Source organism: Embiotoca jacksoni, unplaced genomic scaffold, assembly GCF_022577435.1.
Source record: "Embiotoca jacksoni isolate LCO1_2020_lvr unplaced genomic scaffold, fEmbJac1.0.p SCAF_19, whole genome shotgun sequence".
NCBI classification, from domain to species: domain Eukaryota; kingdom Metazoa; phylum Chordata; class Actinopteri; family Embiotocidae; genus Embiotoca; species Embiotoca jacksoni.
In genome coordinates, this window is record NW_027185329.1 from 10,045,169 (window position 1) to 10,189,347 (window position 144,179).

The 144,179-nt window shown below is 42.6% G+C and overlaps 1 protein-coding gene across 12 annotated transcripts; it reads right to left on the reverse strand.

Annotated features, from left to right (window-relative positions):
- Nucleotides 1–23,325: 23,325 nt before the first annotated feature.
- On the reverse strand, nt 23,326–85,262 carry LOC138200603 (ephrin type-B receptor 3-like). Of its 12 annotated transcripts, none has more exons than XM_069153429.1 (16): nt 84,544–85,262; nt 54,899–54,963; nt 49,224–49,896; nt 45,664–45,819; nt 44,298–44,633; nt 41,406–41,530; nt 40,627–40,789; nt 39,978–40,086; nt 38,380–38,432; nt 38,020–38,154; nt 35,287–35,534; nt 34,505–34,720; nt 33,034–33,183; nt 32,493–32,692; nt 29,488–29,643; nt 23,326–27,660 (listed from the first exon to the last, which is right to left on the reverse strand). In XM_069153429.1, exons 1-16 carry the CDS (start codon nt 84,605–84,607, stop codon nt 27,552–27,554), a joined length of 2,958 nt encoding a protein of 985 aa, XP_069009530.1. In that variant the 5' UTR covers nt 84,608–85,262; the 3' UTR covers nt 23,326–27,551. The 12 variants fall into 12 exon arrangements, with proteins under 12 accessions (XP_069009530.1, XP_069009526.1, XP_069009523.1 ...); XM_069153425.1 differs by having other exon boundaries at nt 37,936–38,154; XM_069153422.1 differs by having other exon boundaries at nt 33,034–33,219; nt 37,936–38,154.
- Nucleotides 85,263–144,179: the final 58,917 nt, after the last annotated feature.

Sequence of the window (144,179 nt, forward strand, 5' to 3'; positions counted from 1 at the left end):
ATAACAAGGGTATTAGGCTGGTGGAACTTTAGCATGCAGGCATCAGTAGTGATAAAAACGTAAAGTTATAAAAGCCTGTATAAAAAAACTAATATGTTTAAATGATAGTCAGCATGTTACTGATGCTGACACCTGTATGAAAAAGTTGGTGGCTGATGTGCTGATGCAAATTCACCATTCTGCCTGACTCTATTTTTTTCTATACTCATACGAAAAGTAATAAACGCTGAAAGCAAAGATAATAACCACCTGTAGGATTAACCAACACTCTGTTTGGATGCTAAGTAAGAGCCCACATTTTGTCAGAGAGGTCGACTTAAAGTGTAGGTATGATGCCTGCCAGCTCAGGTCCAAAATCAAACAAAACAAACGCTCTGCACATTCACGAAGGAGAAAAAAACAACTGCAGATTGTGTGCTTCAACAGAAAGTCCGATCATTAAGAGGAATACCAAACATATAATGTAAGTCCTTAATAAAACCTGGTTTCTGCATCTTCCAACCCAATTATAAAACCATTTTGACAAACATGCTGTTAATAAAATCTTGTGCAATATCTCACTACCTCCTCTCAATGAGGCTTGTAAAGCTGCTATAATGTATTGACAATACATTTATTTACAATCAATCATAGCATTTCCACCTCTTTGGGAAACAAATCCATAAGCAGGCATTGTTCAGTCATGCCTTTAGTCACTATTTACGCACAGCCTTTGCACTTGGCTGTTCATCTTTTCATCATATAGAAAGCATATCATAAAATATAAAATATAGAAATGTAAAAATTAAATAAGCTGACAGTGGTGATTCTAACTCCTGTGTTTTTGTAGTTTTATGGTGTCAAACTCAGAAACTTCCTAGAAGTGAACGAGTGATCCATTTTTGTTTGGAAATAGATTTCCATTCCATTTTTGTTACAGTGCTCTTGATCTTTGATCAAATGATGAGTGAATCCTAGTTTGTAATACTAACTTATCAAACCAATTTGACATGTCACTTTGACCTTGACTGGTTAAAATGTATCTGTGAACTGTCACACTGCAGCTGTTTCAGTTCAGTTTCTCACCACCTGCAGTCACTCAGAAAAGGCAAACACATGAAGCCTTTAGTCACGGTGCATACGAGCAGTAAGGAACTGCCTTTGTGTGAAAGTGTGTCTGTTAGTGTATTTGTGAATGTACATTGCACTGCAGTGTGAACACACCTGTGTATACACACTTCTTTATCTGTTTGTTTGATTGATTGATTATCCAGCAGCCTCTCAACACCTCTAAGCTTCCCTATCTTCACTCAGTTTTTTTCTTCACACACATATGTACACAAACCATACAGGGGGTGAAGGAAGCCCTGCTTATGGCATATTAGCCACCTGTGGGCAAGCCAAATGTTGTGTAAATACCCAGGGGAGAGCAGGGATGAGCTGTGGTGCCCCGTCAGCCCTAATATAGGAAGACACCTAATCTCCACAATCCCCCATAGAGCCTTTCCCATCACTCCCAGATGCATAGGAATATACCTGAAGGAACGCGGAGACAGTATCACTGCAGAGAAATCCAGAAAATAGTCTAGGCTGCAAAGATCTGTAGATTCATCAAGAACTCAGTGAGCATACGCTTTGGATTACATGATAAGTGTTGATATTAAGGAGTGACATTGACCAGTGATGCTGAAGGGCTACAAATGTGGTTGTATTACTTGTCTTGCTAAAAAAGGAAATGACCTTACACTGTTGAACCAAATCAATTCAGTCATAATCTTCACCACTTCATACATTCCAGCACATCGGAGGTGAAAGAAAATACACGTTTGTAATAACAGGATGTTGCTCCATTATCAGTGCTCTGGACTCATCTTGACAGCAAATGTACTGTGTAATGATACAGTTTCTTCCCCTGCTTATGAATTGTTTTCAATGGTGGGAGAATTTATGACGTCTAATTGTCTGAAGTAATAAAGAAGAATTAGCCTGGAAGGTTTCTTCTTCTTCTTCTTCTTCTTCTTCTTCTTCTTCTTCTTCTTCTTCTATTTGTATTGTAGATTGTGTTCAAATTAAGTTAAGGATGTATTTTATATGCTGTATATATGGAAATGGATAGTATCCTATATGGAAGGCACCACTTACTTTTGTAAAGACCTATAGAGGACTGAGTAGTTTCATGTTGCTTACTCTTTCAAAGATCCTTGATGACATAAGTAAAGGAACTGTAGGAGAAAGAGTAGGAGGTAGTGTCGGAACCAATAAATAATAAATTCCACTGAATCTGATCCTTGTACAGTCATTAACTCCAACACATAGAATCAGATCTGATCTACAAGGACAGACATTTAACAATTCAGTTCAGTGCTACTGAAGGACATCTAAATACATTCGTCTGGCTTGACCGTTTGTTGAAATAACTGTCCAAAAACAAAGAGTGGAGAGCTCTGGTTTTTACCTGGAACAAGCACTTTCTCTGGAAGTGGGTCTGAGCTGAACCTCCACCTTAACCCAGTTACTCACACCCAAATGTTACTAATAGTGCAACCACACTTCAAATAGCCCTTGAAAGGTGATTGGGGGAGGTGAGAAAAAACAACAACCAATTTGCATTTTTCAAGCACTGCTCTGGCAGGTGGAGTGCTAATGAACAATTCTATGATCCATTAATCGGGATCTCGTTTGCACATGGCCGTCATCACAGAGTGGCACTTGAGTTTGTGTGGCTCCATCAGAAGGGCTAATGCAGACAATGGTACTAATCAGTCCAAAGCAAACAGCACTCCTCCAGTTTAATTTCAACAGCAGTGAATCAGGTGGTCATGGCCTACTGGGGGACCTAGTTTAAATGTATCGTTGTGCATCAGTTTCATACAAAATGCTTGATAGGCACGAGGGGACTAAAACTAAGGGGCCAATGCCAGTAGTTTCTGCAAGATAGGTAGGATTTTTGGCAAGAGCTGGTATTTTTGGATGTTAACTATTCAATAAACCTGCATATGCGGTTGTGATTATGGGTGCCATATTCTTAAGGGTGGACATCCATTTTTCAATTACATTCCCTAAACTTAGCTATGATTTGTTTTGTTACATTGTACTTTTTATGCCTCCGCCTTTACGTTTTCGTGTTGTCCGTCTGTCCCATTCTTATGAATGCGATATCTCAAAAGCAACCTGCAGGGAATTTTTTACAAATTTGTCAGAAATGTTCACTTGGCGTCAAGGATGATCGAAATAGAGTTTGGCGTTCAAAGGTCACAGGAACGCCTGAAGGGACTTTCTTTAAATTTGATACAAACATTCACTTCGACTCTAAGAAGAATTGATTAGAATTGGATGGTCAAACGTCACTGTGATCTCACAAAATATGTTTGTGTTCTTAACTCAGGAATTAATTTGATAATTATAACACAATTTATATATGTAATTGGATAAAATGATAAAGTGATGACTGTGTATTCAAAGGTCAAATCCAATATAATGTTCTGCAAAAGCGCTTTTCTGGTCATTATTCAATGCCATATCTGAGAAACAAATTGTGACGACATATCACATTTAGTCAGATACCGAATTGGTGACACACATCTTGGATGTCCACCTTTAAACTGTGGTGATTGTATAGAGCTTTTGTGCGTCAGGATTGAAGATATCTGTGAAGGATCCACATTTAAGAATTTGTAGCTTCTTTTGCAGCAATATCGATGCTTAACCCTCGTGTTGTCCTTGGGTCAAAATGCAAGCTGCAAGTTTCTGCCAAGTTCTATTTTATTTTCATATTTTTTTGGGATCATTGGTGACAAGGAGGCTGTGAGGGTTTCTTTAAAGAATGATGACCAATGATCTGAAAAAAATATAAAAATATAGAAATAAAATAGAACTTGGTTGAATATAGCTGCGGGTCATTTTGACCCAAGGACAACACGAGGGTTAAGCATTGTCTACTGTCAGCTTTATTGGTCAAGCATGTGAGCACATTTAGAATTCCTTCAAAGTCTTCACTATATGTGTTATATGAGTTTGGACATATATGGATGTAAACTACAGCTTGAGTGGTTATCGGAGACATACAACTGCGGGGCGGTAATTCTAGTTTTTTTTTTTTTTCTTCCAAACCTGAGTGCACTACACCTCCTCTATTCTCATCAATCATATGTAACCCAATGCAGCACATGACATTCTTCCTAACTTACATAATATACCAGTTCCTCAGTGCCAGCGCTCCTCGTTCCCCCTCTGCTTCTGGGACGGCACTCTGACAATTAGACCAAACAGTATCTATTCTCTGCCTGCTATGTAGGCCACCTTTTAACTAGTATTGAGAATTGAGATGTCAGGGAGGATTACAAGGTGAGCTGACAATGGCACATACAAAGCAGGAGACACACACCTAGGTATCTTGTTGCTAAACATAAAAGGAGAGAGCAGAGACATGTTGGCCCAGCCTTGACCTTATTAGGTAACCTCTAGTCAAGAGCCAGATGGCAGAAGGTGAAAAAGATGGTGACAAGTTATGTTTAACAGAAGTAATTTGTTGGAAGCACTTTACTGTGTGGTAAATCAAATGGATGGAAATTACATTTTGATTGGAAGAGTGATGCAATGTCCTTCTGCGCAGCTAACTGACTAAAATAAAAGACACTCCATCTCTGCAGAATGTATAGTCTATTTTAAACAGTTTCTGTGGTATTGCTGTAAAGAAGACTTGTAATGCATGCTTAAGGCAGTGACATAAACAAAAATAGCTGGTAAACTCAGTTAATCGTATTCATTTATATCACTCTTTAAACACTAGTAAAGTTGCTGTTCATCATGTACAACATATATTGTATGAAACAGAACACTTCATAAATATTATCCCTCTGTGTACACAGACTTCGATCCAGCTGACAGCTTAATGGTGGAACAACAATTTCACTCATTCTGTGTTCGTACCATTTATAAAGAAGGCCAAGGTAGAATAATGGCACAACATTTCCTGCTGTGCATGGGCTGTATGAGAGCGGCTGTACTGTATGTCTCATGCATCATTATCAGGATGACATTATCACATTTAATTTAGCAACCACCGTAGTGAACCCACATACCACAATAACCATTATGGTGTCTCAAATGCAATGGAAATCCTATTTTTTATCAAGTTCAGCAGTCGACTTTTACAATGGTTAAACTCCAACCAGGTTCCCGTGTTAGTGAAATAAACAATGAAATAATTCCAAATGATTATAGAAAATCAGAGGTGCTGAGTAGAAAATTGATGACAACAGATTAAAACAAAATGACATGACCTTCCATTAAGCTTTGCAAATTATCCTAGTAATTGCACCACAGTCATTGTGCACCACATGCATTTCCACCCCATACAGTCAACCATACATTTATGTCAGTGCCCTAAAATAAGCACTTGACAGGGGGTACGCCCTAATGAGTCAGCATGGAGAGCTGTCCCCTGTGCCGTCATTAATGATTTACAGTCATTGTAAAGATCATGACCTGTTAACTTATAACTCTAATTCTAATATAATCAAGTTTTGTTGGGTTGTCATGGTTTTTTTGTTTGTTTGTTGTTACCTACATATTTTGTCTCTGCATGCTCTAATTTTCCACCGCACAATGAGCCTATACACAACTCTTCTCAAATAAACAAGTGGATAAATAAATTTAAAAAAAGCAGAAAATAAATGTCAATGATCAAAATGATCATGACAGCAGAAAAAATGCACAGTATGGGGTGAAAAGAACATGGCGATCTTATCTTATCTTATCTTAAAGCAACGGGTGCTCATTTAATTTCCACGTTTGGGAATTAAAAGAACATAAATACCCTGTGAACAGACTCGATTTTTTTGCTTCACAACCCTCCCCCTCCTCCTTCTCTGTGGAAAACACTTGAATGGGGTCCCAGTGTTAGTCATGTGTCTCCTCCAACTGATGCGCAGTGATATGCAAAATGGCACCAATCTACTCAGGAGACAAAAAAAGGAGACAAAGCAAATGTCAAACTCTGTTCCCCTGAACTGGGACCGGGGGTGCAGGGATGGGGGTGGGTGGTGCAGTTTGTGAATGTGTGTGTCTGTGTGCTGGCAAGGGCTTAAGTGTGCAAGCAGATGTGCGTAAACACACATTAGTGTACTTATGCGTGTGTGCATGTGCGTATGCGTGTTTGTATATGCAATTATCAGCTTCATCAGACAGTACCTTGTCACAACTATCTACCCTTGTCACCCAGCCGTCCCCACACACACACACACACACAGGTCTCACAAGGCTTGATACTTAATGCATGGGGGAAGGAGGGTGTCTGGTGTTACTGTGGGGCCCTAAGCCGGTTAATGACGCCGGGCACCAGAAGCCCCACAGATGGCTAATCTAACCATTGTCTTCCCCACCCAGGCCCTTCGAGCAAACTCCCATCCCACAGGCCCCCCATGCAGCATGCTACTGTTTACCCCTATTCCAACTAATTCTAATCCTGTTTAGCAACATTCTCAGAACTCTGAATGGCCTTTCCCCTACCCTCTCCTCTCTCCGTTCCGTCCCCCCTCTTCTTTTGTCTTTTCAAATGATAAAACGGGAGGGCTGGGTGAAGAAGGGTCACGGTTATCCTCACTTCTGTAGAAGGAGAGATACTGCCACTGGGGAAGTGGGGGAAAGAATGAAAGCGCAAGACAGGGTGGGAAGACCTTGGAATGCTCGGGGTTTCTTTCAAGGCGAGTTCATGCCCCAGCTAATTAACAATTTTTCTGCATAGTTCTTGCATTCACTAATATGCAGGGATGATGGATATGGTGTTGACATTTGCAGCCTCCTGATGCTGCTCCCGCCATCGCCCTCCCTCTTTCCCCACATCGTCTGTCATTCCAAGTTGACTGCGTCAATCTGGGCCCCAAGCTGGCTGACTGATACTCCCAGGATTCCTTTCCTCGTATCTGAAGGGAGGTGTCTGTGTGTGAGGAGAGCACTGTTTGTGACACATGAAAAGGTCTCACTTTTAAATCCATGACTAGACAAGGACACGTACATATACGTTTACACATACACAGGCTGCAACCTCTACCAAAGCAGGAATGTCAAAAAGCAGCCCAGAGAGGATCAGTGGATTGGGCCTGTGTGTTCACATTGCCCTCTCTGCAGTTTTTCACTTTTGTTTTCATACATATCAAAGCATTTTTCAGTTCTTTTGCTCAGCCTGCTAATATGACACACTGCAGTTTATACTGATTTGAATAAGTGGATAAGGGGCACAAAGACCCACAGAGAATGGGGAATGACTTGAAAGTCTTTCATCACCCGCTGAAAAGGACATTGTTACTGTCCGACCTCACCGCTGAATTGCAGAGGCGTTTCAACAGCGTGCAGATTACAGGCGACGAAAGAATCCACTTAAGACGTTTTGTTTTGTATTTCTATCTTTTCTTCTCCTATTTGCTCTGCAGTGGGCATATGAAAAGGAGGAATTATACACAAATGGGATTGCTGTCTATCTGTTGCACCTAGATATTGGCACACGGTGACTTCAAAGGCTAATGGAGTGCTTTGAAGTGTAGCTTGAAGAGAGACACCTGCTTTTCTTTTTCTTGTAATAATTGTTTAACACACTGATACTTAACACCGTGCCAAATGATAAGCTTGGATTCTATGAACCCGACAGTTGAGCTGGGTCACAAAATCCACTCTCATCCAGTGACATGACAGAGTGATGAACACAAGCAGCAACAAATGATACCTTACTTTGGTGATTTTAGGGGACTTACACACTTGCTACTGCACCATTCCCGAGTTGGTTTGACCCCGAAGTCCAGTATCTCAATTTGTGTCCGAGTCGCCTGATTAGTCTTGGTATCTCGTGTCTCTTCAGAAATCTGTGTAGGCAGGCAGACCTTGCCAATTGCATCTGCTTTCTTACATGATTCATGGGCTTTGAAGACAAGTCACAGTGTGTTGAATGTCATTGTCTATGCATCTGTAACCCAGCCAGAAAGAAATGGGTTAAATGTAAATAAATGGCGTTCTAAACAATTCAACTGTTGGCTTAAATGTTTTTGTCTTTCTTTTATTTCTCTTTGTTGAATACTATGGCTAAGTTAACCTTGTCAGATCTTTTGTGTCACCTTCTTCCAGCCCTTACTGAAATTGACAGTGCCGTTTTACAAACAAAAGAATGTCTCTCACATGGAAAAATTGGTTCATCTGTGTTACCTTGTTGCGCTTAAGGTAGTTGTTCCATGGAACAGCAATGAGCTTCACAAGGGTTGAAACAGTAGGAACCAAGTCAAAATGGTTACTGCAGTTGAACAGCAGATAACGGTGAAATGATTTCCCTGCAGAAGCTAAGAGAAGTGTTGGTTTCATCTTAATTAGTTGTACTTCAAATGCCTCGGTAAGCTTGCTTTCAAGTTTAATTGATTCACTGGAACCCAGTTGTTTCAGTTGTTTAATGCATTGATGCTGCGTCATCAGCACCCTTCTCCTATCGTGACTCATCATTTTCCCTGAAAACCTGAGGAGCAGTTTTGGTGATTAAGACAGTATGCTATCGGTCTAGTGCTGTGTGTGCATGTACTCTTTTCACTCTGAAATATTCAATAGATCCTGAGGCAACCTTGTAGTTAAAGGCTTTTCTGTGTGAAGGTGATGGGGAAGCTCTTGACTGTGGGGTGGACCCAGCAGAGTGGGTCTGCCTCAATTAATCTGCAGCCATATCTGTGACATCTTAGCCTTTCCTGTTGAGACGAAAATAAAAAGGTATTATGTTTCTGACCTCAAGCCAAGCATAAGACACCCGCTTACAATCTGTCCCTTCTCAATTGAAAACTCTCAAAGCATTTCTCACATACCTTCCTCTGTCACCTTGCCTCATCTTCTTTTCATACAGTGTATGTCTTTATCCAAAAAAATCTTACAGAACTCACGAGTGCATGCATTTTCAGTATGGACGGCACATGTTTGAAAACCTGCAGGAGTAAAACTTCCTCTTTTCTGTTCATTTTTTTTTTTTTTTTTGCAAACCTTAAATTGATGAGACCTTTAACACAGCCTTATAAAATACTTATACCTAAATCGACTTTGTATTCACACATTTGTCATGCCAGATGTGCTATCAAACCTTTTTTCTGCTTTCAGACCGTATAAATGCAAAGCAGCATTAGAATTTTATAGATTTCATGGTCACCTGATGCATTCAAGTCCAACATTCATTCCAGGTAGTGTACTGTGGGTTTATCAGAGCGTTTCAGCTACAAACAAGTTTTACTTCAGTTGGTTGTTGTATAAAAAATATTTGAAAAACATATTTCATCAAAATTTCAGATATATAACTTATATAAGAAACAAAGTACTACCCCATGGAATAAGAAAGCAAAGTGGATATCTAATAATTCAGATAATTCAGATTTTATTATTAGATTTTTCCCATCTTGTTGAAGCAGTAACTTGGGTTACATCTCCAAGTTACTGCTTCCACACAAGTTAAATAATGCTTGTATTTATGCTACAGTATTAAGTCTAACATTAAAACTGCTCTCCATAAGCATCAAATCAAGTTATCAGAGTTGACCATATATACTGTATATATAACCATTGTCCTTCCTCACTTCTATCATACTTCGTTATAAAAAATACTCTCATTTTTTTTTTAGATATGAATTGTGCTTTTTCTCATTATTTCGATTTTGAGACATGAGGAAATCTAATGAGACCACTCAGCTTATACATAGGTCTCCCATCCTAAGATCTGAAAAAGAGAATAACAGGCGAGCATCAGCAGCAAGAACCAACAATGTGGTTTCCATGCTGAGCACTAGGACGACTCCAACACAAAGAGAAACTCTGTTCCCCCTCTGATGAGCCAGCACAAACTACCAGCCCCCTCACTGAATCATTCCCCTAGTAAATGTCCTTCACCATCAGCTTTTATGCAGCACAGCTCCCTCACCCAGACTTCAGGCACTGTAAACGGCAAGCAGGGTCAGAGTAATTGAAATCATTAATCGTGTTTTATTCCACTTTGGGGCAAAGTAAGCTTGAATTGAAAAGAGGTAGGTAATGGCTTTGGATAATGTACCCGTCTTTGAGGGAGGCGAATGAAACAATATTGAGTTGCATATACTATTGAGTTTCAAAGGTGTAATACTAGTAGATCATGTATTATTATGCTGTCATAGTAAAATCGTAGATTTATTTTTTGGAATTAACCTCATACTGTATTAATTTATTGCATTAAATTAAAACCATGAAGACATAAAATGCACCTTTATGTATCCTTATATGTTCAGTGGGTAGGATTTAGGGGGATCTATTGTCAGAAATGTAATATTATTTTCATGATTGTGTTTTCTTTACCTTACAAAGAGCTCTTCATATCTACATTGAGAGCGGGTCCTTTTCTAGAAGCCCACAATGTTGACGTAACCAATTTGTTTGTGAACTGCCGTTCAGAAGCTTTGAGTTTGGTATTTTGCCCATTGCCATCTTGTTATTCTGGAGCCAGCAGTTCCCACATTTGGACAAGCTGAGAGGAGTTAGCTGTGGATCTGACTCAATCTCTGAGGACACTTTTTCCTGCCCACCTATAGCGTAAGCATGACTGCAGCACAGGCCTGTCAATCAAACAGACACGCCCCCAAACATACCGCTTTTTCAGGCCAAATATCGAATTAACGACTGAATCATTTTCAGATGGACCTCTAGAAAACAAAAAAGAAAGAGTGACTTCATTGAACGACCCCATTATGACTGTTGGAAAAAAAAATATTGACGTTGTACTTCATGACAGAAGTTGAATGGGAGTCTGTGGAGTTAGAGCCTTTTTGTACACAAACCCTAGTGGCCTTCGGTGGTACTCCACTTTATGGCACTTAGCATTGGCCTCACTTTTCAGACCCGGAAGCTCCTACTATCATGCAGTCTATGGGAACCACCGCCATATGTCTGCAGTATATTTTTTGTGTATTTATAAAAATATATTTTACTCCAACCAATTTGGTACAGTCCTGGTTCCCTCATCTTTAAAGCTCAAAGGATGGTCTTTCAGTTTGGAACCATGTTCAGCAGCAGGTAGTATGGATGAGATAAATTTAATAAAGCCAGTAAATGACTTTGAAATAAATGTATTATTATCTAACTAATACTCTTGTGTGAGAGAGAGACAAATGAAGGTCTAGTTATTTCATTAACAATATGGATGATGACAATATGCATAGAGGAGATTATCATTACCAGGTTAGGATGTGTTCATTGTCAACTTGGCCTCGAGCTTTGACCTACACACTGCAGAGCAGAGTGATGCAATGGTGGTCAGCCTAACTACTCAAGCAGATCCACTCTTTATTGCCGTCTTGATCAAATAAGTTGCTGCACTGCCGGTTCTAATGTGTGTCTGGGCAGTGTTCAAGCTGCTCTCATAGAGCCTGGGTTAGCATTGTGACAGCTCCCACTTCTGGCTCTGCAGTTTTAGTCCCAGCTTGCTGCTCTCTCTCCGGTCCTCATCTGATGAGATTTTCCTGGAAGAACTCATCAGTGTCCTTTGCTACAGCCCAGCTCTACTTCCAGCAGTCTGTTGCGCTGACTAGCTGTTGTCTCTCAGCTGCTTACTTGGCAGGTATCTGGAGTTTTTGGAACTCACTAAAGTGGCAGGCAGTCTGAGTTACTGGTAATCCTCTCTGGTGATTTTGTGGGCTCAATGTGTCCCTATCTAAACTCTACAAGCCCAGCCCAAACACAATACTGTGTTTATAGCTTTTCTGACATGCTATGTGTGAACAGCTGACTTACTGTAACCCCCACAGGCCATGCTGGCTCGATGACATGCCTGTGATAGGAAGGTAAGCGGATATTATGAATAGCACAGGTTGTTCCACTACATATTAATTACGGGTTCATTTCTTTCATGCATTTTTGCATGACTGTCATTTTCTAATGACTCTCTTGTGGCAAAGGTGTGTCCAACTCACTCCTCTTGCCTTTTTAGGACTGATAGGACTCTGTTTAATTCTGCAGCATCAGCTCAGGAGTCATACAAATGAAGACCCCTTTTCCATTTGCTTTGTTTGTTTTAACTAGCAGCTTGCAATAGACCACATAGAGAATCTTACAGTGCTCGATAAGTAGAGACGTTTTGAAGGTTATATGGTGTATTGTAACCAGGGCTCTATGTGAACATTTGGCTTAACAAGTCAGTTACTTTCTACAGTAGATGTCAGGTTTTAAGTGAACAACTCTAAAGTCAGTGATTGTATCTGGATATTAACAGACACATATACAACAGTAGTTGTTGAATGTTTTTAAAAAAAAAAAATTTATGACCACTAGACAAACTTTGTAGTTCCTCCAATCATACATGTTTTGTGCAATGCATGTAAAACGTATATTGTAATAGCTTTGCAGTGTGTGTGTGTTTTTGATTCCTGTCTGGAGGCACAAAGAGAACATGGCTCCATCCTTCCTGTCAGTCTGAGGACAGGGAAAAGCATGCCTGCGAGCTGACACCGTGTGGCACGGCTGAGCAGGCATTAAGCACTAACTGGAGAAGGAGAGGGATTGCTTCCCTCCATCTGGCACACCTGTCCTTATCATGTAAATTAGGTTGGGACAGGTTAAATTGTTCTCACTCAATGACTAAATGTGGAGAAAGTGGCAGTTCCTTCTGGAGAGAAGTTTATTCTTGTAGTTTTCTGGACATTTTGTTTTTGTTATAATTTTTTGGCCTATTTTAAATCTATTTTCAGCTCATCAAATCAATGTAATATACATGAGTGACGAGGGAAACATAAAGCTTATGTCACGCTTAGGTTTGCCTCCAAATACAACCATGACTACAAAGTTAAGAGATGCAGCTACATGTAGAAGCCTGGCTTTACACTCGTAGACACTATCCGTAACCGTGTGTTTTATGATGCCAGCAAGTCATTTGTTGTCTCACACTCTCCAGAGATCCGGAAGATCCCTCAGCAGTGATCGTTGGACATGTGGATGGTGCAGGCACACTTTTGAGTTTATGTTGTATTAAGATAATTAAAAGTGTAATCATCTGTATCAGGGAGTATTTTTTGACAGGATGGAAGGCTGACATTTCATGCTAAACAAGCCAGAGCAGCTACGCATCATTAGGAAAGATTAAGTTCACCGCTGACATGGATATTTTGCTAAATCGCTGCTCACTGATTTGTTTTCTTTAATTCACTGTTATCTGGTTAGAAAATGGGAATAATGAGTAATAAAGGATAAAATTGCATTATGCAGAGGTGTAATAGAATAAATGACTGTATAACATCTCTTCAGCTCAATTAAAACTACAGATTGATGACACGGGTTCAATTTGTCAGATCCTTAGCCAGCGAAGGACTCAATCACCTCAACAACTTTCAAACCAAATACATTTTAACTTTCACTAATCTTAGGTGAATACAAAATGTGCTTTAAAAGTAATTTCATCTTTCACAAGGTTAAATGTTTTTTTTTTTTAATGCTTACCACTGATGAACCTCATCAGATTGTAATGAATTTCCTACAAAGTAATCTGAATAGCCGTTTTCTTCTGAGCAGCAATTATCGGACTAAACTCCCTCCAAGAGGTGTGTGAACCCATTTTGAGGCCTGATTGAAAGCTATTCATCACAGTTGGCAGTCTCCTCACCATGCATGTGTACCACATCTCAGTCCTCCGCGGAAAAGCGTCTTACATTTCAGAACAGAGCACAAAGTTTTGATGGCTGTGTTTACTGCTCAAGGCAAGATAAAGGTCTTTTGGCTCTCATTTGGTAAACACTCAGCACTCTGGGAATAATACAAACTGCATCATGTTACTGTGGATATGTTGACTGTGAAAATATTTGGATGTACCTAACTCTGAGCACTACACATCAAATTGCAGCTAGCATTGAACATATTTGATAACACATGGCAGAAGTATGATGTCAAAATAAAACCTTAAAACCTTCCTTTTTTTGTAGTAGCTTCAACAAGCCAGTTAAACTGGCAAATACTGTATCATACATGGAAATAAGCACCAATGGGAAAGGAAATGCATGAAGCATTCAGGTGAGCGTGCTGTCCCGCTGCATTGAAGTGGTGGGCGGCAGAGATGTGTAGTATTAGAGTCAACATGACCGGCCATAGGCCACATTGATAGCACTCACGCTTAATTTCCTCAATCATCAGTTAGCTTTTACAGGGAGGACAAAGAAGGAGAGAGCCTGTGCAGGAGGAAAGTGTGGAAGAAACAGCTCGGCATTGTATTAAGCCTGCAGTACGTCATACTTTTAGAGCTGAGCCCAATTTGACAAACATGACCTCTGTTTGACTCGCGGAGCAGGGGGCAGATGGTGATGAGGATTAAAACGGAGGCATCAGACGGGGCGAAGGCGTGGCGGATCAAAGAGGAGGCAACAAAAGAGAAGAGCAGTGAGAAATGAACGTCCCCTTTTAGAGTGTAGCTGTCTTGTTTTTTTTTTTTTTTTTTTTTTCTTTTCTATATGCCATAACAAAGACGTATTACCATAATCAACACTACTCCGCTATCATCAAATCGATTCAATTCCCCTCCACTGATCTCAAAGTCCTCTGGGAGAAACATCCGTATCTTTGTGTTCAAGGTGAGCCATGTGGGCTCTCGTGTGCAGGAATGCATGTTTGTGCATGCGTGTAGTGTGTGTGTGTGTGTGTGTGTGTGTGTGTGTGTGTGTGTGTGTGTGTGTGTGTGTGTGTGTGTGTGTGTGTGTGTGTGTGCATGAGAGAGCTCAAGGGAGAGAAGGTGAGCGTTGTTTGTGTTTGAGCATGCACGGATGTTCTCTGGCAGAGGAAATAAAGTCTGGCAATAATCACCAGTACAGGGGGAAGGTGTATGTCCTGCGGTAAAATCGGCTCAATCAGTAACTACAGCCACATTATCTCGGCCGCACATGGCAGCAAGTTAACAGGGAGAGAATTGAGCTTTTGACCAGAGCTGGCAGTTCAAACCAATTCAGAACATCTAAACAGGAAGGTGTACATGATGACTTTTTGTCACAAAAAAAAAAATCCCCTCTTCATCCACCATTGAGCAAAGAGATGCGACAACTGAAGTGTTGCTGTGGCACAAAAATATTGCACGTGTAATTTTAGTCTACGGTTAATTCATTAAAGATGTCCCGACATTATTCATTGTTTCAAATTAAAGCCTCATTTCTGTCAGTTATGTGTTGGTATCAGCCCTTCAGAATCAAAGCAGGTATTGATTGAGGCATAAACTCAAAATGAATGCTATGAATGTATTTACTGAAAAAGAAGAACTTGGTCCATAACCTGTGCGCTGAGTCACTGCCTGAATTAACAGGTACAGGATATGTGGGTACACCAGTCAAATACAATTAAATTAAATGAATCATTAACTTAATCAGTTGCTACATAAAAGAAATTGTGATTCTAAAGATGGATGTTTTCTTTTCATTTCTGTGCTGTTTCTGCCGAGGCAGTTCTGTCAATGTGATGTAGTCAAGGGTTAGACTACAGAAAAAAAAAGCAGTGAATTAAATGACGTGTCGTGTTAGATTTATATTTGTGGTTCCAAAACCGTTTTGTAAGGTGCAGGTGCAGCTTCTTTTCAACTCAGCAGAACATAATGTGCCAGCACAAGTGATAGCTATTGGATTGTGCTGTGCCTGTGCATGTCTTCCAACTGTCTACCATGCCTCTCAGCCTATGATGTTTTTTATCACATCAACCGGGACCACTGGAGCATGTGTGGTAGGAGGTGTGCTTGTATTGTTGTTGTCAAGCATGTTGAGCTTCTTTTTTTCTTTTTTTTTTAAACCTGCTGCTAATCCTTTTTTCTGCTCCCGTCAGGCAAGGATGGTGTTCATATGTCAACACAGCAAAAGTACCTCCTCTGAAGATACGCACACTTTTGCAGCCAAGTATGAAAACATGAAAGCAAATATGAAGAGCCAGCGGTCGAACCACACACAGTCACAGACACACACAGCGGTCACCAGTCAGGTTTAGGTGCATCCGTCTGAAATCAGCAGAGACGCTCGAGCTGCGAGCAGATGATGTCAAAAATTCAAAACTCTGTGATTAATATGTGAATCTTCTCCTCTTCTATCAACACTTGCTACATAGAACCAGATAATACTTCTTCACAAATTAGCACATTCAAATCTTATTATAGAAGCTGAGTTTATGGGCTGCCTTTGATGTGTGGAGCATAGCTTTTATTTCACATTTTCCATGTGTTTAATATGACGGCTCTAACGATCTAGACTGTAATGAGAGGTAATTGCCAGCACTAACTATGCCTCTATCGAAAGCCTTTATTGTTCTTTATTGGACACCATTTCCACCCTGATAGTGCACTCTGCTAAATTAGGCTTGATGCAAATCTTTGTTAATGAGCGATATGTGAGCACTGTGTGTTTAGGCTTGTCTCAATACAGCTATTAAACACAGCGCTCGCTGGTGTAGCATGACGGCAACAACTATCCTTAAACCGCCAATGTCTGATTAGTTTATTTAAATGTGTGTCTCATTAAACAGAGTGATGGTTCCTCTGTTTACCAGCTGTCCTACATTTTTGCTCTCACAACTGTCCTCCTTCTTCTGGGGGAAAAAAAAGAGGACGCATTTTACCCAATATGCATCACGATCTGGCCTTTGTATGACCCCGTCCGCCATGATGAGAGTGTCTGGCTGCGGGCGGCTTCACGTATAAGTTGTTCCTGTCCAATCAGAATCCTCCGCTGTGGCTGAGCGGCTCTGACTGGTCCTGAGACCGAGCGCAGTGATGCGACTACAGCGGCGTCGCCGAGCAAACACAACATAACGAAAAGAAGACATATTATTGGCGGTCTCTTAATCTGTGAAATGGGACAATGTCCCACTTTTCAGGGTTCATCTTATTTTCCTGGACCGAGAGCACTCCGGCCTTCCCGCTGCGTTTGCCTTAAACTCAACTAGCACTTTTTTTACTCTCCGCCTTTGTTTCGTGACAACTCTGTGCAACTCGCACTGTTTACAGGTCACTGGCAGTCCAGGGAGGTGAAGCCGAGTTCGTAATGAGTTGACACTTGGTTTCTCATAAAAACACCTTACCAGCCTTCGAACCCACACAGCTGCAAGAATGTTAGCACATTACCCAACACCCCCCACTGCCTCACCTTTGTCTGCCTGCCACCTGACATTAAACTGCTCCACGTTGGCCTTGTTTGAGGTCCTCAGTGAGGTCAAGGAGTAAGACTGGACACCTTATGGCAGACAAGAATGACCACAGTGTTTGTGTGAACAAGAAATTAATTTTACACACTTGATCTGATTTTTATTGGCCTTTTTCGTAAATATGTATTTTTCTAATTTAAAAACTGTTTACTACATTTTGTTTCAACCAAATCATAATACACATATGAAACCGATTTTTTTTTTTTTCCCCAAGATTTTATTCAAAAACAGATCCTTTTTATTCTTTCTCTTTAATCTGCCTGCTTGTGTTGTTTGTAATTTGTTGATGCTGTATTTTGTGTTGGGGGATTATTCTCCCCTCCTGCTGTCTGCGCGATGCTTCTGGCTGCGTATCCGGGTGTTCTTTGAAACGGTTCAGTTCTTTCATTGCAGAATGCACACTAAAGAATCAGCCATTCATCAGCTTCAAAAAATCTGGAAAACCCCCCCCCCCACAAACCTGAATAATTAATAACTTAAAAGAACAAAATTCAACGGCAAGGTTCAGTCCGTAATTTTTATTTCATCGGGTCATTTAATTTAATAATTTTTGGACTTATTAATATTTGTGGTTTTTACATGAGAATATTTTCCCTGCTTTACTTTTTTGTATCCTTGAAATGTGTCAAAAATGCAATCATTTTTTATATAACTCAAGGTGAACAAAATATTGATTTTACAGAGAAAAAAAAACATGTTTTGATGGATGGAAGATGATCAATAAAAATATTTCTGAAAGTACTAAATAAATTATTTTCGCTGTAAAATCTTCTTTTCTAATCCCTTGTTTTTTATGTTTTGAACACACAAACAACACTCTTCTGAATTTTCAAGAGAGAAAACAAATAGTCTGTCATTATTGCCAAGCTTGGATGCTGATGTATTCTATCTTGTGCTGTGTGTTTGCAATACTGAGAGATAAGCTGGAAATCGGCTCTTTGCAATTCCATCTCCTTTTAAAACGCACCCCTCTCAAACTTCCTCAACCATGCCAGACTGTTTTTCCCTCCATAAATCAGGGACAGTGGGAGGACGAGGTGTGATTGCTTTCACACCCAGGAAGTAATCACACCGGACCTGCCACAGCTCTGATTAAGACTGATAAATATCGACGAGCAGTTAATGAGATGTCAGGCGGGAACAAGGCCCTTCCCTTCATGCCTACCGATGACACCAATGGAGAGGAAAAATGACCTCGACTTGGCAATGTCATGACCGTCTTTCATAAGTGCATAGCACAAGCAATTAATTATCTTTAGTTGGTGTGCACGATTATCGATGGTGCCACTGGATTATTCACATCAAAGACATCGTGGCAGCAGATGTTTGTTGAAATAATATTATTCATAATTACAGCAGCTAAACAGAGAATGATTATTGTTCATTTCCATTCAATTGAGATTTTTCTTTCTGTTAACAGGTTGAGACAGACATGTAAAAAACAAAAGGCTTCAGCAGGCAGGTCACAAATTAAAAGCCTGTCTTAGATGTCTCTCTCCTCATACAAGCTGACTACCATAATCAAGCTTAGAGTTTATTTTGAGTTTGAAATTAAAATCAACAAAATAAGCGAGGCCTTTTGCAAACACTGCACTTCATTAAACTCTCAGAAAGGCACGCAAATACATGCATGCTGGATGTCTATGATGAGGGCACAAAGACAGCAGAAGCAAGTAAATTCATTATCTCGTCAAGCATCATGTCTGCATTGCTGTATGTGTGAGGTTCATTCCTCCGAGTATCAGGCCCACGTCAGTGCGGTTTGGCACTAAGCCGTGCGATTCATGCATCATGGTACTGGCATTGCGCTCTATTTACAGTAAATTAGGGCTCTATCTTGATAACTGCAGCCATGAGGACATTTTATCTCCTCGGAGCGGCATTTTGATGTGCTTGTTCAATGGCCTTGCTGTACCTGAAGGCTGCCATACCTCTCACATGTGACAGATTCCCACCAATTGTCCGGCTTTGACCGTGAACTCCAGGTCACCCCACGGTCCCCAGGCGCAGTCCTGTTGAATATTGTTTCTCTGGCAGACATACTCAACCCATCAGACAGAAAGAGCATGCAGCTGCACCCAAACACTCAACAATAGGATGCTTGTTCTGGGGCAGAAAAGGCCAGGTCCCCTTTTTGGGGAAGGGGGCGATGTGAGCGGGTGGTCAAATATTTCAGGGGTTTTGAAATAGGATAATCCTTTGTGATGTTTCTTTGAATGGAAGCGATCGTCCGCAGGTTTGAAGAACATTGGATGAAGTGCAAAACTTACCTTACAGGTTAAAAGATGTATTTATTTTGCATCGGTGTTAAACATTGAGCATTCCCGCTTTATGACATAAACATATTTCAGAAATGTGTTTTCTATTTGGTTATTTATTCATTTGTAGTCATGACAAGTAAAACATCCTGAAAATAACAGGAAATTAATGTATTGTTAAAGTATCAAGAATAAATTAATATATATAAAATATATGTAATTCGCATTGTTGTGACAGCAACAAGACGTAATTTATGATAGACTGTAACTGTCACACTCTAAAGATGACCATTTGATGACTTCAGGTTTTGTAGTTTTATTTTATTTTATTCTATTCGACAAGGCCCTTAATTCAACTACTGAAACGAAGGTGCAGACAAACACATGCACACAAGCATACACATATTTCTTTGTTGGAAGTATTTGCCAATTAGCAAGTTGTGGGGCTGGAGTGGTAATTAGGCTTTCCAGTCGGCTGGTGTCTGTGTACAGCTTAGCTGAGACAGGTCTGAAGCTAAACGCCTCGCTATTTGTCCAGCAATTATGTCAGGTCCCCATGTCATCGTACAGACGTGACCAATTAGCTGTGCCAAGCTGAAGTGAAAGAGAGGGATTATGGCAGAAGAGATGGGAGAGGATGAAAAAGTAGACAGAGAGCGGGTGTGCGGGTGTTAGTGGGGAGCTCAGAAGAGGGGGGAGAGTGAGGGATAGTCTGTAGGGACCAAGAGAGAATAAAGGCAGACAGAGGCTTTGGAAATGAGGGGAAGGAGAGGGTAAGGAGGTTGTAAGGAAGCTGATTTCTTCTTTTTTTCTATTGCTGTATGATCATGTTTTTCATTGATCCCCTTCCTGACCGACATGTGGCTAAGACATATTAATGCACAGCAATATTTATGCTAATGCTGCCTCACTGACTGAGTAGGGATAAGAAATTAATCTTTATTGACATCTTAATAATTCTCCCTCGCATTATATGACATATTTTGATGAAACTGGTCTGCAGACAATCGATATTCTCTAGCTTGGAGTAATGTGACACTACGTCAATAGCTCTTGTAAAGTATACAGTGCTCCAGTTCATGTTGGAATTGGTCCATATTTACTTCAAACTGACATAGTATACTGCATATTGAGCACTGAATCAGCACCAGATATCTGGGCTAATCAAAACTAAACTCAGAACCAATGATATGGTCCCCAATCTGTCTCAGGATGGAGACAGTACTTGTGGTTAATTTTATTTCTTTATATTGTGATTTTAAGTTTTCTCTGCCAAAGTAGTGCCACAATGGAAAAACAAAAGTTTATTAAAAGGACAAATGACGAGATGAAATAAAATCCTGTGTCCATGAAATATTCTTCAAGAAGTGTCCAGTGAGTCTATCATCTGACAACAACAGTTGAAAACAAGATGTAAAAGTGCTAAAATGTATTCTGCTTGCTGCAACACAAAAATAACCCACATCATCTTCTGTTGAAACTTCTCTGAGTGTATCCAGTGGGGGAGCATTTCAAAAATATCTGCTCTACCCAGACACCAAGAAAGACCGATCCAAGGCTCCATATTTAATTGGACAGGGAGAGGGAGAAAAGGGGAGCCAGGGGACAAGGCGAGGGGCAGATGAGGTAGAATCTATGATCTGAGCATCTTTTCCATTCTGCTGGAAAACAAGACTATTGGCTCAGTGCTTGCAGAGATGAGTGGAGCTCATATTAATTAGTGGGTTTGAAAGACAATATGGGGAGCTCTACTGTGGACTGTAAACTTTTTGATTTGATTGTGACATGTCTTGCAGATTTGCAAGGCTGAGAGCAAATCTACAGCTTTTGTGATGATAACTTTTGAAAAAGTTCTATCTGTTGAATTATGTAGCTTTATTTTTGGTATTTCTCTGGACAGGTGCGCAGTTCGACTCAATTTTTTTCACAGCTAAATTTGCTATTGGTCTTTAACTCGTAGCAACTACTTAAATAAAACAAGGAACTAATTAGCATTAGTGGTGCCTTCTCCGAGGATCAATATGCACTCATTTGCGCCTGTAGTTGACCGTGGGCAAAAAATATTTGTAGCTAGAAACTCAATTTGAATTCTTTATATTTAAATATGACGTGGACAACTTGAGTAATCATATAAAAAAATTGAATGAGTCAGATAATTTGAATTTGTACTATTTAACTTGAATAATTTCAGGAGAAACTAGAATTACCCCCGTGTTTGTATGCCTAACCACTGAAGCTGTAAATTCTAAAACGTGTTTGGCTCACACACAACGTCAATCCTGACATCACAGAGAATCTATACAAATATGGTCACAATCTCCCCTTCTGCTCCTCAGTTGTGTTGAATAATGGACAGAAAGGAAAAATACAAATTTTATTCAATTAGATATTTGTATGAAATGCTATCATAATTAATGTTTGAATTATTGAGTTATGGCCACGAACATATTTTTTTAGATAACAGTTGCCTTTGACCACTAAATTGTTGCCAGTTAATCCTTGAGTCCAAGTAAATGTTAGTGCCAAATTTGAAGAAATTCCATCAAGTTCCTGAGATATCACATTCACAAGAATAGGACTGAAGGACAGGATAGATGTGAGGTCACAATGACTGTGACCTCTGACCTTTAACCACCCAAACCTAATCACGTGATCTTTGTGGCCAAGTGAACATTTGTGCCAAATTTGAAACTTCTGCACTTACCTAATTTTTCAGACCTGGAAGCCGTCCACTTTTAAAAGCCGTCCACTTTTATATACAATCTTTGATTCATTCTTGAATCCAAATGAATGTCACATTTGAAGAGACTTCCTCAAAGTGTTCCTGGGATGACCTTTGACCTTTAACCACCAAAATCGTATTAGTTCATTGTTGCTACCAAGTGAATGTTTTTGCCAAGTTTGAAGAAATTCTCTTATGGCGTTCTTGAGATATTGCGTTCACAAGAACGTGATGAGCGGATGAGATTGACGTGAGGTGGCAGTGACCTTAAACTTTGACCTTTGACCATAAAACTCTGATCAGTTCATCCTTTATGCCAAGTGAACCTTTGTGACACATTTGAAGAAATTCCTTCCAGGCGTTCCGGAAGTATCGCATTCACGAGCATAGCTTATTGTGAGGTGACAGTGACCTTGACCTTTGACCTCCAAACTATAATCAGTTCATCCTGAAGGCCAAGTGATAGATTGTGCCATATTTGAAGAAATTCACTGAGGGCTTTCCTGAAATATCGTGTTCACGAGCAGGGTTCAACGTGGGGTGACAATAGCCTTGACCTTTGATTTTAGACCCCCGTATCAGTTAATCATTGGTAAATAGTTTACTTATTTTGATCTTCAGGTTCTGTTTTTCAGTATAGTTTTTCAAATTTAGCAATTCAATTTTAGTTTTTAGTAACATATTTTTATGACCATAAAAAACAGCCTAACAAATATATTTATATATATTTTCTTTTAATAAACAGATGTTCTCAGGCTTTTTGTTTGCAAGGCCAAAAATACAGCATAAGCCTGCCTGAAACAAATGTCAAATCAGAGAGCTTTGGATGACAAATTAACAGTTTTGGCTTACAGGTACACTGAACAGAGATAAATCTGACAGTAATGGGATGTTTATCTGAAGCCGATCGTTATCTGAATTAAGGCTTTGGTGCCACTTCATCAAATCAGAAACATTCTTAGTATAAGTATTAAAAGACTTCTTAAAATTCTGGTAATGATCATGAGAGTAGGAGACGGCCATAAATGATGACGTGGTAAGATTGAATGTTTTTGTCTTAACTGCAGAACATGTGTGCGATTATTTGGTTATGGTACCTCCTAAACAAAAAACGGTTTACTTCAAGTCCATGTGGATGAAATGTCAGTTGAAAACACAACACAAAGACTCAGTCAGGAGATCAGGTCACATTTCTTAAATAATTTAATTGCAAAAGGGTCTTTTAAAAATATTTCTACAAGAATGCATCATCATGTTTTAGTAATTTGTTGTGTATGTCTGCACCATTAAATACATCTCAATGCTTTTCAAAGAGGAATCAACAATTGCATTTCTCAGTTCTTTACCCCCCTCCCCCCCCGCCCCAATTTCACTAAACATGTACAGTACTCTCTGAAACATGTCACTTACTTTTATGAAGAGGGTTTTTAAAAGTGACCAAAAGACATACGTGTAATGAGCTTGTTAGAAGACAGAAGAAAACACAGTGCTGCGTGTGTTTATTTTAAAACAGACAACTGAAAAAAAGATAGCTTGAGAGTTGTAGGTGAGGGGGTTTCAGGGAGGGTGGATGTGTGTGATCTGTGGAGGATGTAAAACAGGGAAAGAAAGGTGTAGGGAATGTTCGGATAGTTTGAATCCTATTGGCACACAAAGAGATAACCACAACTGACGAAGCCTAAACTCTGCTGATCAAACTGTTTCTGTATAAAATGGAAACTCTTTCATTTTACTCTCTTACACACACACACACACACACACACACACACACACAAACACACAAATGTAACGGTCCATCTTAATTTCAGTAACATGTAGTCGGATGGATAAACAAAAAAAAAACACACAGAGAAGCACGTTTCTTCCCTCTCTCTGTCAGTGTTAAATATGAAACACTCTCATGAATGTGTGAAAATCCACTCAAAGATGAATTGTTTGCAGTTGAAGTGGTCACGGTGTAATCCTTTAAATGTGTGCAACACTGCCAGTAGAGATCATCACTCAGGGCCGGTTGACTTTGGTGAGCACAGCTCCAAACCCCAGCACATCATGTGCACCTCATCAATACTTCATGGAAGCTCCAAACTGCTATTTTTCATGACTGCCATCTGATTGTGTTTAGCCCATATATTCCCCCACCACCTCCCTTTCTGAATTTTTATACCCATCAACTGTGTCTTGTTTGCAACAGCGGGGTATCAGCAGATTGAATGATTGAGCTGAGAGGAGAAAGAGAGGGAGTAATGTTGGAAAATCCCTTTGAGTAAAAGTGAGATTCTGATTACATTATTTCTTCTGTCCTTTACAAATGTGGACTCTGTCACTCTTTTTCAGTCAAAATGGTGTTTTGCTTCAGCGGGAAACAAAATAATTGTGTAGAATGATATCAAAGAAATAGCTCATCAAACAGGCATGTTCAACCCGTTCTCATCATGTTAGCCAATACTGGCACTTCTGAGCCATCACATCAGAAACATGAACTGACCACTTGGATAAAAACAATTTAAAACATTGAGACTTATTTACTGTACACAACTACTTGACTGCGCACTACAACTGTTGCAGGTTAGTAAGCCCTTAATAGAGTGTACTAGCAGTGGTGAAAACATCTGCATGTGGAATAAGATGAAAAAAAAATAAAAATAAGGAACACATTATTGATTTGCATAATCTCCTCCATGACTTCTGAAGGAACTTAAAGACAGGCTGACAAACTGGGAAGACACACTGCATGGGCACTGACATCACGTTATCGTTACACACCTAAGTAATCATATTCACATATTGCATCGATCAGCTCCAACTCAAACAATATGGAGGCCATCTAGAAGATTACACCAGCGATGCAGCCCCACGCCTTAAGCCGATACCTTCAAACACCCCTTGGTGAGAAGCGTAAATAGCATGGTCTCTGTGATGCAGCTGCTATCATTTAAGATGAGGGGGGCTGCAGATTGCGGCTGTCTGCATGCCAACGCTGTTGATCCTGCACTGTACTAATCATGCAGCAGGCCGAGCTGAGACAGGATGATTGCAGGCCAGACAGGAAATGAAGAGAGATAATAATAGGTCAGCATGCCCTGTGTCTGCGCTCACTGCATGTTCATATCCTCGTGATGCCTTATTCGCTGGCGCATCAATCAACCTAACAGACGAGGAGCAGCGGGTTTCTCTTCTGACAGCTCGCGATTCTCTGATGAGAACCTGTTGCAGGTCCTGCGACGGAGCTCCGCCTCTGGAGGCAACCGAAATGTTTGGCAGGTGGGCCGACTAGTTTGATACATTATCTCTAAACCCTCACCCTGATAATCTCTTAACAAATGATGGGTCGGACTACATTTGAGTTGATTTGCAGGAGTTGAAAATTGTGTGCCTGGAAGACGATTAGTAACAGCTCTGCCTCACAGATGCTCAATATGCTGCGAATGAGGTTGGATCGGGGATACTTCAGGTTGCGCACACAAACTTGAACACACCAACACGCAGTCAACACTCAAACAACAATATATGCACAGCAAAAGGGCGGCACGTTAGCAGTGGTCGAAACCATGGGGCTGTTTATCTCTTCAACTCTTTCCCCTCCTCTTTCCATTCTTCTTTTACTTTCTGGTAATTTCACTCTTAATCATGTCACAACAACACTTCAATTTTTTTTTTGTGTCAAAAACACCATTTTTTCTTTTGTGATTTATCTTATTTTTGTTACAAAACATGTACAGGCTGTTTAGAACAACAACAAAAATACAATATCCAATTTATATGCAATTTATTTTTGTTTAATAATCATCAATTCATCAGGCGAATCCTCTTGGAGTTTCTCTTCCTTCTGATTGTTCCAAGTCCACGGTCCCAAACGGCCTAAAGTCCATCTGGGTGTTGGTGATGGGGGGGTGTGGGTCGGCGGGCGAGGTACAAATAAATACATAGGGCAGGATGTCAAGAAATTTAAACAAGGATTTTGATTATTTCTAAATCCAGATTATAGTAAGTAGAAATTAAGGTGTCCATCATGGTCTCTCTCAGTTTCTGCATGATACATATATATATACTTTTATATATATATATATGTTTATGTCCAAAGTCCATTTTTTTTTGATTCAATAAAAAAAGAATGTTTAACAGTTGTCCACAGAATATAGCGTAATTGTTTCAGATATATTTGCTCCTTATCACAGTTCAGTTCATGCGTTAATTCTCCATGGTGGCAAATAGCGGAAGCTGTATTGTACAGTATACTCGTGTGCAACTCGACACAACCGCACATCCAGGCACACTTAATCACACATACACGCACACACGCATACAAAAATGCACACAAAAGGCCAAGGGGTCTTTCTATGGTGTCGCCGCCAGAGTCCTCGTCTCCCCCAATCACCGCAAGTGTCCAGTAGGGGAGGAGGGAGTGGGGAGGGGGGGTGGGGTGTACTTCAGTTTGACCGGCCATTTTGAAACCACAAATCTCCCAGAATATGTGTAAGAAAGCAAAAAAAACAAAAACAAAAAAACCCGAAAAAAGTAGTGTGGACAAACAAAAAAATAAAAAAGTTTTTATGAGTAAAAACCACAATTGATGGGCAGGTGTTCCCCAGCTGTGGAAGCATCCTGAGTCACTGTAGGTCAGAGTGAAGAGGTCGTCTGGTGACCTACTGAGGAGCCTGCAGCCAAAACAGGTGTCCGAGAATGGGGCTGCCTTCATTTGACCTTTTCAACCTCTGTCTATCCTCTTGACCTATGACCTCAGCCCATCATATTTCCTCTTGTAGCACCTCAGCCTCCTCCAGCAAGTGCCCTTTGAGATAACGCACCTTCAATATGAAGATGGAGAACTACACACGTGCACAATAAAACAACTATCAGGGAAAGAACGGCCCTCTCTCTCCTGTGGTCACGTCTGCTCTCTGGTTTGTTTTTTCGATGCGTGAAAACTTTTTCACTTTTCTTCTTTTTTTTTTAACCAGGGTGACCACTCTTTACTTAGAGCTGGGATGACGGGTCAAGGGGAGGGGCGCTTGTGTGAGGATCACAGCGTGACGTTTGGGTTACAGGACTCGGGCCAACCTCACTAAAAACACACATGCATGCAAACATCAACCCACTCCAGAGCTGGTGAGGCACGCATGGGACACAAGGGGGCTAACTCTTTCTCCTCTTTCAAAAACACACAAATTCTGTTTGGATGGAAGAAGAAACAATGACGGATAACAAAAAAGCAGGAACAGGAAATGTAAGTGGTAATGAAATAAAGAAAAGAAAATATATTCAGAGGCACTGCAAGCCAGTTTCATAGAGTCTAATTGGCAGAGATGGGTCAGGCAGCTCGGGTTTTCCAGTGGCCCTCTCTGGCACAGTTCCTCCCCCCTTTTCCTTGTCTGGCTGTCCTTCGACTGCATCGGTCTGTGTGTTCCTGTCGCTCACACCTGGACAGGAAGTGTTTGGTTCATCTGTAGTCTCATGTCCTGAATGCTACCGAGAATCTTCTTCTGATGGCCGGCCAACGTCACCCCTATCCGCAGCAAGTCCCTGTGGAGGGAAAAAAAAAAAAAAAAAAGAACAGGTGGCTCAGTCATAAAAAATAAAAGACGACAAACATCACATGTCCCAAGTTGAAGTGCATGTTTCACTTTTCACTGCGAGTGAACACACACTCTGCCAGGTGGGAACGTCACCTTGGCAATCACCCATAAAATGGCTTCCTGAGAGTGTGCTAACAAAATGGGGGCACTCATCCAGCTCCAGCGAGCGTTGGCCTTAATGCAACATACTTCTGTTACTCAGCAGGTGGGCGAGAGGACGGTAGTCACAGGGCCATAACGATAGTTAATGATTAAAGAGCAAACTTAGCTACTGTTGGGCAGCTGGTGGACTTCACAGAGGCCACAGAAAAAAAGGGAAGCAAGAGAGATTATTTTTTGTAAAATATTAGACAGATTATTCAGCTAGTAGCCTGTCGTTCATCTTCTGTCTGTGTGTCAGTAAATCAGCTTTAAGTTGCCCACTGTTGTATGACATTTTTCAGCACTCGGAGACTACAAAATGTAAATTAGCCTTTAGCCAAGGGGTCACACAAATAGGAAACTGCTGACATACGGTTGACATTACTACACTCTTAAGAAGGCCTGGGAGAGCGCACCTGCTTCGGCCGTCATTAGTCATTATTCGCTGTGGCCATGTGGGTTTAATACTGTACAGTAATATCAGGAGAAACTCTCTTTTCCGCTCGCTTGTTTAATTTCCCAGTCGATAGCTGAGCAGAGACTGGACGCCGTGTCGGGGCAGCGATTAGCAGACTGCTGGGGCTGCGCCACTGTCTGGGTCCTCTCCCTTCACACACACACACACACACACACACACACACACACACACACACACACACACATCCACAGCGCACATGCGTCCTCTCTAAAGCTAAATCAGGGGTCATCACCTCAACATCACACAAATAAATGGTGTATTTTTTTTTTTTTTTTTCTATTTTGCCATTCCCATCAGTACAGCAACGGAGGATGAAATGATAATAAATGGGCACCATTAGAGGAATTACTGGCCATTAAGGGCAACAGAGAGGCCCAATACAGCACACCTGTCAGCCTCAGCCAAATTGAAACAAATTACCCCCACCTCCACTGCCTATTATGCAGCTAATGAGAATAATTTATTTATCATAATAATCCTAATTCATTTATTTGATCATCACTAGCCTCCTGTTCTTATGACTTCCATTACATCATTTCCTGTTTGTAAGCACAACAAAAGCCGGGCGAGTCGTCGATATCATGGTTAAGGAAGCAGCAACAAAAGATCGCGAAAAAAATGTACGACAAGGAGAAATTTTGGATTTTGATTGTAAAATTGTGATTGTAGCGCCGTCATGATTAAATAATCCTCTCCATTCTGCAGCAAACCGATCCTGATTGGCCAATTACATACTGAATAATGGGGAAAGCACAGAATATTTTGTTTTCTAATTTCATTTTCCAACATGATCTTTCTCATCTCTCTTGGCAAGTTGTGCTGCCAGTAAATGTTACATTTTCCCTTTTAAAACTAGTGGTAAACAACATTAACATGCATGGTACTGTATGTCTTCAACGTGTGATTTATCTTCATAGCACAACAAATGTACTTTGAACTGAAATGTCAGCATAATGTCCACATCTGGTAAAATGTGCTTCATGTTTGTTATTCATTTGACATCTGAGGCTGCTCACAGTCCACTTTTCCACATCTTATCATGTTTCATTCAGCCATGAGACTATTTTTAGTCCCTCAAGGTCAATCTGCATAGCACTAATTTGACTCTCAAACTCGGCTCAGTCAATCACTTCAGGCCCGATTAGCTCCACTCACTCTGCTGTCATCTGGGCCACCAGGTCAAAGGAAGCGAATCCGGCGTTGACGAAGTTGTCACGGTAGCGGCTCATCTTGATAGCGTCCAGCCAGTCCCCCACAGTGGTGAAAGTGGTATAGTCTGGCACACAGCGGTCAAGCAAGGGCTGGGATACCCTGCAATGGGGAGGAGGGGAGAGGGGGAGAGAGAAAGAGAAACAGAGAGAGAGGGTTAAGGTCGTCACTCTGCTGCCTCTACCGGCCAGCCTCACCCCCAAACGCCCCCCGCTGAGCGCCACCTCTCCCATTTCTCTGCATCTCCTCCTCATTTCTCCCCCTCTCCTCTCCTCTCCTCCATATGTAAGGAGTTGTGTGCAGGTGGGGGCACGTTTATGATTGTGGAGAGACTGGCTGGAGTTTTGGGTGGTGGATGTTGGCGCTGCAGCTGGTGAGGCGAGGTGGTGAAATCTGGTCCTGAGTGATGACCACCCACATTGGGATTTACAAGAAATCACAGGATCAGATTTTTTCATTTGATATCATTACAAAAACAGGTGTAAGAAGTGAACACTTTTTAGTGCCGAATGCGGCATCAGTGATTTAAGAAGGTTTCCAACATGTGCCCAGGAAATATCTGGATAACTCTCTGCTCGTCTGCTGGTTCCTGTTCTTCTTGTTGCAGTGACATGTCACTGTGTTGCATTGGGAGCGACAACACAGAAAAAAACAACTTGAAATTCAATCTGTGTGGTTGTACTGAGTTGCACTTTCAAACCACCGACAAATGTGGTTTGAATTTGATCTGGACAGATTGAATTCCAGTGCAGTTTCACTGGTCAGTTCAAATCAAATTTGGCCAGTTGGTATGAAGACGAGCTGAACCAACAAGCAATAAGCCATGCTTGTTTTCCTACATAATTAATGCATTTACAGCGCGTTCTCCCAGGGTGCGTTTAAATGTTTTCAGCATTCTCCCCGGATCTCTTGAGGATGCATGCGACACAGAGGTAGAAAGGCATTTTTGTAAAATGTTTATGAAAAGGGAGGAATATCTGAGGAATGTAAACACAGATGCTGTTCACGTATGCGTGTGGTTGCACATTCGGACTGACTCATGATTCTGTGGAAGAAGTGACTCACGAACGTACATATGTGTCTGGCAGTGCATGTGTACAGTTGCGTGACAGCTCCCGTCTGAAGCTGTGTTTGAGCGCATTTTGCACGTTCCTGCACACCTGTTGACAGCCCCAACCTAACCTCCCGCCCCGATCAATGCTGCAGATAGAGAGGCCACCTTGGGAGTTTTAATAAAACTGTGCAACAACTCAGAGTGAAGTAGAGCTGATGAACAGGAGAGGAGGTGGAGGTGGAGAGGATGACGGGGAGGTAGAGGAGAAGAAACTGATGAGGGAGCAGGCAGAGAGAAAGAGCAGCACTGTCTCCCCTCCTCTCTGCTCTGTTGATCCCTGTCATCCTTTTTGATGGCATTAGATTCATTAACAATTAAAAGAGGAATGGAGAGAGAATGAGGGAGAAAAGAGAAAAGGCATGGCGGGGGAGTTAATAACGGTGATACAGAGGCTCCATTGAGTGGTGTAGATGGAGTGATGTTTAATAAGGCCTGTTCTTTGGAGCCCACGGCCTCAGGCGGTCGTTAGCGCCAGACTCTGGCTTCTCTTAATGGAGTATTGTTGGTCCTCCTTCTATAAAGTTACCTTCAAAAGGGTCTAGGCTATTGCTGGTCACGTGAGCCACAAGCACAAACACAGCAGGAGAGCTAGATAATACTGGGAACTAGCAAGTGAGACTGCAACGAGCCAAGGCTAGATTCATGAAGACCGGTTGGGACTGTCACAGAGTTTCTCCAAAGAGTTAAGTCACTGTTTGATAGGAGGCAGTTCAATTCTGAAGTGTGAATTTGTCTATTTACACCAGAGACTCAACAGTAGAAAAATAAAAAAAACATCACTTCACTAAAGCTCCTTTGGACAATTCTCTTCACACATGCATCACAATGTAAAGTCAGGGCTATATGATACACACAACCACAGGACTTATCTGCCAGACAGTGTTAGCTAACCTAGTGCCACCCTTCAGTGCCGACCAGGACGACTGTGTCATCTCTCACTCCTCCCTTGTTAGGTCTGTCGGCAGGAGGCCACCTCTCCGCTGGCCCGTTTAAAATCTCGTTAGTGGCTAATTAAAAGCCGCTCCCATCTCTTTTTTTTCATCGTCTTAATCGAGCTAATTAACCGCAAGCCTAATCTTCTAAGAACGTCACTCCGGTGGCCAACCGAGACCCTGGCTTCCCCCATGAGCCCAACCCAGGATTGTCTGTGGCCCTCCCTCAAGACAAAAAGACCCTGATGCAGGGACAGATAGGTAGGTCACCCTTCTCTACACTCCAACTCCGCCACCTTCCTCTCCTCCAAATTCTTTCTAAGAAACAGGTTGCAAAGAAAGATAGTTCAGCTAAATGTAGATGTGACATCATTGATTGAGCTCCCAGTTGGTGGAGGAGCTGCTTCAAGGGCCGTATCGAGCGATGGTAATTTGGATTTGCATAATGGCTCAGCCTGCATTTGTGAGAGCTAAAGAGTTGTATGGGAGGAAATCTGCACTTTATAGCAGTGAAGATATTCTCACAGCTGAGTCAGAGCGACTCACATCCACTGCATCAACTGGGATAGGGAATATTTTCACAGTGGAAATCATTATCGCTGTCGCTTTGGCTCAGGTACAAATGAAATGACTCGGCCAGTCCTCTCATTACTGAAAAGTCAAGTGACTTCATTCAATAAACGCATTATATGTTAAAGACCTCCTTCAACATATGACTTAAGAAAAGCAGAAAGGACTGTTAAAGAGCAATAAGCACTCATACTCAATAAGAGATGACCGTAATCAGACAATATTAATTTACTTTATAAAGCTCAGCGAGGAGCCCAAGGGAAACTCACAGTGAAGCTTTACTGAAGTTAATGTGGCCAACTCAACTTTTACATAAGGCGATGACTAAGACTTACCCAGTGGACTGTGTGCTGTTGGTGACCACCTTGAGGCTGGCAGCGTTGCGAATGAGTTTATCCAGCGTGGCCACAATCTGGGTGAATTTGGGTCGCAGGTTCCTCTCTTTCACCCAGCAGTCCAACATGAGCTGATGTAGGGCTGTGGGGCAGTCCATGGGCGGGGGCAGGCGGTAGTCCTGTTCCACAGCATTTATCACCTGAGCAAGAATGGACAGCAGAGAAATCACAATCACTCCTAATCGCCCGTGGTGATTTGTAGTGGAGGGTGGAATAGAGATGGGTTGATGAAAAGTGTAAGAGATAGAGGACAGGAGAGGCTGAATGGGGGAAATGATGGAAAAGTCAGCAATAAATATGAAAAAAGGCTTTAGATTGTGCATAGAAATAATGTCCAGAGTGAGTGTAGGTGGGTGGGTCTACAGTGGAGGAGAATGGCTTTTAGAAATGGAGAGAAAAAGTGGTTGAAAATTGCTACAATTGAAGGATTTAGATTTTATATACTGTGTGTGTGCAGAAAAACATTCCCACATGAGCTTACATCTTGATTGCTCATGTCCCAGTACGGCCGCTCGCCGTACGACATCACTTCCCACATGACGATGCCATAGCTCCACACGTCGCTGGCTGAGGTGAACTTCCTGTAGGCAATGGCCTCAGGAGCCGTCCAGCGAATGGGGATCTTTCCACCCTGTGGATATGCGAATGAGTAGGTGAGCATGAAATACTGGAGGGATGGAGCACAAACACAGAGTCACACACATACAAGAGGGAGAGAGAGGGTGAGAAAAACAGTCTGAGGGAAACATGGGTGAACAACACATGGGCGCATGCTGCAGAACCCAAACACAAAACACCAACACGGGAGGTGAACGCAGGAAAATGACGTACAAACACATGACGCTAGAAGAATATTTAATGTGCTGCATACTGCATTCTTTAACATCAATACATCACCATCATTTCAGTCCTTTCATATGAACTACAAGACAAACTGAACTGTTGGGCGGGAGATTGCTATCTTCTACCAGCGGTGTGCCTCTCAGTAAAAATCACACTTACAAATTGACTCGACTGCTTCCCGTCACCACAACACTTGTCATCCCTCACTCATCCTGACATTTCTCTGGGTGTTTTGTCTTTTGCTTTACTAAACAAGACGTACATGTTGGAAGTGACTTTTCAATCAGCCTAAATCATAGATGAGTTGGAGAAGAAGAGAGACACATTTTTTCCTCTTTTCAAAAGATCGGTCCATGAAGCCGACAAACTCAACTTCTGTTTCTGGGTTAGACGAGGCTGGATGTCTTTATACCAGAGCTCATGTTCATATACAACTCAGTGGAGTCTTTCCATCATGAATCTTAACTTGCTTTTGCCAATTTTACATGTTGTATCATGTGACGATAGGAGCCAGAATCAATCTTTCACATCAAATTTTTCTGTCATTTGTTGGCTGAAAATTTGAGAACATTTTTGCTTCATTAGAAACACAGAGCAGCATGTTAAGGTTAAGTGTAAAATTGTGCGAAGCATTCCCATATAATTTGAAAAGTCGTGGTGTTCTGCTGGTGTAACTTTTATCTTTGGCTCACTTAGTAACAGACACCTGCTTTATAGCTCTGGCCCGCTGTCCATATATGTTATTTACCTAATTTATGAGCACCCGTTTCTTTTCAGCTCAGTATGAGAGTTTCGAATGCGTTTATGTCCTCTGATGTGTTTCACAAAGGGTGGAGCTGAAGTCTATGAGTGGGAAAACACTGATTGATATTTGTTTCAACTGTTCTTCTTATTCCACTCGCCTGTGCCGCAGTGACAATAAAACAAACTCTCTCTACCCTGAATGATCACGTCATGTGGGAACAGACTGTGAATTGATTCGTGAAGAGCTAAAATTATAACAATCGTGATGTATTGATGTAACAATGTCACATGTAGCACCTTTAAACATCTATTTCAATGAATGCACACACAAAAAACATACAAATGAAATGTATACAGTAACTCACCAGTGAGCTGGTGTAGGTGGGATCTGTAGGATCGTCCTCGAGGAAACGCGACAGGCCGAAGTCCGACACCTTACACACCAGATTACTGTTAACCAAGATGTTTCGGGCAGCCAAGTCTCTGTGCACGTAGTTCATGTCTGACAGGTACTTCATGCCTGCTGCGATGCCGCGCAGCATGCCAACCAGCTGGATCACTGTGAACTGCCCGTCATTGAGCTGGCAGAGGAAAAGAGAGAGTGACAAGGATAAATAGGATTGTAGATCAAGGTTGTATATTTCAAAGGAAAATACTGGATGTTTGTCTCTTATTTACCTTTTTGATCCTATACCTGTCTGTCTATTTTCAGTGTTTCTTACTTTCTACAACGCATCATCTCACCTGCATCTTTCATCTCCCATCATACCACACTGTAATGTCTTCTTTTTTACCTGCTCATCCTCCCTTTCTCTCTATATCTCCTTATATTACTCCCTTTTCGCTGGCAGACAATGTATGATGTGACTTTGAGGCAGAGATTCATTGGAGACTGAGCTCTTTGTAAATGTCACCAACAGCCTGAATGCGGCATTCGTCAGATATCTATTGTGCTGCTGAGCTTAAGGAGACCTTTTAAATCTCCAAAGCAAGTGAAATAACTAAAAAGAAAGATCAAGCAGATTTGGATGGGCTTATTTACTGGGTAGTGTTGCATTATTGATCAAATCAGATCCATGTTTTATTGGGAGTAGCTTATATTAGAGTGATTCGTGTGTGTAATGTTTTTGTTTGTGTTCTTTCTCACCCTTAAAAAAGAATCCAGTGCCCCGTTCTCCATGAACTCGGTCACAATCATCACCGGCCGACTCTTGGTGACCACGCCTTCCAGACGGATGATGTTGGGGTGGTCGAATTGGCCCATGATGGACGCTTCAGACAGGAAGTCTCGCCTCTGCCGGTCAGTGTACCCCACCTTGAGAGTCTTGATGGCTACGATGATCTCACGGCGCCCAGGAAGCTTGAGACGACCGCGGCACACCTCCCCGAACTCTCCTGCGAGAGCCCAGGCGAGACAGCCAGAGAAACAGCAAAAGAGGAAGAGGAGAGAGATGGAGGGACAGAGAGAGAAAGAGGGAGGGAAGAGAGGCATGACGGAAGAGTGGAGGAGAGTGGGGGAAAAGAGGGAGAGGGGACAGTTAACTGGTTAGAACCAAGGAGCCAGGGAAGGGTAGCAGGAGGAGTGGGACAGGGGGGGCTGCAAGAGAAGCCATGACTCTAGGCCAGTCTCAGGGGATGGTGGTGGGAGGGGGAGCATACAGTGATTTTGTACTGTTAAACTACAGATTAACAAAACAACATGGTGAGTGAGAGGCATGACGGTAGAATGTGAGAAGATGTAGGACTGAAAATACTGAGGTTGAAATTAAGAAAAGGGGTAAATTAGGGAGACAGGATGGGTGAAGCTGATGGGGGAAAATGGAGGAAGGGGTCAAGGATCGGGAGGGCGGTGCTAAGCGTTGGAGGGGCTGGAGTAGCGGGCACAGGAGGAGGAGATGGGTGGAGAAAGAAGCTTGGGGGTCTTCGGAGTTGTGGACGCTTTACGTTTAGAGTCTACACCAAGCGTGTGCAAGAATGCAAGAACAAGTAGGCGATGAGCGTGACATGGGTTGACATGGTGTCGAAGGTGACAAATGAGGGGGGAGAGAGGGCGAGGGATGGAGGGATGGATCGAGGAAGGGGGAAAGGGGAGGAAGGAGACAGGGAAGACAGGGGTTGAGGGTTTGTCACTTTAAAGGCGAATGCTGGGAAGCGACGGGTTTCAAGTAGTAGCCTCAGCAGCAGAAGAGCTGTCGTAGTAGCAGTAGTAGTAGCAGCAGTAGTAATGGTAGTAGCAGAAGCAGTAGTAGGGGAATCCCATCTCTGCAATCACAAGGTCCTCCATTTTGGCTCAGAAATATATGCTAAATAAACTCAAGCTCACATGGTACAGTCCTGCAGCTTTTAAGCAGAGATATTACTTTCAAATATATCAAATACATAAAATACTTCATGGTCTACAACATCTAGAAAAAGGGAATACAACCACATAGTGGACGAGGTGTAGGTGCCAGGAACATGGGTCAGATATAGTGATCCACTAGAAGCCCTCTTTTTTAATTAAGAGGTTCTCAAGACACTGAAAAGTGGGCAGTGTCAGAGACAGCCAATCCTGGACTAGAAACAATTCAATATCTTTTGCCCCATCCAGACGGATTTCATATTTTAGAGTCAAATTGGGGACTACATCCAAACCTTCTTTGTTTTGGCCCACACTGGCATTTGACAAGCTCCTGCTTATTCTCCTTATTCTTAAGTGCTGTAAAATCCAAAACGTATTGACTACGAACTGTACATTTTGTGTAGCTAAAAAGTACATACAATAAGTTTCACAGCAATGTACAGCAGAGTGCTGTTAACAGAATAATTACTATTATGCAGATTAAAACGTAGTGTTTTAATCATTCTGAAACTTAATTTTATATTTGGTTGTTAATTTTCTGTCAAATATTTTATATTTTAATGAAATATAACTTCACATTACCGTATTTTTTGGCCCACGGAGATTCAGATACATTTTTGGCCCTTCATGGGTAAGAATTTGGACACCTCTCTTTTAGAGAGATGCTGCAGATACATATTATAGTATCTTGCTTTGTGTTACTCAACACATCCCACAGTCCAACACAGCCATAGATAGCCATCACCCATTTGATAAGCCTGTAGCAGCTCGACATGGGCTTTCAGTCGCAACTGTATGTCAGTGACCAACTAAACGATGAATACATTCTTGTACTACACTCGACAGAACTGCTGAAATTCAAAACTTGGAAACAGGGACTTCCATGTGTTTATCTGTGCAATACTTTAAAACATGTCAGGCCAACAAGTGTGTTATAAAACATCGGGGCTGTAATTAGCTCTGGAGGACATGAGAGAAGACTCACACACACACATGCGCTCGGACAGGATTAAAATCTCTAAAATGGAAATGAATCCTGTCTGTATGGGGCTGCCGTTTTGCATTGTCCAAAATCTGGTTCCATTAAAGATTTTTAAATAGTTAGAAATGACTGTTGTGTCACACTTAAACTGAATCAATTTGCATCCACTGTATTGCTCTCGTTCCAGGATTGGGCTCCTTTTTTTTCTTTCTAGGACACAGGTGAAATGATGAACTGTACAAAAGGAATTACAGGTACTCTAAACGCACATGGCAAACGTAAGGGTGGTAGGACTGTGAGTCCTGCTAACTTAAGAAGAAGGAAAAAAAAAAAAGGACACAGCTAGTCAGGCTTTAAACACAGGAAAGCATCTGTAAGACTGGGAAAAAAAAAAGGATTCTAAGAGGTGACGAGTGTGGTAGAGGGGGGAGGGGAGCAAGAAGAAGGGCAAGCGATGAATTGAGTGAAAGTACCGCTTGGTGTGAAGTCCTCTAACGGTATGGCCTGGAGGTGACTAGCAGTCTTCCCCCTGTAGCTCAGGAGCTTTGGTGGGTTACCTGCGCCAATGACCTCCTCGATCTTCACGCAGGACACGTCGATCTCCTTGGCAAACTCGCGCACTGCCTCGTTGGGGTCCTCGTAGGTGAAGGGGTCAATGTAGACCTTCATTCCCGGCGTTACTATCGGGGATTCAGTGGCAAGAACGGGAAAGTGAATATGTGCTGCCAAACAAAACCTGAACAACTGATAATACTACGTGATGCTGTGAAAACAATCAAGTAAGCAAGACCCCTCGTATCGCTGTATCTTTTTCATATGGGAGCTATTCTTCGGTGGCTACGGAAACTCAATCGTTGCTGTGTTGAAGTAAAGGAACCCTGCTGCTGGAAAGAGGAGATCTTAGCAAAGAGACTTACTGTACTGCTGCAGTTTCTCTGTGTACTCCGACTCAGAGCCATTTCTCTGCTTTCTGTTGAGAGAGATGAGAACACCAAGTGAGTGACTTGGACTGCACATGACAGTGGAAAAGAACAAAGGCACGAGGAGAAAACAGATCCCTAATAATGTCTGGGTGTAGCATTAGATGGAGTCGCAGGTTCGGTGGAGATGTTTAGTGTGTTCACACTGGAGGCGAGGGATGCACCGATACAGACTGTATCAATGCTTGCTGGTGAGATGATTCATACTTGGAGACTGGAAGTCTAAACAAAAGGATATCATGCCATTGTCTGCAGCAGCAAGTGAAAGCCATTCACTCTAGGTGCCCCGAAAATGAGCAGCCGAGACAAAAGCAGACTCAAACAGCAAGCTCAGCTGTCTCGCTTTCTTCGCCCTACAGACATCCCACTGTTCATATCAATTCAGCCGGAATCTTATTTTCTCCTCATGAAAACAGTGCTGTCCTTCTTTCGCTTCCTTTTTTATTCATCTATCTACTCTCTTTTTCTCGTTCACCCACGTCTCTCCTTTTCTACATCCTCATCTTCCTGCGTATGTCCCTTCCGCTCAGTGGTGGGGATGGGTTGGGAGGGAGGGGTGGGAGGCACGGATCGGGGGGGGGGGGGGGGGGGGTTGTTGAAATTACATGTTAATATGCTTCCTTTGTTGTCTCACCAGTAACCGGGGCCAAAATACCCGCTGGTGATTTACATCCGATTTCAAATTCTAATTCTGTTCTTGTATATACCGAAGCGCTGCGTTTTTGTATTATTGCTATTTTCTCCGTCTCCTTCGGTGGCAGTCAGAGCGGCGGCTAAGCCAAGACCCTGAGAGAGACACGATGTAGCGGTGTGAAAATAGAGGAGAGTGAAGCGGCAGGAGGGAGAAGCAAAGTAGGGGGATCCGGGGAGATTATTATTCAGTCTAGCGTGACCGATGCCCACGCTTGTCAGCCGCTGCCTGAACTGGCTAGTGAAGGGAACCCGGTGGGCGCCAGTCAGCAGTGGGTGCCAGCCTTTCACACATACAGTATTTACACACATGCGCCATTTTTGCCGCTTGACAAATGAGTGGTATAAGGATAAACGAGTGTGGTTACACCCAGCTGATGCAGTCTCAGACTTTTTGAAAGGTTTGCTCGCATCTTCCTCATCAATTGGGCTCAGAAGACAGGGGCGCATCTGGTTTCTTTGTGGTCGGGCAGCCGCACAGTTGATTCGAAGTGCTGGGCCATGAGGGCAGGCCTATCAGGCCCAACAGCTGCTCCACCATGCTGTGTCCAGTGAGCAAAGTAGCATTTTGGCCAAAGCTGTTTACTATTCACAGATTCAGAAGGCTAATCTGGCATTCAGTGGCCTCACAGGTGGCGCAGCAATCCACTGAGACTGTTCTGGGGTGGTTTGGAGGACATGCAAACAAAGTTGACATTTCAAGCTATCTAATTTTTCTTTTCTTTTTTTTCAGCTTGAGGGAAAAATATTACTGTAAGTCCTTGTTGTTTGAGCACATTATGTAGAAGTGTTTTGCCGCACTATTATCTATTCATGCCTTACTCTTTTAGAAGTTATATTCTGACCTGAGGCAGACGATAGCGATGACCACGACTGCGATGATGAAGACCAAGGTGGCAGTGGCTGATCCAACGATGAGTGGCAGCTGCTCCTGCAACGACTTTGGAGGGTCCGCTGTAAGTGTCAGAGAGAGAACGGGGTTACTGAGACGTGCCACACATACACTCACAGTAGCTGCAATCTGAATGCAATCTAATGTAAGAGCCAGAAGAGTGTGCCACACTGTGTGCCGGTAGTCTTCCTGTAGACTCATGTGCCTCTGAGGCCTCATTCAGAATCATATGCTTACATAAGTAAAATCGTGCCCTTATTTTCCTCCGGCTGTATTGAGCAGAATGAAGAGTGACCTGGGACTAATAAATTTATTTATAAAGACAGCAAAATAGACTTTTCAGTCCTTTTACATTGTCTGCTAAGTGATGAGTTCACTGCAGAGAAAGAGTGAGAATGATAGCTTGACTGGCTGCACAGAAATCATCAAATCATAAGTCATTTTCTCTAATAATTTCACTTCTGTCTCCATGGAGAGAGCTTCTAACGCTGTAAGCTTTTGAGCCTCCCGTTATGCATAACACTTTTACAGAGGCACTGCCACTAAGCCACAAGTATCCCCACATATCCCTGGGTAATGAAGTAGGTATGGGAGTAACATACTCTGCAGGTTGGTACTGAAGTCAGCCGGGCTGCTGTAACGGCCGTAACCAGCCACCGTCCGGGCTCTGACCTGCACCACGTAAGGCGTACCGGCCTTGAGACCTTCAATGCGGGCGTTGCTGCGTTGGGCTGTCATGGTGTGGGCAATGGCCTCACCCTGATCCTGCGCACACAAAGACAGTGAGGTAAACAATACAGCAGCCCCAGGTGCTGTCCCATTCATCGTTATCCCTTCCCTGATCCTCTACCCTCCCTGAAAACAGTTTACCCATCTGACCATGCAGGGGGAGGGAAAAAAACAACAACATATGAAGACGGGAGCAAGAGGGAGATATGGGGAGAGCAGAGTGGAGCTGGTATGTTAATCTGGCGAAAGAGGACAACAAACAGATCAGATATACACTGAGTGCCTTTGTTCTCTCCCCAAGGCAAATCCAGTCCCGACTCTGCAAGAAAATACAGAAACTTTATAATGCATGGACTGAGAGAGACAATGGGGGGTAAAAATGAGGGCAGGCGGGGTTCAGAAAAGGGCAGAGCATAATAGAAATGTGGGAACAGATTGAGAGGAGAGAAACATGAAGAAGGGATGGAAAGAGAGAGAATAAATCGAGGAGGATGATCACACAAGAATGGAAATGAATTGCCTCACAGCAACCATGTGTTTATCAGCAGTGGCATTGTTTCCCACATGTGTACAGAAACACAGATGAAACAGAGACCATGCTAGTGAATGAAATTGGATTGAATTAGAGGCGTTCACTTACATTGCCGCTTACCTTCTCATGGTACTTAATCTCATAATCCAGAATGATTCCGTTGGGTTTCTCTGGAGGCAGCCAGGATAGGCTCATGGTGCTCGCTGTGGCCGCCATCAGGTGAACCGTGGGCACTGCAGACGGAGCTACATAGGGCAGAACAAACAAAAGGAAAATCCGCTTTATTTATCGTTTTTCTCTGTTATGTCTTTTGAAGTTCTCTGCCCTTTGTGTGTCCGCGGAAGGCCAAATACAAAGTCTCAAAGGCTGCGAGCTTTGCAAGAAGCTTTGGGCAATAGTTAGTATGCAGAGCCATTCCCCACTAATGCTCAAATTCTCCCTCCCAGAGTCCCGAGGGGAAGCAGAGGGGATGTTAAATTCTCCGGTGACAAGAGAATCGAAGTGCAAAACTGATGGATAAGTCTGTGGTACATGCAGTTTCCTCTGTCATACAGCGACTGCAGACTGTATGAGAATGAACACACACATACAGCTGCAGACTTTTCACACGTGACTGCGTGCTTACTGCTGGACTTTAACTCCACAGTGTCGAGCAAGTGTTGGAAACAGTTTCCCTCTTTTTAAAGTTATTACAAAAACTACAAACTGCATATAATATGCGCAGAAATATACATGCATGCATTGGTTTGCGCATACACAATCACAGTGTGTATGAAGCACATTGGCACTCCACCCACTTGAGCTTTCCATGCTTTGTTCACATGTGCCTATTAACGGCCAAGTGCTGTCTGCCTCCCTGTGTCTCTTTCCTCTGTTCTAAGTTCAGGCTTGTTCTGTACCTCTGACTCACTCCCTCCTCTCGGTCTGCTGCTTTTGTTTCATAACGTTCACGTTCCAGTGTGGTACCTTCTCTTCGAAAACAAAGTTCCTCACTTTTCCCCAGTGCTCGCACACAATCAGCCTTCTCTAATTTCCCTTTTTCACAGTCCTCCTCCACTCTTTACTTTTCTTTTTTACCTCTACACACCTCGACCTCATCTCTGTCTCAGGGCCCCGTTATGGTGCCACAGAATTTGTTCTGACGACGCGCCGTCCAACCGAGCTGGACGTGTTAATAGTCGGTTTTCCGAACGACCAGAGAGAACTGTGGAGTGAAAACTCGGCCATTGCAGAGAGAGAAAAAGAGGCCAGTATTGTTTGAATTCTGGGATACACGTTTTTTTAACAGTCTATCCAAGGAGACATTGACTGTTGTATTTGGTTGTAGATGTGAAAACTGTTACAGACAGTTGTATGATGACTTAAGGACAGCTCCTCTCCCACCTCTGCACAGCCAGCTTATCACTGCGCGATGTGGGTGGGAAAATCAGATTGTCTGTTTCGGAAAATTACAGACAATGGTAGACACAGACACCCACAATCCGATGTTGGAAAGGTGTACGTGTGTGGGTGGAGTTTTCAAAGCTATATGATCATCCCACATTTAGTCCGGGCTGAACACAAATCCTGCTTCAGTGTCTCTGCTTTCCTCCACACCCCAACTCTCCCTGTTTTTGTTAAAAGCTCTTACATCCCCAGTTTTTCGTTCTTTGATCCTCCCCCTTGCATTTCCTTTCTCCCCCAGCTGCCGGCGTTTGTGACCAGACAACCTTCTGTTTCTGTCTCTTTCTTTGGTGCTCAAACCTCCCTGAGTCTCTCCCTCCCCTGCCAGCCCCGTCCATTCCATCTCTCCATGTCTCTCTTTCTCCCCAAGAAGACAATACTTCCTAGACAGATCCCCTGGTTACTCTAGCCAAGGGATTAGGGGCCCTCCTCCGGGAGAAGACGTTGCAGTAACCATGGAGGTGGCCCCTGGGGCTTATCACCGCCTCCGTATTTATTTTGGTTCTTAAAAGGTGAATGTACACACAGGGACGGTCTTGGGACGACACAAACGGATAATCTGATCCCAGTTGATGCTCTCTTGCCCTGTCCTTTCCCTTCACCGCTCTCTCTGCACCCAACTGACCCCAGGCACCCAAGGGTGGACAGTGGGCCCTGTCAGCCCAGCGCCAGAGCCCTCATAAAACAATGAGGCCCTTACATGGGGGCCCTTTGGGGCCCTTGGGTCCTAGACCCACAAAGAGAAGGCATTCCTAAAGCATCATTTGGGAGCAGGCACACAAGGTTAGAGGTGAGGAGGACAAGGCCATGGAGAGACAAGAGAGATGAAAGGGGAGGAGCAATGGATAATCCGTGGTGTTGTCTAAGCCTGCGGAAAGAGCAAATTTAACATAGCGACTAAACACATCCAACCCTGTGAGATCCTCAATAAAGAGACCAACTCTGCAGAACAAAAGTGTAGAGTCAGCTTAACTGCACTGAAACTTATTGAGGTCATTTAAGGTACACTGGACCCACATAAACAACCAGGCGATATACCTACATTCCTCCGACATGTATTATGATCCAAAAACCATGAACCCTTTTGACATCGTAAAGGAACACATGCAGTAGCCCATCACTACTACCTGGATTAATTCTGTGTGTATATTAGCTAGTAATCCCAGCACCGATTGCTACACTGGCCTAGTTACTGTTGTTGCAGTGAGATGGAGGAGTGGTGGGTTGGAACCAGTGGGCAGCTTGAATATTGAAGGTTCAACACTTTCAATACACACTGCCTCGCTATTGCTATTTGCAGCAGTGTTAGTACAGAGCATGCTGTGGGCGTGTGAAAAAGGTCCCTTTCTAAGCTCATTCAGAAGAATGTCTTCCTTCTCAATCCTTGTTCAAAGGGAAAATATGTAACATACTCCTACATGCACACAATAAATTGATCTCTACTTTTAAGCTGAGAATGTATTCTCTGACGTTTCTTTGTATCTTTTTTCCAGCCTTTAAAAGTCGGCATTGCCCACAAGTTCGGTATTGATCTTTGACAGTTGGCCACTAGGCTGCAGAAATACCTACCGGCCTGGTTTGTGGTGATGTTCACTGCAGAGAACTGAGAACTGTAGGGGCTCTTGTTAGAAACGCCGTTGGCCGCCTGGATCTCGAAGCTGTACTGCGTGTGGGCTTGCAGGTTACGGACGGCCACGCGGCGCTGCGTCAGGCCCAGGTGGCGCGGCGAGATGTCGACGTTGTCATCGCACCGCGAGCACATTCCCCGCTCGGGCAGGCACTTCTTACAGATGACGTTGTAGAAGATGTCGTCGCGGCCGCCCAGGTCACGTGGGTCGCTCCACTCCAGCACGAGCGAGGTTTCGTTCACGCTGGAAATGACGCTGCGTGGGGCAGACGGAACAGCTGCAAAAAGAGGGAGAAAGAGAGTGGATGAGATGAGGAAAATAGGTTTGGAATGAGAATGAATTTAATCTCCGTGCACAATAGGTGTAAAGAAATGTGTCTTGGTGTCAGCACAGTGACATCCTGACAATAGACAAAGATTCATATTAGAAAACACAGTTTACATATCATTATACACACATACATTCATTCTACCATAGCTGCTATCAACACAATTCACGACCCAAGAATTTGCCTTGTGCTGTAGCATTAGTACATTTCTCTTGCATTAACTAGAATTTTTTTTTTTTCTTCCACATTACAAGAGACTGTTACAGCAGTTCTTCTGAAAAAAGAAAGAGGACAGGAGTTCAAATTTGAATTGCAAGCTTATTTCCACTGTGAGTCTTTGTGTGTGTGTGTGTGTGTGTGTGTGTGTGTGTGTGTGTGTGTGTGTGTGTGTGTGTATAAAGGGCTGGGGGGAACGAGCAAGACAAACTATTGGCGGAGCCTTGGCAATTCTTATCCAATTACCAGAGCCTTATCTCTCACTGTGCTGTGGGAGAATCAACCCCACACCCCAGCAACAGAAAAACAGATCTCCTTCTCTCTTCACTATTGAATGAATCCACTCCTATGTGTGCAACTTTCCTCTTAACGAAGGCACCACTACGAGAGTAATTGCTCCACTTTCAGCTTGTAGAGGGGCAGCGGCACTGAGAACATGTAAGGTATGGGGAGGGGTCGGATGATAAAGTTGTGGATATCGTTGGAAAAGCAAGCAGACTTGTTTGCCATCCGTGTGCCGTTGTAGGAACGTTGTCCTGACGGCTCTTATCAGCCACCGATGGCACAATTGAAAGAGGGAAGTGGGAACATTTACAACACAATCAAGTATTTTGTTTTATGGCTAGCGACACATTTGATCTCGCTCTGATTTTGATCCGTGGGAAATAAAACAAAGTGGATGTCTGATTTCCTAAAGCATTGCAATAAGAAACTTTAAAACATACTAGTGCAACATAGTCAGCTGAAGAAAGTGTTCACTTACTTGTGCAGGGGGAGTCAGGAGAATCTGTGTCTGAGCGGTAATAACCGTTTCGACAGGAACAAACACTGGCCGCTCCCGAGCTGGCACGGCTGTTGGCTGGGCAGGGCAGGCAGAAGCTGTCCCCTTGTTTGGACTTGAAGGTGCCAGGGCTGCAAGCTGGTTGGCAAAAGAGAGACAGGTGGAAAAAGTAAAGTGTGAATAACAACTTAAAATGTTTTTTTCACTCTCACTCTGGAGGGAAAATACTAAATTTGACTAACTAATCCGCAGCTGTAGGATGCAAGCATTCACAGAGGGATGGAGTACTGGATTATTTTATGGCAGAAAAACCTACATTTAAAACACTTGTATGTGCACGTGTGCATGTACATGATTTGTTTTTGTCCCCATGTGACCTCCTTTTTCTTGCTTATGCTGAGCGCATCTTCCGTAAACTGTAGCGGAAAAAGACGTGAGTTTTTTTTAGCAGAAAATTAAAATTAAAATTAAAATTAAAATTAAAATTAAAATTAAAATTAAAATTAAAATTAAAATTAAAATTAAAATTAAAATTAAAATGTTTGGTTTGACTGTGTAAACCAATGCTCAGATGAGGAGGCTCTAAACCCAACCTACAAACACAACCTTTATAGCAAAACGCTGGCTGCTTTCAACTGAATTCAGCCCTCTTTAAAAACACATATAAACATATATGAACAGAGAGGCACACATGTCACATGCCAATGTGTAAATATGGGTCTGCAAACAATAGATGACTGCACAGACACAGTAACTCAATGCATCTCGATGCATTTCTGCATCCTTCTAGTGTTTGAGATCATTATTCTCAACACAGTTTTACCTAAACTACTTTTTGATTAAGTGAAGTCTAGTTAATCAGATGAAAAGACTGCTTGCCTTTGAAGAGGCCCTACCTCCATTTATAGCAGCTGTTTGGAAGTTTATAACTGAAGTGATAAGCTACAGACGCGCAGGCAGACATTGACAGCAGCATTGAGATCCAGGCTCCATATCTTTCATAAACCGCCTCGTTAAAAGATGAATGAGTTTGCCGCGGTGCTTCATAAAAAAAGACGGGACCAGGTAAGACTGGCAAAGTTTACGGGGGCCAGTTGATTAGCTGACCCACTCGCGCATTAGATCGTCAATGTCAAGGACACACGGCCATGTTTGTCTGTGTGAATGATAATTATCACCATCCCGTCTGTGTTGGATTTACAATCCTCGTTGAAAATATCCGAGGTTGAAGGCCAAATCTGTCCGGCAGACCACTTACAGCTCCTGCTGTTTTCCCCGTTTTCAAAGTTCAATATTAGCACAAAACCACCAGAAGGCTGCAGCGTGTACATTAGCACTGAGTGTATTTGTTCTTTCGCCATTAATCAGAGCCATCCACACCACTGGCTAGCAGGAAGTGCTGCCTGAAAAACAGATAAGAAATGACCTCGAGTTTTGCCAGGTGGTGGAACAGCTCCTTCGATTTGATATTTTGACCCATGAAAGTTCACTTCAGTTCACCCAACACCGAGTAAACTACAAGAAATGTCTCAACTCACAGGGGAAGAGAGTGTTGGTTTTTGAACATTTTAGCCTCACCAAAGATGTTGAGGGAGCACTCCCATTAAAAGCAGCTTCTTTCTTTTTCAGGGAAAGGTTGAAAGTGCTGATCAATCACTTCCAGTGAGTAAAGGGGTCACCCTTTTCCTTTCATCCATTTCTCCCTTGGAGGAACCATTAAAAGAATGAGGAAGAAAGAGAGACAAGGGGGTAGAGAGAAAAGGGAGGGCGAGGTGGAAGAGGTGGAGGCATAGAAAATGCTAATCCTGGAGGAGCTTTTTTTCTCCCCCTGCTCTTCCTCACTCCCCTGTGTCTTATCCTCTCATGCAGAACACAGCGCTTAAGGAACTGATTAGAATGTATTCTGAAAGTGTGATGCATGAAGGAAGTGAGGAATATTGGGGGGAGAAAAATGTGCAGCGAACGAGTGGAAAGGCAAAAAAAAAAAAAAGGCTCATCGATTAATATTAATGCTGACATCTTTACTGTAACTCTGCTGGCTTATTAATGAGAGCAACGGCCTTCAGATTAGGAAGGAATTGGAGGAGTAAGGACTAATGCAGAGAGAGGCAGCGCTGGAGGAGATGCTGCATGTTGGAACGACGACAGGAGAGGATGAAGAGAAATGACTATGGAGTAAAATAGTGGGAGACGAGGAAAGAGGAGAGCGGACCTGAGGAGAGGTGATGTGAGAAAAGAAGGGGAGAAGATTTATCCCTTGTGGTTTCTAGTGATTAGAGAACATTTTATCAGGGCCCAGTCGCCAGGGCTTTAACCTTGAGCTGCCAGGAACAAACAAATGAGTTTTTAACCACATACACCATGCTTTAGATTTACTATACGCTCCTTCTCTCTCTCTCTCTCTCTCTCTCTCTCACACACACACACACACACATACACACTCTCCTTCTAAAGGTGAGCGCGTATTCAATATCCAGGGTCTGCCATAAGCTGCTAGTATAAAGTATCCACCCACTCTATGCCTCATCACCAGTATGGCTGTTGAAGAAAAGGTCTCATCTCTTCCTGCCATAAGAAGAATGAGCCCTCTGAACCCGAGCGAGCAACACACGGACAGAACATGCACAGACAACTCGCAATCAACCCGGCTGATCAATAACTCTGCTGACTCTCATCCTGCTGTCTTCATTTGACCTGCACAACCTAACCCTAATTATACGCCCCCATACCTCTCCACACACACACACACACACACACACACACACACACACACACACACACACACTTTTCCATTTATACTTCTCCCCACTGTCACCTGCACTCCATTTTAGTCAAGACCTTGCTGTTTAAATTCACCTTTCTCTCAACCCCTGCGAACGTGTCATGTTTTCCATCAGACCTGAAACCATCATCTGTCCAGCTTTCATAAACAGACAGCCTCGCCTGCGTTTCCATTTATTTAGCAACCAGCTGCAAGGCACAGCTGAGGTCAGAGGAGTGAATGGCCACCCGCTGACCGTGTCATCTAGTGCGTATTATTTCGCCTTGTAATCATTGGATTAATGTGTCAAAGAAAACAAGGCCAATAAATGGCTCATACTAATGTGGCAGCTGAACAGTTGAGCGATAGAGGCTGTGACCTGCAGCCAAAACAATCCAGACTCAATCTCTGCAGCGATCAGTGTGTGTCCACAACAGTTATGTGTCCAGATGAAGTGTCCTTCAGCCAGACTTTGACCCCTTACCCGACACACTCATTGTAATTCACTCTGCAGAGAAGCATCAGATCCTATGTGCTTAAACTACAAATGTACGTTTTTGTCAGCAGTTATAATGTGATACATTATTGATCGTCTTGAGGAAATCCCCCTCCAAGGACGGTAGGACTGTGGAATAAGACTCAAAACAGCATATCGTTCTGTAGAGAGCGCCTGAACCGTGTGCACCCTGCTGAAGAATGTGAAACCTCTTAATCCACCAGCACAGACGTTAAGTAATAAAATCCAGGACTGACCTAAAATATATGTTGTGGAAACACTCACCTTGACACTGGGTATCCTTCATGGCTGATTCAAAACCAGCTGAGCAGGTGCAGGCTCCGACAGGAACCATCCACTCCCCGTCTCCGTTGCAGTAAAGCTTCAGCGGCACAGACACCTCCAAGGCATTGGGGACGCAAGTTCCCGGTGCAATGACCAAGGATGTCGCCTCGGCCCCTGTTGCCGTCTCTGGGAAAACGGCAAAGTTGGCGATAGTGGTGGAGCACTTTTTGTAAAACACCCTCACTGAGATGAGCGACATGCAAGCACCAAGGTCCTGGAAGGCCAAATAGAACCCAGCCTTGGACAGAGGTCCGAAACTTCGGACTTTAGTGTTCACCCGTCCAGACTCGAGCATGGAGAAGCTCTCATCTGGGGCGATGGTGTCCACCTTCACATACGGGTTCTCCATCCAGAAGGGGCTGGTGGCTGTGGCTGAGTCCGAGTCAGACTCGTAGTAGAAGAGGTTGAAGGTCTCTTTGCAGGAACCGGGTATGTTGGGAATGCTGTTGCAGTCACGCACTGTGAATTTCATCTCCACATATACCCGCAGTACATCTTTTCGTGGGATGAAGTCACTACGTAGCCAGTTGTTCTGGTTGAGCTCTCGTACATTGCAGACTTGGTATGTCCGGATGGGGTTCATGGCATCATCGTAGCCGCTCACCTCTTCCCACTGAAAATAGAGTAGATAAGGAAGCAATTAGAGGCTGTAAGTATTTGTTGATATCTGTTGCAGTGTCTTTGTGTCAGATTTGTGCAATATACAGTACGCTCACCAATCTCTGCACACCTCGCACCGAACCTTGATAATCTACATCAGGTAACGTTGCTTAAAAATGAAGGAATAAAAGCAACAGGGCAGAGGTTCAGACCTAGAGAAAAAGCAGCGAAGCGAAACTGGGATTTTTTTTTTTTGGTGGAATTTACACTTCCATTCCCTCGCTTTTGCCATGATGCGCCTTTCATCTCTGATTAGTGTAGCGAAAAGCCAGGGACAAGGACTGCAGATTCATCACAATTACAGCCACCTGTCACCTCCTCGCCACAGAGCCACCACAGCATGTTTACCTCATATCTGTTTGGAAGTAGCAGCCACATTGCTTCACAACCAATTACGCTTCAATTATAGAGCAATGACTGCAACGTCCTCTAATAAAGGCAGGGGGAAAATGGAGCCGGTTAACCTTCATGCTTTTCTGTTTTACACTCCTCCACATCTTTCAGTGCTACTACAGTACCCAGGGGGTGAATTACTCGGGATAAAATGGGATTAAATTTTCTAAACTTTGATTACCAGCTTCATTAAATGAGTGCAAGCAAACTAGACTGTAAAAGCTTTGCTGCGAGACACTGTAATCTAATGTATTTTTCAATCTCGAATGAGGACACCACAATTAAATCATTTCACTTCAAACAGCAATTCCTGTGTGTATAATATATCTGTCTAAGTGTGTGTGTTTGCGCTGAGGGATCTGCTCCCCTTTCCCTTTCTATCAGACAAACATTTGAGTGCACGTAAGCCAAGACCTGACGTGTATTTGCATAGCACCTTTCAGATACAACAGTGACTCAAAGTGTTTTGCAAAAGGCATGGCAATGTTTAAAGAGCAATGGGGACAAAGGAATAACAGTTGTAGTGAAGTTTTACCTAAAACCTTTTGTACCCAACATGTGCTCGATCCATGAGATTCAACCTGTGACCTTTTGACTAAAGGATGGTCTCTGTAATCACTCACCTCCTGCATATCTAGAACAAAATTAAATGTCTATATACTCCTGGGACTAAAGTTTGCCTCAGAAGATTTGACTTTCTCCAAACTCTGGTAAATAGGCACCAATTTGCTCTTGGGAGCCAGTTGTTTCCTTCTGAGCTCTGAGCATCTTAATTAAGGCGGTGATATGGATGTGGTTGAGACAAGGCTATTTATCCAAGACCCTGGAGGCCACGAGGGAGAGCGAGGGAGAATGGGTGCAGCCTGGCTGTGGCATTAAAATGATGGCCCAACAGGAGCGAGGCCGAAGGAGGAAGCAACCAGAGGGAATCGATAATCACCAGCCAGGTCAATGGGATGGCTAAAAGCATGAAGTGTCAATGGGTATTTAGTTCAGTGTAATAAATCACCCTCCGCAAAAGAGGGATGAAGCCAAGTGTTTGTGGGTGTGTTTTTGTTTAAATGCGCCTGTGTGAGCCTGTCTGCCTGAGTTTGTACAAGCTCTTGTGTGTTTGTTGGAGTGTACATATGTGTAGGTGTGTGTCTGTTTGTGTGCGTGTGCATTTAGAGAAAGGTCACCCCCCCGAGACATGCACCAGTGGGCAAACAGTCTGAGTGCCTGCTTACCAAGCCCGAATGAATTAAGTAGGTCGTGTGAAAAAGGGTCAAGTTTCTTGGCATCGATTTCCAACAAGATGAATCATTATGCAAGATTGCCGATCCACTCCGTTTTCTTTGTGTCCTTTCCAATCAAAGCTTCAGATTGTACTTTCAGATGACAATGACCAATGTGTCTGTGATGCACTATCACTCACCCTGAAGGTCCAAAACTCCACTGGAAAAGCATGTTTTGCAATATGTTGGCAAAGCTCTTAATCTTCAGAACAAACTAAAGATCGTAGGCAGGAGTTCTTTAAACCAGCAGTAGAACCTTTGTCTCCCCCTTCAGGCAGTGAGAGAAACTACAAAAACCCTGTCAGCGCAAGCTCACACTGGAGGCTCCGCAGTAGCTGATAAACTGCTGCTGAGACTGTAACACGGTGGATAAATAGAATAAAAATGTCACAGTGACCAAAAATGTGAGTAGTTTTCTATTAGAATTTGAGCAATTCGGTGCGATAACATTTATAAAGTTCAGAAAAGCTGCTTGGTTGAATTATTCTATGACCATTCAAACTATCATTTGGCTAAACCAGAAGTTAGCCGTCTCGGTCGGAGCAAGTCTCTGGTGTACATCTCTTCTCATACACCAGATTTAAAAACTCTGTAAACAGTTAGAGTTCCCTCTAGTGATGACAGGCTAATTCAGCAGTGTGAACCCGTTTGGCTTGAGTGTAATGGATGTTTATTTACATGGAAAAAATCCTGCCATTTTCACAATTAGATTTGTTAAGTCTAGAAATGCTGTATGATTGAACTATTCTATCACCATTCAAGTTAGCATTTAGCTCAACTAGAAGTTTCACGGCTGGTGTGTGCATGCTCCTCCCATAAAATATGTCAAAAGAAATGTGAAATACAGAGTTTTATGTGGTAATGATACAGTAGGTTTAATCAGCATTGTGTGAACTTGTTTGGCTTGAATGTAATGGATGTTTATTTATATGGAAAAGCCCCTCACTGCAGCTTAAATACATTTTAATGGATGTTTTGATGCCTTTTTCTTCAACCAGAGAAAAACTAAAAGTGAACATTAACTGTTAGCCAGCTTGATAGCAACTTAGATAAACTATTATTTAAGATTTAACTGAAATACTGAAGTTCCAACAAGCTCAGTGCTACCAATTAGTTTGTTTGTTGTTAGTACAAATAAGCTCACCCAGGCTAATTTTAAGGACATTTTAGCTTGTTTGTGACATGTTTCAGCATGCTGGGGGTCTGTATAGTAGACAATAACAATAGTTATTATCTCCACAAGATAACTAACTCGGTGTATCGTTATCAGTGTTTGGTTGTGGAAAGCCCTGTGGCTGTCATTCCAGGTCTGAGGAGAAACCTGCTATAAGCTGGAATTCCCCCTTCGTCTCCCATCTGGTTTGGAACATAAATGATATGCTTTAAGCACAAATACACACACAATGCAGGGACACATTGTGAAAATTGGAAATCCAAATAGCAGGTTCACTTCGAGGTGTCGACACACACGCACGTGCACACGCACACACACACACACACACACACACACACACACACACACACACACACACACACACACACAAACCTGCATCATAAAGCGATGCCACAGGCTACACAGGCAGGCGCAGACAGTGGGACTGAGAAATCAGCTCTGTGTCTGAGTGCAGACAGAAAGATACATGTACACATACATACACATAACAGAACCATGTCATATGGTATGTGAAGAGGCCTCAGGACTTAAATACGCATCCTCTGTGTAGCTTTATGTCTGTATCGTGATGTGTTGTGCAACGCTGTGAGACAAGACAGAGATGCTGTTATTCAGACTTGGCCGGACAGCATCCCAGGGAGAATCTTTGGAGTCGGTCTATTTCTAATTTCTTCTCTTAGAAATTTAATTTTTTTCTCTCTCTCTCTCTCTCTTTTACACCGTGTCCTGGCTGCACGGACATTTCTCTGGATTTTTACTACTCTTCCCCTCCCTTCAAGCTTGCTCAGTGTGCTGCTTTGTTGGTCCTCTCAGACGCTGTTTCGGTTCGTCTTAAACACTCCCCCCCCTCCCCCAACAAAATCAGACTGCGTTGCTCCTATTGCAGGGTGACAAAAGCATACAAATAGAAACACAAACAATATAGTGCGCATAAAGACAGAAACAAGATAACAACGACCACTGATTGTTTTTCCGTTTTTGTGCAGGAAGAGAAAAATAAAGGGAAAGAAAACACAAAAGGTGGAAAGATAACTGAGGGAGGACAAGCACCGTTTGTGGCACATTCTGCTGCAGAACAAAAAAGCCCGGGGAGAAACTCCACTCTTTTGCTGGGTAATGTGGGAAATCGTGAGTGCAAAAGGCTCGCCACTGTATGTACGTCGCTTGAAAAGGAGCATCTGTTGCAGGTTCGGCTGGAAAAGAAACGGGGGCGTTTTTATGTTCCTGTGCCATGTCTGCCTGGAGCTGGTGGGAGCATCTTTTCTGTATTGTCACTTAACAAGAGGGAGGGGAGGCAGAGGGAGGCAGGGAAGATGGACGGATGGGAGGAGGGAATGGAGAAAGAGCAGAAAGAGGGCATGCCAGGCTGTGAGGGGGTTTGTCCTGCTGATTGTTTACAGCTGAGGTGGCTACTGTGTCTGCTTCCATTAGGTTTTTGTTACAAGGAAGTAAAGGAGGGCGGGCGACTTCGAACAGCTGGGGAGGAATCTCCCTGCAAGTGAGTCGGGATAAAAACAAAATATAAAAAAAAATGGGGTCCCATCTTTGAAAACACAAGGGCCAAGTCAGAGGACCACACAAAGGCGAGGGGAGGAGTGCTTGCGGTCTTTGAAGTATAGCTGAGGAGGGGTCCTGGCTCTTTCTGCTCCTCTTTAGCCCATTGTGGAGGCCACACGGGAAAGCACGATGAGGCTGTCACTGGCGCTTTGTGTGAGGTAGATTTGGGTGTCCGGACGTGCAGCGGGTCAACGCCGAGAAATATTTCAGCGTTTAAAAGGTTACTTCATGAGGAAACTGACACTTTTCACATGTTTTAAGTGCAGTGAGGCAGGAGGGGAGAGGAACATCTGTGACTGGGTGTGGCGGTGAAATTGGTTTGCAGTGGATCTTTTTCTGCTCACTAAAAAGCGCATCCTGATGAATGTTAAAACACATCCTGAAGGGTGATTTGCTGCCGGCCCACATATGAGCACAGCGGAGCTCAGCAACCTTTTTTGTTTTCCTCTTTTTTGACACCTGTGTCTCAATTCATGAATCTGTCTTGCTTATAATAATCACACACGCAGGCACACAATCACACACACACACACACACACAATGGCCAATAAACTCACCCCGGTCTCTGGGTGCGCAGTCCAAGCTAATTCCGTCGTGGCCCACTTTGTGTCCATCAACGTCTCTGTAAACGGAGGCAGAGAGAAAACAAGTAGGTCAGACAGAGAGGAACAGGGTGACAGAGGACATCAATAGAACTTTCAATAGTTTTACAACAATGTCATAAAACTTGTAAAAGGATCCGAGGAAGCGATAAGAGGCTTTGACCAAAGCTGCTCTCAGATAACTGGGTGAATAACTCAACAGAAAGGACGTGCTCAGACCGCCGGTCTGTTCATTCAGACAAAAAAGTACTGTACGTGTCTGTGTGTGTGTGTGTGTGTGTGTGTGTGTGTGTGTGTGTGTGTGTGTGTGTGTGTGTGTGTGAGAGATAGCGGGTGAGTGAGGCCGAGATCAAGGTGGGCGATCGGTGACAGTTTGTGTGACATTTTATTGTGGCTCCTCATTTGGCTAATTGGTCTCAATTAGTCACCAGCTTTAACAAGGGAAAGGAACCAACGGCAAGTTTCACTGAGAAGCAGTTCCATTTCCCATAGGGCACCGCGAGACACACACACACACACACACACACACACACACACACACACACACACACGCACACACACACACACACACAGAGTGAGCAACATGTTCAACTCCACAAGATATAAAACCCAACAGAAGGCCTGAATGGAGAGGGGGGGTAATAAAGTTAGGTGTCACAAAAGAGGAGCTCTTGAGCGGAACAGAGGTCAGTACGCTTCAATTGGATTCACTTTGTGTCAATACTTGAATGCGTACACACACTAAGTCCACCTCACTGTTACACCTATCCCCTGGCACACGGAGAGGAACACACACTCAAAAGACTCAAACACAAAATGGTGGACAGGGATCTCTCTTGCTACACCCTTTATTCTCCCCTGCACGTTCCTCTCTCTTGTTTCTATGCCAGCTCTGAGAGCAGGAAAGGAAGACTATAAATGTTGAGTCGTTTTACTACCTGGCGCTCAAGGCGTAGCATGCAGCCACCATTATTATCTCAACCGCTGTGCTGTTCGACAAGATAGTAAAAGATGATGAAAGAAAACAGCGCAACCAGACGAAGAGATCGCTCTGTCCCTGGTCATTGAAGGAAGCCCAAGATGTTGCAGTCCAGTTCACTGCTTCCCGAGCAACTCTCAGTTTGTCTCTGCCTGCCTCTGTCTTTCTCTTAAGGCTAGGGTACAAAACAAATGAGTTAACCCAAAGATTTTACCATCCCTTCTCCAAATACCTGCTGTCCCCACTGCTACAGTCAGGAGTGATGAATGCAACCAACCTCCAGCCCACTTGAGAATTGTGTCTATCTCTGTGGAGATGACACGCTCCTGCAGCTGGGGATTCCCGCTGTACTGAGTGACACTGTCTCTGACATGTGCACGGGCCTGTTACACTAGTAAAAAAACAAAAACATCACGTCCAAGAGAGTACCAGCCAAAGGGGGATATCTTCCCAACCGAAAAACACGTACAATCAAATTTCAGATGTAACTGAGGCTTGTTGCCCTCGAGGAAAATGGTCTGAAAGTGTCACTGCGAGCCTGCTGAGAGGACTGTCTGCCTGGGAGTGGCTCTGGGATGAAGTGAATATCGTGTACTCGCAGCCTTTGTCACAAAGTTCTTCCTCCCCCTGTCTCTGTCTCCAGTATTCTCTCCGTGACGAAAGTGTTAATGCTTTAAAACCAATCATGAATAGAATCTGTTTTTTGCCGAGAGCTCTGTTTGCAACCAGGAGCCGCCATGTTTGTCACTCGAGCAAACACGAGCCTGCTAGTGTTCTCGTTTCAGAAAGTGTGTCAGTGCGTATGAGCTGCAGGACTTCCCCTGACTCATACTGTGACAGTGTGCGATTTGGGACTTGTTACTGACAGCTTACGCAAGGCAGGTGAGCTGGTGTGGTGGGAATGATACACCTCCGCTGTCTGGTCCTTATTATTACAACTAGGCCGTGTGTGCCGTGCCGGCTTGCCATTAGAGCTGAGCTGGCGTAAAATGACAACACAGCGAAACACAATGACAGACGGGGAGAGAGCAGGAGAGGAAAGATCGAGAACCGCCGAGCAGAAAGAGGTGATATGCAAAGCGCAAAGCACACACACACACACACACACACACACACACACACACACACACACACACACACACACACACACACACACACACACACGCACGCACCTGTGTCGTCTGAGTCAGTGATTTAAACAGTAGATCATTCGGGAGTGCATGCGTGACCCCTCCTTTCTCAATGCATCTGCATTGTTTAACCTTACCGGGACTGTGTGTGTGCATGACTCTGTGTTTTTGTGTGTATGTGTGTGTGTCAAAGGGCAATTGTGTGTGTGTGTGTGTGTGTGTGTGTGTGTGTGTGTGTGTGTGTGTGTGTGTGTGTGTGTGTGTGTGTGTGTGTGTGTGTGTGTGTGTGTGTGTGTGTGTGTTTGTGCATGTGTATTTGGTGCAAAGCCCTGTATTGTGCCCAAAGTGGAGCACCAATCCTGAGTCAATGGGCCAAAGCAAAAGCACTGGATGACCCCAACCTAACCCAGCCGCTCCCTCTGTCAGTGTGTTTGTGTGCACATGTACTGTAGATATGTGTACAGTGAGGCATCTGTGTCAATAACACACCAGGTAATACAAGTATATTGCAATATTAAAAACTGAATAGAAAACACAAAACAAGACAACCCAGAGAACAAAGTGTGATATGTCCCCACACGAAGCAACTGTTTTCAACTGCAAACCAACAGACCTATGCTCTAGAGACGGTAGAGGACAAGAGTTAGACAGATTAAAGAGAGAAAGGGTTTTTTGTTTTTGTTTTTTAAGCAAATGGCTGCTGATAGCCTTTAAGACAATTGGCAGCTTGCCTCATGGGCCAGGGTGAGAGAGAAAAAAATAAATGGAAAGAAAACCAGAAGGACAAGTTTGGGGAGAAACAGACCCTCCCCTGTACACAGAAAGTGTTCTCGTTTGTGTTTTAGCTCGCTTCACCCATTCGTATCCTGGAAGAGGAAAAGGAGAGAGGGAAAGATTGGACGTTGGAGAAATCAGGCAAATAAACATGCAAATTTGTTGCATGTGTTGTAAAACACAGTCACAGGTTGAGCATGAAGGGTGCTGATGTGGAAGGATCAGGACACTGTTTAATCACGCTCTCTTTTCTTTCTCATCATCCCTGCGAAAGGATGGACCTAGTTGCTCATCTCCTTATTTTCATCTATCCTCTGTTTATCCCACACTTTCACGAAGTTCTTTCTCTCTTCTTTCCACCAGAAACGTCTGGCTGATCTTTATATCTGCGCTCTTGTTTTCACATTGTGATGGATGTGACGTGCAGCGTACGCGGGACTGTTTTTCAACCTCCTACGGCATACGAAAACTATTCAATTAGCGAGTCACTGTTCTAGTAACCTGAGGATCGTTTTCGTAAATTGTTTTTTATCATAGAGGTCAAATGCACTCTGGATTATCATAACAACTGTTGGCGGGGGGGAGAATGGAAGTGACATTTGTTTTCTCTGCGTGCTCTGATTGTGTGAGAAAAATCGCAGAAACACAAACAGACTTGGAGAGATCATACACTGGCAAAAAAAATGCTTACATGCACACGTACACACACACACACACACACACACACACACACACACACACACACACACACACACACACACACACACACACACATGCATGTAAAGCCAACCCCCACACTCTAATCCTGTAATGACAGGGCAAGCCTAATAACAGGGGAGGGCACTGAAGCATTCGTCCCAATGGCCGCATCCAACACACACACACACACACACACACACACACACACACACACACACACACACACACACACACACACACACACACACACACACACACACACACACACAGCTTTACTAGACTCTTAAAATATTTCTTTGTTCAAACAAGCAGACTTCTTAAAAGAAAGAAAAAAAGAGAATGGCCGAAGGAGGAAAAGGGGAGGAAAGGCTATTATTGAGAGAGAGGAATGTTCAGTCATTTCATGGTCGCAGGGAGAAGACAGGTGAGGGATTTAAGCTTTGTTAGCACGACAACTTAAGATACTGTGTGTCTCGGCAGCCTCTGCAATATGAGTGTTAAAAACATGCAGAGTAATGTTTGAAATGTTAAACAAATGTTTTCTTCTTGATCTGATAGCTTCCTGTTTGCCAGGTTTTCTGCTGTAAGTGCAACACAAAATGTCTTTTCCTCAGGCATGTATTAATGAAACATGATGAAAGCAGGATTTATTTTTTTTTGTCCTGCCAAAAAAAAAAAAGTAATGAGGAAAAAATAATACTAACTTCAAATCCCCTAATGACTCCTTCTCTAAAACCTTTCCCTTCAGGCTTCTCCACTAGTTAATTATCTTCTCCCCACCTCTTCTGTGAGTCGCTTTTGTTGTGCTCTTCCACGGTCAAACAGACCAAGCACATGGCAACCTGGCATGGGGCTGCCACTCCATTAAAATACTATGCCGTCTGCTTGCCAAACACTTGAGCCTCTGTTTAGCCACAGAAACAGTGAAATGTGTCAACACTGAGAGAGAGGACCCCACGCTCAACTTATTAGCGCTATTAGCCTGATTGCTTTGTGAGCTATCTTTGTTGGCTCCACTTTTGTCATCCAGTGTGAGGCGGAGGAAGAGGGGGAAAAAAAAAATCAAAATAAATAAAAGAGAGCAGGAGGAGAGATCCTATTCAAATTCAAATTGTCCGAGCAGTCTTTTTGCCTTTGTGCTGGGCCAGAGGGCGATGATTAGGAGAAGTCCCCTCCATTTTATTGTAACACCTCCCCATCACCCCCCCCCCCCCCCACACACACACACACACACACACACACACACACACACTCAGACCCACACACTCACAGTCACAGTAATTGGCTGCTGCGACATGGACAAGCCCAGGAGTTGATTCCTCTGTGGAATTCCTGAACGGACTCCCCTCCCATGACAACCCCTCCCCATTAGCACACACACACACACACACACACACACACACACACACACACACACACACACACACACACACTTCATCTCGCTACCACTCACTGTCAGTCATCCGACAATGCCTGTCACACAAGAGGTTTGGCCCTGAGTGTGTGTGTGTGTGTGTGTGTGTGTGTGTGTGTGTGTGTGTGTGTGTGTGTGTGTGTGTGCCAACAGGGTAACGCCGTAGTTATGTAGTAAATAAGCTCTCCTAACTTTCTGTCTCCCTTTCCTGTCTCTGATTTCCTCTTATTTATTTAATAATTCATAATTTCTTCCTCCGGACTCTTGTATCACCTCTCCCACTGGAGAAGTCTAATTAAATCAAGTCTTTGCCCTCTGAATTTGTCACTGGGAGTGCCCTGTGTTATTTCCCCCTCATCAAAAGATACCTACTGGCTGAATACTTTTTGGATTTTGAACAGCGGATTTTGGACAGTGTGACGGTTTTATTTGTGTGTGTGTGTGTGTCTGCTAAGCCCATCGTGTATCCAGAAGCAGCTCTTGCCGATGACGCTGTGACTTTGTGATAAATAAACAAAAACAAACAACAATGTTCTTTTGTGTTGGAGGCTTTGAGGGAGCAGAGTTCAGCGAAGCAGTAAAAAGAAGGAGGTCTGATCGCAGCAAGGAAGACGCTGTGAGCCAGTGCAGCTGCTTTTTGAAATTACATATATATGTGTGTGTGTGTGTGTGTGTGTGTGTGTGTGTGTGTGTGTGTGTGTGTGTGTGTGTGTGTGTGTGTGTGTGTGTGTGTGTCTCTGCGACCAAGGAGGGGTATTACCTCTTTCAAGGGCTCATGAAGTCTAGTCTAGTTCCTGTACTGCTGATGGAATGGGCTTCTTTGTCTTTACCCCCCTCCTTCTTCTCTCTGTTTCTCACCCCCTCACCCCCCCCCCCTGTCTTTCTATCATCTCTCTCTCTCTCTCTCTCTCTTCACCCCCCCCCCCCCCCCCCCCAATCCCCCCTCTACTCTCCTAATCACAAAGCACAGAGGTTCTGATGAACAGGTAGCCCTCAGGGCAGCTGTCTACAAAACCAGGTGTGCCTCTGTGTGTGTGTGTGTGATTACATGTGAGTCACCATGTGTGTGTCTGAATAAGTGCATGAACATATGTGTGTAAGGCTCCAGAAGCCACCTTTTCGCTAGAATAAGTATGATTATCCTGTGGCTGTTTGAGTCACAGATGTTTGCGTCATTGGAAGTTGTTTCTGCTTCTGTTTACTTTTACCTTTATATCCCTTATAATGTTGAACAGAAAAGAAACTAGCCTTTTATTGTTTAACTCTATAACTATAATGGGTGTATAAAGGTGTGTAAAAGATGGACAAAGGGTTTTCACTCTAAGTCAGATGTCAATTTCCTAGACTTTCACTTACTAAAAGTTGAATTTCCATTACCTATAACCTAAAACAGTCCACTTTGTGCTGATCAGACAAAATCCGGCATCAGTATTTTATTTTCTAGCAACTTCTGAATTAACTCAAACTCCTTAAATGGGAACAAAATGAAGTAACAACTAAAGTTTCTCCGAGCAGTGATGGGGGCAGCATGCTTCTTATTGTTGGCTGTGAAGTTCTCCCTCTCCCACATTTTAATAGATCGATGGTAGTTTTTACAAACTTTACATCTGGCTTTTCTGTCGTCTACTCATTCGATCTTCTAAGTTGTTTTGTAGCCAAAGCTCTTGAAATGTTTATTTTCCTGCATGTTTTCCTTCGTTAGCAGCTACACAAAAGAAAACACGTATTGACTGAAGTGACTGTTGAGGAGTGGGAAGGAGATAAAACCACTTACAGGTTAAATAACACTACATAGAAAAATACCTTTGGAAAAATGTTAGCATGCTACAAACAAAATTCCCTGATATTTAGGACATGGCTCAAAAAAAAAAAAAATACCCTGACTTTCCATGTCTGGAATATACTTTTTATAATTCCATGATATTCCAGAAATTCCACGACCAGTGGGAGCTCAGTAGACACTCACAAACTACAGTTTCCCCCCCACAGTGCTTTCCCCTGCCCTCTCATTGTGTGTGTGTGTGTGTGTGTGTGTGTGTGTGTGTGTGTGTGTGTGTGTGTGTGTGTGTGTGTGTGTGTGTGTGTGTGTGTGTGTGTGCGTGTGCTTGTGTGAACGTACACACTCTCTCCCTTCTTTGCCTTGACTTCCAAGTTAATATCCCGACCCAGCCTGAGACCCAGCATTCACAGCAGCCTGCATTGTCTCATGGTTTCATTGAAAGGCTCAGTGTTGGGCTGCTATTGAAGAAGTGGCAGTCCCTTCATCAGCAGTACTGACAGCATAACACGTACACACTCAAACATGCACGCTCACAGTTGGGGGTTAGCCATTAGCACTTGTTTTATTGGCTGACATAAGCACTTCAGATCGCCTTGAAAATCCAATTCCGGGAAGGTTTAGTGTGAGTTCTGTGTGTGTGTTGTGTGTGTATGCATTTCATCAGGGGGGCTATCTTTGTTTAGTTTCTGTGATTCGACCTGATCTGCAAATTATTTTTTGCCTTTTTTTCCACTTGTAAATGAAAATAATGATCAATGCTCAAGACATTAACTTACACTGTAACTAACTCGGTGATCTCAGCTGAACACGTTGAACCTTGCAGTTACCAATTCATCGTCAAGGTTTTTGTTCAACATTCACCATTTATCTTCCCGTCTCTCTCCGCCCCCTCACTGAGTTACCTTCACGTGTGTGTGCTGCTCCCACAAGACTGCTGATGCTGACTGTGGTGACTTACTAGCACAGCTCTGGGCCTTTGCCTGAGAAGACCTAACCACCTTTGTGTTGGTTTTTTTTAGTCATGGCTTCCTGTGTGACATAAAGTTTACTGGGTTTTGTTCATTCCCTACTGAGACATCAGTGTGGAGGAGTCATCCCAGAGCCTGTGGATTTACGACACGGGATGTATGGTCTTAGTTTTCTTACTGAAAATGTTTAATGCTGAGATCACCTGAAATGGAAACATAATTCCTGCACTGTCAGTAAATGAGCCGATTATTGTTGCACTTCCTTTTTTCGTATTTTTAACAAGTTGATAAAAACTATCATAAAATGAATTGGACTTGAGTAACAATCCACCAAGTGTTGTTTTTGTTGCTAGGATTTTTGAAAGTTTGGTATTACATGTCATATTGGAAAGGTTTGCATTTGCAAAAGATTATTTGCCGAGCATCAGGTCTGCCTGTGTTTAACCACCACCAGGAAACGGGCACCAGATCAGGTTTCTGAGGGGCCGTGGGATGTTTACATCACCCAACATGGAAACTATTGCCTCAATACTTGACCACAAATGAAGTAATATTTCACTCCCAGCCCTTCCTGGAAATTCTGCACACCTCTCCCTGTTGGTTTTACAACATTTTATAATCCAGTCTGCATTGTAGATTTTTTTTTTATTCCCCCTTTAATACAATTAAACATCAAATACTGACAGCAGACACTGTTTAAATATAACACTGAATCAAATTGCTGAATCCAAGCACGGGGTGACTCGTGCAGTGTGTGCCTCTGCGTGAGACGCCGAGACGGCATCATCCGATTTCCTGGCAAATGACTCAGCCAACTGCGACTGAAAAATGCAAACAAGCAAGTGAGCAGCAGGTTCGCTTTTACCTCGAGGTTCTGCATATGGAAATACCAATCTTCATGTCAAGTTTTGCGGGTATTTGTGTTTATGTTTCTATTAGTCAAAGTGACACAGGGAGTGCGTGTGTCACTACAGCTGTTGATTACATTTCGTTTCCCCTCACACTCCCTGGAGGGGGCACCCACACCTGGAATACGTTTCATACTTAAAACACAATATAGTGTAAGTCACCGCAGCGATTGATTTACCCGTCTGCCACACACAAACAAACACACGACACACTCCCACACATGTACACATGTAGGTGCAAACTTCTATAAAAAGACTTCACCAAAATAACAAGCTGCCAACACACCTCCCTGCATCTGCTCCACTATTATCTTTCAATCACACCTATTTATAACATACACTGTGTAATATACTTTTTCACCAAAGAATCCCTTTGTAAGCGCGTGTTCAAAGTCTGGCTCAAGGGCACCTCAGCAGAAAGCAGGTGGGGGGGTGGCGGGAGAGGGGGAGGGGGCATGCTGTGCTGTTCTGCAGACAGTGCAGTTTGCTGTATAGAACAAAAGCTATAGAAGAAAAGGAGATTATTTTACAAATGATTTAACAGACTCTTTTGCATTTCATCTGGAAGTAGCACATGATAAAAAAAAAACCACGTAATTTTTATTTTTTTAAACAGACAAATGTCCATGTACTTTGTTTTTTATTTGAAGCTTGTTACTGATGTTCAAGAACCGCCTCATTACATGTTCGTCTGCAAACAGAGAAAAATAAAAGAGGGGCGGTGGAGTCATTTACCTGATGAGATAAAGCATCGACGATTTTCTTTTGATTTGCTGCTTTGTGCGGCCAAAGCCTGCAGACTGTTCCACCAGCTCCTCAGTGGGTGTAGATAATGAACAAACGGTACTCTACGGCTCGCAACCTTGATAATAATCATGTGAGTTGATAAATATGAGGTGCCTCAAAGGTCAAATGAGAAGAGGGAGAGATAGATTGTGATTTAATTAGTCCTGAAGCGAGCCTTGTTCTTACACAACAGTCTCGCTTCAATTAAATGTTCGAATCCTCAGAAAGTTCTAATTACATTGAAACAAAGGGAGGCGCACAGGTACGAAAGCTAGACATCCATGGTTCCACGCTCTCTGTCTTTGTGTGTCTGTCTGTGAGCAGATATTCACCTGGCGCCTTTGCCTCTCAGAGGGATTTTGGGTATTAGTGGTGCAGGCTAACAATGTGACAGGTGAGTGTCAGGACTCCACGCTAACTCCGTCCTAGGCACATTTAGCATATCAAGTCTGCCTTCCGTGTGCCTGTATGCTTAACCTTAATCCATCCCCAGTCACATTTCTACAGATCCCGTGTTCTTTTGTGAGAGTGATTACAGGGACCACAGCTGTGATGACTAAGGTGAGTGTGTCCATTAATAGATTGCTAAATTAAAATAAAATGCACCTGTATTTGTTCAGTGAGTCAGTCTGGATCAGTGCACCAAGAAAAAAAACTGTTTGCAGTCAAATTAAAAATGTTGGAACATCTACGTCAGAAATGAAAGGTAGTGAACGAGGGATGAGCCATGTGAAAACAGTGGCAGGATATGTACCTGCATTTTCTCCAGCCTGATACAGCCAAGGTACAGAGGAAAGAACTACTGAATGTGGCTTTATTCGTCGAGATAAGCTAGAGGGAGGCGTGTGAACGGAGAAGGAAAAAGAGAGAGAGGAAACGAGTCCCAACTTTGGGTGTGGCTGCTTGTGATTTAAAAAAAAAAAAAAAAAAGTAATTCAGTGCACAACTCATTCATAGCAGCACTGCTTGTAAGTCCCCATAGAATTAAGCAGAGAGTAGGAGTCAAGGAAAAAAAACGGGAGGAGGGAATAGGGAGTAAGAGATGTGAATGCAGAAGAAAAGAAGAGATATTCAAAACAGAGACAAAGAGAGAGGAGGTGTGTGTGTGTGTGTGTGTGTGTGTGTGTGTGTGTGTGTGTGTGTGTGTGTGTGTGTGTGTGTGTGTGTGTGTGTGTATTGGGGTGTGTGTGTGTGTGGGGGGGGGGGGGGGGCAGAGAAAAAGATGGGAATGCAAGGCAAGAGGGGCCGGTAAGGTAACAAAGGGGGGGAGCAGAAGGGAGGAGAGAACACAGAGGAGAGAAAAGGAGGGAGAGGAGAGGATGGAGAGCCGGTACATGCTCTCTTGTATTCCCCACAGCCCCTGCACTTCTTTCACTGCCTCTGTGTTTTTGGCATGCTGACATACAGAGGCCTTCAGAGACTTGGTGTGTGTGTGTGTGTGTGTGTGTGTGTGTGTGTGTGTGTGTGTGTGTGTGTGTGTGTGTGTGTGTGTGTGTGTGTGTAGATGTCTACAGTGTCCTCTGTATGTTTGTGTGTCTGCCTGAAGTGTCTGTGTTTAACATGCAGCCTGATGGGAACTGTTTTTGCTCATTGCCTTACTGCAGCCCAGGGAGCCATTGTCGACTTCACTGCTGTCCTTTTCTCTGTTTTTCTACTCTAGTCTTTTTTTCTCCTCTCCTCTCCTCTCCTCTCCTCTCCTCTCCTCTCCTCTCCTCTCCTCTCCTCTCACTCTCCTGCCTCTTTGCCAGCGAAGGCAACCATTCATAACAGCTCGATAGCAACAGACTGTGTAGAAGATAGCAGCACACATTCCCAGGCCAAATATATGAAGCTGTGATAGCAGCAACGTTTCCTTGGGGACCTATGTGTGAATTTCAATGGAAACATTTCAATGGAAACAATTCAATGGAAACATTTCATTGGCTCGGGGGACTAGTGTTTGCATGTGCGTATACACACTCATACAATGATTGTATGGGTGGAAGCTGCTGATTATCTGGGTGTCTCACAGGACCTGGAAGCACACACACACACACACACACACATACACACACACACACACACACACACACACACACACACACACACACACACACACACACACACAGCTTTTGTTTAATAGGAGAGGAGCTATTGTGCTGCCTGCATAGTCAGATCGTGTGTGAGCAGTTAGCTCACTAATAGCAGGTTTCAGACAATTTTGTGTGTCAGCAATGGCTGACTCAACAAACAGAGCTGAAACACAGGGGAGTACAGATTCCTACTGTACACTCACATAATGCTAATGCACACACATCATTTATAATGCATACAAACAGAAAATGAGACATATTATTAAGACTCCCACACACACACACACACACACACACACACACAAACACACAAATCCTGTTTGGTCACCGCGGGTGTAGCCTCGAAAGAGCTGGAACCAGGCATTGAATAAAAGCCGTGGCTTTTTGAATGGCTGAGCACCACAAGAAAAGGGCTTAGCACCAAGCTCTGCATTCTGTTTCAACAGCCTCTCACAAACACATGGCCTCCCTCTCTCTCCGACTCGCTCCAACTTTCTCTCTCTCTGCCCCTGCTATTGTTGCTCTTAATACAGCCGCTGCTAATATAGTCATCTGCCAACATATCAGATCACCTTTCAATGCACTTCCAGTGCATCATGTAATGATTGTGTTGCATCTAATTAAAGATGGCAACTTCCTGTTCCACCCGGAACAGCTGCTTGTGCGTCTGCAGTGAGGGGCAAAGCCCCAATGCGGTCCACATTTTCCACATGCCAGCGGCTTCCAATTACTTTAAAACAGTTTAAAAGACACTGTGGTGGTAGAAACCAAAAGGCTTGAGGTTTGCTTGTTTCTTTTCTACTTCTCCTCGGAAACTCGCACAGACAGGATAAACAAAATAACAGAACCAAAATGGGAACAGGGGACTACCCTATTAGCATGTACTCCAGCTAGATGTAGTAAAAGCCGTCTTTTGGCTCATCGAGCAACCGCTCGTGATTTATGAAGATGTTGCAGAGTAATTATCACGTCAATTATCACCGCCAGTCATGTTAATTTCCCAGGTATGCCCTCATTTACCTGTGAAGAAGAAGAAAAAAAGAAAATGGCAGATGGGGAATTTTACTGGATGAGTAATTATACTCTACCCTGCCCCACCAGCACACATAATGGCACCCCCGCTCCCTCATCCTGTCTTTTCAAAAGGAGTGATGAGGAGGACCGGATGACGTGCAAACCCTGGCGGGCTGCTGCTTCTCACATCAGCTTGTTAAGCAGGCAGAGGGCTTGTTAGCGTTTACCTGCTGGCCCAGCCATTAACCATTCAGGTCAAAGATAGAAAGAACAAAAGGGAGGTTAGGGCAGTTAAAGTGAGGAATGCATCCTGCCAGGTCAGGGCTGTGCGGTTTGAGTGACTGACACACTCTCACGAACACACCCTGTCTGCACCAGCCACGCAAATGCACACACAAAGACCACAGGAAAGCAAGCTATTCCTCCTCTCTCTTTCTCTTTGTACCCTCACATACAAGTCGGGGGAGTGGTGCCTTATGTAAAAAATTTAATTATATTAAACCTTAATGTCGCATGCGACATTACAAATACAAACAGGGACAGGAACAATGACCCAGATGCACTCACACACCAGATGCTGTTTGTATAAAACACTGGGAAAGGTAAACTGGGCAGGTCAGCTGTGAGATGTTGTCCTTTCTCTTCCACTCACAAATCCTTCCTTCCTTTCTCTTCTGTTTCTCTCTCCTTCACACATATGGCTACCACTCCTGTTTACCTCCATGTTTTCCTCCGCCCCAGGTGTGGGTTTGTTATAACTAACTTAAGCACCTTTGAGACTTTGGAGTGAAGTCTTTGGTGTTTCCACCCCGATAAAACCTTGACGCCAGCATTGCTCTTGTGCATGAGATAGCAGGATACAGCTTAATTTCTGTCCGCCTTTTTCCATCCTTTGCGATGTGAACAACGGTTAATGGTCTATGATGACAAACAGCTGCAGACTGATTACTGGAAGGGCTTTATATATTTATTTCGTGGACCGGGCTTCATTTTATTTGTGAAGCGGCTGGTGGCAGATAAATGTGTTTATTTGTTATTTGGCATCATTAACTTAGAGTAAAAGGGGCAGAGGAGAGACCATAATTATTTATGGCTATTTTGTTTTTCGATGCCACATAACCACAAATGGCTCGCATAGATTAATCACGCTGATCTGTTTTGGAGTGGAAGCTCTCCTTCACACACTATCTCTGTCGCTCTCCCTCCCCTCGCTGCCACCAAGACTCTTGTTGGACCCGTATTGCCTAATTGCCACTGAGTTAATTAATCTCACACTTTGCTGCTGTAATAACTTGACTTTTTAGACCTCCTCTGTGCAAATGGACTTTGCCTCTTTAGCTGCTAAAAGCAGCAGTAATGAACGGGCCAGGAGAAAGGCACGCAGAGAGAGAAAGCCTCGGAGGCATCCATAAAAAAAAAATCTTAAAACATGGCAGTGTCAATGCTTATATCTACTCAACCTTACATGTACATTACATTTACATTTTAGCCATTTAGCTCATGTTCCTGCAAAGTGGCTTCCTGTAAGTGTAACAGTACAGGAGAAAAAAAAATTGAGTTCCCAAAATGGCAGCATTGCAAGAAGCAGACAAACATTCAGACAAAATCCTCATGTGACTCTGAAGGTCTGATGCCATGTGATGGAAATAAAATAAGAGGAAGAAGGAGAATAAGCTCCTCGCTTTCAAAGCTACTCAAAAAAAATTGTATTATATGTATTTTAAGTCCTTAGCATAATTACCACAATAAACAAAATCACTGCTGTGTTGCTTGGCAACCTTTCACCTCCAAACTATATTTTAGAGTTCACTGGGAGACCCACTTTATGGCACAAGACAATAACAACATTTGCTGTACAAACATCACAAAACTGTATCCAAGTCAGCAACATGATTTCAGTACAATGAAGGGCTTAAAAACACATCCTTTTTTTCTCAAAAGTTTAGGGGTAGGGATTCATTTGTATTTATTAGAATAAAAAAGGAAGAAGATTTAGGAAAAGAGGAAGTTCATTAAATAAAGCTGACAGTGGCAGGATGTGGAAAATTACACCCACACTAGAGCCTTCAGCATCTGCACTACCTGTTCTCAGCCCAGCTCAGCATTATCTGGTCAATCCCATGGTCAGGGATTGGTGAGGTCCCAAACCTTATTACATATTAATATATTTAACCAATGGAGAAAGGCTCAATAGATGGTCACTGCAGAGAATCCGGGCTCTGGGCAATTAAAAGAAATTGACGGATGGACAGACAGACATCCAAGGCTGCTGGAGTCCATATGGCAGGGGGCTTTCAGAGGCCCACTTCAATTACATAAAGACCTCTGTGCATTGGCATGACACACAGAGGCCCCCAGACAGCACCAGCAGAGTAAGAGGGAATAAATCATACAGCAGTTAGCAACACACACACACACTGACACAGGCACAGTAACAGACACACTGGTCCCAAAATGCAGAGGCTTCACACACACACACAGCACTGGTCAACACAGACAAAATTAGCTTTCTATTTCTCTTTAAGACTTGCATCACCCTTCCATACTCAAGGACCCTCACACACTCCAGCAGGTCTACTAATCCAAAGCCAGTGGAGTGGCCTAAAGTGTATGCCTTGTCTGCTGTTTTGTCTGACGATGTCTTGTGTGCAGCGTAAATCTAAGACAAAGAAGCTGGTCGTACATCAGGACAGGAGGCAGGAGAGGGACGCTGTCAAAAGTGAGGAGGGGCGAGTTTCGCCGGTTTGGCTGAGTGACGTGGAGGACAAATGAGATCAAGGAGGGAACAAGGAGCTTTGGGTTAAATGTCTTTTCTTGTTTTTTTTCATTTTAGAAGACATACAGTGTAGATATTTTTCATTTTGTCATCTGTTTAACTCACCGTCTCTCCTTCTCTTGGGACATGGGCTACCCTGGCTAATGTATTATTCACTCTTCATTGATGTGTAACTAAAGCTGGCAGTTTGGAGGGAGCGGGGTGTCACCAATTACCCCTCACCACCACGACCTACACACAGACACACACACAGTAGTCCAGCCACAAGGCCGCCAGGCACCCATTGATTAATGTGCTGACACAGTGCATGTTTGCGCACACACATTTTCCTGTATCTAAAACGTTTCCACCTTACATGGATGTGTGTGTGTGTGTGTGTGTGTGTGTGTGTGTGTGTGTGTGTGTGTGTGTGTGTGTGTGTGTCTCTCAAGGGACACAGAAGGTTCATTTGGGAACGTTAACAGGAGCACAGAAATATTATAGAAATGCCACATTATCACTGGGAGCACCAGTAGCGGTGTGTGTGTGTGTGTACAAAACAGGGTGTGGAGCCTTGGGAGACAATTGATATTACGGGAAAATTATATACACATGAATCAAAAAGTTTTGTTCAAACATTTGCACGAGTCATAGGATAAAAAGGTCAGGCTTTTAAGACAATCAATAGTTAGTCCATAGATTAACTTGTGCTGTTTCGACGACAGTTTTGAAATGATTTTATGTGGACTGAAGTGTTTGGAGGTGAAGCCACTCCGAAGGAAGCAGCAACCAGAGGAGCAACAGGTTTTATTTGTGCATTCTGATGCACACAAACAGCAGGAATCTTGTTTTTGCACTAAAGGTTGTCCGAGCCAGTCAATGGTTAACTTTTTTCATCACTAACCCAGAAGTTCCCACCTGCCTTATTGTGATACTTATAAGACAGCCTGTGGCAAACTTACCTAGTTAAAAAATAACAATCCCAATGTTTATGCCTAAACTCACCCATTAGCACATGTGTTCTGCTGGGTTCAGCTCTGTTGCGGCCTGTGGCGATAAAATCAGAAGGGAATAAACAAGAACGAGGTGCAAGTTTGTTTTTCTCCACAAAAGGAGACATGGGAAATGAGATGTGTAAAAAAATATCAGCTTGTTTCCATCCAGCTCGCATGTGTTCTGTCTACCTTCAGCGCAAATACACAAGCCGGTCTACTTGGTGGTCCACGTGAGCTAGGTGGGGTTGCTCCAACCGCAGGGTGTGGATCAGCACTGACCTGATTAGTCATCGGATCTGACCCTGAACCAGCCAAAGTGGGAAGAATACAAATGAATCGCCAGGGCTACTGGCCAGTAAATCTGACTTGCGAGCAGTGTTTATGGGATTTAAACCGCACCACACAAGGCCGCAGCGGATGGGCTTACTGATCCTGAGCAGTGACTTCACTGTTTAAAGGAAGGGGAAAAATGCTTTCGGGCATGCGTTTGCTGGACTGATTGGTAGTTCCAGTAATTATAAGACTGGATAGGAGTGATGTCATGTTGCTGGCATACTTTAATCACATAGGTGTTACGAAGTCAACAGAATGCAGCTGTTGTTTTTCCATGTTTGCAACTAGCCACTTTTACAAAGGCAATACACATTTATAAATAAATAATGGCAGAGTTAAATCTGCAAAGCCCACGCTGCTGTGGGAACCATTTCACCCAAATGAAACCTCTAGTTGTGTTTCTTCGGTTCTCTTCTATATCTAATGCCTGTCAAGGCTCAACACATTCAGACTGCTCTATTCGTGGGTTAATGAACAGGTGAGGAATTAGTTAGACAGATGGAGATGGAAATTGATTTTTTTAAGTGTTGCCTCATTATCCCATGTGAGGCACTTTATCCAGTGCCACAGAAACACAACACCAGACAATGTGGATTGTGTAACGCCAAGGTCATGTGGGTGTTATCGTTTTCTGTATGCATAGACGAAATGAGGGTCGGTGGTCTTGAATTGCCTGGAAGCAGGGCCATTAGCGAGAGACTAATTAGGGGAGACCGAGTGGTCTCCAGTACCCGTCGAAGCCAAGATTCATAAATAAGTAAGTGCAGGGGCAGCTTGGTCGCTTAATTAACAAAGCGTGAAAAAAGGGCGTGAATCCCAAGAGGCACAAACCCAATCTGGTTGCAAGGATGGGCTATCGACAGCGTTCCTGTCTATCGTGGTGGCATTGATTGATAGCAAGCCAAATTGAATCTCTAATCATCACCACCCTTTTAGTTCCTGCACTCTTGGGGATTTACAGAGGCCAAAGTGGCACAGAGGGCCATGCTTTTGTGTCCCTCTTCTGACACTGGTGGCATAAACATTGCAAACCCCTGCTCCCCCTCTCCCACATCCTTTCCCCCGTGTTCACTTGACCATCCCCATCTGGCCAGGGGTTATCTGACCCCTGCGTGTGTTCTAGCTCCCACTTTCATGTCTCTGCCCATTGTTTTCACACTCTAAGCTGTTTGGCTCGGTATTTAAATCCCAGACACCTCCTGCAACTCACACTTAGACACCCTCTGCCACCTAAAGCAGCATATTAAGTTACAGCCCACTGAGGCACCCTCGCCTTTCTTTCTTGGAGCCGTTTCTTCTGCGTTAATCTTTCATATTGTCCAAGCTGACAGGCAAAGAACATGTTATGTGAAAAAAAAAAAGCCGAGGGCGACAATGACGTGTTGAAAGAGAAGTGCGCGTCAGACCTGTCATATAGGTGATAGTCTTTGAACCTGATTTATTTTTGTTTCCTTTTTCCCTTTACACCATCTGGCTTTTGTGAGATACAAGGAACAATTTCAGAATGAGCAAAGATGTATTTGCCATGCCTTGTGACTGCACACTCTCCTGTCCCCAAGCACAACAGGGGAAGTCATTGTGACAATCAAATCCTTATCAAGTCCTGGACAACAATAATGGGTCTCCTAACAGTAAATGACATCTGTCTCCCTGCTGCTGTCTGTCGCTTTTGGGATTTTGATATCAGAAGGCCATGAGATAACCGGTGGGGGAAAATAATACCGCAATTAGTACTGACTGTAACTGTGATAAGCTGCAGTTACAGAAGAGGGAACTGAAGAGAGGTAGAGGGTAGAACCGTGGCTGTAAAGGTTGACATGAGGGAACAAAGGACTAGAACAACAGTTTAACAGAGGGTGCGGAGAGATCACAGACTTAGAGCAGGGCAGGGAAAGGGACAAGGTGGAAAGCCTTAAGGTTTTGTCTTCTTGGGAAAAGCCTGCCAGACAGGCCAACCTGTCTGGCTGGCACAATACATGCGGTGGGAACCTTGAAGATGTTGGTACCTGATTAACTTGTTTCATACCACAACCCCAGTTATACAACCTCAGACTTCCTCTAATTAAATGGTAACACAATATATTGGTTTATACACATTAACCATTAAGACTCTAAAAAAACAGATGCTTGAAAATGACACTGTGCTATGTTCCCAATGATAACCTTAATTTTACAAAGCTTTGAATTTCTTGCACCTTTAACTATGGGCAGGTAATAAAACAACTATGCTCGGCTCTTGGTAAGCTTGCAATTACAACTCTGAGATTTGTGTTGACTCATTTGCTCCCTCTGCCTCCTGTTCAACTCTAATTATTTTGTTCCATCTGCCATTGACTCGCATATTCAGACAATATTGGAGATTGCATCTTGAAATTGTTGCTCATTGTTTCCATTGATTGGCTCTGGTTGTAAAATGAAAAGAAAAAGCCGCCGGCAGACTCTTTCCAGACTACATCAAAGCCTGGACCCTCCATGTGGGACCAGGATACAGAGACTGAGGGTAATGGAAAGCAATGGATCTCCCTTCTCAGGTGCATTCCTGCATCTGGGAGGAAGCTGCCTGGTGTGAAAGTAAGGACTTGGACGATGGATTGGTGGCAATATTCCAAGTCAGGAGATTACAGTTTCTCTGCTCCGATGGATCCCACAATCTCAGAACCTACTGCTGCTCTGTTTCTCACCTCTCCGCACTCCTTCCTTCTGTTCTTCCGCTGCCTACCTGTCCCCCTCCATCCTTTCTCCGCTAAACCTAACTCAGTTGACCTTGGCTCCCCACAACCTCTGGCCTGCATAGTTGCTTCACTCAACACCTTTTGAAATGAACTGGCAGGCCAATGAACAGAACTAAGTGGCGTTTGAAAATAAGAACCCTCTGAACCCTGTCCTCTTGCCTCCCTCTTTTTCTCACTCTGCATGGCCTCACACATACTCATCGCTCCAGCTTTAAGGGGCTTTAATAAATGATAACCTTTCTGACTTTGACTTGGTAGGTGGGGGAGTGGAGCATAGCGAGAGTTGGACTCACCATACACATCGCTCACCTAGCCAAGTTAGAGGCTCAAACTCCAAAGGAGCATGAGGTAGTTTATGCATCATAGCAAAGAGGGGGTGTCCAAAGAATTGAAATCCGCTTCCTTCTATCTGTTATTGCCCTCCAGTGTTGTTGGAATCCAGAGTGGTGTCATGTGAGTCTTGCAAAAGGTAAAAGAAAGGTCAGATAAACTTTTGGGGAGAAGCCTTGCCCGCTTGATCTTTTTTAATCCGGTCTCTGTCTTTCATTTCACACACATACACACTGCTGCAAACGGTGAAAAAATGCCACATTTCTGTGGAACCACGGTGGACAAGAAATGAGGAGCCTTTGAACTGTATGGATGTTTCAAGCCCCTTCTTCTCCCCTCCATCTTGGAGCTCCCCTGCTGCTCTGTCAGGACAGGGAGAAAGAGGCTGATCGATTGGCTCTGACAGAAATGAAATGAATGGAACCAGCTGATTGATTCATTAGCAGAGGAGCGAATGAATGTGGATGTGGGCTCTGACCCTCAGAAGCGGGCGCAAGGGGTGAAGTTCTCGTGGGGGGCTGGTGGATGTGTACTGAGTGGAGGTAATGCTCGCACATATGTGTGTGTGTGTGTGTGTGTGTGTGTGTGTGTGTGTGTGTGTGTGTGTGTGTGTGTGTGTGTGAGGGGGAGGTCAGATGGGATTTCCAAAGGGTGTGAGGGGGGAAAGGGAAGCTGTTTATGGCCTGACTTGGCACAGAGGGAGGGGGTCAGCCTATATTGTCCGGTGCTTTCATCTGACTTGTTGTAATTAGTCATTCACAGCACTCAATGTCAAATCCCTGTTAAAATCACAGCTAATGACCACCATGTCAAACAGACCTGGAAACACACAGGCATGTATTTGAAATTTACGATGTATACAAAATACTTTTGATCTGCTGGTGAGTTAGGGGTAGAGTAAACTTGGAGTGTTTGTGAACATATTTTAGGGGATGTAATGGAAACAATTCTGAGTGCAATCATAGAAAATGAAGTGGCTATTATCAGCAGGGAGACACTCAGCCACTTACAGTGGAACAGCAGCTCTGTGAAATGGCTTAAACTTATGGTAAACCAACAGGGTGGCCTCGCCTCCTTTTCTTTGTCTACTGCTGAGAACACACCACGGTGACATCTGTGTCACACCACTTTATAGCTCTTTGCCATCTACACTTCTACCAAATGGACAGGTGGTAGGGCCCACTGAGTAACACCACACCAAAAACAACACCTCCACATTTGCTAGATTGCCCTCATGAATCGCTTGCCTTAATAACAACCATTTAGGCTTTTTGACCTTCCTTTCATTGCCCTCTAAATATTGCACTCACTTAACCGTTAAACTTAGTGTGTTACTGAGACTCCATTTCACCGCTAGCTGGGGTTAAATAAATGCTCTCTTATAGCTGGCAACGTCTGAAGGCGGCCGCAGAGTGGAACCATGGAGATTATGTAAATATCCTGACAAAAGGTCACATGTGATTGGTGCTGCTGCCACTGAAATGAGTTGGATTCACCCTGTACAGAAGAGCGTGTTTAAGATGTTCAGAGTGAGTTTGGTGAACTGTTGATAAGAGAGCAGGGGTCTGGTTGAAGCAGCCGCTCTTCTCGAGAAGACAAGAAGAGAAAGGGAGAAATATTTAATAGAAGCGGGGAGCCCTCTTCTTGCCTGCGGGCCTTTTGAAGTGTAGATGAAGTGCAGGTGGTGAGTGTTTTTGACACCAAGGATAAGAAGTGGGACAGAATAAGGTGTAAAAGCAGCCTGCCGCAACACTGTACTCGATGTGAACGGGGACACTCAAGCACAGACCCCTCACCAACTAAAATATACACCATTCAAGCACCCCTGTTCGCACACATGCATTATGGTTAATTACAGTGGACATTTGAGCCCATCACATCAGTCATGACTTCAGCTTCTCCTTTGAAGCAGTGCCTATCATCACACATAGGCCGACTCAGGGTGGCTGTTTGAAAATTAGCAAAAGCTGTTTCCTCTCCTCTTTAAAGGAACAAGGCCTGGAGCTTGGCCGTCTGCCTCCAAATGCCCTACCATTAACCACCCAGCTATATGGTGAAACTCAACAAAGAAATCTCCTTCCCCATTTCCTGCATCTCTCTTTTCCTCTTATATTTAACAAGACCGGCTAAGGCCTAAACCAGGTAATGTGGCCTTTCTTCCCCTAACCCTAACCCTCAAGGCACACTGTTTTACAGCTGTGTCCACTCTCCAGACAGATGTAACTGCCCATTTTTTAAAGACAAATATCAAAGATTTCTTTCTGCTCCGTTGGCCAAAATTTGTTACAAGAGTCTGTAGCTCGTAAAGAAATGGTAAGAGGAGGCCCTGAGGTAGATCAAACCGCTGCGAGGAGAAACTCCACCCTTCAAAACTCTTGCACTCCTTCAAACTGTCCCTGCCTTTTCCTACTCGCTAAGTGACAAGTACACGCTCTCAGCCGTCTCTCATAAACAGTCCAGGTTGGTGATGACAAAAAGAAGTCAAGCGCACATCACTGACCCAGGCTGTGCTTTTGACCTGCTCTGTTTCTGGGAGTATTTATGTGTTTCAATGAGCCGTGGAAAGCTGCACAGTCGGTCTTTCTAAATATACACATCCTCTTTCAATGTATTTTTATTTGCCACTGGAATAGGATAACCCCTGGAGCTTGATTGTGTTCGGACAACTATTGTTGAGAAGGAACAAGACTAACCTTTTTTTTTTTTGAGAGGGGTGGGGGGGACCCGCCTCAAAATCATCCAAAGAACCCCTTCATGACCTTTGGATAGGGGTGACGGGACGTGGGTTGAGCGTGGGTGAAGAGCACAGCAGGTACTAAATCACTTACAAATCTGGACATTTTGACACATGGTAATTTCAGCTGCACTTTATAGACGTCCGGTGCAGACAGATCCTATAAAACACCAACTCTGATGGTCATTAATATTATGTCAAACATTTCATCAGAATTTTCAGAGTCATTAATAAAGCTTAGTAAGGACCTGGAGGGGGATGATTCCGGTCTGAGTGAGCTTATCAATGTAAAACACCCATCATCCCTTCACACACACACACACACACACACACACACACACACACACACACACACACACACACACACACACACACACACACACGCGCAAACGAACAGGGAAATACATTTTTACACTTGCTGGGCTTCTCCATGACGAATAACAAATGTTTGGGATAATATACACGCAAGAACAGGCAACTAACTTTCTTTTCTTTTTCAGAGAGGATCAATTGGTGTGACAGGATTTTGTTTTCCCGTCTAAAATCGAAATGGAGTTTCTGCAGTGGCGATCAAAAAACATCATTTTTATCGGACTTTGAGTCGAACCTCACTTCGTCTTATTAATGGATGAAATAGTGTCTCCATCTCTCTATGCAGCCACAACATTATTTTACTTTTATTTCACCTCAGTGGAGCGGGGGACATCCTAAAATACCGTACCTGCAGCAACGCACACAAAAATACTCTCCAACCCTGTAACCTCCCAAACACACACACACACACACACACACACATACACTGTAAATACACACTCCTACCTCGTAGATGTACCACCCATCTTGCCCTCCCTGTGAGTGCAAAACCTTTCCTTCTTTTTCTCTTTCACTCCCTGTGTGTGTGTGTGTGTGCGCGCGTGCGTGTCTGCTTGTGTGTGTGTGTCTCTCTCTCTCTCTTTTTCTCTCCTGTTCTGCTCGGCTAACTGCAGACAGCAGCAGTGTGTCTGTGTGGTGGGCAGGCAGGCCCAGACACATTCACCCTCCCCTTCTTGCTCTCGACAGTGGGTGTCAAAGACCTGCCATCCCACAAGGCCCCTCTGTTGGATGCCAGGACAGACCGTGCGCACAAACGCCATTTACAAAACAGCACGAAAACCTGTATGCCGTACACACACTCATACAAATTTTGGTCCATAACATGCCCTACTTGGAGCCTCTTCTCATAAAGCTGATGTAAGTTTAGACAAACAGTGGTTTGTTTACATAAATATAAATATATAGCGGGAGAACCATTACAGCATTAATGTGAGTAAGATAAAACTCATACATAACTTGAATAGTATTGATTAATTTGTCAGGGTTTAAATATCGTAAAATATAGCATGTCATATTATTTTTTTTCGCTTTAATAGATAGAAAAGTCAATCACAAAAATGTAATGTAAATGACTGGCTTTTACTATTTTAGTATTAGTAGTTGCCTATAGTTGCCGTGGGTATCGACGGAGACATTGACTCGCTCTGTGAATTAAAAAAATGTCTACTAATAGGTAGGATTTAACCACAAACTAGTCACATCCTACTGTACAAAGACTACTGTATTACTGGAATAATTACCCTCATACTGGTTTTGTTGCTGCTGGATATTCTCCCTTCAGAAGTTGAGCTACTAATTGTCTTTATATGTAAAGCCCTAAACAAATACATGAAAACTGACTCATCTTCAAGAGAGAGTCCACAGAAGAATGCTGCTTTGACAACTTCCCTCTTTTCTTCCATGTTTACTTATGTTCACTGGTTCACCTTTTACTTGTCCACCTGCTTCGTCCACTTCCTGGTGTACGAAGGTGCCAGGAAGCCCTGACACGGCTGCTGCCTCTCTACATGTGAAATTCCAGCTCGGTGAATCTTTCCATGCCGCCATTTGAGCCATGACCCATCAGCCGGTGAGCAGCGAGTGCTCCCGCAGGCCTGTTGCATCTGTAAAGTCTGTCAACTCTGTTGCTCTCTGGGTTTCTGATCCAAATCCGCCCCATATATCCCAACCGGCCCCCCCATACCGTCCCACCCCAACTCCCAACATGCCGTCATCCACTCCCCCTCTTCTTCCTGAGCGCCTTACGCCAATCTGAACCCAAGTCAGACAGAGTACATCTGTTCAACATGGCTGCAGCCTAGCATATGACCTACCGACTGGCTGGGATCCCTGTGGAGGTCAGTATACCAGCGAACAGACAGGTCTGATGGACTGGCACAGTTGTTGTGTATCATGCCTTTATTTCCTTCATTATTTCTCTGAGACAAGTGAAAATCTACGATCAGTCTGCATTAATGTGCCAATATGTGACTCTAAAGGAAGTATTAAAAATGTAGTATTTGAGGTAGAGTTTAAAAATGCAATAAAAATGATGGGTAAAAATAACGCTTTCAATTTAAAGTGTATATGCACTTTGTAGTTAGATGACCACCACAACCAACAACAACAGTGATGATAATAATACCAATAATATTCATGATTTCATGATACTTCATTATTTTTTTATTTTTTTATTTACAGAATCTTTATTTTGGTTTTAAAATATGAGCAACACATTTTTGTATTAAAAAAAAAAATGGTGTTTACATTTAAAAGTATGATTATGATTATTATATTGTTTTTAATAGAAAATGTGAATTCGTGGCTAGAATGCACAAGAGGCTAAATCGTCCTTCACCCGTCCAATTGATTCGAAATTGATAAATAGCCTTATCAATTGGTAATTGCTTCTAGCAGAAGACAGCTAGTCTCTCGATTCTAACCTGATTCTGCGGTTTCAAAAAGCTGAGCGGCGCTGATCAATAACACCGCATTAATTGAGACTTTCAACATTCACTGTGTTGTGGGTGCGCATCTCTTAGCGTTGTTGTTTCATTATATGAAGATCATGGGTTTGTCGAGTTGACTTGTAAATAATTAATCAGAAAAATATAGATAGATAGATAGATAGATAGATAGATAGATAGATAGATAGATAGATAGATAGATAGATAGATAGATAGATAGATAGATAGATAGATAGATAGATAGATAATGATTCATTAGCAGAACTGCCAGATGACTTTGCTTTTATTTTGCTAATTCACTTTCACGCCTCCTTAGCCCGTTTCCACTCGGCCCTTGAATGGTCTGTTTGTGTGATGGCCACCATAGAATCACTAATACTTCCTTTTGTTACTTCAATGGTGATCCTAAATACATTTGCTCAGTGATTAGCCTTTGAATGTTCTGCAGACGAGCTGCTGAAGTAAAGTTTGACAGAGCAGCTCAGCTCAGAGTCCCGTTCAGGTCCGCACAGACCGACGCTGCGCTCTGAAATACAGCCCGGTGAACGGAGGCCTCCGGACAGCAGTGTCCGGACAAAATGGCCCCATTACTCTCTTCATCGCGAGGGTTAATTACGGTTTAGCATATGCGACCGTCCAAAACCTGTAAGTGCATCTAAATTTCATCCTGTATTTTTTTTTTTTTTTTTTTTTTTTTTCTATGAAAGTGAATCAATGAAGTCGCCACGGGAGGTTAAGGTTTAACTTAAACACATCTTAGATATGTAGAGATTCACTTCTGGTGGAAACTTGACTCTCCGCCATGTATCCTAGTAAAATAAATATTTAGTTTATATCTCTATTTTTTTATGATCTGTTTCTGTACAGCTGTTACTAAGTCTCATCATCTCCAGGTGGAAATCATAATAAAATAATGATGACGGCGGCGCAGGGACCTCCCCTGCTTAGAAAGCGAGAATAAATCATGAGAGTTTGATGAGAAACGTGCCAACTGAAAACAGGCACAGGAAAGCTCCTGTGGAGGTGTGATCTCACCCACATAAAAACATAAACATGTGCTCTACAAAAGCCCTGCTTGTGCGTAATCACGCCACCAAATACACAGCCATAAATAGAAAAAACACAAATCACGGAGGGGAACCCTGAGCTGAGTCTACAAAGTCCACTTGTTTTAGTTTACATAGAAAAGAAAGTATACGTTTTTTTTTATTTTTATTTTTTATCTAAGTGAGGTTGATGTATTTTTAGATGTTAATAAATATAAGTTGCGCCTAAACCTTTGCTCACCTGAAGCCATCGCAATGCAGGATGATTTTTTTTTTTTTTTTTTTATAAAAGCAGGACACATTCGATTGCTTTAATGGCGACACGAGGGATTGCATTAAGGCAATAAACTCAGACAAACGGGTTCGAAATGTGCTGCTCGCTGCCCTGTCCTGAATATCAGGAGGTCGCTCTGCACTGCTCAGACCCGGGTTTTTTTTTCTGTGCTTCCTCCCTCCATCACGAGTAATTTACACCCAGGGGTAAGCAAAACGCCTGCGCGCTACAGAGGACTGTCATCAGAGCAATTTGTCTCCTCAGAGCACCGATAGCAGCTGAAAGTTCAACAGCCAAGGCCTCTCTTTACACCCGTCGAGGAATATCACTGCAACACCCAACTTCGCACTTAGACAAAAAAAAAAACACAAAAAAATAACCGTAGTTCCATCATCTAATAAAAACAGAAAAGAACAGAAGTGGAATTACAAGTCTTGAGCAGACGACAATTAACACATTTGACTATCCAAACTCATAAAAAACATGATTCCACGAAATAAAAAAATGTGACTTGATTATTTAATTATTTTACAGTCACAAAACAGCCATTGTAATTCTACACAAAACCACTGTCAGTCTTTTATAGGACTCATTTGAACCACGTTAAAGCACCCAATCAGCTAAATGAGGTAAAAGAGGATTCCGATTATTGCTTAGTTCTGATGTTTGCAACCACAGAGAGCTCAGAAGCTCTGAGTGTAACTGGCACATAATGACATATTTAAAAGTAAACTCAATTCACAAGATTGAAGACATTTACTTTAACTACGCATCCACTCAGGGTTCGGATGTGAACAGAAAAAAAGGTCAGGGAGAAAAAAGAGGGAGTAAAATAAAAAAATAAAACATGAATTCTTTGAGAGCTTTTTCAGTGGGTTGTGTGTGACCCCGGGACGCGGACAGACGCACGGTGGACCTGGGTAAACGTGCCCCCGCCAGGCCGCTTGTTTCTCCGCCATAAAGCCAGATATCCCAGAAATAAGTCCCAGCCGCGGCCATAAATCAGCGCGCTGTATTAAAAGCTTAGGTAAGCCCCCCAGCCAGGTCAGTCGACTGCAATTTACGGCATCACTTATGTAGGGAAGAGATTGTTCTAATAAAATACATCAACTTCAAGCCTGCGCGCAGCCAAGTCGCTACTATTGTCACCAACCTCTCCCTCTCTCTGCTTCTCTTTCCGTTTTCTCCCTCTGTACACCTCTGGAGCCCCCAACTCCTGCACAAGAACCCACTCATACATTCAAGGCATGTGTTTTAAGTCAGCGGCCCCCAAGTCCGGTGACCTCCGGGGGTGACTGAGATGGATCCAGGGGGTCCCAAAGAAAATAAAATTAAAAAAAAACTACCATTTTGCTCAGCAGAAGTTTGATGAGCGAACAAGTTACTTCTGGACTGCAATTCTCATTGCAGCCCACTCCTGCCGCCTGTTATATGGAGGTACTAACAAAACAACAAACCTTATCAGATAAGCTTTACACTATTGTCCCCCTCAGCACTCCACCAAAGCAGGTGAAGCAGCAGCGTGGAAAGCAATTTACAGTCACATTGATGATTTCACGTTGAGTTCAAGAAGCAGCGTGATCTTTTCTCAGCACCGACTTCACGGAGTTTTTCCCAAATTAAGGTCAAGATACGCGGAGAGCTGAATCAGACGCACGCGGAGCGGTGCTGCGCCTGATATGCAAGTCTCAATATTAATTTATAATGAATTAGTTTTACGAGAACTTTCGCTTGCAGCGAAGCAAATAAACGTGTCGTTTCACTGCAGAGTTGTCTTTTTCAGCGACAGAGAGCTGTTCATAGCTGCTGTTTCAGTTTGATTCTGGCAGATATATATAAAAAAAAAAAAAAAAAAGTAGAAAATCATCAAAAAGTAAAAAGAGGCAGATTTTTTATTTTTTTTCAAACCCATGACAAGTTTATTTCCCCAGTAAGAAACAAAGAATAAACCTATCCAGGCATTGTGCGGACAGGTCGAGAAATGAGCTGAGAGAGAATTGCGTTCACTGAGCCAGTGGCCCACTGTCCTAGTTTCCTACTGGCATCACAAGCCAACCGGGAGCCTCGCCTGATGGGCTCCCGCATTCACGGTTCAAGCTTTAGGCCTCTCTCAACCTTATTTCACTCTTCCTTCTTCATATTTCCCAAACACGACAGAGAGAGAGAGAAATCCCAGACAGTAGGTCAGAAATAACAGAAGAGTGGGACACCAGAGAAACTGCACACAGAATCTATCATTGATTTTACGCACTGCAAACATTCATACTGAATCTAAACAGATGGCCTGTCACTGGAAGCAACTGTTAAACATATAATAATCAATCGATACCATGTAAAGAAAAAATAAATAAATAAAAGAAAAAAAATCAAATGACCAGAGATAAATAAATAACAGCTCATCAGTGAGAGGTTTTATTTACCAAAAATAACATTTTGTGCTTTCAGGCATTTATGAATAATTATAGATAATGTGTAGATTCGTCTTTTAAAATGAATTCACTATCAAAATATAGACTATTATCGTATTTTATTTTCAAAAGTGCACTTAAACCGATACGTAGTCCAGATGTCAAAAGGCCACACTCGAACAAGCCTAAAATACACGCAGCCGACCTGAGGGAGAGAGCCGGGGGGAGCCGCGACTCCCCAACGAGATACAGTGAGGAGCTAATTTCCTTTAAGTGACAAAGAAAGCGAGCAGCTTTCAGGCAATGCCTGACTTAAAAAAAAAAAAGAATACACAACTATCATTGAAATGGATGAGCTTTAGTTGACGCATAACAGTTGTGTGTTGAATCCTGTGCCGGTCACAACGCCTCGCCGCCTAAAGCCAATAATACCATTAGCGATCCTTAAATCGAGCCAGATGGCCACTTTGAAGATGAAACGTTAGTTTTAATTCGGTGCTGACAGAAAATGAAGAATTTGGGAGCGCAGGAGCGTCAGGCTGGGGGTACCCTGAGAGAGGCATGGGTGCTGGCTCGCCTGGTTATAAAGAATACGCTTCGGGCAGACTGCTGTGCGCAACGAAAAAGCATGTGAAGATGAAATTTCTTACCTTCAACGGCGGACACCACGGGCAGCAAGAGGCTGCATAAAAGCAGAAAGTAATCCATTGTCATAAAGCGGTCAGGTCGGACATGTAAATAGACCCACGAGAGAGAGAGTGAGGAGGGAATACAATCCTGGGGGATCCGACAGTTCCACGCACCCAGTCCCGTCCCGGTCCCAGCTGTGTCAAGCTTCCCGGACCAGAGTTACCCCCATTCACCAAAACACGTACAGGTGGGAGGAAATAACAGCCTTGGTATAAAAATGTGTGGAAAATAGCAGCCCTTCTCCCCTTTTCAGTGATCTCCAAAGTGCCTTATTAAACCAAAGAGAAGGCAACGGGCGCAAGTCTTCCAGTCCTTTCCCCTCGCATTGAGCGAATAAACTGAAAACAGGTAGTCCAGACAGTGGTCAGCATTCGGAGGATATTTCCAGCAGCATTTCGTTGATATTCAGTATAAAAAAAAAAAAGAAGCAAATACGAGCCTCCCAAAGAGTTTCTCTGTGTGGTCAGAGCAGGAGAGGCAGAGATAGGCGCACTGGTGTCACAACCAGAGTGTATAGTCCCATGTAGGCATGTGCACGGCTCACGTGCGTCCACGACCAAGTGGTATTCCTCTAAAGAAACAGCCGCGGTTTATAGATATTTATTCCCTGAGCGAATTTCTCGGCTTTGGCTGCTGCGTAAACCGTCTGCTTCGCTCGGCTTGTGCACTGGAATGAAGCGCACGGCTGAAGGAATAAGGGGAGAATGGAGAGAGAGAGAGAGAGAGAGGGAGGGGGGGGAGGGAGGGAGAGACCAAGGGGGCAACGGGAGGAGGGGTTACGGTTGAAGCAGCTGTACCGAAAAAATGTCTACCTTGACAATCATTTAGTCTCACATTTATTATCAAAATAAAATCGCTGTTTGTTAAAAAGTAGGGCGCGTTAGGGAAAAAAAAAAAAAAATTCTTGTTCCCAGCGCAGCCTTTGTCTCCATCTCCTCCAATGAATGCAGCAGCAGACTTCTCTCTTCCAGAGTAGAACATTTTAGAGATAAAAGTCAAATAAGTAATTATTTTTTTTTACGAATGTAACTTCACATGTGTTTGCATTCAGGCATTGAACATCTTAATTAATGCCAGAATTGTTAAGTTGCTCTTTTGAAATCACTGTTATTTATTTATTGTGTCGCTCTTCCTCTCCTCTCCTCTCCAGTGCGTGTAAAGGCATGGACACACAGCGCCCCCCTGCGGGTAGCTTCCGTTTCCATGGGGAAAAAAAGAGAAAGCTATTTTCTTTTTGAGTTTTTGCTTTTCTTTAAACAGATTTCTCCTCGTTTTAAATCACTTCAGAGCTTTTAAACATCCTCCACTGGAGCTCCTTAAAAAAAGCTCCAAGGATCCTCTGGACATTCCTTTTCCTCCAGTCGAAAAACAAGGACCTCGTCCGTTTTGAGATTTCCTGTGAGTATGATAGTGACATCATCACATGCAATGCGTTTACATTTTAGATTCCGTTTCACGAAAATATATGGTTCAATGAAATGCTATTTTTAAACATATAATTTGAAAGAGCTGCTGATGTTTTCCTCTAATTTTGATTGAGGAGACATGGCACCGAACTTTTTTTTTTACTTTTACTTTTTTTTTTTTACAAACAAAACTAGAGAAACTCTCTTAAAAGCGACATCCTTATTAAGCCAAACATAAAACTACACACTAGTGGATCCTTTACTTTAATTCCGGTGATACATTTGACTCAATCGATCGGGCAAAATGTTGTCGGTGGTGTTTTATTTCTTCTAGAATTGACCTACACTTTACTTTTCCTCTTCGTTGGATAAGTTTGGGGGCATCTGTCACGACCAGGCTTTTACATCCCCTCTCCTCAGCAGTCTCTCTCCGTTTACAGTCGTTTTATGTATCATTAAGTGCTTCAGTCTATTCTCGAACCAGCAGGAAACAAAGTTTAAATAGGCTGTATAACAGAAGTCCGACCATCACTATGATATTATATTTTCTTGAAACAAATACAAATAGTCTGCTTGATGCACATTTTTTCAGTGTTAATTGTCATTGTAGTTCTTTAAATGACCGGAAATAGCCACTTGGTCACTCACAAAACGCTGCAGCTCTGTGGGTTATAATTACGGCACTCCTGACAAAACAAATATTTTGCTGGATCACCACTGACTTTAATACGGAGTAATAATTTGTCACATTTGTTTAGTTTCATTCAACAAGCAGGTGATGCATTTAATGAAGTTAGAAACATATAAGAGAGGCAGAGCTGACAGACGGAGTTCTGCAGGATGTGAGGCTGAACTTTGAACACTCAGCATTAATACTAGCAGATGTCGACTACAGCTTGTGTTGAATACTGATGTGATCTCCGCTGGGTTTGGAGATCAGAACGAAATTAAGAGCTGAACAGTTTTCAAATAGTGTTTATATTAACAATGTAATTCACAATGGTTGACTTTATTTTGCATTACAGTAATAGCATGTTAAAACAGGAGTTGTTTTTTTTTTGTCTGTATATAAAAAAGTGTTTTAGGTGTCTTATGAGGAAACTGTGAAGCGTGGAAGTGAAGCCAAATGACCGGTGTAAAGTTAGAAAGCCATATCCTGAGGATTGCAGGCTGTAACCACGCCGTCTCTGTGTCAGTGTTGCCACTGTCAGTGGGTTGGCTGGTAGTAAATAGTTTTAAAAGTTTTTCTTCTGCCATTTGGGCAATTTGTGTAACTTTAATTTGCTGATTTTGTCATCACCAAATTATTAAAAACTTTCACTGCATTTGTTCTAATTATTTGAAGGGTTTTTTTTGTGTCTCTTTTTATATGTCAAGGGGCAAAAGCAGTTTACTGACATGATAAGTTTTGCCACTGCTTAGATTTGATTTAGTAAAAATAAATATCTATTAGCAGATCATTTATTTTTTTAAGTGGAAGTATAAAACACACCCAATATACAAATTGTATTGGCTCAGAATTGCCGACCAAACAGACTTTTACTTTTGCTGTTGTTTCTGCAGTGTAATTTTTTTTTTTTCAGTGTTTGGATTTAGTTTCATGAAATATTCAGACATTTGTAAAACTACATTAAATCCCTTACTTACCTTTTCTGTTGTTATTTAGACATTTTAAGTGACCCTCTGGCTGATATCTGTAAAGAAAAACAAAGAAGAGATTGGATGTTTAGATGTAAAAATAAATATTTGAAAGTTATTCAGCTCTGCAAACTAACTTTAGCTAAGGGATGTTTTTATTTTGTGCACCTTTATGTCTAAAGACTAATTTTATGTTTTTATGATATGTTGTATTTTGTAGAGTGATAATGAATAAAGATAAAGATAAATATGTTTTTGAGAGGCAAAGTATTGATCTACACGTTTGTAATTGTGATTGGTGATCAGTTAAGAGAGTAAAATCACCCAAATTACAGAATGAAAAGAATGAACAAACTCTGCTGGCACTATAAATGATGCATTTACAACATCTGATTACATTTTTTTTGTATCTGTTCTGCCTCTTCTGATTGTTGAGGTTGTTGTTTGGTAAAATGTCTTCCTCAAAATATCATAGCTAGAATAAGTGAAAAAAAACGTATTTACTTTCTGTAGACCGAGAAATTATAAAAAAAATAATCTACATTTTCGTTTATAGATTTCGCAATGCAGTGAATCGCGATAAATGTAAAATATAATATCTTTTTGTCCTTGTCAGAAAAAAAAATCGATTAAAAAATGACCATTTCCTACTCGTTCTCATTATATTTTCTCTGATGATTAATCTTAGCGATTTGGCCAAGCTGGGTGAAACACTGAGACCAGAAGCAGAGAAAAAAAAGCAGCCATTAAAGGCTCCCTCGTGTTTGGGGGTTCAGTCTCACTGACACAAAATTTGTCAGTTTCCCATAAGAATTTCTGTGTACCTCAAAGCGACATAGTCCATTTGAAAGGAAAATCATTTTATGAGTGAAGCGACGTGGGTAAGAAGATCTGTGGCGGCTTCAAAGAAGACTTTCTCATTTGTTGCCAAAACCACTGAAGCCCAGGCTCTCCTGCCTGCTCGCTATTAAAGGGCAACCAGAAGCACATGAAGTTCATGACTGCCACCTTTGTTACTGCAATATGCCTACGACTGCTTTTAAAAGGAAAAGAAGAGCAACGTTTCGAAGAAAAGAAATCATAATAACAACCTTAAAATACAGGCTTTTATTTACTTTCTTTTTACAGATATTTACTTGGGGTGTGTTTCACCTTTGAAGGTTTCTTACAGAAGATCACAGAGCAAAAATCTCGGGCTATGGTAAACAAAAGATTGCCACGGGTAAGTTGGAGAATTCCTGAACCTCCAATTGCCAATGTAAAAAATAAATGTGTCAAACCATAAATATGGGCTTGGCATAAACCAACACACTGGGAGGGAGTGGAGGGAGGACATTTTCCAATGACTGGAACGTCCACATTAATAAATCCAAGTTCTGTACTTCGGTGCTATGCTTGGGTTTTTTACAAAATTTATGGAGCAAATTTGTTTTTCTATGTTTTATAGTGTGTGTCATTTGGGTCCATTTTGATGATTGAGGGTTGTCCCATCTATGAATGGTAGGAGTGAAACTGTACATGCAGCCATGTTGTTATATAATGATTGGAATGGGTCAAAATGGTGCTGGAAATACCCAGCGATACACACCGATAGCTTATTTTTGGAGACATTGCATTGATATTTTTTTTGCCTGCAAGGGCACCTACCATAGCCACTACCCATAGCCAAAACATTGCTCTTACTCTATAATCTAACCCCAATGAGGGTAAGACATTTTAGCTGTTTCCCTGAAATCAAATTGTGGACATCGATTCTGTCCTGAGGCTGTGTCTGATCTGGTTTGAAGGCCACGATTTGTTCCAAATGCGACCTAAAACCAACACATATAAACACGTGCTGTACACAGACACAAGGAAATGGTCCACTAAGTGCTCCTGAGAGCGTCCCAACAGCACCTGGCACACATTAGAAACTCAATAAGTAAAGTGGCAGACATTTTACTGCCATATGGAAATTTCTCAAGCTTACACCTACTGCGCCCTCGCCAGACCCTCGCTAACCTCATTCATCCTTCCTCCCAGTCATCTCGTGCCAGGATATCAGTGTCTCTACTTTCTCTCTTAAAACACAGCACACACACACACAAAGACACACAAAAGACCTTTTCTGACACGTACTGAACTTCTCGCTCTCTTCCTCCCTCACAAATCACATGCCCGGACGCAAACACAAACACACACAGTCAACCCCCTCTAGCTTCTATAAAACTCTTGCAGACTTCACACACACACACACACACACACACACACACACACACACACACACACACACACACACACACACACACACACTCATACACACACACACACACACACACACACACACACACTCATACACACACACACACACACACGCGCGCGCACACACACACACACACACACACACACACACACACACACACACACACACACACACACACACTCATACACACACACACACACACACACACACACACACACACACACACACTCATACACACACACCCTGTAGCTCTCATGTCTGGGTCTGGTCTAATAGCAGCACTAATGTGATGTGAGTGTGAGAGGATCGCTTTACCCCAGCAATATTAAGGGAATGGTGAGCTGTTGGTTATGTTAGAGTGTCTTTTGATGTGTGTGTGTGTGTGTGTGTGTGTGTGTGTGTGTGTGTGTGTGTGTGTGTGAGTGAACATGCAAAGTGTGCTGGTAGTACTGGTGGAGGAGGAGTTGGTGGTGGGTGGCTCTGGAGAATCTCACAAAAGCTCAAAGCTGGAATCCAGGAAGAGAGGAGTTGCGTGCGTGTGTGTGTGTGTGTGTGTGTGTGTGTGTGTGTGTGTGTGTGTGTGTGTGTGTGTGTGTGTGTGTGTGTGTGTGTGTGTGTGTGTGTGTGTGTGTGTGTGTGTGAGAGAGAGCAAACGGGGCTGTTCAGAAGAGTTTTGAGGGTGGGGGTCTAATCCTCCAGGCCTTGACCACTGACCGAGCACTTAACACAGGATCACAAATGCAGTCCTGACCGAATCCCCTCAAGACCACCATCATCCACCCTCCCCTGCACACACCAGCACAAACGCCACCTCCGACGTCTCGCCTCCAGCTCCCCGTCCTGACGCTGTAAATCAGCACCTCCTTGTCACCTCCCCACTCTGCTCTTCCCTTACCATCACCCCTCCCCCTCCACTCCCCACCCCCAACTTCTGCCACAACCAGCTACTGTCTCTCTCTGGTGAGTATCTATCACCTCTCAGCACTTTCTCTACCTAAACCGAGAAAAGATATACCTCACTGTCTCAGCTGACTGCAGATTTATGACTCAAACTCCCATCACCCTGACCCTGCTGTCTGTGTGCCGACAGACGGACCGACAGGAAGGCATTTAGGCAGACAGGCAGTCACACACAGACGCAGTCTGATACACGTATGAGGATCACTGTGTCACGCAGCCACACACATGCAGAGTTGACAAGCAGACCGAGCACGCAAATTACACGGTGTGTAGACAAAAAGGGGGCGAGAAAGGACCTTTCACCAGGATTACGTAGAGAAAATGCAGCAGTTTGACAAGGCACGCTATGAGAGAGAGAGAGAGAGTGAGAAATTCATGCAGAGTTTGAAGTGGTGGATAAGTGATTACATTTGCTTCCAGTTCACTTCCTGCCTTTTCATGAGGCTTTTAACTGTAAAGGAAGATATTCAGCCAAACAAAATCCCTGTCCAAATCTCAACCAAAGTTCAGACGCTATCTTTAACTGAAATTACTCAACTGGCTTAAGCTGAGACATTATTTTATTTTTTCATAACACGTCCAATATATCATATACTGCTGTTACGATGGAGTAAAAATATCTTCTGACTATTTGTGCCCACAGTCATATTGTGCTTACATTCCAAAAGGTTTTGAGAAGCTGTTGGATGCCAAACAAGTTGCACTACTTTATCATAACATTATTCTCTTAAGAAACTTTTTTTTTTGGCAGTTAGTTGCTTGATCAACATCAGCGCATGAGCTGGACACGTTTTTGTGACCACTAGTGAGTGTGCCTTGGCAATGTCACTATGGACCCAAAACATGCACATAAATTTGGTGTCAAATTTTTGGGGAAAAGAAAGAAATAGCGGGGAGCCAAATCCAGTGAGTGAAGCTAGTGGGGAGCGAAGATTGTACTGTTGCAGGCGATAAAGTTGCAAGTTATTAACAAGCTGTGAGCAGGCATGTTGCCATGGTGGAGAACCCAACTGCCATTGCAGCACAGTTGAGATTGTCCGCACTGAATGTCTTCCGTAAGACACTTCAGAACATCTCAGGTGAACCCGGTGTTGTGCCGTCTTGGACGGTGATGTTCTGCCCCTCTTGAAACACAAATCCCACTCGCCCGGCTCATTGCTTCATTGCCGTTTTATGTTAAATTTGATGTGCATGCTCTGCTCAAGTTTCAGGTCTATGGTGAAATCACAAATGTGCAAATACCAGTGGTCACATAAACATGAGTGACACAGGTGCTGATGACGATCAGGAGATATTTGCAACAGGAATAGGAACTGTTTAATTGCACCTTGTAGAATGCAGGACAGTTGACATTTAATCAAAGGAATATATCTTAAAATACAATCATATGTCTATTAACTTGGCAAAATCAGCATACTGTAATCTTAACAGAAACTTCAGTCATTAATAAATGTAAATATACCTCCATCCATACACACACACACTTCACTGACCCCTTCATTTCCCAAACACTTTCTCTGCCTGCTATTTTGCCACCATTCCTCTGCTCTCTGTATTAAAGTAGTTTTCAGGCCTGAGTGGCACTGAAGGTGGAGGGAGGTCAAGGCAGGTACAATGGCTAGCAGAAAGTCTGTGCTTCACAAGCTTTTCCCATTAATGCAATGGAAAACTCCTGTGTGCTGAATGTCGCCACCACTACCGCTGACACTGTAAATGCGTATTCTTCCCAATGTGTGATCTACTCTCTCTCTACACCGAGCTACGCTTAGATTTATATGCTGTCTTCTTACATCCATGGCTGAGCTTGAAATATTTTATGCGGAACTTGTGCCAACACAATCGCTTTGGATTCATAAATATCCCGAACCTTTCCATCGTAGCTGTGGATTACTTTCATGTTTGAGACAGAACACTCAATTTACTTTAATAACTAAATGTTTTGAAGAAATATAGCCGTGACAAATTCCCAAGGATAAAATTCAGACTGTGAGCAAGTAGGGAGGAATCCATTTGACATCAGCTAATATCAGAGGTTCAGGATGAATAATCACTTGAGCTGGTCCAATAACAGAATGATTGATTGGCCCGTTGCCCCACGCAGTCTAAGATAACATTGTTCAAAGTGTCCAAAACACAATGTCAACACAGTGTCTCCCTCGTGGGCGCCATTCTTCCTCCATACCCAGAATCCCTCCGTTGACCCTTGACATTTCAGCATGTCCAGCTGCAGAGTGCAATCTTCCATGCAGTCTGTGACCCGGAGGGTTGGCAACAGTGGCAAGTGGTGGCAGATGCTCCCTACTGTAGGTTACTGAAGGTCACTGTCAACATTCCCCAGAAACCAGGTTGGAAATTAACTTATCAAACAGGCCTGAAGGAATTCTCTGCTATTTGAAAGTACATCAAAATATGTGATGGTATAGTTACTGCTGCACTCATATCTCATACAGAAGACGTACTTTAGGCCGCTGACTGAAACAAAGGTCAATAGCTTTGGTGTCACATTTTTATGAGCATCAAATGACAACAAATCGTCCCTGTCTAGTTACTGTCAGTCAGGAGAAAAAGGATTTTGTTCCCCCTTGGTGTCCAGCTCCTCGCCGGCTCTCCGAGAGGTATTTAGTCATGACAAAGTTTCTAACCACGAAAGCACATGGTTTCAGTTTAGCCCTCGCTACCATTCAACAAGGCTCCCATCCGGTTGTACTCTCTCTCTCTCTCTCTCTCTCTGCACGATCTCACCACTTGTATATGACACACCATAACCAAAAAGATGCATAATGGAAAGCAGAGCGCCTTAACCACCACCAGGCATCTGGGCACCCGATAGGAAATGTCAGCCACATCCCTGGGTAAATACTTAATACTGGGTAAATACTAATGACTTTGCCTGTATGGGTAAATGGGGTCCTGCTGACTGATCTGAAAGAAGAATAAAGACACCTAAATTATTTTGCAAAGGTGGCGGTGGTAAAGGAAGTCAGCTGGTCAGCTTGCTTGGTCTTGGCTGGCTGTTGGGCATGTGGTGAGAGAGCACCTGGCAAGATGGTTCTGGTCTGGAGTAATTTGGTGTCTATGTCTGTGTGCGTGTTTGTGTGTGAGCCAAGCCCTTATTACCTCAGTGTGAGTGGGTGTGAGGTGGTCGATGTGTGTGTGTGTGTGTGTGTGTGTGTGTGTGTGTGTGTGTGTGTGTGTGTGTGTGTGTGTGTGTGTGTGTGTGTGTGTGTGTGTGTGCGTGCTAAGTCCTTATTACCTTAGCATATGCGTAATGTAACCAAAGCCCTTATTACGCTGGCATGGCATTGTGCATTTGTCTCTATTAGCTTCTTCCTCTATACCAGATGATACTCCCTGAGCGCTAGTTAGCATGCTAAGTAAGAAAACACAGCAGAACACTGCCACGAGTGCCACAAACATTGACAACCAGCAAAATTATTACCATTAATTACCCAGATACAGGTCAGTAACTGGCAGTATACTCACAAAGGACCAAGAGATTTCTTATGTATAAAGGGGTTTATTAAATCTAGAAACACACAGTTCATGGCAGTTTTTGCTAAATAATATTTGCTAAGCCTAAAACTTAAACTGCAAAGTTGTCTCCACACAAAAGAACACATTTATTTGTCCAAAATTGATCATTTCCATCCCAATACAATGGGGTTGTATGGGATTTGTTCATTGCTTTCACTGCACTGAAAAACGACTTTCAACAGCAGCTTGTCTTTGCAGAAGCTTTTTTCATTTAGGGTTGAGTTGTTCTCGCAAAGTATTTTACAGAAAGAAGGAGTGAAAAACTGCCCAGCATGAGGAGAGGGAGATGCAGTATTGTTTTTGTATGAAGACAATGCAGCACATGTTCAGAAAATCTCTGCTCAACCCATGCGTAGTGTTGCATTTGATTGTTCACCTGAAAAGTGACAGAAGCAGTAGCTCCTCTTCAGCTTTTAACGGCTGGCAAATCACAGGGTGTGAATGTCGGATTGTATGTCTTAGAAAGTTCACATGATGAGAAACAACCCCCCCCCCCCCCCCCCCCCTACCCAAGCCCATTCAAAAGTCAGTATGGTATGTGGATATTTTAATGTTCTGGATTTAAACATACGGATGCCAAAACTTTGAAGTTACTTTTGAGTAAGTATGACTTCAATGACAAGGACCCTAACAATTCCAATCCCGCTGATGAAATAAACACTTACAATCACCCTGCAGTTTCACAGTTGTCTCCTCTAAACTTGAAGCAGACGAAACAGGGCAACGTTATTGTTTGCCTCGGGGCGCTGACTTGTCAATGCACTTACACGCGATTACATCATCAATATTTGGGGCAACAAGTGAAACAAGCGCTGTTACGCTGCAACTCATAAAATCTCCCCTATGAGTCACAACAAGTCACGCTGGTTTGGAGACGAGTGTATCATTTCACGCATAATTATCATCTTATCTGTCTGGTATCGGAGGAAGCTGTCATTACAACCAATAATCATGAATGAACGGCAGATGACGTTCAGTAAACTTGCTTAGTTTCTATTGTTAATTCAACTATATATAATTCAAATTATTCTACATTTTATTTCTAAAAAGTGGACGCTTCTCAAAAGACTGTGTAATGTGTAAACCTTTGAGTGAAAGATGCATGCTGTGACGACCAACGAGCAGACCAAGAAAAAAAGCAAAAATCCCTGCCAGAGAAAGTAATTTGGTAAAGCGGATATGTAATTCAAGAACGTGCACCCATGCACAGACAAGCCTGCAGAGTATGCACATAGCAGTAGAGATGAATGCATGCAGTTGTGCTGGCACACACGCACGCACGCACGCACGCACGCACGCACGCACGCACGCACACACACACACACACACACACACACACACACACACACACACACACACACACAAACACATGACTGTACCCAGCAAGCTTTTGACAGACAGCAACACACAGGAGGTGGCCAAGTTCAACCACTTTCCAATCCCCAGTGACATTTACATGACACACGGTTTGACATTAACCCAAACAAGCACACATTTTTTCACAATATGATAGTAGGACTCTCGAAGAAAACATGAAAGCCGTTTTGGAAAGTGTTTGAAGCTGATTTCATAATGGTATCTGGTTACCGACTTTACAAACTAATTTATTCAGCAGAGACTGGAAAACATGTCACTAAAGCGTTGGTGCTGTATCTGAATAGGTGCAGTCCTTCATACAAATATATAACCTGTGTTAAAATGCAAAGGTATGCATGCTTGCACAAGTACAAACACAGAGAAAAGTTATGGACATCCAAACTCTTCTTCTATCCTGAAGCAGCCCCACCTGTCTTTATGGCACAAATATAAATGAACAAAGGAGCAGTTGAACTTCCAGCACGTACTCAGACACCAACTCAGCCGCCTCATGCCCACCGTTGATGTCAACAGATAACACAAAACGCTCTGCCAAGAAGCAATCAGTCAGGAAGAGTGCCTCAGTGATTTGTTATGAGCAGGTGCTGTGAAGAAAATTGACAGGCAAAGTTTTATCAAGACAGAGTGAATTTACTGCCGCTAAATTGATAGTAGACATAATGAAACAATAAAAGTGTCTGCAGCGCAGGCCGGGGCAAGGCAGCTGCACGTTATGTGTGCGTACATACAGTCTTTGCATGTGCACCTGGCGTGTGTGCACGCGTGTGCATGTATGTCAAAAGAGATCAATTGCCTTGCAGATCACCAAACCTCCACATAGCATGCCCCATTGTTTTCTTAAGTGATAAGGAAGTACTTGAGCTGTTTGCAAACAGTGTGTCAACAATGGGAGAGCACAATGGAGCTATTCAAAAGCCAGAGAGAATGAGAACGGGGTAATAGCAGGGAAGAGAAACAGAGAGAGGAGCAAGTGTGTGTGTGTGTGTGTGTGTGTGTGTGTGTGTGTGTGTGTGTGTGTGTGGTTTGTGGGGTCAGAGAATTGTTGCTGTTCAAACAAACAAAACTTGTGGCTAATTTTCAGCATTGTTGCATTATTTCATGTCTCCCTGCTGCAGGTCATTACAGGGTGTTTAATGACTTTGCACAGTGCTCTCTATATCCCTCTACCCCTGCATGACACGCACGCGTACCCCCCCCCCCCCCCCCCCCCCCCCCCCCACACACACACACACAGGTCTGTCACCCATGGCGATGTGAGTGATCTCTGTATGGACGCTGCTGAGCAGCTCAAGAGGGCATCTGGTCTTTTTCCCCTCTCAGTCGCTGAAATGTAAACACCCCAGTTGCCTGGATTTGCCAAATGAGCACCTGGTATTTCAAAGTGGCCTCCTGGCTGTGACTTTTTTTTTTTTCAAGTTGGGGTGGGAGGTAAGACTGTTCTGCATTATGTAGACCTACACACGATCAGGCTCGCACACACACCCGCTGTTGTTCACCACAAGCGTATAGTGTTAGTGGAGACACCAGCAGCCCACACACGCACATCTACAAACATGACTGCTCTAGCAGAAAAATGCTTTGCTACATGCACACTGTGAACACACACACACACACACACACACACACACACACACACACACACACACACACACACACACACACACACACACACAACTCTGTCATTCTCTCACCTGGCCTGGTGTTTAGTCTATAATGTAATGGTATACAGTAGGATTACTGTGACCCTCTGAGGTGCGCAGTACAGCGGTGTGGTGTGTGTCAAGACTGTCTGTCCTCGTCCCTGCGGACTGAGAGGATTTGTTTTCGCAACAGTTAGCCATGCAGAGCAAAGCCAGATCCCCAGCCTTCACACTGTTAATCTGAGGAAAAAAATAATTGGGGTCATCACACAGAATATTCACTGGATTTTTTTTTCCCACACTATTTTGTCTTTTCAGTTTCCTGTTCAATGGACAAAACAATTTACAACCAGTTTACGTTTCTTCTCACTGAGAAGCCCAAAGAAATGATGGAGCCTCAGCTTCAAAGTAAATAACTGCTCACTGGAGGATAAGGTGTCCACAAACCACACTGTATCCAAAATAAAACCTTCATTTTCTTGGCTAAGTTACAGAATAAAAACCAAACTAAACTGTTTACAAGAAACTGTAACGAGTATATTTTCACCTTCATCAGAGTGCAACAATAGAAGCCAAAACCACAGTGAACTAAATTGGAATTTAAAAATGCAACTAATTAGCTTATACGCTTGAGAAGATTCATATGATCAAGTCAGACATGATAAAATCCACAGCAGACTGCAACACAATCATTTTCACCACAAACAAGAGGAAGTGGTCAGAATAATCAAAATAATCCGTTTATAATTAATCAAATTCCCAACATGATCTTGAAAGTCATCAGTATTAGTTTGTTTTTCATGGCTGCTTGTGCCGTTTCAAATCTGTCTGTGCCGCTTTTTAATTAAACTGCATCTTTTTTGTACAGTTTGATGCACACCCCTGCTGTTCTAATACTGCTAACAAGCTTACACCCCTCCATCCCCCCACGCTTCCTCTTTACACCGACTTCTTCAAATTGGCAAAAGGAGAGGATGTGAGGAAAAAATAAAATGGGTGCAGTTGCTTTATAATTTTGGGGGACTCAGTTCCCTGCACCGTAAAGGTGTTAAGTGCTCATTGAGTCATATGAAGTGAGAGTTGCCAAATTGGATTTTAATGTGAATTAAATAGCATGTCTGAAGATTTTTTTTTTATTATTGCTTTTATTTTAGCTAAAATCAACTGAATAAAGACCGCAAATGAGAATAGCCACAAACAGCCACAAAACTGTTTAAACAATACAAATGAAAAGCCATGATATAATTTCACACGCTTACAATGCCTTACAAAACACAATCATTCTTGTGACAAAACTAAGGTCAGCCACAAAAAGAAAAAGAAAACAGCACACAGACAACATCTTCATTTGGCCGGCGGGGCCGTCTGCTCATCCGTCCCCCTGGCCTCTTCCTAAAATGGAAAATGTTGTCTTGTTGCTTTCGCTGATGTGATTTGTGGTGTGTTGCTTTTGGGGCTGATTCACATTCATGTGATAACAGACTATGTCATGCCACTGCATGCCTCAACAGTGACAGTAGTCGGGCCAACACTGGCTGTCTGTCATCGGTGCACACTGACACATCCTGGCCTACACCCACACAGACCTGAGTGAGGCAACGTGGGTAGGACACACGGTGTCTCATTTTTGGCCTCCCAAACACATTCCAGGGCACTTAATTACCCAAATCACTGGCTCAGAGGATGAGTGAGGATCTGAGTTATACATATTGTTTATGCACGTGTGCACATGAGGTGTCAGTGGTTTGTGTTTACTGAATGAGTACAAAATTTGGGTGTGAAAGAGTGTGTGTGTGTGTGTGTGTGTAAGCATCTGTTTAGTGGTACAAGTGTACAAGTGTTTGGTTTGTCAGAATATAGGTCAAAGTATGTTTTTAAGTCTCAGTGTGTGTGTTGTTGCATTCCTGTATGTGTGTCTGGATGTATGTGAGCTTTTTTTTTTTAAGTCTCAGAGAACAACTCAAGCCCACTTCTCTTCTCATGCTTTCAGAAAAACTTTTCGCCAGAGACTGTGATAGCCTCTTTTACCCACGCAAGCAAAAAAAGTGATGTTCTTCCTTTGTAGCAAATCCATGTTTTCTCAACTGACTGCATCCACTGGGGAAACAGAACACTTTCTCCAGAACAAGCATGAGAAACACCCTGACAAAACAGACTACAAACAGCACGCACGGGTACAGAAATGCTGATAACGTCAGTCTTTTTTTTTGTGTGTGTCTTTCCCCTTGTCTCCATCCAGCACTATCTGTCATTGTTTATCATTTTGTCTTATGCATTATCAGCTGTTCTGTGTGAATGTTCAGAGGTTTCCCATGGGTGCTGATTGGAAAAAGATCCTGGCAACATTTCATATAGCCAATCCAAGGTTATGGGACCTTGAGTCTTGCTCCCTCCCTAACAGAGGCCCACCTTTGCCTTTCATCGCCTCTCTTTGTCTTCCTCTCCTTGTGCCCTTTCTCATCAAAACTTCACCAAACGGGAGCTCTGTGGTCTCCTATGCGCTGGGGGCAAAGGTGCTCTAGATTAAAAAGAACTTTGCAAATTGAATTCACACTTGATGAAACAAACAGATTTGCATGCGTCTATCCGCCTGAGACGAGGTGGCCAGCTCCAGGCTAAGAGCTGTCCCACCTCTGAACAGCGTAATGCGCTCAACTAATTAATAGGATTGTTATTGGAGAAATGTGTCACAGAGTTTGAGGTGAGACAATGTGGAGTGATGTGACCCCAGTCCAATAAAGGTCGAGGTCCTTGATAATAGGATGGAACCGGGTCATTTCTTGAAAGTTTCAAAGTTTTCTATCAGTCTACTTTAGTCACATTCAGACAGACAGGGTGGATTGGAGCCCTGCTAGTTTTGCTAGTCAAAAGCCTTACATTGTCATTGCTTTTTATTATTGTGACAGTATGTAAAGTATTCAGGCTGCTTTGAAGCCATATTGTGGTGACAGCTGTGCATTTGGGTTGACAGCTGAGTCTATTATACCCTTCCTTTTTCATCAAAGGATGCGTTTCCTCATATTACATCAACTTAGAAATTACAGTGATATGCTGAGGCAATAAATCTGTTGGAATCCGGTGAAGTGCATGAGGCATTTTTTTCATTTCTTGCCCTTTGGTCCCAACTGGCATTGTTGTTTTATGATAGCTATTTCTGTAACGGCTCAGGCCACACACCGCTGCAGCGGGGGCCTCCTCACCTAGTACTTTGTTGGCCTTTATGGCAGCCTCCCTGCTGCTTGCCAACATAGGTCAGTGGGGAGATTGGTTGGGCATCGGCGACCACAGATAAACCGTCCTCTCTCCGTGGGTATGATGGGAAGGCTCAGGGGACCAGAGCGGGCAGACAGGCTGACGCGTTTCCTCCCCCCTCTGTGTCCCTTCAGCTATTTACCAGACGGAGGTCCCATCTAAGCAGGAATTTCACACCCTATTGACAATGTGGCTTCTGTCAGCTGCCGCTCCAGCACCCATTAACAGGGGCTCATCCTTCCATCTCTTCCTTGTTTCCCTCTCTGTCTCTTCCTGCCTTATTTTAATCCTTCAAGGGGGTTCTGCCCTCGAGGTTGTGGAGAAAAAAGTCGGGATCCGGACTTTAAAATCAAGGGTTGATGGTTGGTAATGGATGTGTGACTACGGTGTGGCACTGTTTTTGAGGTGTTCTGTTGGTTTAGCTGCAGGAGGAGTGTTGAAAACTGACAAAATGTTAAGTCCCATGACCTCGTGTTTAAGATGGTGTGACCATCCAGGAAAACATTTGGACAGCTCTTAGCACCACCCTTCCAATCCACGTTGGGTAAATTACAGCCTCCACCCATTCACAACTAACAGTTATTCTCACGAAGGTGTTAACCGCTCAAGTTTGCGTTCCTTCTTGCCGGGCTGTTGGGGGCTTCCAGAGGTTCAAGAAATATATAGTTGTTTTAGAAGGAAATGATGCTTTATACTGCTGTCGTTCAGACTTTTGAACCACAATACAAAATGGACAACCATTCAGTCAGAACCACTTAAGTTCAAACATGTCAAACAGAGATACCCCTCTGAGCACTGCTGGATAATTAGGAAGGCTTCTTCAGAAATGCTTGTAAGATTCTTTGAGGTTGGCAACAAACCAGCTCTGACCGAGTACAACCCAGATTGAGTTCCCTACACGCACACCTCCCTACATTAAAACAGTACAAGGGCTGCCTTGGTGGGGCTGTGCTGTTTCAGGTACTGATGAGACAATAAAAATGCAATTCCTTTGAGTAATAGATTCATGAGTTTGAAGGCTTATCAGATGCCAAAATATAAAATGCATTTGACTTGGCTTGTAGAGCTCAGCCTTTTAAATTTGCATTGTGTGTCCTTTTTTTTTTTTTTTTTACACCTCTGTGTTCAGGTGAAATTGCAAAATGCACTGACTTGCAGTTTGAGATGCATTTTAGCCACATATATCTACACATAGGGTAAGGGCTGTGGTATAGGCATGTTCTCCGGAGCCTGTGGGAAATGCCACTCGTTACAAATACCAATAGATTCCCAGTGAGTGGAGGTCACTCCAAAGACAACATGAATAGTCAGGGGAATGTAAGAGCTGATAATTCAGGGGGAAGAGGTTTATTTAGAGCTTTCTAATTTTGTCACAGTAAAAAGTGCTAATTAAAGATCACAACTGTGTTGTAAATGTACATTAGGCCTGACTTCTTCCAGCACATATGATCTGTTTTCTGTTGAGGGAATTCATTGAAAGCTGGTGGTATCTGCTTGAGGAGGCCATACAAAAATGACATACCTAAAAAAAAAAATCCTAGTTGATGGTTATTGCTAAAGAGGGTAACCTGGATTCACCTGGCTATTACTGTCATAAAAGTTCTCTCATCAAACATAAGTGTTCCTTCCTGAACGGGATAGGTCATATCCTCTCACTGCAATGAGATGCGTGCTTTGTGGAATAGGACTGTTGCTTTATTTTCCCTTTGTGTTTATGTATTGGTCTAAAAACGAAGACGGAGAAAGATTAAAGGTGGAATGCATATGTTTATATTCAATTTCGACTAGTAATCCATAGTATGTGGTGTGACTCATAGACATGTCAGAGTAAGCTTTATTCAAGGTGTCAGGTTTTTTTTTTAATGGAAGTATTTCCAATCACAAAACGGATCTGTAAAATAATTTAGACTCTTTCGCCACTTCACTACTTTTCATTCTGTCGCCACACTGAAATCCTGATAAAATATTATTTTCTAACAGCTACATACAGTCTGCTAATTATTCTGATATAGATGTTGATGACATCTGATTGTGAGGATTGGATTGCTTCCCCTCTGAAATGATATACAGGTATGATAAGAACAGACAGATAATTTAGTACAATTAGGATGAATCACAAATGAATCATTTAACCAGAATCATTTCTTAGATTATTGTGTCACAGTTTGAAATAGCAGCTGGTGTTTTTGGGACCAAAAATAAATATACAATGTAAGGTGAATAATTTCAAACATGTGAATAAATACAGCAGGACATTTCTGGAATAAATGTACAACACCAGCAAGTCAACTTTAAGATAAAGGTTGAGAAATAAAAATGTGAAAAAAGAACTTGTATTGAAATATGTTCAGCCAGTAGTATGTTCTGCTGGTTCCCCTTGCTTGAGGAAAAGTCTAACCTAAAACACTCATATGGTATGCTACTTGAAGCTTGACTAAGTCCATATTGCCATGGAAACAGAATATTTTTGGACTGATACAAGCATTATTTTTTTTTTTCCTTTTCGGAGTCAGTTTGAAAGAACACATTCTTAATAGCAAGCTCTTCTCTGTCGCTCGCATGACGCCTGAGAGAAAGGGGTTGTGGTTGATGCGCATTTAGTTTACCTTGAACGTGATTAAAGATGGGGTCGGGGATGGCAGACGCAACTAAATGTGATGGAAAGCAATTGGTGGAGGGGGAAAGAGTTAATTAGTTTAATACGATTGGGGAGATGGGGAGTGGTCGGAGCAAAGGAGGTGAGGAGTGGGGGTCGTGCTGGTGTTTGGAAGGGGGGTTGCTGTGCCGTTGCGTGTCTCTGGAACATGCCAGAGGTACAATAGTGGTGCTAATCTGGCAAATTGAAAGGTGCTCGCACAGAGGGGTGTGGGTACGGGAGTGGGACTTGGGCTCCCATCCCTGGAATGAGAAAAACAAATTAAATTTTTGTAGCTTCAGAATAGCACCCACCCTCCCCCTTCCATCCTACACTCGTTTTCTTGATTGAATTTCTGCCCCGCGCACAAGCCTCTGAGTACATTTATGAAGGAGAGAGGGCTGTAATGGTCAAATTATGTCCAACTCTTTGTAAGGTAACTTTATAAGAACCACGGTCTTAGTTGTGTTGTCTAAATGACTGTTTTCTGTGTGATCAGATATGAAATCAGATTGTTACATTCAAAAACCGTGGGATAACTTTGTGTTGCTACCAATATACATTTAACTTACAGACCAGTGCTTCCCCTACCACTGTATTGGCAGGGCGGGTCATCCTGCCAATGGGACCTCCCGCCACCCCCGGAAGAAACAAATAAATACGAATGTACTTGTCAAACTGCAGTTTTTTTTCCAGTAGCTACTATTTATTTATTCATTTCCTGTGCAACTGTTTCATTTCAACTCAGTATGATAGTTGCGCATGCATTTTTCTGTCACTGAAAGTTGCGCAAATTTGTCTGTTTCTCTGCTCGGCTGAATGTCTGTGTTTCATGAATAGTGGGGCTGTGCCTCACTCACACAGACGCAGCTGAAAAAAAACATTGAAGGCATGAATGCCAGGCTTGCAAACAGCTGTAGACAAATCAATGGGTGACGTCTCAGTGGGTTCCCAGTAGGTTTAACTTCTTGGAACTCATCCTTACAATTTGTACTGGACTACTGTCACTGGTAGAACTGCATTGATTGTACTTGATAAGGTAGGAAATGCTACTTGTAATTAACAAAGATACAAACAAACTCATGTTAAGAGAAATTGAGTGGATTTAGTTCAAGTGAGGCAAAGATTTTTGGACTGCAAAGCAGATATCCAAACAGGGATCCCAAATTCACACAGAGAGGACCAGATTCAGGATGTTGTTTTCGTACAGCGTGAATGCTCACCACTGTCCTCCAAAACTGTATGATTTAAAGCTAATATACACAAACGTTGGCCTTTAAATTCAGTTACTTAAACACTGTGATGACAAAAACCAGGTGCAGCAACATCTTTTATGATGAAATGACAAAAAATAGAAACATCAACCATAAACTACAGCAATTAAGTTAGAACAGCCGTTTTGTCGCTCCTGGGGTTTTTGATTCAGTAAATGCAGCTCGTTCAAGAAGTGCTCCAACAAAACATAAAAGCCCAATCTGTAACTTTGAGCATCCTAACTGCCTTTTAAAATTATTTAATGCTTATCTAGCTGCCCTATTAAGGCAGCATGTCAGATCTTGTTTAAAGGCCAGATCAGCTCTTTTACGAAGCACCTGTTTGATAAAATCAACATTTCCGCAGAGACGTGTCCACTCTGCCAAATCTGTCAGTGTGAAAATAGCAAAGGCTGCCTCAAATTTGCCTGTGGCCAATGTCAAATTAGTTACAATTATCCACTTGTTGTCAAAACTAGACATATTTTCTGCCTCAGTGGCAATAAAATGAAGGGGGTGAGTGACAAATTGAATCCACAGGTTTAATTGTGGGCTCCCTGATGGATGAGGATCCAGTCAAATAGACAGATAATGGATGAGAAAGGAGATAAAAGAGCTGCTGCGAAGCAGGGTTTGAGATTAGGAGGAAGGCTTTCCTTTGTACCTTGAAAAAAAGTTTTAATTGCTGGGATTTGTTTGTCAGTTTGACAGCTGGGTCGAGATGAGGTGATGTTTCCATTCTTTCCAGGTGGGTATTGTTCAAAATTTTTAATTATGGTACCGATACCTGGATTTTGATACAGATTCCTGAATGATACGTTTCTTAATACCAGTTTTATAAAATGTTATCAAATCTATTCAAACAAAAAGAAAATTACATCACAGATTACAGTAGAAATAATGTGTTTTTATGAGACAGGGAAAGTGTAACCCAGGTTGTTTTTTTGTTGCTACAATTAACAGATATTCCAGATGCAACAATTTACCGATGTTCCCTAAAATGCTATCAGTTCACTTTAGCCAGCCCCGTGCACACAGAGAAGCCACCAGTTACTGCAGTGCATACAACTTGTGTACATAATCGTGTACACATAATTCGGGGAATTAAGTGAAACCAAGTGGTTATTCTTACAAATGGGGAATGCTGTGGCTCACAGATGCTGACAAAATTCACTCCTGCATAAGAAGTTCTGCGTGGTACCAAATGACAAGGTATTGTTCGGCTGTAGATAGTGTTGGAACAGTAAAGTATGGACGTGTGCATGGTGCCACATTATTGCCAGAACACAACTGATGTTAACCCCGTGGAGAGCAATTCCAACAGCCGAACAGGGTGCAATAAGGTGTTTTACATTGTGGTTTGGTGCTGACAGGTTCAGAGTTCGCATATTTGTGTAACCCTGTTTTGGCATAATTCATGGATTAATAGAAGATGTCAGTCATAACCCATTCTTCTACTGAAATTGCAAATGCAGTGCAAAATAGTGGACAACCTTCTGTAGAACATCATCACAGTCTGGAGGGGTGTCATACATATTTCCCATCTTATGCAGAAAACTATTATTGTTGTGTTAATAAAAAAGACATGAACAAAGAATCATTATGCACACAGTCTGAGGAGTAGTTACAATTTTAACATTTGAAGGTGTTGCTCCATCCATTACTCGTACATAGTCACAAAAGTAATAGAAAGTAAGTCCCAGCAAAAAACCCATCGAACAAACTCCTTACTCTTTCACACGATTTAATGAATGCTACATCTCTTGGATGATTTTTCAGGTCAGACAGAGGTCTGATGAAAAAGTAGTTTATGTCTAACTGGATTACAGTATCATCTATCTTTGACAAAACCACTGTGTGGAGTTGCCAGTGGCTACCACACAAACATGGACACAAGGTCACATGCCAAAACCTTATGGCAGACATCAGCAGTTTCTTCATGATCCTATTCCTTCGACTGAACTCGTTCTTATTAGCCTCACTCCATCTTTCTGTCTCCCATTCCCTCTCATTCCAGTGACTCTACAATATGTTGCCCCAGAAAAATTTAAATAAATAATGCATTGCATGATTAAATTACAATTTACATTGTAAATGCACTGATGTAAATGCAAAAAGTAACTTGCTGGCAAAGAATTAGAAATAGGCTTCATTTCATTATGCAAAGAAGTGCTCTGAGGAGTCAAGAAAAAGACGTTGGCAATGACCTCTTATTGGAAGAGTGGACCTGGCTCATTACACTGTGTTTTACTGAGCCTCCTATCACAACATGTATATGGAGCCTTTGTGGAAAATGCTGTATGTTATACAAGATGGGCTCTCTCCATATTTACTTTATGCATTAGTTAAAGTTAGACAGCATAGATGCTGTATCAGAGTTTGATCCCTCTCTCTAAACGGGGTTTTATAGTTTAGTATCTTTTGGCCCAGGTCTCAGCAGCAGCTGAGCTGTAGTGTTGGCTGCATCTCAGCACAACACATTATGAAGGGTTCCCAGTGGCACTGGCATCTTTTTACTGCCATACCATGTTGAAAATAAACAGCTTTAATGTGGTTGTCAGAAAAATGCACACCTATCTCATTAAATAGACCACAGACAATAAGACTGGGTGTCAATCAGATGGAGAGTAAGATGCCAACAGGGTGGAGGAGATGAAGGAACCTCAAATGAAAAGTCTCCAATTGAAATTCCAACTTTGGATTTAAATGTCTGAGTGGAGGCTCGGTGTGGATTTGTCATTGAAATGCAAACCGTTTTGCTTGCAGTGCTGTATACTGAGGAATAAAAATTAACATAAATTTTGATTTTCAACACATAAAACCAGACCTTTTTCAGCCAACATGCCAGGATCGGCGATGCATTTATTCAGCATGCAGTCATTCATTATTCATGTTTATGTGTGCACCTCATAATTTCTTTATTCAGAGTCAGGTCTTGCTTCGGCAAGGGGCCTTTTGATGGCTTACAGCTTAACTCCTTGAAATTTAGCTGCTCTAGATGTAATGAGAGTCCAAGGGACACCTGCACTCTGTCTGATGCGGGTAGACCGGCCATCCAAACGCAGCTTGGCCACTGTCCCTTTGAAAATGAGTCACACAGGATGTCCTGGTGGCCAAGTGGCTCATACGTCCTGCCTCATCTGTCACCTCAGGTTTTAGGGCCCACTCTCTATTATGACAGTCTGGTTCAAAGCACCAAGCTGTCTGGTATTGTAATACCACTAACCCCTGACCATTTGAGCCCATCCGTCTCCACAAGACCATACATACCAGACACAATTTTGCTGACTATCGAAATGTTTGCAAGTGACCAGAAGTGAAGCCTTTTCTCATGTGGTTGTTGCCATCTTTCCTTCAACCGCATTGTCAAAAATGACCTGGTTCACATGTGATTAAAGAGAGAAATTGGCTCAAACTTAAATGAGGTAAAGGATTATTCCACTCGATTCCCCTGTGTTCTTTTATTCATTCTTTTTTTTCTGGATGACTACATTCCTTTAATATGATGAACGGGAATGCAACAGACCAGTAATTTCATTCTCCAACTACGGCCATTTTATTATTTCTTGGGGCATAAAAAGATGCAGCAAATTTGTTTTGGAACAAAACCACTTCAAAGTCAATGCAGACCTCAGGGCTATCGAGACTAAGAACAAACAGTCTCCAGAATTGAGTTGATACACAGCGAGCAATGAATTTAATCCTTGACAAAATTCAGGCCAACATTCACACCGAGAAGAGGAAAAAAAAAAAACATCATGGTTATTACCTCCCATTTATGTTCACTTTGCATTTCAAAGGCACGGCCTCCCTAACTTGTCACACCCTAGTTACCAGTTTAATCCTGACACGGATGAAGCACACGGCCCTCCTTTGTGAGTAGACTCCTAAATGTCCAATAGCTAGACAGTGGGGAAGTGATGAAATCAGCAGGAACGGGGGGGATGAGGAGAGGGGGGGGGGTAATTTGTAATGTTTTGGTTCTTTTTAACAAAAAAAACCTTAAACATGATAAAATGACCAAAATACATTACACATTAGAAATCATTAGTCTCATCATATGTCTCACATGCAGGCTATTCAAAGATGCTATCGTGTACAGATGTTCCCTAAATGCTTCACATGCAAGCTTTCGATAGAAGCTAGCGAACCGCTGCACACAGAGAAGCCTCCGGTTATTGCAGCACATGCAACCTAGACAGGTGTGTGGCCAAAAATGTGTTTAAAAACGTTGAAATACGACGTTCGAAATAAAAGATTTGCCAGACTTGAAAGCAAGCGATCTTATCTACTTGGGTGCGCCGTTGAGGTAGAGCTTACGTATGACTGACTCACTGACGCGTCTATGACTTCTGCATAAACATAGTGGAAGTTATGCGTTTTAAAATGAAAACGTGTTAGCATCCATAAAGCCTAGGTATCAAAATTTGGTGCTGAACGACAAGATACCAGATAGTATTGAAGCGATTCAGTCAGTGACATAAAAGTATCAGAGTTCACTACCCAACGCAAGTCACAAAAAAACGTATTGCCATCGATGAGGCAAAGGGAATAGTGAGTGGGTGTCGCGTGGGTGGAACGTGGGAATGAAGTAGAGCATCAGAGACTGCAGGAAGCCAGGAGGTGAGAGAAGAATATGTGTGAGCATTTATGTGCAGGCAGGTCTTTAATAAAGGGTGCCTGTTACAACATTTAGTTGATTCTGTTATGCTTAGCCTCAATGAATTTTTCATAAACTAACCTCATTATTGTGAATCCATCACCTGCAAAGCTGTAAAGTACGAGATGCAACAATAATGAGTCATATTTGTTGTGAGATAGTACCAGCAGCGTACCTCTGGCAAAACAAGTGGCTATAACCATCTCATCTGACTGCACTGACGTTACAGTGTATGCCCATGCAGTCTAACTGTACTGTAAATACACAGAAATATACACGTTTTTGTTTTTTTAAACCTAATACAACTTCCTGACGAAGGCCAAATCATTGTTGATACCTGCACAAGGTTGTAAATGTTGTCATCTTTCCGTGTCAGCAAAGATATGCACAATAACCAAATTTTGTGACCACTGTAAAGGCCTTTACATATTGGTTGTGGTTTTTCGTGCGATTAATTTGCACGACAATATATTTTTGTCAAACTCTTGTTTTTGTGATGAATACTTTCACACAGAGAAGGAATATTGTGCGAAAAAAAAAAAAACAATGTTATATTTTTTCAGGAGGTAGATTTTTCTGAGCTTCTGCACAGCGAATAAAGATCGGTATAATGAAGGCCAGTAATAAAGACGAATCAGATTATGCATTCAGATGCTGCACTTGAAGCACACATGCAGATGGATGAGCAAGTGTATCTCCCCTAAATGAGCAGCAATCAAAAATAAAGTTTTGGAGAAAAACATTGACAGGGTGTATTTACTAGAGCTTATTAGTGAAATTATCTATCCAAACCTTAACTTGCATAACATTTTGACAGGAGATGAAAATCGGTCTCTTCTGATCACTAACTTGATCAATTTTAATCAACATTTATCATTTCTTTGTGTGTCAGGTGCCATGTAAACATCTTGGATGGTGTTCGGTCAAACCCTGAACCAAGCTCTGATGACAGAGGATCTACAGTTACTCTGCTGAAAGAGACTAAAGAAGGTAGAACAGTTTGGGGATCCAGTTCATTTCTTAAAATGTGAAATGCTATGTTTCCTTGACAGATATTAACTTTTTGTCAAGATCACCCAACGTATACAAAAGGGCACAGAGGTTGGTTTTGATGGCAGAGACACAAACCCTGTTTATACAGCCATTATTTTGCCTCACTGTTGATGAGAGAGATGATTTAAAACTTGCAACTACAACTGTACTCGCAATTCGTCAGTCTGCAACCATTTGAAACCTTCCAGTTTACACCAAAGCAACTAGACCAGATGGTCCAACATCTCTACTGCAGGAACTCAGACTCATTTGAACTTTTTGGGGCTTTTTCGGTGGTGGATATGATTTGTAGCGTCTTAAGTGAATTACTTGCAACAGCTGCATTTTGAGTGGTGAGGAAATGGCTGAAACATTAAGAAAATAGTAATAATACAGAGAGGGTGGATAATTTGGTGCATGGGGGTGGGGGGGTTCAGTGGAATATGCAACTTTATGCCATGAACTGGAGACAGTAGATCTCCCCTGCAGAGAAGCGTGGGTCTAGACACCAATGCTCATACTATTTAAAATCATGAAGTGGGGCAGCATTATGCTGGCTTTGTTTGGTTCAGTGTAAAAAAGCAAAGCCAACAAGTAGTCTTCTTTCCAGCAGTAATACTGGATCTCAGTTTAAAACAGGCTGCAGTGGGCTGTGCTTCAAGAGAATCCTTGTCCTGCACACCAGAGAAATGAACACATCTTGTTCATGTTTGGAGTGAGATCTTGTTACATGGGATAGAATAAAATATGGAAGCTTTAAAATACGATAACCCTCTGTCAGTTTTGATGGCAAATCCTGAATTTGTCAGTATGGCTGCTGTGCAGGTGGCACAAAGATATAATATTTTAATCTTATCAAAATTAATCAGATCTGCAAACTTCAAATTCATGAGTGTCTAAGAAGGCTGGATAAATGAGCAGGAAATATATTATTAATTTAATAAGAGACATCAGGAAATCGAACCATGTGGCATGCTGTGTGAGAGAAGACAGAAAGTGAGAGGGATTGTGTGTGTACATGTACACAGATGTGTGTCTATGTGTGTGTGTGTGTGTGTGTGCGACTATATGAAATGGGGGAAGGAGTGAGCTGATATACAAAAACAGGAGATTGAAAAGTTGATCAAAGAAGAAAAGAGAAAGAAAAATTCATGTATGCGTTTTGACACACTTTCAAGGGTCCTTCTGTGATTTTATGCATACGTGTGCCAGTGATTGTCTTTGAAGTCAGAGTCGGAAGAGAGACTCGTGTTTCCGTGCCTATGCTTTATTCAGCAGGACACACACATCCACGGGCCTAAACATATTCATAATGAAGCATGACTACACTCTTTTGGGCAAAGAGAGGGAGACTTTTCACGTATTAATTTATTTTTAAAAGTACACTGCATAGCACAACCTTATGCCCGCTGTTTGTGTAGCAACATAACAGCTTGACTCTCACTGCTGCATCCTTGAAACTGCATTCGGGATGCCGGTGCCCCTAAACTCTGCCCTCTGTGGAAGTGGACTTGATCTTTTAACCTCTCCCCTGTGGCCTCTCCTGGTCACATGGTTAGCTAAGCCGTGACCCATCGTGATCTCGCTGGTTAAAGGGGACACAGCTGTGTTGGGGAGGTCAGGCAGAGCTACTGCTAATAACACTTTACACAGCTTTAACACTTGGAGCTGCCGGGTGAAGCTGCTTAATCACTCCTGATGTGGACAGACTACAGATCCAGAGTCTTTGTGCAAGTCCAAGAAAAAAAAAATACAAAGCTAAAAACGTAGCCTGGGGGCGGATATTTGAACAATTTTAACTTTATTAAAGATGTGATGACTCATTTACTTGAAAATGTAAACAATTAATTAAATTGTTCCTTAATTTACCAGTGTACAACCTGAATTTGAATTATGAAGTGTGGTCACATCTGGGTCCCAAAACACAGAGAACAGTGTCAGCACTTAAATATTCAGAGCAATGAACTAAATATTGTACATTTGAAACTAGAAATAGTAATGGGTATGTACAGTTGTATATCATGACTAATACAGTAATCAAAAATCTCACTCTAGGTTGAGTACATGTGTGATCTTAAATATGCAAGAAAATATTTTTTTCCCAAGAGATTTTAAAATTCTAAAGCACAAACTGGGATGAGTGTGCCGATACTTCTGACATGTTAGAAGGTCTTTGTTTAATTTCCGTCTCAATCTTGAGATCTCATCTTGGACCTCGCCATTGAACCATCATATACTGTAGCTGTTCCTCGATTTCGTTGGGAGCAGTTTTTAGGCTGAACAGTCATGTCCATGTGTCACTCTGGCCAACATCAAGAAAGGTTTTGGCTGTAATGATGGACCACACAGTGCACAGTGTGAACAAGCAGTCCATGTTAACACATACACATGTTTATACACACACAGCGCTTCTTTTTATGTGTGTTTTGGTTTCGTCTGAACACAAACACTCAGACTCAAATAAATGTAATATTATTGCTGTCGAAGTCAGACCAGTTTTGAACTCTGCATTGAGGAGTGAACCCAAACAAATCCAAAACATGAAATGTTTCAAGAAGTGAATGTGACATTTATTGAATTACAGGAGAATAACAAAATAAATGAAATAGGAGCCAACCGTCTGTAACCTTCTCTTGGCCTTCTTACAATATTTAAGCTGTTAGAGGGCTATTCAGTTTTCCACAGACATCCCTTCACTGCCACACACACATGCACTAAAAACTGATACGCTCTACCACAATGTGCTGCTATGTACAAATAGTTACATATTGCTACAGTTACTAGATACAGCAAAAAAGGATTTCACAGAGCACTTATAGAAAATCCTTTCTTATTCCCCATAATCCACGATAGACCTGACGTTAAAGGGTCTTCATCGTATTTTCTCTCGGGGATGGTTCACTTACACCCAGATTAGGTTCAGGCCAGGACTTTAGACCACTTATTTTATATGGACGTTTTTCTCTTTAGAGCTGAGCAGGCCCAGTTTCACCTGTGTGTAATCATAAGGAGAGTCTATTCTTTAAAGAGTAAAGAAGTGTTTGTTTCAGTTCATTAGTTTGGTTTGGCAAAACTCAAGAACAGCAGAGCAATGCAGACGAGCCCTATAGTGGCACAAAATCAACAGCACGGGCTGGTTTCTGTCAGAAGAATAAATACGTGTGATATTGGGGTCAGTGCCACCGGCTGTCTGCTTCAGTCCAACTTTCAGAAAAACATGAATGTTTTCGTTTCTCTGTGTACGTTTTCTGAGCTATGTAATTAGCCCTGTCATCTCTATCGCACAGCCACTGCCGCCGAGCCAACACAAATGTACAACCAAATTGGAATTGGGTAGAAAAAAACGAAATATCTTGGCTCGTAAAAATCTGCTAGGAGGGGTTTTCAGTCTGGTTTCTTTGTTCAAAGTGTGTGCTGCAGAAAACCGTGGATCGCCCCAAGGGTTTAATTCTCTCTGTGTGCTGTCAGTGGAAGAGATGGGTGGGTGGCCCGGGGAATGCCGCACCAATAACATGCTTGTTTACGCTGCTTGGATGCAAATGATAGACTGAGGTCACAAACTTGGGAGAGTGTGTGAGACAAAAGGCGTCTTCACATGCAGCCATGCTTTGTGGATGAGATTGGAGGTTCATCATTATTCCCCAAGGGGTGTGTTTGATCTGGCCCCTCCTCGCCTTGGTCTGATGTGCGCTGCTCTGTCATGGCTGCATCTTCGCTGCTTTGCCCTGTATCGTTACAAATTCTGATTCTGAAAGTTCAAACAAGCAGTCCCGAGGAGGACTGCGGATTCCACTACAGAGCAGAGACTGAGTGAGTGCGCCCCGCTGAGAGTTCCCCTGCTTCACTGAAAACTGGGGAGGAAGAGGGTGGGAGGTGTGTGTGTGTGTTGTGTGTGTGTGTGTGTGTGTGTGTGGGTGGGTGGGGGTTTGGGGGGGGGGGGGGGGAGGGGGCGGGGCGATGGAGAGAGGAATGTTTGAGTAGTTAATCATCCTCCCATCTTCTCAACAGCTGTGCAGCAAGACAGGGCCTGAGTTTTACAAGCTACGAGTGTAGGTTCATCTCACGTCAAACACATGGAGAATATCGTTGGAATGAAGAAAACAATCTGATAGATAAGATGATTTCTCAACGTTTTCTTTCTCTTACTGTACTAACAAACTGAAGGCCAACCTAATACAAATTATGTGAGGGAAAGAAACACAAGGGAAAGAAGATGCAGACAGGTCAAAATGTAAATAGAGCCTGGTTGGGTGGAGAGTACAACTCATTCTTCCATGATCACTGCAGAGGTCGGACTCAAAGGGCCAGACTGCAAACAGCCCAAACTTACTGAACATGTCGAGTGCATCCATTTCTAAAAGTGGAATAGCTAATGAGAGACAGACAGAGAAGGAGAGCAGACCCCTGTGTCAAGAGCATCAATGGTAAGATGTGGAGAAACTCTGAGAGACAGTCAGAGACAGGTATGGATGGAGAAACAGACAAGAGGACCGTCAGCTAAAAGAAATGGAGAAAGAAAGTGAGAGGAACCAAAGAGGACGAAAGTCCTCGAGAGAGAGAGGTCTCCGTATCACAAGTGTCAACTGAGGGAAATAAAGTTTTGATGACAGGCATAGAAAGAGCAAGTTGTGTGGGCGAATGTATATGGAGATGGAGGTCATTGCCTGATGGCTCATTGCATGTTTCTATGCTTTTAACGTTGAGAGTAAGCAGCAGATAGATTTTTCGAGGCACAAAGATCCGGACGCACGTCTTTTAAACAACTGAAGTAACTGTGTCTTTAAAATGACAGCCAGTTGAATGTTTACATCCTTCAACATGTCAACCTGAGAGATATAAAGTCATCTAGGGAGGGATAATGAGCACATCAGTTCGGCATTGTCCTCAGAGCACTTTGCTGTCTCTTGACAAAATTGCTAAATAGCAACAACGTCTCAGTAAAGTGAGGCTAAACTACATGAATATGTGTACGGCGTTTAGAGTGATTCCGTTACTAAATCTTTTGTTTGCATAGTACACGCCATTGTTGGCTGGGTGAGGATGATGTGAGCGGAGGAGGGGTAAAAGAAGTGGGTGAGGAAGAGAGAAATGGGGGGGGGTCCCAGTCCCCTGGAGAGCCTGGCCAGGCATTAATCTTCTCCCTTTGACAGCTCCCTGAAAGTTTCTCAAGAAGGGCCATTTCCTTGAGCTATTATAATGCTTCACTCAAGCACAACTCCTTTGCTGAGTTTTCGGGGGAAGAAGGAGGGAGAAGCGGATGGATGGAGGGGGAGAAAGAGTGGAGAGGTTTGTGGGATCTCGGAAGGAGAATATAAGGGATCATTTAGTGGATCAGCGGCAATCTGTCACACAGGGAAGAAGGAAGTATGGAAATGAGTGCTTATTTTGGACTTCATAATGTCAAAGTACTTTATATCAAATGACGGAAGACCTTAATCAAATTCAACTTAACCATAATGAAATACAACAAAATAATAAGAAAGCTATGGCAGAGGAAAGTAAATTTAGAAATACACAGTTTGAACATAAATTTAACAGGGTTTCCGACTTGTATGCATCAAAATTGATGTTCCTGTTCACTTATTTCCACTCACAAGTTTGAGCTTGTAGTACAGTTATGCCAGAGGGAATCCATCCAAATTGCACTTATACTATTCACATTAAGAAAATATCGAAAACAACACACTTCCACCTTGAAATAAAATCCAAGATTCAACATGTCTTCTCCTCTGCTGGCCTCGAAAAAAATGTATCTGTTTTCTATATCTTCAAGGGTAGATGCGCTGCTTCAGGGATTGTTACATTTTCCCAGCGAGAAATAACTACAGCAAAATCCAGCAAGCCACAGTAGTCACTATGGATGAGCGGGGTTTTGTAAAAAGTAATTGGAATTTTTTTTATTTTTTATAGTTCAGGCCATTTCAAATATTGTGTTATGTCCCTTGTTTTGACCTTTTAGCAATGTGTTACTACCGCCAAAAGGTGGCAGTAATGCACCTAAAAGCTCTTTGCCAATCACTGTTGAAGAACAAAAAGTGGAGAAGAATACATTCCTCAGCTCTAATTAAAAATGTGAGGCACAAAAGTACAAACAGTAACATGAAAAGACAACTTCAACCGTGAAAAAGTTCGATATGGAGCTCCTTCAAAAATATATAAAAAAGTGCAGTGCAAACTCTGCTAGGTAAAGATAGCCGATCATAAGTCCACAACAGCTATGCACAGTCATTGAGTGAAGTACAAGTGGACGACCCATCCATAGATTAACAATCAATGTCTACCTTTGTCACCAGACGAAGTAAGTTTGATGTTGGATGTGCTGCGCAAACAAACAGCCCTCACCTTAGAGATAAATGGTATTATTAAAATCCGTTAAACTTGTGTCACTTAAGGCTATCAGTGTCACACTACAATAACCTGCAATAACATGATGCAGGAAGAAGAATGTGTAGGATAAAAAAGAGTATATCTCTGGTTCTGCAGCATTGATTTTAATACGTTCTTTAAAAACTATCCATCATTTGTATATATATATATATAGACAATATATATATAGGGGTGCGATGTGGAGTACTTTTTTAAGTGCAAGTGCAAGTTTGAAAAACAAATTCAGATGTAGCCAACATTTTTTATTTCCTAAAGCCATTCACCTCACTGTGACCTTTATAGGAGTAAAATATTGATTTTAATGTTCAAGAGTATACCAATTTTGCTCCTCTTGGCTTTAATAAGCTCACATTGATCCTCAAACACCCATCTGGGTAATGACCATGAATCTGTGTGGTTGTGCAAGCAGGGGAATAATGTCAGCATCTCTGTTTCACCTCCCTCTGTGTGAACACTATCACACACCGACACCTATTAATCTGTAAATCTGCTCATCTCTTTCACTGTCACTAGTATTTTCAAACACAAATAGAGTGCCATGGGCACTCCATCATGAGTGTCAGTTTGCACCACACTGCGCGTCATGCAGCGTGAATTTCTCTCTGCTGATGCCACCAAAGCATGTGCCCAATTCCAATTCACTGCGTACACAAACCCATCTGCAAATGTTATCTCTCACCGTGCAGTCAGGACTGGCCACGGAGGCAGTGAGGACTGTCACAGATTGTCCTTCAGGTAAACGGTCAACCCTGGCACTAGGTACCCAACTCCAACTTCATTCCCTGTGATTAAAATTCACCATGGCTCCCACAGGGTCCGGGGCACTGGCTGGTCAGGGGAGCTTCTAAATCAGACAACAAATTAGTTTCTTGACCCCCGCCCCCCTCTAGCTCAAGGACAGCAATAGAAGACCAGGGATGCTGATTGTGAAACTTGAAGAAGTAGACAAAGTGGAGGATGATGAGGAGACAGTATAAAAGAAGAGGGTGTCAATACAGAAAAATTGGACCAAAAAGAGATGAGAGAAAAACATAAAATAAGACATAATAAGACACAGATAACCTTATTGAGAAAGGAAGCGTGAGAGGAGTTAGGTTTTAGAGACAGAGGCGGCAGGAGGAACATAAGAATTGGTTGTACATATTTGAATGTTGAGATCCTGTAATTGTTTGGTGAGTCTGTACCTCTCACTTTTTCTGCTCACCAGCAACTTAAAAAGGGAGTTGGGCATATTTTTGGCATAATCAGATGAGTGAGTGTGAGGAAGTGTGATGAATCAACTTGGAACAGGTGAAAATGAGATGCTCTGTTGAATTACAGTGCAGGAGGGAACTCAATTTATCAACCACTGACAGAGTTGTAGCTTTCAGGATGGTCGGGAATTGAAGTTTAGGGTTTGGTTTTTAATTAGATTTTAGCCCATTTTGGAGACTGCACATATCATTTACTTTATTCATGCCTGTTTTCCAAAGAATACAATACTGAAGAATGTGAATATTTGTTTTCCTCCTAGTCTCAAGCTGTCAATCATTTCCACTCACTGCTGTGATGAAACAAAATGAGTGGAGATAAACTTAATGATTTAAAAAATGTATTATTATTTGAACAAAGAAGACAAAAAACAGTTTTTTGCATACTCAATTTACAAAAGATATTAATAATTAAAACTGCAAGCAGTGATATGCGGGCCCTCACGCTGCACGTTGGGGATCCAGTGGGTCGGGGCCGCCGGCTCCCTGACGTGCAGCACACAAGGGTCCGCATATTGCCGCTTAGTTTTAATTTTTTTGCTCTAACCACTGCACCTCTGTGTCATGTTGTTCGAAATATGAAAAAAAAGTCATACTATAGCATTAAAATGTAGTGATGGGATTTTGGGGGATAAAATTTGTGGTATTTTGGACAGAAATCCAATAATTAGACAATCATTTTTACGTGAGTTTTTGTTTTGTGTTGTTGCTGTCCTTTCCTTTAGTAGGCCCGCATTTACAACGCAAACCTGAAACCTTGTGGCTTACCCTAAGAGGTACTCACCCTCCGTGAACTGTGTGATTTACCTTGAGCGGCTTGCTAGCGCCCCCTAAACTGCAGCCCCGGCACCTGGTTTCACCTACATGAACCAAATTCGTTGGACAGGTGTATCACACCGAGATGTACAAACAAGTCTCTTGGCATCATGAATTTGTTTTCATCAATCGGTGTGCCCGTGGCGTAGTGCCCCCTGCTGGAGACAGGAAACGAGACAAAAATTACAACTTTAAGCAAGGATGTGCGGTTGGGATGGGGATATGCCCCGAACCGCCGGATCCCCGACACACACCGTGCGAGGGCCCACATATCACTGCTTGCAGTTTTAATTATTATTATTTATTTTCTTTAACAGAATAGTCACATAAAGAGCCGTGTCATGCTTGTTTGAATCAGCTGTTTCTTTGTGCCATGACTCATTTATAACATGGTTTTATTGGTTTTTAACTGAGCGTGTGCTCTGTGGGGGCTCAACAACCTTTTTCTATGTGCATTCAGTGATTTGTTCAGCGGGCCATCCTGTGGTCACTATTAAAACCCTGCTGTGCAGTCACTCATTCAGCCTTTCATGGAGATCTTTTGTCTACAAAAGATGTGCACCAAAACCTGTCCTGGAAGAGAGGAAGGTTTTCAAGAGCAGGGGAAGTCTTTCTGTCATCATTGCCTTTAAAAATGGGATGTAGACGTAAACTGCTCCTTGACAGTTATTTCCCCAGGCCGTCAAATTATTTGTAAATGTGTACAAGGGAACATTTTAAAATGTTTATGCTCACAGCTGGACCAAATGTATAATGTCATGTATGAACTTGATTTCACGTGAAAACAAATATACATTTATATGTGGAAGTAAACAGATGTAAAATTTGACATGAAGCTGAATGGGATTTAGGTGTGGACTAATGACATTACAAAACCTAAGGGAGGCCCAACTGCGGTCCAATGTTTTGTATGGAGGCAATCAAGCAGACTATGATTGACAATGGGGCATTTAGTATAAGCTGAGGGAAGTCAAAAAGGCAACTGTGACTGACAGCAGCAGTTGCAGCAGTAGTGTCTTTTCATTATGCTGAAAAATTTATTTGATGAGTCCAGTAACAGCAAATGTGAGTTAGGCAGTAAATGAAGATGCTTTTATAGAAAAACATATTTTAGATAAACAAGGAGAAGCAACTCAGTAAACCAAAAAGGAATTAAAAAATGAAACTTGAAAAATAACGGTCTACGATATGTAGGTGGACAAAGTCAATCAAACCACAAAAGAATAACACAGCAGATAGATAACCAGGAGGTGATGCGTGACCATCCGGGAAATTGATATTTAAGTATCAGGCTTCACCCTCCATTTTCCATACCATCATTCAACAACGGGAATCGGGAGAAAAAGAAGAAGGATTTCAGCCTTAAGATCAAAGATGGTTTTCCCCGTCATGGTGGTGGGGTAAAGAAGGTATCTTCCCTGACCCTGGAGTACTCTGCTCATCAATCTTAAGCAGGTCATCAAATGGGCAGGGACAGAGAAGGCCAAGGCAATTGGATTCACCAATTGTGATAGATCCAGTTCTGGTGGCCAGGTTGATTTTATTTTATTTTTTAGAAAGCAATGTGAACAATGGGATAGCAAGCTGGGATTCAAAGTGAACAGGCATGTTTTTAGTTGTTTAAAAAGAAACCGAGAAATGTTTTCTACTGTTTGTAGTGAATTTTTTTTTTCTGGGGTGCATTATATGACACATATGCACGCACGCCTGCACGCGGACGCGCGCGCACACACACACACACACACACACACACACACACACACACACACACACACACACACACACACACACACACACACACACAGATTCTGAAACAACCACATACCCACACACACAACTTGGCCTTTAAACAAGGTCAAAACTGTAGCTGGGTAACAATCGCAACTCATTAACATCCGGGAAGATCCATTGCCCTGGATATTGGCTTGGACAGTCGCTCTGAAGCTCGCTGTCTTTGGATGTTTCAGGCCTGTCAGTTACATCCCTTACACCCAGTACAGCTGAGAGACATCTGCAGCCCACAAAGACAACTCTGTCTTTTCCTACTATTGCAATATCTCCTCTTCAATATGTTTTCTGAGAGACATCTGCAGCCCACAAAGACAACTCTGTCTTTTCCTACTATTGCAATATCTCCTCTTCAATATGTTTTCGAGACACTCACCTTTCTCCCACATGCCAGAGGCTTCAGCGTCATTCACGAACATGGATGGAAACCAAGTGGCCACAACCAAGGCTTGAAAAGCAAATCTGCCTTTGCCATGTCATTTGCATGATACTGACCAATGGACTGTTGGACTGCTTTTATTCACATCAAACAACCAAAGGACCAACTGTGGAGATGTTCGTTATAAACCAGTTTGAAACTGACATATCACCCATTTGCACTGAAGTATGCTTGTGTTTTTTTTTTTTTTGTTCAGCTCAGCCTCTGACTGATGTCAGGATTCACTGGGAACTCAAGCGTTTTTGGTAATTTCCCTTCTGTCACTTTCTCCTTTTATTTATGCACTATTATGAATCAAATTCATAAAGCCCCAGGAAGATATAGAAATTAATTTTTCACCGGTTCACGCAGTTAAATTAACATCTACCAATATTTATGTGAAACATACCAAAAAGTTCCATCCAGTAAGACAAATATTCCAGCCACTGTGAGTTTGAAACAAGATCTGTAAATGGACGGTTATCATCAGCTACCACTGAACAAACCGGTTAACTTCATGGACTCTTTGTTGCACTTGTTGCTGTTTGGGACCAGAGGGAACTGGCAGGCCAAGTGGTCTGCCGGCTGGACTCAGAACCAGGCAGGAGAAATACGGCCGCCAGCAAATACTGCTCATCAGCTACCACTATTACTAAGGACAACGTCAGAGACATTTTAAGGGCCCAATTTGAATGATTTTATGCTCATATCAATCTGTACATTCATTAAGACACACATTTTACACCCAGTATGTTCTGACCACTGCAATGCCATTGTGAAGTATGAAGTTGGCATGACCACCACAGTTCACTGCATACATATAAATCAGAAAGAACAAAGATAAAACAAGCATTTTTAGAACATGGTGTACATCCATTCAAGCAAAAATCATGTCCTCATGCCTGTTTAAGCAGATAAAGGAAAATTAAGACTAAATTGAAGCAAAGCAGGATACAGGGAAGGTTAAAGTGGTCATAAGAAATGAACAGAGTGAAACCATGTCGACAGGCACTGTCACAGCCAGCCATGAGAAGGGGATGTGTGTGTATATGTGCTGGTGGTGGGGTTGACTGCTGTGAGTAATGGCTCCTGTGTGACAGGGCCTTGGGAAATGGAGTCGAAGCGATCGATATGTTATAATGTTAACAACGATCCCTCCTCCCATTGTGCTGCCCGAGACAAATCTATTAAAGATCCACCCCATCCCATCGTCACCATCCACTGCCAACACAATGCAGAGAGACAGAGACTGAAAGAAAATAAAAGGAGGGAGAAATACGAGAGGATGAATACCAAAACACACAAAGCCACGTTCACTCATTCAAAGACGAGACTTTTACTTTCATCATGTTATTTGCTTTGGTCGATTTGCAGCTCAATGAAAGGCGTCTTGCACTGAAGTGATCCCCTTGCCACCGCATTGATTACCCATTAATGAAGCAGCATTGACAATCACATTTTGATGTCTCTGAAATCGTTTCTGAAAAGGTGTTTTGACTTTTCACAAATAGTTTCTAGTTTCTGTAAAAGTAATGCCTTTGAGCATAAAATATTTTTCAGAAGAAGTTCACATCTTAGAAAAGTGAATAGCTTAAAATATGTAATAAAGTTTTTTGGGGGCCTTTAATGGTTGGGAGAGAGAAGTGACATGAAAGTTGCCATTGTCCCCGGGTGGTTTGAAAGCTGCTGGCTTAAACAGTTCAGCCTGTCAGTGTATCTCCCCAAAGAAAGGCTAGCAGAGGAACATTTGTCGTTTTTTTCTTTCTCCAGGGGCTCTTTGTGTGTCTGTCTGTGTATTTGCGAGTGTGCAGTTCGAGTGGCACGTCAGACCAGGATGAGCGGTGAGGACAGCTAACATCAACCATGTCTGATGTGCCACATGTGGAATTTTCATTACAGAGGAAAGTCAAACACATGCATGCAACGCCATGTGCATGACAAGGATGAATGAGGGAGCCATGGTCAGCTGAGATTGGGCAAAGTCTCAGCTGCTCTAGGACCTCCTGTCTCCACCACCTACACACACAAACACATTCTCATAGAAAACGTTTTTTCTATTATATATAAAACAAAACAGAACAGAAACTGCAAAGGCTGCATTTACAGTGCACAAAAAAAATCCGAGCCATCCTCTCACCCTTTCTAAAGGACAACCCATGACACATACAATAAAAGCAAGCACACAAACACCAGAACATGTCCACACACCAGTGGATACAAATAGGTCTGGCCTCACCCCCCCCCCCCCCCCTCCGCCTTCACCCATGCAATCAGGGGCCCCACCGATCCCCAGCAACTGTACATTCTGAGGTTTTACGATCTTGACCTCATATGTAAGTGCCAAAGGGTTGCATGGAAGGGATCAGCTTAAGTGAAAGGGCCCCTAGTCGTCCTTCCTGCTATGACCCCCCAAGCTGTGGACACAGATCAAGTTCTCCCCCCTCCAGATGTGAGACGGGGGGGGCATCTTGAGGCTCCAGTAATGTGTGTGTGTGTGTGTGTAGAGCACACTCCAATGTCAGCAGTGTCACACCCCCTGGCACTTGACGCCACCGACCTGTCAATGAGATGGATAGACCAGTGATGCCGATGTAATGTTAGGGTGGATCCTCTTGCACTCTGTGATGCCCTTGCTTTCCTGTAACAAGCACCTCTCTTTGGTAGCTTGCCCTGCAAAACCCGGCCCAACCCCCATCCCCGGGGACAGAAGAGTCCTTCAATTCCTACCTCCCAGCTCAACCTCACTGATCTCTCACCTCAGATGTCTTTATTAACTGCTTTATGTTAGCCTTGCCTCCAGACATTGCTGTTTGTGTCAGTATCCCTTTGCATGCAGAGCGGTGACTCCCCGCCCATTCTTAAACGGTCAGACGTTGGGTGCAGATCAAAAGAAGTCTGGGTACTACGACGGCACGACTATGTACAGTCAGGACACCCATGCTGTTTATAACTTAATTCAGACATCTGTTTTTCTTATTGAGTCCCCTCTTCAAATTTTAATAGGCACCAAATGTGGAGAAGAGGTCGTGTTTCTTGTTCTGAGTGGCGAGCTTATCAGATTTTACCTTCACACTAACATTGTGAAACACTGAGCACAGGTTTGAGCATTAAGCAGGCAATAAGTCAACGTGAAGACCAAAGCGGTAACACTTAGAAACCTTTCATCCCCCCTCTGCCACTTGAATATTTAATACGTTGGTGTCTGGTGTTATGAATCCCAAGATGGCTGCTGAGGACCTGTCATTACTTAGGATGTGCCAAGTCCTTCCTAATGCAGGATTGGGTTTGCACGTCAGCAAGTGTTAATTTATGTTCAAGGCACAGAGTCCAGTCAAATTCCAATCAATAAAGTATCACCAGGAGGTTAGAGCATTGACCTGGCCCAGGAATCAATTTCTTTATCCATAACCAGTTAAGAGGGTTTTGCACTGGTCTCTAGGCTCGGCTCCCTCACTACCACTGCATTCTAATGAACTGGTTTTAGTTTGAATTTCAAATTAATCTAAGATATTGGTTATTTAGTTCTTTGGAAATGTGGAAGAGCAGCGCGACATCTTAATAACCATTTTTCCATTATGATTTAAGCAGCATTAGATATTATGTTTTCTGCTACTTCTATCCATCCTTATAGCGTGTCAGTGGGCATTAATGGAGACTGAGTGTGTGCTGTGGTCTTCAGATTCGGGAAGGAAGAATTGTTAAAGGCTTTCGTTGATCATTTTTTTTTCCATTAAACAAACCATTCTGAGTACTTTGGAGTGCATTCCTCCCTGCAGTGAGGCGAATCCCTCCCCGCGCCAGGAAGACGAGACACGCCACAAGTTGCTTCTTCACACACACACCCACATACACACACACACACACCCACACACACCCACATGCACACACACACACACACACACACACACACACACACACACACACACACACACACACGCACACGCACACACGCATGTTTGCAACGGGATATTCAGACAGACAAATGCTCTCAGACAGATAGATTTGCACACAGAGAGCCAACAACATTCTCAGCAAACCCCAACACACAAACAGTCAGTCACACAGCGTCACAGTGGATATAACGTAACCCCTACCCTGTTGCATTGCTCTCACATAGCAGTGCAAGCCTAATGAGTGTACGCACACTGTATACCGTATACAAATTAATGCCTGTGTGCTGCTGTGGTCTGTGGGAAGCATTGTAAAGAATGCAAATCTATGGGAATACACACGCGTTCACCCAAAGAAGATATACACCCACTCACACAAATGTATACACTCAGAGCACATTCCTATACATACAGACGATCTCAAGGGATACACTTTCTCCCGGGGTGAATCTGCTGACTGAGAACAAATATCAGCATATGCTCTCTGAGTGTCACAGACAGAAGTCATAGGATGATTTTGGCATATTTCTCAGTAACATGGCATGCTGAGAAATGTGCTTATGTACAGTCCTAACAAGACAGGCGTGGCTGTCTGGCACACTGCTGCGCTCCTCAATGCGCCACACACAGATGTTTTCCTTCTCACAGTGGAGTGGAATAACAGATTTTAGATTCAAAGTAAAGGCTTGATCTGTTTCATAATCAGCCCCTGATTAACTGTCTGGTCTGTGTCTGTTTCTCAAGAGACGGGGGCAAGACAGGTGGACGCTCCACTAGAAATAGAAGAGACACATGGAGTATTACCAAGTTTCTGAAGCACACTAAAATATGTGGAAGGAATCGCATGTGTACGAACACAAGCACACATACGTACACACGCCTGGGTCTTTAAAATGCATCTTTGCACCCATGGTAAACAAGGCCACATGCACTCAGGCAGATACTGTTACATGCATATCGAAATTAAATTAGCCAACGCTATCGCATTTCTCCCAAAAGCAGCAGAGCCCATCTGCAAACATCAGACAGACTCTATACAAAGGACCTGTTGGTTGTCATTGTTTCAAGCCTGCTCCCACCTCCCAAACCCCAACTCAATAAGCACTCCTGTGTTTAGACGAAACGCATTTTCATTAACTGTAGCAAATTACATTTTAATCCATGAAGCCCGTTTCATTGAAGAAATTGTTTGACTGGTTTGAGATTGGCACGAGTTACTGCCATAAACACAAGGCAGTGAACAAAAGTGAGATGATGAAAGCTGTTGTTTGTTTCCCCTTTTTTTTTCCTCTGTCATGCTGATGGAAATTAGCAGACAAACAAGAATTTCAATGATGGCTCAGAGCTGCAAAACTCTCTACAGACTGGATTCCATCCAACCTTTTTCTCCTTTTAATCTTTCATCTTTGACAAGTTAAAAGATTGAAATATTCCCCCCTGCTGAATTGGACTATACTTTGCACAAATACAAAACACATTGTGTCCATGCGTATATCGTAGAAAAACAATTACATTGCAGCAGCATGCTCAAGCGGTTAAACAGTATCTAACCCCTTTTAAAAACAATCTTCTTTTTGTTTCGCTTGGAAATAAAGGGGAACAATATGATGTATTTTCATTGGTCCGCTTCCTATTAAGTCGGACTATTGCTGCTTTATAAAACTGCTTAACTCTCCGGAGTGGCTCTTCCTCCAGTGGTTGGCTTTGATCTCTGCACTGTTTCAATTCCTTAATTGCCCCTTAATTTGTGTGACCAGCAGACCCTGATGTTGGGGGCCGATAAACAGAAAAGCTCAGCTGGGTTAAAACAGTGACCCACTATGTGACGTAGTCAATATGCTCCATTGCCCACTGGCTCCATGGTAGAGTGAGGAAGCATCAGCGCTGGAGCTGGGACTGAAGGTTTCTGGCACTTAATTAGCAATGTTGGTTGGGCAACTGAAACTTGGAGAAAGTCTCAAGAACAGAAATCCTCTCCCTCTGGTGTGTTCTGCTTGAAGTACTTATAATGAGGGAGCACTCTTTCTGGAGCCGGCAAACCAATACCAAACGCTACACTCAGACAAAGCTCTGACTCTTCTTTAAAACACATGTACACCATCTTTACACTGAGGCACTGATACCAACAATGTGTGGTGACGCTTGTATAAGCAAATGCCTCTTATTAATAAATACCTACACTCGCTTTGCGTATAAACAAGGGATGTATAACTGGGACACATCTGTTTTCAAACCAATGATGCAGCTGTACAAAACAGAAATTATGCGTTAAATCAGGATCATGTTTACAGCGAGTAATGCACCGATCCTGTTTTTATTAAAAAAGGAATTAACAGTGATCAGGGACTCATGGAACGTTGTCCCTGCCATCCAGACTTTTGTAGAGATGATGGGAGGATGAGGCTTTTTTCTGACTGAGAGGTTTGTCTATGGGCAGCCTGTCTGAGTTCTTTGACAGGTTGTGGGGGAACCCAGAACTCTCCAATCCCTCAACAAATCATGTCACACTATCCTTGAGCAAAGCAGTCAACCCCAGTTGCTCCAATGATTTTGCTCATTGGACAGCAAAATGAGGCTGCAACAGCACTGACAGCGTCGGTGTGAATATATGCTGTGGAGTATTAACTGAAGTTTTGACATGAATATGTAAAGTTCAATAATGAACAGGGCATGACAGAGCAGTAATTAACAGAGAAGACAGAAGTAACAGCTGCTAGTAATTGAAATGTGCGTGATTAAGCACAAGTTGATGGTACACAAATAAACTAAAAGAAAGAAGAACATTTGTAGAGGATTAAACAATACAATAAAAGTACATGAGTTTATACAGCCTTCTAGTTGAAAGAAAAGGCATTTTGTTTTCGTGCATATAGTATGTATTGAAATAATATGTATTATTTTTTAAAAATCGAACGCAGTTGTCGTGTTTTGTAAAGCTACGTCATTTTTATAACTGCAAATCATTTCGTAAGTTTCAGCCCATTGTTCTTTAAATTGAGATAATGAAAAAAAAAAAAGAGAACTAAAATATTTCCAGCTATTTCCGTGATTTTCAGTATCCTCAGTGATTACATATGCATCTTTGTTTATTAAGTATAGTTAGAGATTCGTGCAATTTTATCGCAAAAAAAGCAGCAACAAATAAAGCATTTTTTTCTTTCATAACAATCACAAAAAAAGCCTCAAACATTTTGAGGAACATGTTAAACAATGCATAGGCATCCTTCCAATCAATCTTATTTTCATTGTTTCTTTTGCACTGAATACAGCTGTAAAACCAGCTCTTACATTTATTTTGTCGACATCTCCTCAATGGAGCCTGTTACTGTTCTGTCCAGTGAAGCAAGGACAAAACTGTAGAAGTGAAAACCATGTTCCGAGCTGCTGACAGTCACTGTTGAGATATCATGCCATTAAAGTGGAAAATAATATGCCTTCTCGTCCAAAAAGCGAAATAGAAACTGACAGGTAATGGGATATGGTAGAGAGGTACAGTATTTAAGGATTGGAAACAATTCAACCTGATGTCGGAGGAGAACTCAAGACTGTACATGTAGCAAAATTCACACTTTTTTTTTCTCTTACTTTGAGGTTGGGAAGTCAGAAGCCAAGATGTGAACTGCTGATATTAAATTGTTGGATTGATCCCGAGTCGGGCATTTTTGTGGTTGTCCTTGGTCAGGACCTTAAGGCACAAACATGGGGACTGGCTGAGGAGCAAAGACAAATTTGCATGGAGTTGAGTTCTGTGCTAAGCCACACTATTTTTGACCTTTTTATTTCAGACCATCCTCCTACAGGGGTCATAGCAGAGTGCATTGCTGATGATGTAATGGTCGGAAAGTTGTCCTCTTGCCATATCATCATTTGCTCCCCTCAACTTGCTAAGCCCAGAGCCAAATTTGAGCTGGAGAAAATCCCCTGCTAATAGCTGTTTATGAGTGCCCAAGTCACCTTAATAAATGCTTTCTTCCAGCCAATGGCAAGTGACAGCCCAACAAGCGACAAACTATCCAGCACCACCTGTTTGTTTTACAGGATGCGAGCCAATAGCGCTGGCCTGGGGCCTCATCTCCTGTGTACTGGGCCAGGTGTAGCTGAGAAACAGAGAGGTCCAGTTCCTCTCAGTAATCTGTGGCTTAGGCCAAAATCAACTCCACTGCACCTCCCCATCCTCAGGCCTTCCACTTGTCCCCCATCAGGCCCCCGTGACTCGCGCAAAATCAGTGTGGCCCGAGAGGCCACCCCAGTCGTTCTGGAGATGTGCAGACACATGGAAACAGAGATCAGGGCTCACAACTTGTGTGCAGTTAGAGCACACAGGCGCTATTTGACTAAGAGGCATTTAGTCATACTTAGTCTGAAAAATGTTATAATACAAACAAAGCTCTCTGGTTTAAATTCTCTGCTCTGGAATGGATTCATTCGAATTTTCCTGCATTATCTCAATGAAGCTGGTCAACTATTAAAGCATGTGGGTAACATGCACAGAGATCCTCCAACACACTCATAGCGATGCCCTGGAAAGCTGCTATGTGGGCTGTTCGCTTCTTTTTCATGAAGCATAACTCTTCAGACTGAATATGAATGATGCTCTTAATTTAATTGCCCCTGACGACTGATGTTCAGCAGGAAACATACCTTAACCTGCAGCCTTGTGGGCTGGAGGAAAAATAACTTTACATGCATAGCATTATTAGGAAGCAAAGACCTTTTACAATCTCTCCTCAGTATCCCATGGCTTCTCGCTGACCCTTCAATGTCACACTCACTCTCACTATAATCTGCCTGCAAGCCTATAAATGCCACCCACTACCACATCTTGTTTACCATCTCTCCTCTGGATGCAAGATGTCACAAGCTGTTGTTTCCTTCTCTCTCAATAAATGCCATTTAATACAACATCATTAACTTTGATTGGGGTTATGCTTATTATTCCCTCACCCTTTTGCAGGGGACTGTTTATGTTTTATCTCTAGCTATAATTTCGTCAGCCAAGCTAGCCAGGACCCATTCCCATCCCACGCTCCATCAGCCAACTCTATGCCAGCCCAGCCACTGGTGCAGACACACCTCATACATCTCAATGCCAAGGTCCATTATTCTGACACAGAAATGTAGGTGCTTAAATCTAACAAGGCTATAGAATGGTACGTAATGTCTTCTCACAGAACAGCAGAATGGCATTATTGGTGTGAAGAACAGGGAGGAGAGGGGAGCAGAGGGAAGTGAAACCTCTCATATGGTTCTTGGTGTGTCTAACCAAGACAATTACATTCAATCTAATGCAGACTGTTTCCTCTTTACTGATACTTGTGAGCAGGCAGCAGTTCTCCCGCAACTCATTCCGCCTCGATTAATGGTGGACATTTGCAGCCCATGGATCACTTTATTATGATTGAGAAAATAAGGGAAAACAGAAAGGAGACGCACAACTACCCTCTTTGTAACAAAGACTTCATTAGATCACTTTGTGAACAAATTGACTGCACGTGTGACGCGGTCAAACCATTTTGCTCCCCGCAAGTACCACTGTACTCCAATGCTGATCGTGTGTGGAGCCTGTACAAAAGACAAATGGCAAGGCAACGTAAACACATCAGCATCAGCTGCTGGGGCTTTGGGCAGTGCTTGAATTAGAAGCAGTACAACCTCCACTGCATGCCTCATGTGAGTCATGATCAATGTCACAGAGAAATCCAATGGAGTGCAGGATTTAGCTTCAAGTCAAACAAGGTCAAAAAAGACATCGTCAATATTATTGTCATTCTTCCAGGGTGATACGATATGGATACTCAATTCCTATTATTTAACCTAACCTGGAGGGTAGATCATGTTTTTTGTTCGGGTTATTTTGGACCAGAATCAGTGCGATACATTTAAGATTTTACTCTTCAGTCGCTGTTGACCAGGAAGGACGAGTTGAAAAGGAAAGAACATTGGATTTATCTGCCTGAGACTCATTATGAGTTCTAATGACTTTTCACTGGAAACAATTGCCCTTAGTTTCTCCGGTGGCTGTTCCAGCACAGCTTTTTAATAGGCAGGACATGAGAGATTATCCAGGGGTATGTTTTTAATAAGACATGAAAAATGGAGGAGGAACTGGCTGGTTCAATTCTCCTCTCTTTTCCTTACTATTTCCTCTCAACAAGTGTAATCTTGCTGTAATACTTTGGATCGTCTTCCTTTCATTTCCGTACTTTTACTTGACAAAAAGAGAACCTAAAAAATTTCATATTTGTCGATTTATCAGCTTGGATGACAGAAATACATCATGATCTGCTTTGAAAAACACTGCTGTCTTGTGTATGTCAGTGAAATGAATGGTAAAAAGCAATCCTACAGTTCAGCAGTGTATCAAAAAAAAAAAAAAATCAGTTTTACTAAACATAGGAATGAACCAGCGCATCATTTTACCTTTCAAAAACATCCACTTATTGGCATTTGGAACATTTCCGACATGTCCACAAAATTGTTTTGTTGGCGGTTGCGTAAAAATCAACCGCAGTGCACTTTGAATTTCCTCACAACTCACCCTGTTGTTTCATTTCTATCAAATAAAAATGATTCTGGAGCATGGGAAGAGCAGACCACACAAAATAATCCCCCCCTCTGCCGGGTTTCTGTCCCTCCCTGGGAAAGCAGCAATTGCAATCCAGTGTAAACAGATAGGGCTGATAGTAATTCAATTGAGCTGAATTGACACAGACCGTGACAAGACGCGTTTCCCAGTAGTGGCGCTGAGCCTAATGTTCCCTCTCCACTTCCATGGCTACATCTGTGGATCTGTTGGCATATCAGGAGAGCAGCAGCAGAGGAGCAGAGCCTGTGTGATGTGAGGTGAAGGGAGCAGGGGGATAAGAACAGCAGGAAACTGTTGTACTGAGAAAAGGGAAGGGTGAAGCAGAGAATGAAGAAAAGGACACACCAAGGCTGAAGGGTTTTGAGGTTCAATTCACAGCCGAACGTGGTTCAACTCACAATTTTTCCCTCACATAGTATGACAGTTTTTTTGTACATATTAGGGTGAGCAACAAATGCTGCATTTATGCATTTATCTCATTATTCACATGCCACTGATATCAAATCTGAATTTGTCAATGCTGTCATGAAAAGTAAATGTTACATCACTTATTTGAGACTATTGCCGTCAGTTTGGTACAGAAAGAAGCAGGAGCGATCCACTAGTTGCCACGTTTGTGTGCGCTACTTAAGTCAAAAACGTTTCATTTTTAAATGACTTACTAACCTTGCTTAACAGATCTCTACATTGGCCCAGGAGACCTGTATTCAGGTCTGTGAGATAGCAAAAGTCAAAGTGTCATGTTTAGCCACATCACCACTGATGGTACCGGCTCGACTGTACTCGACTCGACTTGCTTTTGGCATCAGGTATTTTGGATTTTGTTTTCAACTCCCTCAAGGCAGCGACTCGCATAAAACTGTTGTGACTTCGTTCTTAAAATCATGTCAACTAAATCAACTTTCACTTCTACAATAGAATGTTTCACAAACAGAAATTGCAAATGAAGTTCAGTGTGGACTTCGTGTATCTCCTTAGTTCTTCAGCACAACAGCTTTGCTCCACTTTCTTGTTTTCAGGTGGGTGGGGCTTGCAGGACCATATATTGGTGAGGGAAGAGTTCAACACAAAATCGGCTTCATTAAACACTCATTGGGTGCAAAACTTCGTAATGTTTCAAGAAACATGAATCTGCCTGTGTAACAAACGGCTCCGGTGAAGGAGGGACAAGGACACAAACTTATACTACTCTGCACATCCAAAGAGAGAAAGCGTAGTCGCACTGTGGAAGCTCGGGGTCTGTAGTGTTTTCATGTCACCTTTTAGTATCGGCTCAGCTCGCTTGGAACCCCCACGGAAGCAATACTAAAGTAGTACCAGGTACCATCCACAGACAATGGAGAAAAAAAAAGTTGAGCTGAGCCGGTACTGTCAGTGGAAAAGAGGATCTTAAAAAAAAGAAAAATGAAAACATCCAATCACCCACAATCTCTTCCCTATGTGGACTTTGTCGCTCTTTCTTTTCCATCACATGTCCTCCTTCTTCGACCTGGGCGCTTAGCCTGCCAATGCCAAAGGGCACCCTGTACATGTCTCTCTCATGCCGATGGCTTTAAAAAAAAAAAAAAAACGGCAGTATTTGAGGACCTGGGAATGAGAACAGGCTGAAGATTCACTGGAAGATGATCAAATGATGATCAGAGTGTGTTTAAAAGGACTGTAGTTAACGAACCAATGTGGATTCATTATGGTATCAGATGTGGCTTTGATCCTTGTATATATGACCTGATGAGATGAGGATAAATGCAGAAACAAGAAGGGGTTTAGCATGAAGATCTGCAATCTAAATACAGACAGAGCATGAAGAAAAGACAAAGATAAATGGGTAAAGTGTCAGGGTGCGAGAAAGATGTGAAAAAATGAAAAATCTAGATAGACAGGAAAAAGGGTTGAGGGAATTAGCAAGAGACTCGTGAGTGAAAGTGGGGGAGATGCAGAGGGTGAGTAGGCCATGTGTCGGCGAGACAGAGAGAAAGAGGGGGGGAGGAAGCAACGGGAGAGACTTAGGGGGAAGGAGGGGGAAAATTGAGAGGCTACGTAGCACTTTCCTCTGCAAGCTGACAGGGCTTGACGCTCAACTAACAGGGCTGTTTTGACAGGTGTCAGATGGTCCATATTACTATTTCACCGCCGGGCCCTCGGGACCCTGCATCACGGGCCACAACAGGACTGGCCAAGCTGGAAAAAAAATAAAGAAAAGTGGCATGGCAGGAAAGTAAAAAAAAAAAAACGAGAACACTACACTTCCTCCCTGTGCAGCTTGCTGGCTCTGCACTCTCACACAGCCTGGGCATCTCCTGCATGTTTTCAGTAGACTAAAAGGTGTGTGTGTGTGTGTGTGTGTGTGTGTGTGTGTGTGTGTGTGTGTGTGTGTGTGTGTGTGTGTGTGTGTTTGTGTGTGTGTGTGTGTGTATGAGTGTGTTTGTGTGATGGGGTGTCATCATAGAGGTGTGTGTGAGTGTGTCTGATAGATTGGATACAATGCACACCATATCATTATTTAAGCTTCTTTGGAGATGGCTTAAAGTGTGAGAGTCAGATGAATTAATTTATCAATCTTCAAGAAGAAGATGAACAGATATGACCACTACCAGAGTGTGACTGTAGTCAGGAAATGAATCCCATCGTGCCTGCAAGGGGTTAAGTTGTGATGCCACCGGGCTTCTTTAATGTGGTTAGACTATCTTAACAGGCAATAAAGAGTATCGATCTTATGCTTTTCACGCCAGAATTCATTATCTGCGCATGAAATGCTGGCCAACAAAACGTGATAAGTGAGTGAAAGGTTGCCTGATTTGATTATCTCCTGTGACTTTGTGCACTCTATGATTTACATCAGCTTAAAAGAGTAGAGCTTCGAGACAGTTGAGATCATTTATTTATTCATATTTTCATGTATTTTGCCAGGCTGCTTTTCTATTGTTAAATCATATAACACTGCATGACAGTGATCTTGGCATTCCAGAGAAAGCATTCCTCACTGCTACTGCCTAGACAAACAGCAATATTTCAGAAACCCTTGCAGCTTTTGAAAGTGTTTAAAACCACTTGAGTTGTCTGACAACTCCCAAATGCACACGGCCATAATTTGCTACAAGTTTGTAATTGTCCCTTGTTAAGTATTTCAGGGGGAATACTGTGGCTGCGGCTCAGTGCAGAACTGTTGCAAATACCCGGGGCATGTTTTATGGTTACCGCATGAAATGAGAGAGTCCCCGCTCGCCTGATGCACTGGGACTCAGAGGGTGGATCTGATGCTGCCTTTCGCCATTGAACAAAGGCCTGGCGTGACCAAAGGAATGGTACGGTCAGGGATGTCGGTTTGAAAACAAATGCATGAGGAAAAGTGTCTGCATGGGATTAACCAGAAGAAATTTTATGAAGATCAAGAGAGTTAATTTCATTGGTGTAGTATTTTGTTCACTTCTTTTTGACATATGCATAGACTAAACCCCACTGATAGCATTTTCATCATGTACTTTAAATAGGTTATTTATTAAAGTTGCTTAAAGTAAGGTTGTAATCTCTCCTGATTTACATAGATTTACTGCTGAAGTAAATGTATCCAAGAATAGCACATCTCCACAAGCGTGTGTCTTTCTCTGTATGTTCTTTTGCAATTTTAATCCTAGCTGTCTTATTCTTTGAGCTCATGAATGGCTTCTGCTCCTTCTGTACTCACACTCAGTGATCCTATTTCAAATGGTCTATGAACTGAGTTGTATTGTGGTAACTCTTGTTGATCTTTGAAGCGATCCTCGCTCCTATGCCCTGCCAGGTTTGGATTTTATTCCCAATTATGCAGTCCAACCTTGTGCTGGTCTTTCTGAGGTGGCAAATGGTGAATTTGACTTGATCTGATTGGAAACCCAAGGAAACTACGCAGAAACCTGACTGCACCACAGGCCTGTCAATCAAACAGACACGCCTCCCAAAAACACTGTTTTTTGAGGTCAAATATCTAAATAATGATGAGATTATTCTCAGATGGATTGATAGAAAGTGACTTTAGCGATTGACACCATTATGACTCTCGGAAAAAAATGATTGACTTTGTATTTCATGAGAGAAGTTGAATGGAGCCATTTCAATGGAGCCAGAGCCTTTTTGGAGGCAGCCCCTAGTGACCCATGGTAGTATTCCAGTTCAAGGCATGTTCAGATAGGTATTTCTATTCTTGTGCTAAATGTATTTTTCTGTTGATCAAGCATCAATTTGTCTAACCACATACCCTTGTGAGTTTCATGGAGGCTTGCTGATGGTTCCACTGTTCAAATACGTTTAAGGCGCTGGTGTGTTGATATGTGTTTACAATAAGAGATGAGTGGTGTTTATTACATTCAGACATTTGAGATGGTGTCGGGCAATATAGAAATCAGAGGAGAGTGTACATCAACCAAACATCGAAGACATGTTCCACCCATCGGGTACGCCACAAAGTCGAAGAATGTGCTGATAGGTCTGCAAGACTATTCAGTACAATGCACATGTTAAACCGTTTTCGTTCACCTTGGAAGGACAATAACATTTGTCTGTATCTTTTTTTGCCCCTGGCCATTTCTGATCTCTGAACCTAAAATACACACTACAAGAGGCCAGGATCACACACACATCGTGCATATGTTTCAAATCCCAACATGCAATGATGAAGTAATCTGGTAAATCTGTAAGGCACTTTACAAGATTGCGTTACCAATGAAATGTCCTTCAACCTGCATGATGTCATATTGACTGTCCTAATGTACTTTTACTTTTCTTTGTCTTCTTCTCTTCCTCGCCCAACCCTCTCACCTTGCTCCCTCTAATCACTCATAACAAAATAAAAAGGGCACAGGTTGAACCACCTATCAATCAACAAAATTGAAGGTTGAGTTAAAGATTTTCCGTGCTTCTATAAACCCTCGCTCTTGTTTTTTCCCAGTCCCATCAGACTTTTAACCTCAGAACCGCGGCCATACTGCAGTGAAACATTGTGTCATATTTTGAAATAAAAGTTAACTACAGCTTGCTTGTGTTTTGTCTCAGGACACAGTTCACGGTATGTCTACCCCGAGTCCAAATGGTCTCAGGAAGTTGAAAAAAACAATGAAATGCTCCTGAACCTTGCCTGTCCTGGTTCATTGTCCTTCAATTCAACACAAGTGCTCTTTTCACAGAGTGTGATTCAGTTTCAACTGAGTATGTTAAAACAGGAGGCCGTTTTCAGGGTTTTATGGGGTGTCCTGTTTTTCCAACATACCTCCAGTGACTTAGGTAATATGCCTGAAATAAAGAGTTCTGAAGGGTAAGAGGCAACTCAAGTTTTACTGTGTCCTGACTTTAAGAAAAAAAAAATAACGTGAAATAGACAAATGGCAGACTTGACCACATGCTCTCGGGAGCAGACTTTGTTGTAACGGCACAGAGGAGGCCGCTGTCCACGGCACTATTTTCGATCCCCCAGACTGTTATCCGGTGTCTCACGGTGCACTTTGACATCACACTCGCACAACTTTCCAATTAGGCAACCGTCCTGTACCGAGAATCTCATCTCCACAGAAATGTGGAAAATGGATAAAGCTTCATGGCGTGAGCGACTGAAGAGGGTGAGAATTTATGGTCGGCTGGGTGAGCTGAGCTGGTTCTCCGAGCACTCTGGAAGTCTCGTAGCACCTCAATCTTCCAAGTTAAATACTCTGGTTGAGTTTCCTGAGTGTGCAGATCTGTCTGTGGTCCAATCACCTCAGCTAAAAGTGCACACAAAGAAACTATTTACCTATAAGTCCACTTAAAAGAGCATTTTCTCCACACTGGGTTCAGTCACTCACCCTCTCAGACATATATTTTGTAAAATGTGAAATATTAAAAATGTTAAAAGGATGGTTTTCCAGATTTAGATGTAGGTTATTGCTATCTTTACTGCACAGACACATCCAAATATTTGAATAGTTTGAACTGATCTCCTCTTTTGGAAAGAAACGAAAAGAGGAGAGCCATAAAACCCTGTAATCACAAACTGAGAGTCTCTTCTTTTATTCATGTTTTTGTGTGGAATCTGTTTAACATTCACGGCACGGCGCTCAAAAGGACCAACATTAACTGGCTGTCCAAATATTTAACTTTCATCAGTTGTACTGTATTTTAACTGATCTTTGCTTGTTTGTTGTTTTTTTATACTAACGTTTCCATTTAATCAGCATTTTATTCATTTGTTCATTTACTTTAACTCTGTGTTTTTATCTATGCTTTACATTCTCCTCATGCCATTGGGTGATAACATGAAAGAGAGTAGAATTGCTAATTTGCCGGCCATTATTTTCAACAAGTCTCGTATATTTCAGTATAGAGCATCCGCCTTTGTTTAGCAGACATTTTATACTCTCTATATGTTTTACGTTGTTGTCTTTAACAAATTAGACCTGTAGCATGGGTGATTTGTTGCAGGGGCTCACACCTGCAGCTGGAAGAATTAAATAGGCTCCCTGGCACTCTTCCAGTTCTTTTACGGGGCTCTTTTGCCGTACAGTTTACAGTGTTTAATGATGCTCTGTATTTTTACTGAATCCTCGTTTCCCAGTTCTGGCTAATGAGAAGGATGGAGACTAAAGCTAAAGACATTGGTGGTGGTGATAAAAAGAGTTTGTGACTGTGTTACACATGCTGTAAAAGAAGAGGGAAAAGAAGAAAAGAGGAGTCGTGTGTATCCGTGTGTGTGTGTGTGTGTGTGTGTGTGTGTGTGTGTGTGTGTGTGTGTGTGTGTGTGTGTGTGTGTGTGTGTGGTGGTGGTAGTGGGGGGGGGAGGCATTGGCCTTTCATTAAAAAATGGAAAATGGCCCAGCACCATTGAATAGCACTGATGAGTTTAACCAGCAGCTTTGGTGGGTCAGACCTGCAGAACGATCTGACTCGTTCAGTTGCATGAACCTACACACCCACCTGAATATTTCTGCATGAAGGAATTATTGCAGCAAGAAATAGAAAATATATGTTTACAATGTCATTATGTTTAAAGGGATTTCAGAAGTAATTGTACTTGGCAAAAAGTATTTAGGTACCAAAAAAAACAATCATAATTGAGCATCTAAATTAGCATAAATTGTTATCATAACAATTGGTGTGTTATTTGTTTATGTTTCGACACCAGTGACAGTCAAATCTGATCAAAGCAGTGTGTCATGACCTTTTCTGGAGAACTAAATGCAGGCCGGGAGCACAATGCTAACATTAGCGCCACTGTTAACAATGAAGAGCCTATTGATGTAACGTTAGCATCACCAAAAAGCCCTGCAGTTACTTTCAGGTTAACCTCAGATCATACTTGTGGCCTGTCTTTAAGTATGTGAACATGTTATTCATTATGAATAACTTTATTTGGTTTGTCTTAGTCACCGTCGGTGACTTGGCTTCAAGTTAAAAGCCCTCCAGAGTTTCATACACGTACTAGGTTTTAATCTCATCTTGTTACTCTAATGATTGAAATGGTTTCATCTCCTTGTGTAAATGAATGTATGTAATATCCCAAAGTATCTTTTGTTCTCTCCAGAAATTCAGAATGTGGCACGTAATGATTTGCTGATAGCAGCTGATACACTCGGCAACATGTGAATAAGCATGCACTGTTTTTTTTCCCACTTCAAGCACTGGATCGAACCACACCTGTAAAGTCTTCAATAAAGAGTTTTTGAGTATTGAGCTAGGAATAAAGGATACCAAAGACGTTTTTTTTTTTCCCCTTTAACTTTGATTTTTGCATAGCAATAGTTAATGTTTTAGACAAAAGGCAAGTTTTCAGTGGATGCAAATCAATTGAATTAAATTTCAAACATGTCAAAGTGTGATGTAAATTAAGGTCAGCAGTATGTTACTATCAAGTATTGTCATTTTCAATGCAAACTTACAGAAGTCACTATTAACTGGAGTCAGATGAAACCTATTGTGCTCACTTGTTTGAGTATTACAGCAAAGCTGCCTGCATTTTATGACTACTGTTCCAACAGTATCCCACCAGCTGCTGCAGAAACTTCAAACATTTTACTTTAACAATTAGGAGGCAGCTCTGGGCCAGTTTTTAAGCCGTCAGAAGTTGTCACTTTGTGTACAGAGGCTTTGAGCTTGAGGCCACAATGGCAGGCTGTAACTGAACGTCCTTACTGAGACATGTCACAAGAATATTTACTGAAGAATAGCAGGGGGGTTTGTGACTGACTGAAATAAATCCAAAAGCACACACGAGTGATAATGAGGACTGGTTCACTGTTTACTGTGACTTCATCGGGTGCTGTCATCGTGTGGTTGCAGAATGCAGACGGACCCAGATGCTTGTCTACAATTGCTCAACGAATGCACACATATGCACTCACACACACACACACACACACACACACACACACACACACACACACACACACACACACACACACACACACAGAAAAGAAAAATGTACAGGCACATTGTTCCATATCACTACACTCACAGAAAGTCCCAAACTAACATGAAAGGGGCAGACATGAAAAATGAGCTGTTTTCCGCAAAGAATTAGCTGACGGCCTTTGGCTCCACAAGCTTTGTTTTAATTTCCTGAACATGTAATAGGCTGCGTGTGGAATTAAACAACCATATGGCCAGAGTCTTTCTCTTTTATATTAGATAGACGCCAGCAAATGACCCCAAACACCTCAATAAATAACGTCAGCATCACCACATAACTCCTCGCTGTTGCATTTACAGTCGATTCAATTTTAATAATTGACTTTACCCCCGTTAAAGAGCTGGGCCAGCAAAGCCACTGTATTTTCTACTCATATTATTTGTCATTCCCATAAGGTTATTGGCTTTGTCCTGATATCTGATCAGAGAGCGACAGTACAACTAAAATCACTGAAGGAGACTGAAAAAGAAGAAAGCTCAAAAGGAAAATATAAAGGTCCCTCCTGAAGGACAACGATAATCTCACTGTGAAAAAGCCATTCATCCTCACTCGGTTTGATCTAAGGCATCCCCATCTCTCTTTGCATCTAAAATATCCACTGTTATGGTTTCCAGCTGGCCCCAAGGAGCATTTGACCTTCTCCACCCCTACCTCATTGCCACGGCTGGTGCAGCCCTTTGTTCTGACTAATGTACGTTAATATTCTGGGCTGGCCTACACCAGTACCACTCGGGGAGCACACGGCTCGCTAATGTAACCGTACCTCCGCGGTTGACCCTGTCTCCTTCCATAATGCTGGCCCAGTTCTCACTCATGGAGGTTGAAACAATGATCTTTCCCACAGTTTAACTTCTGTTCGAAGTGCACCTTTGAATACAGCGTGGAACATCTTTTAATCACAGGCACACGAGGCTAATGTATTAGACAGACGTTACATTTTTTTTTATTTTAAACATCCTGTCGAATAAACAAACATGTATTCATCTTCAAATAATAATAAGAAAAGCAGATAAAAGCTCTGAATTTCAAGTGAGAGGGTCCTGCAAAAACATGCAAGTATTTGAAACACAATCCTTTCCTTTATTCATTGTCGTCATGGGTCGAAACCACACTTCACCACTTTGAAGATTTAATTCCAAACGAGAACTTTATCAAGACATTTTGGCCTTAACAAGGACAAGGATGTTGTTCTTGGTCTAGTCTTTGATTACCTCCCTCACCACAACCGCCTCCCCCTCCACACACTGGTCTGGTAGTATCATCAGACGCACACAAATATATTAATTGACTTAGTCAGCCCCCACCTCCCCCCCATTTGTAAAGTCAGCATCATCTGCAAGCTGTGTTATGGTTGGACCCATATCAAAAGAGGCTAATGCAGGCAAAACACCTCTCTCTCTCTTCATATCTTTAACTCCTTCCCAGAAAAGAAAAAAAAAAAATCTGATATTCCTGACAAAAATCGCATGCTCATTATTTCTTCTCATAGCTGCTGCGGTGAGAGACACGAAATGGCCCCAAGTTACTCTGAGCCATTAGCTACAGATGAACGAGTAAGAACAGGATTCACCACGAAGATATTCTTACGCTGATGTGAAATGTCTTTGATTGCAACACATATGGTTTCATATCTAAGAAGATTCCAACAATCGTCAGAGTAATGTATCCTGTTCTCAATTAAAATGATTTCAAATCGGTGAATAATTGAAAGGATTTGCCAGTGATTGCTCTCTAACAGCGCTTTGCATAAGCTTCAGGATTTGCAAGAGCCATTATTTGCACTGTGTTTAATACTAATTCACAGATTTTGGACTATAGAGAAATACATCTGAAGGAAAACAGTGAAGGAGCCATTATCAGCCTTTACAGTAGCAGCGGGATATTAGGGTTAAACCTAAGAAAACTTATTTGGCAGCGAAGCATCAAACACTGATGTGTTGTTCATGTCAGAGTGTGTGCGTGTGTCACTGTCAATGCCAGGTTTCTTCCACTACCACTGCAGAATAATACCAGTGAAGGGTTTATTTCAATATGGAGTTTCAACAACGGCGGTGGTGGTACAGATACATATAAAAACAGTCGTAGCAAATATCGAGGAATTTAAATCAGAACAAGAACAATACCTAAACTATTTTGCAATGGTCATCTACCAACATGGCATTGCTCACGTTGGGTGAGAGACTCTGTTGTTTACAGCCTGGTGAGTTTTGATGTACAATATACTTTATATGGTGGTCAATCATGATTGGTTCAAGGCTTCTCTAATAGTTTCAAAATGAACATGAGGTCTGCGCCCTTTGCGATGCAACAACTGAAAACAGTCCCAAACTAAGTGTGGCCTCATGACTCATAAAGTGAATTTGGGTTCTGGTAATACTGGGTTAGCTAAACGAAGCAGTGCAACATACAAATTCAACTAAAAAAAGAAAACAGTACCAGCCTCACTGGTGTTAAGAAATCTTCAAATTAAGTCACTGCTTGAAAAAAAACAAAAAACAGAAAGCAGCACTTAAGGAGAAAAACATGGCATACAAATGAAGTACTTTATGTAAAATAAAGGTATTCTTAAATTGTGGGAAAAAAAAACATTTGCACTAGAAATACCGTATAGTACCTGTAGAAACATGCATCTCTGCTCTCCGATACAGGACTCGGTATTAGGGATGGTATAAGGTGTGCACATGTGTGTCTGGGAGCATCTGTGTGGGGATAATCGCTAGTGCCGGTGCTGGATGTGTTTCCACCCTGGCAGCGGTTCTGTAGGTGCACCTGGATTTTATGGTTTTCTTACGGCAGCCACAAGGCCCCCACCTCACAAGCTCAGGGTGATAAATCAAATGTAGTGATAACAATCCCAACCCTCTCAGCACAAATCCCTTTTTAATCACTTCCAACAAGACCAATATGCGCAGAAAGGCCCTCTTTTAAGGGAGTGCCTTCAGTTTTCCAGCACATTAGCGAGGCCCCGCAGCCACGGCGCAGCAGCAGGAGAGACCAGAGGAGAGGGTGGGGAATAAAAAAGAGGAGGCTGATAGAGGAGGGGAGAAGCTGAAGAGGCTGAGAACTTGCGGTTTATACAACCCACGCATGTATGAGGAAATTTACATGCACACTGTGAAATTCCCTGTGTAAAAATTTGAACAACAGATGACCTGTAATTTGTTATTCCCTCTTTGTTTAATCTCTCAGAAGAGCAAATCATTTTCCAAATATTCATCACAGAGAAAAACAAGCACCCAGAATCCCTGAGTCACTGCAGCCGGTCGGCTCTCACTGGGTGTCCACAACATTGACTGGGAGAGAGCTGATTTGCTGTGCTGGTGTAGATTTTATATGCTTCCTTTAACATATCCTTTGTGTCCTCAGGCTACTGGTGTGATTTGTTATGATACTGCTGTTGGTGTGTATTTAACATGCCCTGTACAAATCCCTTTCATTACACACAGGCCTCTCTTTTTAGTCCAGTAGCCTTTTCTCTCAGTTCAACCACATTCTTTCTGGTCAGGTTTCTGCTTTTAAGCACTTTAAAACACAAAACTCCAGTTTCCCTTTTGATTTATGTCCTTGATTCAGGAAGGAAATTCACACTACATCATTGCAATACAGTGATTTTATATCTGTCTCTGTGGTCTTGTACCTAAGTGACTGTATGCATGACTGTGGTGCTGACAGAGCAAGACAACCGCACTGGGAGGAAATGATGAATTCTCAAAAACATAGGTTTTTAGAGGGGATTCTTAAAAGGGACCTCCATCATACAGATGACTATATTCCCTCCATTAGTCTTCATGTTTAGCTTTTTGTTTTGATTGGAATGAAAATGATTAATTAAGCCTAAAATCAGCAAACATATTTTTTTTCAAACCAATACACGCTCAGTAAAAATCATGTGAACACGCTCCTCTTTTACTGATCCTATTTTCAGCTTTAAAACCACAGCAGCAAAATTCAAAGCAATGCTAATGAAAGCCAAGTAGGCTGAACAGCATGTCCATGAAAAAAATATACAGTCCGCTTCAAACAGTCACTTAACCGTTTCACAGCTTTTGGAACTACTGTACAGTGACGAGCTAAACTTTTCTCTGTAAAATGGACTTTGCTCCCAACTTCTTTCTCCTTTCAAATTGTGCCGTCCCGATCATGAACATTGTTTTTTAAATGGTCATGATGAATCAGGACTAGGCTTTAATTAACGAAAGTTTGAAAAAGATGTCACTGAGTCTAAAATAAAACTATATAAAAAATGAAATGTTTTAAGGCTGGCAGATGTGTCAGTGTTACAGCAGTATTCATCTACTTGGACACAAAGAGACTGCATTGATGATAGAGAAAACCTTGACAAGTTTTTCAATCTCAGCCTCTCACTGAAATCACTTTGCCCATTCTATGAGAATAATTGGTGCAGGGCCAAAGTCTCATGTAGAT

Coding starts and splice junctions, on each gene's coding strand:
- LOC138200603 (XM_069153420.1), bottom strand. CDS start 84,607: ATGACAATGGATTACTTTCTGCTTTTATGCAGCCTCTTGCTGCCCGTG. Junction 38,155..38,379: donor AGAGAAACTGCAGCAGTACA/GTAAGTCTCTTT, acceptor TTCTTGCCACTG/AATCCCCGATAGTAACGCCG. Junction 35,535..37,935: donor AGAGGACTTCACACCAAGCG/GTACTTTCACTC, acceptor GGGCTCTCGCAG/GAGAGTTCGGGGAGGTGTGC.